This window comes from Musa acuminata, chromosome BXJ2-9 (assembly GCF_036884655.1).
Source record: "Musa acuminata AAA Group cultivar baxijiao chromosome BXJ2-9, Cavendish_Baxijiao_AAA, whole genome shotgun sequence".
Classification (NCBI taxonomy): Eukaryota; Viridiplantae; Streptophyta; class Magnoliopsida; order Zingiberales; family Musaceae; genus Musa; species Musa acuminata.
Genome location: NC_088346.1, coordinates 44771763 through 44912384, shown reverse-complemented (window position 1 = coordinate 44912384; position 140622 = coordinate 44771763). Strand labels below are relative to the sequence as shown.

Here is a 140622-nt window from a genome sequence, read left to right as displayed (position 1 = left end):
ACACACCTACGCGGCCAGCCCGCCTACGTCGTGCTCCTCGGCTCCATGCTTTCCGAGATCACACCTGCGCGACCTACCCGCCTGCGTCGTGCTCCTCGGCTCCATGCCCCCCGAGACACACCTGCGCGGCCAGCCCACCTACGTCATGCTCCTCGGCTCCATGCTTCCCGAGACACACCTACGCAGCCAGCCCGCTTGCGTCGTGCTCCTCGGCTCCATGCTCCTGAGACACACCTATGCGGCCAGCCCGCCTGCGTCGTGCTCCTCGGCTCCATGCTTCCCGAGACACACCTGCGCGGCTAGCCCGCCTACGTCGTGCTCCTCGGCTCCACGCTCCTCGAGACCGCGCCTCCACGGTCAGCCTGCTTGGAAGCTGAAGCCATGCCTCGGACTCTCGTTACAATGATCGACGCATAGCTTCTTTCCGGGGGGGAATATGATGAGGATAATAATGGCGACAAGACTCGAGTGACGTAAGATCACGCCTCATAGCACCTGGTCAATGCATATTGGAACGTCGACCGAGGCATATTAATACCCTGCTCAAGCTCGGTTCTTCACGCCACGCCAACACCAATGTCAGACGCTACCAACCTGCCCCCTACAAGCGGGCACATCAGGAAACAGTAAGCTTCCCTATAAATACCCTCGCATTCTGAACAGAAAGGGGGAGGAGGAGACACCAAAAACACTTCTTCATCTGAAACCCCCTCTACATCGACTAACTCGATCGTCGGAGGGGTCGGGCCGAGTGCTCCGACCCGACCTTTGTGCAGGTGCGAAGACGACGGCTTCCCGCTAGGCACCCAAGCGAGGAGCCACCTCCCGGAGGAGTCAACGTCATCGCACGCGACCACCTCGGCGGACCCGAAGGTCGCCTCGGGAAGATTCCCTCATCATCCGAGTCCGAACCAAGCCACGTCAGCCCCGAGGCCACGGCTTAAGGTTGTTTACACTAACATCTCACTTATAACTTATCAACCGGAATTGTTAGAGAAAATTTTCTTCATTTGATAAAGGAAGAAATTAACCTCATTTCATGTTATTCTTTGCTACTTCCCTCATATTTTAAAGTATTACTATCATGTAAATGAATTCTTAAATTAAATTATGGAAATTTATGGAAACAAGAGGTAATAATCAATTAAATTAATGAATACATTCATTTTTTAAAACAAGTTTATAATTAACTCAGACCGCATTAGTTTTCTAAAATTAGTGTAAGAGTTGGCATGTTTATTCTATCGTGAACTTATAAGTTGGTTTTGTGGTTGCTCAAATATCCATCTTTATGCTTGTAACTCCCTATATATATATATATATATATATATATATATATATAATTAATTAATTAAATAATTTTCTTAGGAGTTGACGGTCACAATTGGATAGTCGAAATTGAAATTATAATTGGAGAGGATCCAGGTCAAGTTTCTTTCACAAGAAGTCCACGGGAGGTCGAAGCGAGACGTTTCGTAACGCAACGGGGCAAAGGTTCCGACCCGACGGAAGACGCGACGCGACGCCCAAGCGAGAGAACATTGAGACCGCACGAGAGGGCGAGGGCGGTGGTGGATACGCGATGCAGCAGCTCCAGCACCACCAGAGATCCACCGGTGGGCCGAATGCGGCCGGGCCGGCTCCGGGGCCGCCGAGGAGGCGGTGCGAGGGCACGGCCATGGGCGCCATAACTCTCGACCTCCGCCCCGGCTTCGGCATCGGCCCGTTCAACCTTGGTATACGCATCTCTCTATCCAAATCCTTTTTGACTATACCCCCCTAATCCTAATTGCATCTTGGTTGGTGCAAATAAATTGATTAGCCCTTGAATTAGTTCTTCCAATTGATTTGGCTACGGTAGGCTCGTTGGTTGTCTATCAAGGATTGAAGGTTGAGATTTTTGTGGAGCAAACTTCTTTGTTGGTTCGTTTATCGTGTGGGATTTTATGACTTTAACCCATCAATTTCTGTGTTGGCATTTGCATGAAAGACAAGGTTACATGTCATGATTCATCACTTGCGTTATTCATATTGTCTGATCACTTGTCTAGCTTTAATTGTGAACTTAAAAAAAAAATAGTGAAAGCATTTGTATTTAATGTTTGATTGATTTGGGAAGGTGCATAATTAGAATGTGGGTAGACTAGTCAAAAAAGGTAAAAAGAATTGTTTGCTTAAATGACTATACTGAATTATCATAACTTAAATCAAGGGGTTCATAATGGAGTAGGAGTTCTCAGTTTCCATGTTGCTCAATACCCTGAACCAACATGTTTCTATAGGAAGAAAGGATTATTTACAACATATGAAAGGCCATTGAAATAGATACAAGGCTTGTGCTCAATCACAATAATTTCGATTCAGTTTGGAAAAATGGAATGCTCAATATATTAGGCTCTTGTAGATGCTAATTCAGTCAATCTGGGTGTAATCTATTTACTTGATTCTAGTTTGATTTCAACTCGATATGATACGATATTTTGGTGCAGCTTGCTGGTTTGGAAGTAAAGTTCGTACCAATTAAGTATCTTTTCAGATGTGGTACAGTATGCATCACTAATCACTATAGTGTGAATATTATGCTACATTGATTTTATGGTGACTTATTCTGAGCTTTTGGTAGGCTTAGTTGAAGTTACATGGGATTGTAATAAATAAAGGAAGAGATTTTTTGGTGATTATATATGTTGAAGTTATTTGAGAAGGAAAAAAAATGTCTAGTCTCTTTTTCTCTTTCTTGCCTGTTCTATCCTACTCAATTTTCTCTTTCTTCTTCGCTGTTACTGCTCTATTTAGCACAATTATGCTATTGGGTTTTACATTAATTGATTTAGTTCTTATTGCTAAGTTTTCTGAAACCTGTTGTAATTGGTTCAGCTGGATCGCATCTTATTTTCTTCAACAGTTGATAGCTGCTAATTATTCTTGATAAGCAACTTGTTGCCTTTTTCATAACTACAGCACCTAGATTTTCCAATTTATTTGGAAACATATGCTTTGAAGTAAGATCCATAATATGCACAAAAAGCAATTGTCACTAGCATTGGAGATGCTATAGAATTTGTTAGGGTTGTGCCCTTAGATATCTATGGATGTCATAGGTGTCATTGTAAAGCGTGTAGACATTTATTATGGAAGATTGAATCACTTTTATGCATCCTCCGAGTAGAAGAGAGGATTCACATAACAAGAGAAGAGGGAAGAGATTACTACTAAGACATTATTAAATTAATACCTTGCTAAGCATGTCCTCATGGCCTTTTAAGCATCTACTTTTATGGGAGATGTGAGCAATAAGTTAACCTCATCACTCGACAAATATTTTTGAAGAGGATACTATAACTTTTACAATATAAACCATAAATTGTGTGATCTATCCATTTTCATTCTTATCCTCAATACTAGGAAGCCATAACAACACTTTACAACATTAAATTAATAACTTTTGGATTGATTATATCATACCTTGTTTCCGATGGATGAGAACTCAGCCTATGGTCTATTATAAGTTGTGAAGAAACATAATCTGAGCATTTTTTTATTTGTATTATTATAATCAGTCTCCTAAAATTTTAGGTGGTGGACAACTTATCATAAATGTTTATTATTTTCCACAGAAAATTTTCAATTGCATCTAAGGTTGAGCTTTTGTAATCGTTTCGAAACTACATTAATCTTATTTTGGTCAGAATGGGCTTGTTGGTTAGTTAAATATGACAGACTCACCACAAGCAAATACGTAGCTAGCTTTGTTTAAGATTTGAACTTGTTGTGCACGAAGATGGTCTTTATGGTAATATGATTATATGCAGAACATAGTTTCTTTCTCATGCTTCAAGGCCATGGTTCTCTAATCTCTAGGAAGATTAAATCTTGAAGTTACATTTCCAATGTTAATAATCTTGAAACTTCTAATAATACTCTGTCTTTCTTTGGCTATGCTATGTTCACATTCTGGGTACTTCATATAGGTATGCCATTACATGAAGCATTTGCTCAAGTTGAGCATCAACCCAACATATATGATGTGGTCCATGTGAAGTATCTTGATGAGGTTGGAGTGCTTACTACCTGTGAATTGTTCTTTGCTTCATTTCATTTCTATTAATTGCTGTGCATGCATATAACTTTTACTTTATTTTTTTAAGCTGAATATTGGTATGCTCTAATAGACTCTGAATGATGGCCACAAAATGTTAGTGACTGGTGAATTTTGTAGCAAATAAAATTTTTCTTACACTTTAGAACTTTTTAATCTAGTTTACTCATAAATGAGTTCATACATGTTTCACATGCATAGTTAACATATTACACATGTAATTTGTGCATCTATTGGCACAAGGATTGTTGATAAAATATAATTTATCCATAATAGTTTCAAATGAATGTATCTTTGCTACAAAGAAGGTTCTATGGGCCTTATCCTTATCCTAGACCCAGCTAAAACCCCTATCTGGACTGCCTAGGAACCAGCAAGGGCAAGGGCAGAGTCGGTCATTGTGACCCTATCTCACTTGACACAGAAGTCATCGACTCTTGAGAGAAAAATCCCCAAGGAATTCTCAACAAAACCAAAGAGGGAGAGTGCAGAGATATTTCAGTCATAGGTTAGCTTCATCATATTATTTGGGCAAGAGTAACCTACAAAATAATGAAAGGGCTATGTTTTCATTGTAATGAGAGTCAACTTTTGGACATAAGGGTGTGGCTGTTTCGAACCTTTTGATTATGGATGTTGAAGGTGAAGAAGCTTCTTTGAAGTCCTTGGGCAAGTAGAAGAGGAAGAATTTGCGGAGATGGATAAATTAGACACTTGACCATGGAGCAGAATTATACATGCATGCCATGAATAGAGTGGTGCAAAAGCCATTGGCTATTAGGTTGACTTCATACATCAAAAAACATCTGGTTTCAGTGTCAATGGATGGTGGTTCACCTTATACGGGTAGTTCCACATGGAACTTTGTGTCCCTTGCTAGCAAATCTCAGTTTTTTACTGGAATAACTAGTTCCCAAGATATGATTTAAACTCTTTGATTTTTAACTTAATAGTTAGGAAAAACATCTTTTTTTACAAATATTTTTTCGTTACATTTTGGGCCATTATGTCTTTTTTGTCTCTCCTAGGTACTCGTTGTATCTCACTTATACGTTTTACCTTAATGTCCTCGAAAGTTGCTTACAAAATCTACCTTTTATATTATTTTACAAATTCTAAAGCAATATATACGTATGCTTCTGTACATTGGATTCTTAGAAGGTACCATAACTTTTTCTCTGATGTCCTAGCATGCACAGCTATGAGCTAAAATGTTTACTTGACATTGGCTATGCATTTTAATGTCCTTATATGTTGGTTGTATTATTTTCAATATGTTGCAGGAGCCTCTAAAGTTGGACATTGTTATTAGTTTTCCGGATCATGGTTTTCATCTGCGTTTTGATCCTTGGTCACAGGTATCCTTATGTTTTTTGTTAATCATGTTAAAAGTGGTGGAGGACACTTGGATTTTTTTAGATACATCTTTAAGTGCATACTATGTATGAATTTATTGGAAGAATATGAGTCACTGGGTTGTTTAGTAATTTGTGGAATTAATAATCTTACTGCTACTTTCGCAACATAATTGGCATCATAATTATGGTGAACTAAATAAATTCCTTGGCTTACACAAAATTTAGTAATTGTGGAAATTTAGTAGGAATTTAGGAATGGGCAAATTTTGCCATTGAATAACATGGTAAATTACTGTATACTGTAGTTCTTCTGACATAGACCTTTGATTCTTCCTCTTTGAATGTTATGATTTGCTTCTTGCTGTTTTAAATTTTAGAACTTGCTTTTTTTTTTCTTTTTTGTGCAGAGGTTGCGTCTCATTGAGGTTTATGATGTCAAACGGTTACAGACGCGTTATGCAAATTCTCTAATTGGGTTAGTTTATTTTTTCTGTATTCTTATCAGTGATTTATAGTAAGATCTTATTAATCTTTTTATCCTTAGTGGTCCTTCAACATTAGCCACCTTTGTAGCAGTCTATGCACTTTTTGGACCCACGTATCCTGGAACTTATGACCAAGATAGAGGAATTTATACATTATTTTATCCGGTAAATATGGTGACTGCATGATCTTGTATAAATACAACTTTGCAGCTTCATATTTGAATGTTGTATTGCATAATAACTCTGCTTGTAGGGGTTGTCTTTTGCTTTTCCCATTCCAAGCCAATATACATATTGCTGCCAAAATGGAGAAGGTACTTGATAGTTGATACTTTTCAAGTTTTTACCACTTCCCTTGTTTGTCATTATGAAATTTGTTATTAACAACTAAAATAACCTAACTACCATGACAGTCTCAGCAGAGTTGCCTCTTGAGTTTCCTGATGGAACAACTCCAGTTGCATGCCGTGTCTCTGTGTATGATGGTTCTTCAGATAGTAAAGTTGGTGTGGGATCACTTCTTGACAAAGCTTCAGTTCCTCCGCTGCCTGCTGGCAGTCTATACATGGAAGAGGTGCATGCTAAGGTTCGGATCTTCCAATTTCTAGTATATGCTGTGTTTTCATTCTACTCAGGCAGTATTGTTTTAAGTCTCACAATCATGCAGTTGTGTGCAGCAAAACTTCTGTATTCAATAATTTGGATATGCTGTGTTTTCATTCTGCTCAGGCAGTATTATTTTAAGTCTCACAATCATGCAGTACTGTGCAGCAAAACTTTTGTATTCAATAATTTGGATATGACATGCCATCGTTAGACCTATGAATTTTGTCCTTTTTGCCTTCTTATCTACAGCTAGGAGAAGAATTATGGTTCACTGTTGGAGGTCAGCACATTCCTTTTGGTGCATCACCTCAGGCAAGTTGTTTTCTTCTTTTTCATGAAAGAAGGATGTTTATTTCTTACCTAAATGTATCCGGATGTTTAATTTTTTTATTTATAAGTTTGCTTGTGAAAATCCCTCTCTATAAGATGCCATGTGCTGTAATAGTTATTAGCAACGTTTTACTATTTTCCATGTGTATATAATATTTTCATTTTATTATTTTTTCCTAACCCTATACTATACCAAAGATGATCTGATTATTTGCTAGTAGATGTTTTTGTAGGATGTTTGGACAGAGTTAGGTCGTCCTTGTGGAATCCACCAAAAGCAGGTAAGTAATTTTGCCATTTGTTTTTTGTTCTAATTTCAAATTAAATTTTTAGTTTTTCTTGTTATTAAGCTTTGAAGATCCCTATGAAAGAGATACCCTACAATTTTTAGTCCATACAGTGTTGCTTCTGAGTCTCGTCAACTTAAGAGTTGTAGATTCTAGGAAAAAAAAGTACAGCCTCTAATCATTTGGTTGCCTAACTTGTGGTTTTTAGTTAATTAAAATACATTTAAGTGTAAACTGTGAACATGAGGATGTGTGATTGTAGTAGAACCACAGAAATACTAATCAAAGTAGAGTGAAGATGTCATTTATCTAGGGCATCTGGTATGTTCCTGCCGTTTTACTATGTGTAATTGGATCTCATTTTTAGTTGACTGATTTTATGTTATCTATTAATTTCTGTTTTAAACTATGGCATAGATATTTTGGAGTAAAAAGATGTGCAGTAAAACATACAAGCTCAGTAGGAGCTAAATACAAGCTGATATCTAATTTCTGAACTTATGAAAGCAAATGCTCTTACAAACTTAGGTGATGTTGGAATCTTGAAATGTTTGAGACAGAGGATGCAAGGCTTGATGTTTAAATTACTTGGACAACAATTCCTATATGGTAGGTTTAAAACATAAGACAAAACCCTATATTTGCTCCAGTAACTTCTATATGGTTAAATTTTCTGGATAAGATTGTTGTAGTAGATAGTATGGCATTATCTAGTTAGATGTTGAGGGTTTGATGTTTCTTTAATGTTCTAGGTTGATCAAATGGTTATCCACTCTGCTTCAGATCCCCGTCCTCGGACAACTCTTTGTGGAGATTACTTTTATAATTATTTCTCTCGTGGTCTGGACATTTTATTTGATGGACAGGTGGATATCAAAAAGAAAGATTTGTACTGTTATTTTCCTGAATACACAATACAGGTCGTTATTGGTCTCTAATATTCTATTATCTATGTTCCTGTATCTTGAATATGCAGACACATAAAATCAAGAAGTTCGTGTTACACACAAATTTTCCAGGGCATTCAGACTTCAATACATATATGAAATGCAACTTTGTTATCTATGACTCTGATGGTGAATACTGTTACACTTTAATATTTGAAGTTGATTTCCTGACATCTGAATTATTTAACATATGCTTTCTTTTTGTAGATAAAGGAACAATTCAACCTGGTAATACTTCTAAAAATTGCATCACGCCAAACACAAAATGGGAACAAGTAAAGGTGAAGCTTTACAACTATGCAAGTTTGTAGTAGAAACTCTTCAAGCTCATTATATTTGGTTTTGCATCTAACTGAATCATTTTGCAATTAAAAATTGACCTTTGGTTTACCAGGTTATAACTTATAAGTTCATGTTTTTGTAATGTTGGAAATTCATTTACCTTTCGATGCTATATTTACATTGCGTTGATCTTCAGAGTAAGCAGTTTTGTAGGCTACTCTGATCTTAGTCTTCCATCGTTAAGGGTTTTTGTGGCTGTTTGTGTTTACTAGCCTATGATCCACGAAGATAAAGGTCACTTAACTTATATCAATTGATTTTGGTGTGTTCAAACTGTGGTTTGCATGCTAAGAGTTCATATATGATTTCATGTGGAAATAAAACAGCTGTTTGATGTTTATTAGTCCTATAATATACCAAAGATAAAGGTCAGTTATTTAATAATAATTGATTTTGATATGTTCAAAATGTGGTTTGCATGCTTAGAATTAACAGGTTATAAGTTCATGTTTTTGTAATGTTGGAAATTCATTTACCTTTTGGTGCTATATTTACATTGCGGTGATATTCAGAGTAAGCAGTTTTGTAGGCTACTCTGATCTTAGTCTTCCATCGATCCACAAGAAGATAAAGGTCACTTTAACTTACATCAATTGATTTTGGTGTGTTCAAACTGTGGTTTGCATGCTAAGAATTCATAGATGATTTCATATGGAAATAAAACAGTTGTTTGTGTTTATTAATCCAATAATATACCAAAGATAGAGGCCAGTTATTTAATAATAATTGATTTTGATATGTTCAAAATGTGGTTTGCATGCTTCGAATTAACATACGAGTTTATGTGGAAATAAAACAAAACATTTTTTGTATGCAATCGAAGTGGAAGTGTTAGCATCAAGGAACCAGGAAATCCCTACCCCAATTGAAATGCGTATCTTTATCAGCCTTGACTGTAATTTCTTGTGAAACGCTTAGTGTTTTGTTAATTGTGAACTAGTATTTGATTTTTTATGAAAAGAAAAGCTTGTTGAAAAATTAAAGTAGGACAGTGTTACATTTTATTCAAGAAATCAAGATTATATTACCCTAGTGTCACGGACTTAGTTGGTTTTGCCTAAGTCGTGCGGCACCCTTGCGTGTCCGTTCGTAAAGGTCAGCCTCCCCGAAGCCTCCCATAGTCCCTTAGGACCCACAAAAGAGAAAACGTGTTAGAGAAAACGTCTCACTTGGGATCCACAAGCAAACATTTCCGAAAACACTTCATAGACAATGCAAATTACAAACAGACTTTACAAGCTCTGAACAGTTGCACAACAAAGCGTCAAAATGGTCTATTACAGACCGAAAATCTCTCACAAGTGTCCACATGACACAACATTTATTTACAAGCCTAAAGCGGCCACCAAACCCAACAAAAATAGGACTATTAAGCCTTCGACCGTCCCTCTACATGCTGTGCAAACATGAACATACCAAAAGACACGGACATACATAAGCATTACATCAAATATCCTGTTTAGAAGTTTGTCCGTGACATTCTCCCCCACTTATTCCTTCGACGTCCTCGTCGAAGCCTTTGCCGACACTGCAACTCCTTACCTTTGCTTAGTCTTCAATCTTCTGCTTCAGCTGCAATGCGCCTCCTAGCTCCCAACTACTCTCCGCTGCTGTTTTTCAGTAGTTGAACCTTTGATCTGCCATGCTGCTTCAACTCGCCAATGACTCTGACTATAGTGTGGGGTTGGCTGAGTTGTGTTAATCCCTGTTGGTTCCTGCGGATCTTCCAAGTGAAGGAAAAGACTATCCTTACTATGCGCTAGTCTCTCAAATGCCTCATGCTGCTTGAATTGGGTGGATGCTTGTTGGAGCTTTAACGAGCATCATCTCGCAAACTTATGAAGTTTTGGGTCCTTCCTCCACAAAATTTGCCCATTGACTCTTCTTTCACTTAGTTGTCACTTCCAAGTAGGTTCGCATCACTTCCGCTTTCGATTGGCATTTCGTTAGGAAATGAAGCGAACAATCTACTCTTAGACTCTCAGTAGCACTGATCACCGTTGGTGAGGATTTGACAACTATTGTCTTCCATTATCTTTGAAGGGTCTTTGAACCTGTGTAGAGCTTCTTTGCTGGATAGATAAGAGAATTGGGGTACTCGGTTTCGCCCATTCTCTTAAGAGTTGAGAAGACAAATGTTACTCAACTTCGCCCGCCTCCTCGAGGTTGTACTCCATGCATCGAGCTGGTTACTGGCCTTCGCCTGCTCTTTGCTTACACTTCTGAAGCACTTGAAGTGTTTGCACTCCTTGCGTTGAGTTAGTTACTGTGATTCACATTCTCAATGCCATCAAACTTCTGGAATGCAGGAAGTTTTCACCCCAACTTAGAGTAATTCTCTAATAGATTTGGTTGCCTCTGGGATTGTACCATCTTCTCCATCAATCCGGCCGCCTACTCCACTGAGTAGAAAAGGTACAGCACCGCATACTGCCTGCTTCGTTCCTTGGTTATGCACTCTTGCATGACCCGAAGTCTTTCACTTTCGGCTATCTTGATGAGAAGCTCGTTGACACCGGTCTTACGAAGTTCCTTGGCCTCTGCCCTTCAGCCTTGTCTCGGTACTTGGCGTTTGCCTCTGTATGCTCCACCTCCTCGTTCCCTTTCACGACCAAGTGCTCTCCCTCCATGAGAGCAAGGGATCAATGACTTTCACGGAAGTCCCGCCTCTGCGGTACCATGGCGCTGCCATGCCCATGGCCCTACTATCCGTTGCCTCGCATCTGCATCCCTTTTCTTCACGATCAGTAGATATATCTCTGTGGCACTCCTCCGAGTCCACCTCCATTCTAACTAATGCTTGATTTTGGATAGGTATGTCCCTCTGGACTCGTTGTCGCTTCCTCGCCCCTTTCGACCCCCTGCTTTAACACCTCTATGTTCTCTAAGCAACTCCCTTTGGTCGATGGAAAGACAGACTGCAACTCCCATGCATGGCCTCTACCATCACGTTGTAGGATTTACACCGATTCTATTCTCCTTAGCTTCCTTGGTAGCAATGTTCGCTTACTCGACCTTGTCCTCTGACTTGTCGGGCTCCCTTAAGCGAATATGGGCTCTGGAGCAGTCCAACTCTCTAACTACTTTGATCATATCTCTACATGATCAAGTCCCTCCCTTGGGACTCACTGGTACTTGCATTCGAACTTTTCCCTTGGTGGAACATAGCCCCCATATACTGATGACTAAGGCTTTCATCTGATACCATCTGTCATGGACTTAGCTGGTTTTGCCTAAGTCGTGCGGCACCCTTGCATGTCCGTCCGCAAAGGTCAGCCTCCCCGAAGCCTCTCATGGTCCCTTAGGACCCACAAAAGAGAAAACGGGTTAGAGAAAACGTCTCACTCAGGATTCACATGCAAACATTTCCAAAAACACTTTATAGACAATGTAAATTACAAACATACTTTACAAGCTCTGAATAGTTGCACAACAAAGCGTCAAAATTGTCTATTACAGATCGAAAATCTCTCACAAGTGTCCACATGACACAACTTTTATTTACAAGCCTAAAGCAGTCACTAAACCCAACTAAAATAGGACTATTAAGCATTCGACCGTCCCTCTACATGCTGTGCAAAGCATGAACATACCAAAAGACACGGACATACATAAGCATTACATCAAACATTCTGTTTAGAAGTTTGTCCGTGACACTAGTTCAGTTGAAATGGATGACCTTTAGTCTTTTTTGACTATTAGAGATTGCTCACCAGAGGTGGATAGTGTTTTGTGAATTCTGTCTTATAATTTAAAAATTTTATATCTCTATCCATACATGTTGCTTCTTAGTTTGGATCGCAAACTTCACAACTGAATTACAAGTATTTCTTTAATCAATGACTACGTCAGCTTTTTGAAAGAAAATTTATTTCACATATACATGTAGGAGATTCTTGGGGATGGTGGTCGTGCTGCAATTCAAACACAAGGTTCAATGACCAATCCATTTGGATCAACTTTTGTCTATGGATACCAAAATGTGGCATTCGAGGTCAGAAATACAAAGTCTGCTGTAAACTTTTATTTAGTATCCTTGCCAAGATTTTCACTTCATTGAACCCTGTGCAGGAAAATTTTCTATTGAAATTGACCTTTGAATATTGTGTTTCTTGCACTTTACTAGGTTATGAAGAATGGTTATATAGCTACTGTTACTCTGTTCCAATCTTAAGGTATGTTTGCATGTCAACTTCTATAATTCATCTTCATTAATTAGTTAATATTAAAATTTTTTTGCAGCTTCCTAGATGTTCCACTGCATTCAAGTTATTTTTTCGGAAGTATTTCCAGTCTTTAACACAGATGGTCATGTGTTTCTTATTTCTAATTTACTGTCTTGTCCAATGAAGATGAAATGACTTGTTTGACTTCTAGTTTCAACATGGGTCCAATGATTCCAAAAGAACCACTTTGTGGCCAAGGCGAATTTGAGAGGTGGGGATTTGTTATAATAGAATTTCTTTGTGATCCAATGACTCTTATATTAGTAAAAACGATCTCGCAGAAATCAAAGCCCAATAGCCTAGATGGGGTGATCCAGATCTTTGCTCGGCTTCACAGCACTTGGACGTATTCACTAGTGGGTCCTGATATTCAATTAATAACACATGTTGGAGAATAATCAAATTAAACCTTTTGAAGATTAGATCTTGGTAAAGACCAAGTTAGAATCATATTGAATCTCGAAAATGAGTTGTCCTACTTGGATGGTAGAGGAGTGCTAGTCGTACTGGGATCTGAAATAGAATTATATTTTCTTCCTTATTTGCAAAGGTAAATTTAATCTCTAAATTCCTTATGTCAATTTAGTTTCAAAATATCTCAATATGGGTGTAGTATAAATCACGCTTGTTCTTTTTCCTATTTAGAGTCATATTCTGAAAGTTATTGATTCCTGTAAAATGGATATTTTGTGGCAAAAGGGGATAAACTCTCCATATATAATAATATTCATCGAATGATGCTTAAAATAATAAAATATTAGTCCCTATTTTAAGAAACTAAGGTATCTTTCTACCCGATAGTTGCTTAACCAATTCTTGTAAAGGATACAGCGAACCCAAAATATTGAGAAGGATTGAATGGAATAGATCAACATAATAGAAACAAATTGTTACAGGTAGGTTGAGTTAATTGAAAGCCCAGGTTTGTATCATAATAGGTCTGCATCTTTCTTTAGTATGAGTTTTCTTTTAATGTTTATGGTCACTTCTGTTTGTTGCTTCTGTTGACAGAAAGATCTGAAACAACAGATAAAAATTAAGCTGAATATCCATTGGTACATGTCATATGGGGTTTAAATTTAGTCATCATGTCCTATATATGGGGAAGTTGACAGAGCTTATTATGTTTCTTATTTGTCTTCTCCATTACATCATCCATGATATGTTCTCCAATTCTTGTAATTGCTCTCTTATTCAAATTTCTTTGCGTAAGTAACTGAGTCATCAAGAGAATACAATGATCAATCAACAGGTTTTTTTCCTTGATGTATTAGGAAAATGTTGCACAAATAAAAGGCCTTTGTAATTTGGATTTAAGTAGAACTAATGCATAATTATTTCATTTTTTTTATTTTACCAGGTCTTGGTGCCATTGTTAATTCTTCTCATGTGCATCTGTTCCTTATGTAGGATTACGCTGGGTTTTCACATGAACTTGATGGGAAGCTAGCATGCTCCTCCATAATTCGTGCTGTGGATTCAGTCTTGTATGGGTGTGTAATTCTCTGTACAGTGCAATTAATTTCTTTTTCATGACTTGTATCATTCTGTAAATTAAATATTCCTTTTTGGAAAAATTTATTTGCCCAATGACTTCATATATAAATATTAGTAACCATCAAACACTAACGATGGAACATAAATTCTTTCCTCCTGTTGCCGCTCATCTTCCTACTTTTGTGCTTATAATACGGGATGAATGAACGATTGACTCACCTTTTCCAACCAAGAACAACTGATCATTGGATTTTTTCTGGGCTTTAATTATCTGTCCTTTCAGAGTTTTAAAATAGTAAATTTAACAGATATATTGTAACAGATCTAACACTTGTGCAACAGAGATATATTAACTCATGTTAATCGTATATATATATATATATATATACATATATACTATAGTTAACATTAAATTTTCTGAGTTGAAAATATAATTTTAATAGCTAAACAGTCGTAATATGATATGATTATAATAGTTATTTAAAGTGTATTAATGTCATTTAGATTTTCTGACGGCAAAAGTTTTAATTATATAAGAATATAAGCGATAAACTCCATTTTACAGGGCTAAATTCGGAAATCACTTATTTTAGAGGGATGTATAAAATAGTGCCCTTTTTTCAGTTTTAATTGAGAAGTTAGGACTCGATTCTTACAAAGTGGGACGGAGAGCGCATGAGGTTTCGGCCTTTGCACTCTTCCGTCGCCGCCGCCGCCGCCTGCAAACCTCACCCCAAGGCCCGCCTTCTCCACCGCCTAAACCCTATATCGTCCATGGCCGCCGATCCCCCGCCGCCGCAACTCGAGTCCGAGGAGGACCCTGACGAGCGCTTCTGCGCTGCCCTCGACCGCTGCTCCTTCTCCGACCCGCCCCCGCTGTCGCCGACGGAGCCCATCGGCCGCCCGCTGAGCGGAGAGATCCGGGTCGACCGGGCCTGGGCCCACTGGAATCGGCTGGGCGCTCCCAAGCTCGTAGTCGCGCCCATGGTGGACAACTCCGAGCTGCCGTTCCGGATGCTCTGCAGGAAGTACGGCGCCGAGGCAGCCTACACGCCGATGCTCCACTCGAGGATCTTCTCCGAGACTGAGAAGTACCGGAGCATGGAATTCACCACCTGCAAGGTTAGATGTGTCTGTCATCTGAATGAGTTCTAAATGCCATATTGATGTGCCTAGGGCTCATTAGATTGGTTGGAAATGGTAGTTCAGCAGTCGTGTCTAACTTATGGGTCAATTTCAAGGTTTATATGGGGTCAAAGCTGTTTCCTTTCCAGTGATGAGACTGCCATAACTTGTAAAAGCAAAGGAAAATTTTGGGAACCATATTGTTCTAATAATCAATGACATGTATATTTACCTAGTCAATGATATTTTTGACCGGTGAATGCATCAAAATTGCTAAAGTTTAGATATTTTTATGTTTAATGGATATAAAGTGTATACTGTAATGGAAGGAACATTCTGTAAAAATTACTATGAATTTTCCACTGTTTTGACATCCTTTAATCAATTCATTTTCTCATCTTCTTTAAATGATTAGTAGTAGAGTATTAGTTTTCTGGTTTCTTGGTCTAAAAATGACTCCAAGAAAATGAATATTCCATTAGTTGTTTCTCCACCATAAAGAACATATCTCACAGTGCAACTGTAGAAAAGAGTACCTTTAGGAAGAAGAATAAAACAGTATAATTCTCTTCAAAAGAATGTGTGAAACACATTTATTAACCATGTTCTTCATCGCATCTAATGAATGCAATAATTGATTTATGTTATATTATTTTATGATTAAGAAAGAAAGTGATAGGCTAGGCTATGGTTGAGACACAATAAATTGCTATGCTGCAACAATCATTTAACATAAATTTGTATTAATAGATAAAATTATTTTGAAATCATCCACTAAGCTTAAATTTCAGAAAATAAAATCATTATGAATTTGCTGTGCTTTCTAACTAATTGCATTTGCTGAATTGAAGCTTTTACTAATATTGAGAAAACATTTGTTCTTAGTTGTAGGTTTGACTGTTGTGTGTGTGTGTGTGTGTATAGCTGTTAATCAGGCAAATCCCAATGAGTTAGTTAGTTTAAGTATGATAACCTATCTCTATGTTATCTAGTGCAGGAGGATCGCCCACTCTTTGTGCAATTCTGTGCGAATGATCCTGATGTTCTTCTGGAAGCAGCAAAAATGGTCGAGCCTTATTGTGATTATGTGGACATAAACCTCGGGTACCTTTTCATATTCTTTGACTTAAAATACTTGGTTATGCATTTTCTTCAGTAATGAGAATAATCATGAATTATAAATTTGTTCTTTAGAAGTTCACCTGTGGTAAGATAGGGCGAAACTTTTTGCATGATGCATTATGATTGGTCTAGAAAACATTGGATTTACTATCCACCTTCAATGGCCTAATTTATGATTGTATCATTCTACTTCATCTATACATGATGGGATTACTATCTCAATTAACAGTTTGATCACCATAGTTGGCATGCAATTGGCTTCTGCATCATAGGTTATTGCTAATTGTAAAACATAAACATAGGTTCTTCTTATTGTATATTGAGTATATGTGGTATTTGGAACAGTGATGGTGGATGCAAGATCCGATTGATAGAAATTGTCTTCTACTCGAGGATTACTCTTCAAGGGGTAATATTACAAAAAGCAGTTGTAGTATGCAGGCAACTCATTATGCCATATTACATATGTAGCATGCATAATATTTTAACTAATATTTAATTAAGTATAAATAAAGAACTATACTACAAAGCAAGGTTTGCCGTACCGGATTGTACCGCCCGGTATGGGCGGTACGTACCGGTCCGACAGGCCAACGGTACGCGGACCGCCCCGTACCGTACCGAGCACTGTAGCAGTGTACAATAGCACTGTAGCAGTGTACAGTGCTCGGTACACGTGAGTGTACCGCTCGGTACACCTGGGTGTACCGAGCGGTATACCGTACCGTACCGGTACCGAGCCCGGGTCGAAACGCCGGTACGGTACTGTCACGACCTTAGCTGGTTTTGCCTAAGGCGTGCGGCACCCTCGCGCGTCCGTCCGCAAAGGTCAGCCTCCCCGAAGCCTCCCATTGTCCCTTAGGACCAACAAAAGAGAGAACGGGTTAAAGAGAACGCCTCAATTAGGATCCACAAGCAAACATGTCCGAAAAACACTTCATAGACAATGCAAATTACAAACAGACTTTACAAGCTCTGAATAGTTGCACAACAAAGGGTAAAATGGTCCATTACAGACCGAAAAGCTCTCGCACGTGTCCACATGACACAACCTTTATTTACAAGCCTAAAGAGGCCACCAACCCAACTAACATGGGACTATTTAGCCTTCGGCCGCCCCTCTACCTGCTGTACAAGGCATGAACATGCCAAAAGACAACGGACAGACATAAGCATTACATCCAACATCTTGTTTAGAAGTTTGTCCGTTACATTCTCCCCCACTTATCCCTTCGACGTCCTCGTCGAAGCCTTTGTGAACACTGCAACTCTTCGCCTTTGCTGAGTCTTCAATCTTCTGCTCCAGCTGCAATGCGTCTCCTGGCTCCCAGCTGCTCTCCGCTGCTGTTTCTGAGTAGTCGAACCTTTGATCCGCCATGCTGCTTCAACTCACCAATGACTCTGATTCTGGTGTGGGGTTGGCTGAGTTGTGTTGATCCTTGTTGATTCCTGCGGATCCGCCAAATGAAGGAAAAGACCATCCTTACTGCGCCAGTCTCTTAAAAATTCCTCATGCTGCTTGAACTGGGTGGATGCTTGTTGGAGCTTTAACGAGCATCGTCTCGTAAACTTCTGAAGCTTTGGGTCCTTCCTCCACAAAATCTGCTCATTGACTCTTCTTTTAGTTAGTTGTCACATCCAAGTAGGTTCGCATCACTTCCGCTTTCGATTGGCATTTCGTTGGGAAATGAAGCGGACAAACTACTCTCAGTAGCACTGATCACCGTTGGTGAGGATTTGACAACTATGGTCTTCCATTGTCTTCGAAGGGTCTTTGAACTTATGCAGAGCTCCTCTGCTGGATAGATAAGAGAACTGGGGTACTCGGTTTCGCCCATTCTCTTAAGAATTGAGAAGGCAAAGGTTACTTGACTTCGCCCGCCTCCTCGAGGTTGTACTTCATGCATCAAGCTGGTTACTGGCCTTCGCCTGCTCTTTGCTCACACTTCTGAAGCACTTAAAGTGTTTGCACTCCTTGCATTGAGTTAGCTACTGTGATTCACTTTCTCAATGCCATTGAACTTCTGGAATGCAGGAAGTTTTCACCCCAACTTAGAGTAATTCTCTGATAGATGAGGTCGCCTCTGGGATTGTACCGTCTTCTCCATCAACCCTGCCGTCTACTCCACTGAGTAGCAAAGGTACAGCACCGTGTACTGCTTGCTTCGTTCCTTGGTCGTGCACTCTTGCATGACCTGAAGTCCTTCACTTACGGCTATCATGATGAGAAACTTGTTGACACCGGTCTTACGAAGTTTCTTGGCCTCTGCCCTTCAGCCTTGTCTCGGTACTTGGAGATTGCCTCTGCATGCTCCACCTCCTCGGCCCCTTTCACGACCAAGCGCTCTCCCTCCATGAGAGCAGGGGATCAATGACTTGTACGGAAGTCCCGCCTCTGCGGTACCATGGCGCTGCCATGCCCATGGCCCTACTATCCATCGCCTCGCATCTGTATCCCTTTTCTGCATGATCAGTAGAAATGTCTCTGTGGCACTCCTCTGAGTCCACCTCCATTCCGACTGATGCTTGATTTTGGGTAGCTAAGTCCCTCTGGACTCGTCGTCGCTTCCTCGCCCCTTTCGACCCCCTGCTTCAACACCACTGTGTTCTCCAAGCAGTCCGTTTGGTCGATGGAAAGACAGACTGCAACTCCCATGCATGACCTCTGCCATCACGTTGTAGAGTTTGCACCGATTCTGTTCTCCTTAGCTTCCTTGGTAGCAACGTTCGCTTACTCGACCTTGTCCTCTGACTTGTCGGGCTCCCTTAAGCGAATATGAGCTCTAGAGAAGTCCAACTCTCCAGCTGCTTCGATCATACCTCTGCATGATCAAGTCCCTCCCATGGAACTCACTGGTACTTGCATTCGAACTTTTCCCTTGGTGGAACCCAGCCCTCATATGCTGATGACCAAGGTTTTCATCCGATGCAAAATTCGGTGCACGCCCGGAAGACCCGCCTCTGCGGTACCATGGCCTTCACTCCTTGAATCCATAGCCTTTCTTGCCGTCGTGTTGTTCACCAAAGCGGAGCTCCCAGTAGCTCCCGATCATACCTCCATATGATCTCATCCCTCACGGGACAGATTGTGTGTATCGCATTGCCACGAACTGTTCCACCACGATCCGCTGCACCATGTCGCCTCCTGGTGACATCTCCATTGCATTCTGATCCTTGTGGAATAAACTCGAATTGTGAACCCTCCATGTGTGGCCTCTGCCAATACATCGCAGGGTCCCTTCCACCTTCGATTTTGTTCGCTCCTCTGGCAATCGACCTTCATCCACCCACTCCTGGGTCACACCTAGATGAAGCACCGCTCTAGGACAGTCCGTCGCCTAGTAGCTCTCGAAGTCCATCGACTTCACTGTAATCTGTGCACCATTGTCTGGATCCTGGGCCTCTGCCCCTACCAGCACAATCTCCGCTGCGCACTGCTTCCTTCATAGCAACTCAAATGGCAACACTGTGGCATATTCTTCAAGAGTACCCGCCTCTACGTCCTCTTGCCCCGTGCTAAGGCCCTTCTGAACCCAACTTCGCCTCCGCAAATTGAGTCGCCTTAGTTCCTCCATCAAATGCTTCTCCGAGTTAAGGTGCATGTGCCGCGAAGCTCCCTTCGTCTTTGGCATCATGCAAGATGAGTCCGCTCCGTCAGAAAGAAGGACCCATGGAACAACATGATCCTACTCTTGCCTCTGCAAGAGTTCATGTCCTTGACCTCTGTCTAAGGAAAGCACTATGCCTCTGCTCCATGTTCCAACTTCTATGCTGGCTCCCTTCATGCGGCTTGGGTACTTCGCCAAGTTGCACCCAACTTGTTCCGCTCCTCGTTTTTTGCATTGAGTCGATGGTGGCCCTCGCGCCCACCATTCCACGGGTCAGCCCTCCCTTGAGTCCGATCTCCACATCGACTCCAAGTGTACCTTCATAAGTTGCTTTAGGTCGCTCCCCACTTGATCTCGCAATGCATCCACCAATGCATTCTCTCGACGAGATCATGCGACAACTCCTCGCCGCCTGCTCAGTCCACCGAGCTTCGTGGAGTTGTTGTTTGTTGAGGTACTCCTCCTCAACATGTGAGGTCCGTCTCACATAATTCTCCCTCTGGAGAGCCGGGACTTATCCCTCCTGGATAATTACCCCGTTGGAGCAACATCTCTCTTCATTACGGAGACCACCATCCCCTTGGACTACTCCGATCTACTGAACAAACTGTGCATTGTTCTGCCTCTTGCAAACGCACTTGCTAGATTGCGCCTCCACGTCAATACAGCCACCGCCGCACCCCTCAAGGCCTAGCAACATGCTAAACTCGTTGCACACTTCAGCCTCCTCCGGACGTATCCTTTGCATGCCGAAGAGAAAGTTTCAATGCTCCATGGCGCCGAGTCTCGGTCGCCTTGGGATGGCCACGAACATTCCATCGTCCGCATACAAGCCCATGCATGAGTACCAAATTCTTCGAGTTAGCAATTCCCCTCACCTCTGTGAGCTTTGCATAACTCTTTTGGTCGTTGAACAACTCATTCCACCTTGGATGGTCTCATTCTTGCCAAGCGCCTCGCTTGCCTAGAGCACCATCAAGTATAGTTGTCAACGTTGAGCTGTAGCTCAAACTCAGCCATCCCAACCTTTGTGCGCTCCGCATTCTTCCAAGCTTGCCTGTTCTCGTGGTGCCTCTTGTGCGAAGGGTTGGCCATTCCTCAGAATGCCAATGTTAGATGCCCGCTCCTCTGAGCGACTCTTTTCCCTACATCTCCATTCCCGTTTTCCCTTAAACGGTCGCGCGTTGCTGACTGCCCTCAACGCAGCCCCGCTAGGTCCCCCACATTTGCATGTCAAGTGTTTCTATGAGTGCTTGTCCCGCTCTAATACCATAATGTCACGACCTTAGCTGGTTTTGCCTAAGGCGTGCGGCACCCTCGCGCGTCCGTCCGCAAAGGTCAGCCTCCCCGAAGCCTCCCATTGTCCCTTAGGACCAACAAAAGAGAGAACGGGTTAAAGAGAACGCCTCAATCGGGATCCACAAGCAAACATGTCCGAAAAACACTTCATAGACAATGCAAATTACAAACAGACTTTACAAGCTCTAAATAGTTGCACAACAAAGGGTAAAATGGTCCATTACAGACCGAAAAGCTCTCGCACGTGTCCACATGACACAACCTTTATTTACAAGCCTAAAGAGGCCACCAACCCAACTAACATGGGACTATTTAGCCTTCGGCCGCCCCTCTACCTGCTGTACAAGGCATGAACATGCCAAAAGACAACGAACAGACATAAGCATTACATCCAACATCTTGTTTAGAAGTTTGTCCGTTACAGTACGGTACGGCGAACCTTGCTACAAAGCATAGTTTGATGTTTCGGGTACTAGACTCGTGCTGGTCCCTGGCTAGATTGGTATAAGTCTCGTATGTGCCTATGTATCGACAGGGTATGTTGGCATGTGACACAAAACTTTTTAAGATTTGAGTATACACGATATTGGGAGATGCATGCCATGGTCTGTACTGCCGACTTGGGAGGCACATTTAGTATATATGGCAAAATTTAGAACCATACAATAAAGCATGTTTAAATTATTTGATACTGGACCCTTACTAGTCACTAGCCAGATCAGTGTCGTCTGAGTTCCTAAGGAGACCTGAGGTTCAGGGCCGGTTGCAGCGATCTTGAGGTCCAGAGCCTGATTGTCTGTCAGATTGTGGTGTCTACCACCTGGTTGACATCGGGTCTGAGTGGTTTTCTTAAATTGTTAATGAGAAAGTACATGCTGAGACCAAAAATGACTTTATAAAATATTTACACTCATGTAATAACATATTCAAGTGATAAGTTATTAGGGACAACTCGAGTTCTAAGTGATGAATAACATATTATCATGTTCCATAGTTAACTCTAGCTTTGGATATAATAGTTGAAACAATACTATCAAGTATGTGATAATGTTCTCATTCTATATTATATATGCACATTTAAGAGGGACTTCTTCTTTTTTGAGGCTTATTATTGACTTGGGAGGACAGTTACAAATTTTCTGTATTGTGGTCTTTGCAAGGTAGCTTTTTACTCCTTTTTTGCTTAGGAAATAGCCTCCAAATATACCAAATTGTTTGACTGTGTATGGAGGAACCCAATTTCTATCCTCGGGTTCTGATGCAGCATTTGGGAATAATTGTTTGTCATGTATTTTCTTTGAAGAAGCTTGAGTCTATTTTGTAATTGCTTAGGCTGTCATCTAGAAGAGAAAATTATGCAGTTTCATACAAGATGTGTACTAAAATTGGATTTCTGTGGTCATGGACCTTGTCACAGTGTATAACTAAGGGATTTTACTTGGTTACATCAAGTTCAAATGAAAAAGGTTGCCGTTTTTTATATAACTAATTTTATTTTCTCACACACTGGTCACTAATTTTAGCTTGAAGTGCTTTTCAAGTGTGGACTTGTTTCACATTGTTGATATATTTGTCTTGTGCATTCTGAATAGAATTTTTAGATTTGTTTGTCCAACTAGTTCATTTTGCAAGTAATTAAATCTTGGGTACCATAATGCTTTACAGTACCATTAGGAAAATAGAACAAACTGGTTGAAGTGTGAATTTTTTTTTTATATGAGTTGAAATGTGAATTAGTTGAACTACCAGTATACTTTTTGTTGTAAGAACTTGGACTGGTATGGTACAATCGATATAGTTGGTACTTCAACTGTATTTATATAACATTAGTTTGGTGCTAAATAGTTGGAGTTAAAATATATGATGTGACATATCTTGTCTGAGACTTTTCCATATTCTTTTATGATTCATTACATCTTTAAACTTGCAGATGTCCACAGCGGATTGCCAGGCGAGGGAACTATGGAGCTTTCCTCATGGATAACCTCCCTCTCATAAAAGCACTTGTCCAGAAGCTGTCACAAAATCTTCAAGTTCCAGTTTCATGTAAGATTAGAATATTCCCAAACCTACAAGACACCATAGTATATGCCAGGATGCTTGAAGAGGCTGGTTGTGCTCTCCTAGCTGTTCATGGCCGGACTAGAGATGAGAAGGATGGGAAGAAATTCCGAGCTGATTGGAATGCCATCAAGGCTGTGAAAGATGCCATTGGGATACCTGTGCTCGCCAATGGAAACATACGTCACATGGAAGATGTTTACAACTGTTTGGACCACACAGGTGCTGATGGGGTTCTATCAGCTGAGTCTCTTCTCGAAAATCCAGCTTTATTTGCTGGATTCAGGACAATGGAACCAAAAGAAAATAACGCAGATGAGATTAAGGACAATGGGGGATTGGACCAGGCAGATCTGGTAGTGGAGTATTTGAAGTTCTGTGAACAGTATCCAGTGCCATGGCGAATGATTCGCTCCCATGTCCACAAGATGTTAGGGGATTGGTTCAGGATACATCCTCAAGTAAGAGAGGAACTTAATGCTCAGTCAAAACTGACCTTTGAGTGGCTCCATGATATGGTGACGAGACTCAAAGAACTTGGTGGAGGAATCCCACTTTACACAGAGGAGGCTAATACTGCCGCGAGAGCTGCGACATGCAATTCTTGATTCTCTGATGATTGCAAGTCGCATGTATTTTTGGTCATTCAAATACCCATGCAAGGAACATGTACGAGTGTCAGCAATTGCTTGGCTAATTGCTGGTGTCATTCTTATCTTTTCCAGTCAAAAAACTGTGACCTCCCAGGATGAGACCCAAAAGTGGTCTTTATGCTTCAGAAGAGTGATGATGATTATTAATGTATCTTATTAATTTTGAGGTGACAGCAGATGATATGCTGAATCCATGATTCATCTTGTTGTGTATTTCAACCTCAATTTTGAGAAGAGAGAATTTAATGATATAATACAATACTAATAAAGAAAAAGAAAATTCTTGGTATATGGTTTAGGCTGCCGTCTTTTTTTTTTCCTTGGAGGATTCTCTTGCTCTGCATGTGATGTAAAGATTTGCCTCGTCTTTTCATTTTGGTTTTCCTTTAAAGTGGAAGTATGCAAATTTTCATTTCTACTTTATTTGTAATTTCTTAATTTGCTGTTTCTTCTTAAAGCCAGCTTTTGTTCTATGATAGTTTTCTTAATCGTTAATGTCAAGGAAAATCATCGTAAAGTTTAAGTCGATCCGGTGGGGTCCAAACTTGAGAGCAAAGGAGTGTCAAACGTGATTCCACGAGATGGCTCCAAGGTAAAAGTATTGAACTCCCGGGGCATCACCTATACTAAAACTGATGTAGAGAGAAATTTTTCGATCCGATTTCTTTGATATTTAAGTTAGTGATCGAGGTCTCTATAGAGTATAGATTTTTTTTGAAAGAGAGTCCCTCGATGTGATATCAGATATTACTTTTTATATTTGACCTTGGATGAGACAACTTGTAATTGCTCCAATGTCCTTCTCTTGATATTTTATTCACGTGGGCAACAAGGGAGAGATAACATGAACTGTTTATTTTAGACTTTTGTCCACGCGGATAGATAGGCAAGGGTAATCTGGATCTTTTTCCTTCCATGATAGTTTCCGTTACATGTCGGATGATAATTGGTCATTAATGTATTCCCTATCATTTACCTAGGCATATATCGGGACTCTTGTTAGAGGGGCCTTGAGTATGATGTTCAATTCAAAAGCTCATTGCTAACCTTCCCCTTCGTGGCGTCGAAAAGGCACACATTGGTCGAGCGGATTTTCCGTAGTGCAAGTTAGATTTTTTTAACTCATATGCCTCAGGCACATTTCGACCTATATTTTTATCGTATCGGATTTCTCATATATGGAGACTTGGTCGAGATATTCTAAGTACCGAAGAGGTTCAACATGTATCTTAACCCATCCAAATGTGTTTTTGGAGTCAACTTAATAAAATTCCTCAAATTCATTATTTACTAGAGAGAAATAAATGCCGATCCCGAGAAGGTACGAGTGATATTAGATATGTATGTGCTCACTAGCCGGTAAAGAAAGTACAATAATTAATAGGGTGAATAGCAACACTTAGCTAGTTCTCATCCCAATCCGATGATAAATATATACCCTTCTTCAAGGCATTAAAGAATCCGAAAGACTTCCTATGGACCAACAAGTGTTAGGAGGCATTCAAAGAGCTAAAGCACCACCTTGCCCAATTGCCACAACTCTCACCCTCCACCTTGGGTACAACTCTAAGCCTCTATTTCGCCACCATCAAGCATGCTATCAGCTCAATGTTAGAGTGGGATAACTCAGAAATATATAAGCATATTTATTATGTCAGCTATGTCCTAAGTGGACTTAAGAAGCGATACCCCCTATCAAAAGGCTAACATTTATGTTAGTACAGGCGGCAAGAAAACTCCATCCCTATTTCCAAGCACACACCATATAGGTGACCATTGACCAACCACTAAGGCATGCTCTTTCTTGATTCGACATCTGCCGACAGTTACTAAAATGGTTGGTAGAGGTATGCGAGTTTAACATTTGATATATGCCGAGGGTTGCCATAAAGGCTCAAGCATTGACAGATTTTATTTTAAAACTGGCTCTCTCGCTTGAGATCGCTATTAATAGTCACATCCCCTTAGATGGACATTATTTGTGGATGGTTCTACCACCTCGGAAAGGGGAGCGCTAAACTTGTCTAGAAGGGTCCGAATAAGCAGGTGTATGAACAAGCTCTTCGATTTAAATTCAAAATCTCCAATAATAAGACCAAAAACATTTGCGAGGAGCGCGTAAATAGACAAATTCTTGTATTTAAAATACTTCAGTAGGGGTTCTTCTAGCTTACATTGTGTAAAAATATAATTGAGTATGCTCTATGGTGCTATATGTGTCAAGAGTTTGTTTGGATACAACATCAACCAACTATCCCTCCGAGCACAATCGACTATGCATGGTCATTTGCCCAATAAGAATAGATCTCCTATGATCTTTTTCCCTACCCTCGGGAGAACGGAGGTTCCTCATCATGAGAGTAAACTACTTCATGAAGTAGGTTGAGGCTAAGCCTATTGCATCGATCATTGGAAGCAAGTTGAGGGATTCATGTGGAGAAATGTTATCACTTGCTTCGGAATCTTGAGGGCCCTCATTACTAACAATAAGACCTAATTCAATAATGCAAAGTTAAAGGAGTACTACCAATCTGATGAGATTCAGCTAAGGTTTAACTCGATGGCTCATCCTCAATCAATGATCTCACCAAGGTCACTAACCGAGCTATTCTTGAACCTCTTGGAAGAGGGTTAATGGAGCAAAGGGTACCTGGGTGGATGAGTTACCAAGCATTCTATGAGCCTCTTGGAAGATACTTAAGATTGGCTTGGGAGAATCACCATTCAACTTGACATTTGGTACTGAAGTTGTCCTGTCACCCAAGATAGTTTTTTCGACACCTTAGATTGAGGACTTTGATGAAGAAATCTTCGAAGAGAGGCTTTGATTCAGGGTTGACATGATCAATAAAGTCAAAGTCGAAACACACCTATAGGTGTTAAGGTACAAAAGGGCAATGGCCAAACTCTACAACAAAGGAGTCCACCCTCAAGGGGTTGGACTCGAGGACTTAGTGCTCTAAAAAGTTGAAATTAGTAACCCAACTAGGTCCCGAGAGAAGCTGATGCCAAATTGGGAAGGGTCTTACTGAGTCATCGAAGTCGTCTAATATGAAACATATTGCTTCAAGACAACATGGGGTGCGATGTTGTTGGTAACATAACATATTGTAAACTTGAATTGTAAGGCTTCCATCAGGACTAGTCCATAGAGGATGACACCCTGAGAATCAGATATTGGTCTACTAGGCCTAAGGTGTTGATTGTAGGATGTATTTTTAAAGTGCTAGTTACAAATTGAAAAGAGAAAATATCATGACTTCTAGAAGGATTACATCAACCAAGTCGAGCTTCTACATTAAAGGTGAAGCCCCAACCTGCTAAAATAAGGTATCAGTGAGGTAGACAAAAGGAACTAGTTAGGTAGACCAACTTGACAACTAAAAAGGGGATCAATTTGGAGACAACAGCTCAGGTGATAGGATGGATGGTGAGTCAAGGCTATCATTGAAGTGCATCTTAGTCGACATTAAGAGATTCTAGTCCTCAAAGTAGTCCGTGAATAGATTCTCCTCAAGCTTTAGCTTAGGGTATCTCACCTTAAAATGGGCTAAAGTGATTTGCTACTCGAATTAATATGAGGTGACCCCTATTCTCTCCAGGCCTTTCTTTAACCTGACGGATGTCTTATAGTCAGTAACCCATACACAATCAATGAGGGCTGTCACGTAGTGGTAGTGCTATGAATCAAAAGTAAGCTAGCAAGCAAGGTGAAATCGAAGGAGCTAGCCACAGCCTAACTTACCACCACTTTATTTCAGTAACAAGTTTCAATCAAGACCTCCAAGGGGGAGCAGTAGATTTACTTTGCCATCCTTAGGCATAAGGACCATGGTAGTACTACTCCGTAGCTGTGCTCTCGCCCCACACCTTTTACATCTACTTCTAAGCCTTTATACTTGGGCTATAGTACATTCAGGGTTAAATTCAGTAGGTTAGTCATCTGTAAAGCTGTAAAGGGCTAGGGCTTCCCCTTGCATAGGTCCAACATTGACTATGGTCTACTCCCCTTTTCTTAAAGATGACCTAAAACTTTGGCCTCTTAGGAGTGCTGGCACCATAGTGGTGAGAGGCTCCAACGTTGTACTAGTGGGAGGCTCTCTCTCTTAGGATGACTTCTCGGACACAACATCCCTCTACGGGCACAAAACTTTCCTTACAATAACTTTATGTTTCTCCCTCTGTTTGTTGATGCTATTATGGTGATTAGATCGAGGAGAGTCCAATGCCTCTATTGATGGTTCACGAGTGGCAAATTAGGTTGAATGGGGCTTCGCCATGCCCAACGAGGAACCAGGCACCTTCCTCATCGAAGAGTGTAGATCCATGCCTATAAAAGTCTAAATCATAATGTTAAGGATCAAAAAGAAAAGTCAAGTGAAGCGATGGGAGGTTCGAGTCGTACCCCGAGGAGCAGGGCTGAGACCCATGTCGATCAACTAGCCTTCATATATCTTTTGAACTACCTTAGAGGAAAAGAGTATGTCCCTCAGTCAAAGCACTTGATTTGCCTTCTCATCCGATAAGAAGGGAGGGGTGTTATCAATATAATGTTCTAATCAAGTGAGGTTGAATCCCCAATCTCGACTTTAACTCATGAAGAAAAAGCACTCCTTCCAACCATTGTTATTGGAAGGGGCATCACTGATCTTGAAACCCCACTTGAGCAGTTAACTGATAGCTATTTCTCCCCTTACATAACTGAAAATAAATAGTAAAGAGAGTACAAGTTAGAGTAATATAGGCACGTTGGCATTCTCCAATGAACACTATTAGGTAACAACATGAGTTTGACACCATTTGAGAAGATAAATATCCCTCACCATCGGAGGTAGCACACAATCACTGAATGGAGGGGAAGATGGAGTTTCAACTTGAGAGCGTCGCAAGATAAGCAGAAAGACATAAGTGTGGTATCAAAAGGGCACTAACCGAGTTGGGCCACTTGTAGGTCAAACTAGATAGAAATACAATATATCGTTCACAAGGGATCTAAGAGAAGCATGCTCATCACTAAATCATAGTCATATAAACTTTTCATAAACTCTAAGTCCCGAAAAATCTTCGGGTTAATGGGAGATGCCTCCTTCAAGGAAGAGGAGGACGTGACCTCCTCTGCTCTTGGATTGTTCAAAGACAAAGCACAAATCTCGACCGATTGACAATCAAAGGAACTTGTATGAGAGAAAAAAGATATCTTGACCTAAGACGAAATAACAGGATGATTGATTAGTTGGTTGTAGGACTAATACCGGGATGAGAGACTTACGGACCAGCCCACCCTACCGGGAATAGGGGCAACATGTAGAACCCTCATAAGAAGGCCCTGGGGTGAGATTGAAAGCTTCTAGGGAGGCTCCGAAGGTTGGGGTTTCTAGATGCTCAAATAGAAAATAGAAGAATGAATCCTGTCCTATAATGGGAGGGGATTTATAAAGGAATGCTGATATCTCTCCTCCTATGATCAAGACAAGTGTCCATTTGAGGAAAAATTTCTAAAGACATCGATAGCAAGAGGATCCAAAATCCACCACGACGGAGGGATGACTTAAAGCTCACCATGATTGAGGGAGGACCTAAGTCCCACCATGGTGGAGGGAGGGCTTAAAAACATCCAGAATCCAAAATTTGTCATGACAAAGGGAGGATCTAAAATCCACCATGGCAAAGGGAAGACTAGAAATTCGCCATAACGGAGGGAGGACTTACAACCTACCATGACGAGAGGAAGATTCGAAATTCGCTATGGTGCAGAGATGACTTGTAACCTGCCACGATGGATGGAGGACTCAAAATCTGTCACAATAGAGGTGTAAGGCAAAATATGCCTAAGGTGTGTGAGTCAAGACAACTTGACCCACACCAAAAAAAAAATCATCATGGTAGAAGCAGAGGGCGAAATGTGTTTAAGGCATATGGGTTGAGAAAATTTGACCCAGGCCATGAGAAATCTATCACAATGGAAGCACAAAGCGAAATGTGCCTAAGGCGTGTGAATCAGAAAAATTCAACCTATGCTAAGAAATCTCTACCACAGCAAAACTATAGGCGAAATGTGCTTTAAGTCATGTGAGTCGGGAAAACCCGATCCACACTATGAGAAATCCGTCATGGTGAAGGTGTAGGGCAAAATGTGCACGAGATGTGTGACCTAGAAAAACCTAACCTATACTAAGATAAATCTATCACAACTGAGGCATAGAGTGAATTGTGCCCGAGGCATGAGTCAGGAAGACCCAACTCTCACAAAAGAAATCCACCATGGCGAAAACATAGGATAAAATATGCATGAGGCGTGTGAGTCAGGATAACCCAATCCATGCCAAGAGAAATCCATTATGACGAAGGTACAAGGTAAAATTTGCCCAAGGCATGTTTGTCAAGAAAACCTAACTCACACTAAGAGAAATTCGCTACAACAGAGATGTATAACAAAATGTGCCTAAGGCGTATGAGTTGGGAAATCTCGACCTATGCCAAGAGAAATCCGTCATGGTGAAGGCATAGGGCAAAATGTGCCAAAGGTATATGAGTTGGAAAAACCCAACTTGTGCCAAGAGAAATCTATCACGACGGAAGCGTAGGGCAAAATTTGTCCAAGACATAAGTTGGGATAACCTGACCAACACCAAGAGAAACCTACCATAACAAAGGTGCAAAGCGAAATGTGCTCGAGATGTGTGAGTTAGGACAACTCAACCCGTATAAAAAAAAAAATATTATGACAGAGGCATAGGACAAAATGTGCTTAAGGCATATGAGTCGAGATAACTTGACTTAAGTTAAGAAAAAACGTCAAGAGAGAGATAATGGAGCAATTATAGGATGTCACTTCTAAAGCTAGGTATAAAAGATAATCCTAAGTGTCGTACCGAGGGGCTCTCTTCTAAAAAATAATTCATATATATAAAAAGACCTCGATCACTAACTCAAATAAAAAATTTCTCCAAATATCGTGTAGGTGATGCCTTAGGAGCTCCACACTTTTACCTCAAGACACTCCTATCTAGAGTTTAGATTACATTGGGTCGACTCAAACATCGATAATAATTTTTCTTATCAATTAAAAACTCAAAATATATATATTTCACAAGTGCTTTCGTTTTTCTTTTTAATCTTAAAATTAAAGTATAGCTTCTGGGTCTCGATGATAGGTAGTTCAAATTCATACGCGAGTATCATACATGTTATTTAATACAATTATTTTTTTATTTTTTTTAAAGTAGAGCTTCTATCAACCGTCCGATATAGGGACAAAGAAATGTTTCCAGATACCAAAAGCAAGCTGATTTCAACAGCCAATAATGGTTCCGTTCTACCAAATTTTGCAAAAAGTTGTGAACCAAAATAGTTACATTCTTGTTAACATATATCAAATTTCAAACGTCTTCAACTATCGAACTTCTAGTGGCTTCAATGAATTCCACTTTTCCATTGAGTCAGTTCATCACTTACAATGCATCCGATCTCACAGATTCTTCAGGCCATCAATTCTGGCTCTCCTGAGTCCTTCAGAAACTGCTTTGCTTTGACACTAAGCACACAGCAAGGAGGACAACCAGCAGCAACGATTCCTTGTTTATCCATGATAACATACCCTATCCCTGCACAATAAGCATTAGGTTCTAAGAACCCATTGCAATCAATAGCAAAGTTATACATCACCATAGAATATATTATAACATTCGCATTTCCCAGGTTTTGTTCCTCAGGTCGACATTAGCTAAAGCAATAATCATTAGTGGCAATGACCTTACCACCACAAGAACAAAGGTTTAGACTGGGGGTAGCTATATAGACAATCATTCCTGTTAACCTACAGATTTGAGAGAGAATTCCCCATTAATCTCTCTCTCTCTCTCTCTCTCTCTCTCTCTCTAACAGTATATTTGTATTTACTTCACTGTAGTAAACAATCTCCATGTTTCTCATCTATGGCTGATTTCTTGTCAAGTTTTGCTGACTTGCTTTTTCATGTTTCTAGACATTTATGTGTAATGCTTGAACATGTTAAAAATATAGTGATATCTTCTTCTAATATGCATTATGTTGATGGAAGGATGAGATTACAATATACTGATATTGTTTGATCAAGGCAAGATCCAAAAGGTCATGTTCTAAGGATTAGGTGTTCACTATGATTATTAATTAATATAACATCTGATAATCCACATTTTAATATCAAGCTTCTCTGAGCTATTTCTTTCTCCACTCCAATTTCAAGATGTGCTAAAGCATGGTTTCAGAGATCAATTCAATCCTTGAAAAAAATGACCAATGTAAATTCACTAGAGTAAATTTTCAATGCCAAGGAATATAGAAATAAAGTGTTTGTGTCACTAAATTCAAATTCAGTGGTTGTTTCATAACTCTCGTAAACATTGTTTAGGTATAACAAATGTCTGCTAACACAGCTTTGGCAAAAAGAATGAAGTGTTCCTACCATGCTCTCAAGGTAAGAAGATCAGGACATTTAAAATGAAGAAAGAATTCAGTGGCAAAATCTGCAGATGTTAGGTCCTCACCACAGAGACCAAGCAAGAAGATAAACAGAATTGAAACAGGACATGGGTGATTGTCTACTTGCATGTTGATAAATGCAGTTTCAGAGGATGACCTTTCGTTTACCAGAACCATTCTTCTTGTGCATCTACAGCCTTTATGTTGGTTGAAACTAAAGGAACAGCTCCGTAAAGGGAAATGAAGTCATTGAGGCAGTTATTCCTCCTTTTGTTATGGCCTGCCAAACTGCTAATACCATAGCTACCAATCTCATGTATCTTTCCTGTAAAAAAAACTCCATAATAATGTGAGTGCAGGCACTACAATTGATGCATCTAAAGAATGTCAAATAGAAAATAGTATTCACTAAAATCATTAACCATGCCAAAGAGCAGTATTATAACTCAGAAGCCAGACTTCAGCTCATTTTGAGGTCACAAATAGATTCATCTTAGCCCAATATAGACGAATATATTAAGATATAATGTAGAAGTATGATATGTGACTCTCAGATCTTACATTAGTGGGAGCCTCATGCACTATTTAGGTTTAAGTATAACACATGGCTGAAGGCTGCCATTGGTCTTTTTCCTATAATCCTAAGGCACTTCAACATTATAATAAATATATTTTGTAAACAAGGGGCTTTCCATCAGTACATGTAATTCAAAAAGCCTTCTTCGTGGCCTAAATTTCCTAAAGGATCTCCAATTTAAGATCCAATCTGGCTTTACATAACATATTTTTTATTGGAAATAGCTACCCTTGATACAAGAGAAGTACCAGTGAAGAAAAAAGATGGCTTTAATGTAACTTGAGTAGAGTATAAAAATGGTAATGTCATCTAGGTGTTGCCTATGAAATACACACTAGAATATTAGTCAACCGAAGATGCTAATTCAAAAAAAAAGAATCATGCATTCTTTTTCATAATTTCAAAAGACTTGTTGAATAATTGTGTTTAAGAGGTTCCAAGATATTTGATGCTTAAAAATAATAGTCCAATTCTAGATCTATTTTCTAAGGAATTCTGCAAAGGTAATACTAATGTATATAGCAAGAGTACTCATCATCTATCTTTTGTTTCTTAAAAGGGAAATCAGGAATCTACCAGAGTAACCACAGCTAAAATCATCAAGGTAATCTCATAAAATATCAATTTACAGGTACTTGATCAAATCCAAACAGTAGGGAAGTGGTTGGTGATTTATCCTTAATGCTTTTTGCCAAAGCAACGAGAGACCCAGGAATGATGTTATAGAATTGCTGTGATGGAAGAGGTAAGAGCAGCAGTCCGTGGACTATATTGTTATATATTAGCAACCAATCTATATCATCAACTTGCCAAAATATGTTTTGTCTTGTATTATAATTAGTTTACATAATTTCAACAAATGTTACTTGTGTTCAAGGCAATGCATTATTGGTTTTGAGATGTCACAACTATTGTCTGTTCTTCACTAAACACAAAGGAAATTCTTGATATAGAATAATGAAATCGAGCATTCGCCACGTCACCTTTGACCCAGATGGGAGGAGCCTGAGTGACATTAGCAACAAGTAGTGACATTGCAATGTCCTCACAATTCCTGCAAAGACCATATATGAGTAAACAGATGAAAATGCAAAATCAATGTAAAAATGTAATCACTGTCAACTGCAGACCTTTCTCTTGTTACATAATCGTGAATTGTTGATGGCATCTTGTAAGTATACATATCCAAGTACTTCCGATGGAAAAATGCTGCTTTTGAAAGAACCATACTATAAGTGCCTGTCCACCATACTGACCACCAGCCACCATATTTGTAATAAACCACACCGTTCTTCTGTAATATGAAATGTTAGAGGCAGAATATGTTCCTAGGTGAGATCATGTGACTTGAGATGATTACTATAGTGTATGTGTCCCTAGGTGATAATTATCTTAAGCTTGCTTTTAAAAGCTCTTAAACAGTAAAAGCTAGGGCCCATTAGTGTTCATTTGTTGTGAATCTTGAAAACTGAATTCCCATCATCTTGTAGTTCCATGAATTAACTTGTTTTGGAGCAGATTGGACTTAATCCAAACAATGGCCCTAGCCAATCGAGTAATGTCCAACCAGCTTCAAAAGATATTGTTATGGAGAACCGAGCTTACCGTTCAGTTCACAAGGCTTACTGCCCCCACCAAGTAAGCCTTGTAGTTCATGTGGACTGTCCGATATTGGATAGTCCATATGCCGGTTCACATCCGGACTGGTAACCAACGACTGGTACATACCAGTCCGAGCGAATTACATACCTTTGGTATAGGATCAAATAACTGCCTTGTATTCTAGTACCGTACCAGTCGAACAAGTTGTTGAAACCAGTTTTGAATTAGTATTTAAATCCACTCTTGAGAATATAGAGAAAAGGACACAAATTCTACCAAATCCAAGTGCAAGGAATCATATGAAATAAGCCAATCAAATATTCATCTTTTCCTGACTGCATAGAAAGGAAATCTTAAGGGTAAATAAGCATATTATAGTGGTTTGTTATCTGTCAGAAGTCCACAACTTGATCTTCCAGACGATTACAGACAAAATGTAACACACGAAAAAGTAGATGACTCACCTCCTCATCCAACCAGTGCATGCGAGGAACAAAACCAACCATCGTGTCTGGGGTAGTTTGCCAAACTGTGAATGCAAATTCCAGTGTAGAGCAAGGAACTAATAGATCATCATCAACAGAAAATATTGCATCATTTGTTAAACCGTTAATTGGCTTAAATCTATTATTCAAATTATCCTCCTCATTCAAGTCGAATTGGAGTTTAGGCTTTTGTGAGTTCCTGGACCGTGACATTATAATATTTCTGAGATAGGTTTTAAGGCTCTCTGGTGGTGGGTCATTCTCACTCCAAACTACATGTATTGCATCAGTTTTTGGACACGATGCATAATGCGCCACAGCTTTCTTGAGAAGAGAATTGCGCCTCCAAGTGTTAATAAGCACCATGTAGCCATCCCTTAAAGTACAATAAGCAACTTGGATAAGTACAAGGACCAAATGTGGAGAAAAAGAATCTATAATTTGATGATGGAAATAATTAATAAAATCAGCAGTAGTATAACATTTAATAATGCAATTGCATACCATTAAAATCTTAAAAGCTGAGAATAGCATTTTTAATTTTGGTGTCCAAATAACTCATAAATGGACACCAATTTTGGCAGGTCTGTGCAATTTCTGACACAATAGAAACTAGAAAGAAAGTTGCTAAGATAAAAGAACACCAAAAGAAGTATAAAATCCTAACCTCCATTGGAAAACACATCGCAAGAAGATTTATATCATGTGTCATTTGTACATCATTCATTGCCAATCATATCAAAATGGAAGGTAACCTTCAGATACTTCTATAATCACTCAATATCTTCATTGTTCTCAATTTTCATATCAAATTTTCGGAGGACCTTTTTCTTTTGGAACTTATGTTACGCTATGTTACGAGAAGACCACCTTGAATTATTTTTTCCAAGAACCTCCACTAATTATGCTACTTCTTCAACAGCATAGAATTGTCAATGAATCCATCATAGTAAAATCCATTTCAAGTTTCAAGTTTTGGGCTTTATGTTTATGAGATACTGGGTATTGTGCTTGCATCAATGCTTTAATAACTTTTTTGCTCCCAAATTCATGCTGTGATACATCTGTTTTCTTAGGATTTAACTGACTGTTGCATTTATATGGGCTCATTGGTGCCCATGCATCATAGATTAGAAATACAAATATTATTTGAAGTATCCAATAATAAAATATCCAGAATAATTGTTTTTTTGGATGTGTCCCAACGTAGACATTGGAAGCATATGTAAGGATCCATGCTTCTTAGCAGGCCAATGACAAGTAGTCATGATAAATAAACTGAAAGAGTAGAGGTTAATGTTGTAGCCTAAATCAGTCTTCTAACAATTTTAATTTCAAGTATGGTAGTGGGACCAATTTGATCAATACTCGTCATAATTCTATTTCACAACCATTTACCCATCTCATGATCTCACTTCCCTTTGAACTTTCCCCTATAGAAAAAAGCTCTAATCAACTTTAATGCTACTGATAGAACACACATCCACTCTCTCTATCTATCTCTGTTGTTATTTTTGACTTATTTTCTTTAGGTGTGAAGCTCTCCACTATTTCAAATTCTATCCAAGTTCCCAGAATTTGATCCATACAACTTATTTATATCTCATATCTGCCTTGCATATGGAACATGATGGTCCATGTCTTGGCTCTTAAAATGGACCATAGACAACCTGTCATGCCAAAGGAACCAAAATACTAGCAGTTGCTTCCGGTAGACAATTACGCTTTCATTTTCCATAGTTTCAAGTAGATAAGCTATATATCCAGCCAATTTTGGAATTTATTGTCCCAGGAATTGTAAATATACTGTCAAGCTGGATTCAGAATTATGGAAGGTGTTTTTTTGTTATAATAGATAAATGTTCAGCTCATCTTCCACAAGCAATAAGATCATGATTCTCCCTTTCCATAAATATCCGACCTCATTCAGTCTTCCACTTTGAGCTACAAATGGTCCCAAAATGGCAAGAACGACGAGGGGTTTTAACCCCCCATAACTGAACAGTTGTTTTCTTTTTGTTATTTACTTTCCATTACAATCTCAAATAAAAGATTAAGCCAAGATCAGAGTCGAAACAAGAACAAATTCTTGAAACAAGAGGACTCCTAGGTCATTGAAGCAAGATAAAACAATACATTTTCCAAATTTCTTCAAGCCGTATTAAAAATGACAACTTGATGGCGTCTAAATACTACTTGAATAGAAGGAGACCCAGGGACAGTGAGATAATACCTGGAGGGCGAGGAGGCGGACGGAGACGGCTGGTGATTCCACCCAATGAGAGGCCCCACCGGGCTAGCAAGGAGGACGAGGGCGAGCAGGACACCGGCGGCGAGGAGGAGCCGGACCTTGGCGAGCTTCCGAGTGCGGCCGAGGAGGAGGAGAAGGGAGGACCACGAGGATGCGCGGCCCCTAGGGGCAGCCTTCACCTTGGCCAGCGAGTAGGGAAGGACGGCACCGTCGCCGAAGTTCAGAGCAGCGTCCGGAGATCCACCAGCTGCCATCGCCACCGATGCAGCCACTCCGCCGGCGCCCGTTGATATGGCGTCTCGGACTCCCATGAAGGCGGCCATGGCCGCCACCCCCATCGAATAAGGACGGATCGCCGCGCGCCTCTGCCAGATCCGATCGAATCGGATCTCCGGATTGATCAACCGCTCTCGCGGTCGTGCTGTTTGGACTTGGATGTTGGACTGGAACTACTCTACTCTATACGGCGAAAGAGTGCCGTCGGCTGTGGTGCCGGGGTCGAGTGCATTTAAGTAGCGACCGGCACCGTTTCGACAATTACCGGCCATCAATGGACGATGGTGTTCTGGTTCAGACAAAATTGAAGATGGCAATACGCAAAGGATCGAGAAGCTGTGCTAAGTGACGTATTATTGGTCAAATGACCATTTGTGCGGGTCGTAGGTGTGATGGCACCATAGGGTCAGACAACCACACTTATGCACAAAGGGTCAAAGGGATAAGTGTAATAGCGTGATAGAGTCAGACGATCAAACGTAATGACACACAAAGGATCATAGGGCCAAGTGTGATGGTACGATAAGGTCAAACAACCAGGTGCAATAACACACGAAAGGCCACAAGGCTTGATGCGATGACATGATAGGGTCAAATAACTAGGAGCGATAGTGTATATTATCAGTGTCATCGTCGTACGGTACGGTGAGGCAAGGGTTCAATTGACCCACATGCAAGGCACACCATCCCATCATACCTACCTAAAGTAAAGAGGGGTCATAGCAAATTGACTTACTGATATATGACCATTAATTAGATTGTGACATATTCGATTACAATCATGATAATGATTCGTCTAACTATTATGACCCTAGAATAATGTTATGCATCCTAAACCATATTGATGGCACCACGTGTCATACTTTACTCGAAGCAATCAGGAGTAAAAAGGAAGATTGGGTAAGCAGAACATTATCTTCCTCTCTTATAAATACCCATCAATTGCTCGAAGGATTTCTCACTTGCACTCACAATCAAAGACTACAAACAAACTCTCAACCCAGCAACCTAGCTTAAGGTTTACAATATCTTCCTCAGCTTCCTCCTCCAACACCTTGAACTCAAATAGGATGTTATCCTTGGCTTATCCAATGGAAGCTACTCACTCCCTTAGTGGTGATGAATCCATTGTGTGGTGCAGCTTGGCCATCTAGTGCAGAGTCCTTTAACTTGGACTCAGCAATAAAGACCTCTAACCTAAAGATTCTTCGAGAGATCTATCATGTTCCGATTGAGTTCAAGCTAGTGCTTGCTCAACCTAGTGACCGACCTTATATATTACATCACATATTTTGCACCAATACAAATGCACTTGAGGCATGACTTTATTTCCCCTTCGTTTATTTTTTTTTTAGGCTACTTTCAACTTCCAATTCAACTTTCAATTTATTTTTTTTAGGATATATGTATCAGTACAATGTGACTTTAATTCATAAGTTAGAGCGAGGTTTCTTTAGCCTCATTCCTATACAAAGACCAAGGTCGAGAGTGGTTTCCTGAGTCAATCCTTAGTTGCACCTTTTCTCCTCTTTTTTCTCTCCTCCCTAATATGGAGCCAAGGATGTATTTTTATACTAACCTGAAAGGAAGAGAATATATTATGAAGATTATGTAGAGAAGACAATTTATAACTAACCTAAACTATCTTTTAATCTTCTTGGAATATTCCTATAAATATTCTATAGGGGAGTTCGTTCGTAACCTACCAAACTGCCTTATGGTCTTCTAGGAATATTTTTGTTAATATTTCATAAAAGAGCTAGTTCGTAATTGATCTGAACTATCTTTAGATCTTCTAGGAATATTTCTTTAAATATTCTACAAAGACGTTGGTTTGTAACCAACTTGAACCGTCTTCATTGATTTTTATGAATATTTTGCAAAGAAGGCAACTGGATGACTCGACAACTCGATAATTGACCTAAGCAATCTTTTGGGCTTTGATATTTGTGGATACGAGGGTATTGGTCGGATATGACATTGACTTGACAAATGATGATTAACTAGTTTTATATTTTATCATCGATTATAGTTCATGTTTCATAAAGTTAGCATACTTTATCTTGACCCGATTGTTAGGTAAAGGATACTCCGACCTCTAGATTGAAAGACAAGGTTTTTTTTATTTTTTCAAGACATAGTTGGCCAATCAACTTGAATCGGTCTAATTGAAAGTTGCCACGGATACCAGATGGAAATAAAATAATTTAGGATATTATCAGCGACCCTATCTGAGTCGACCACCATCCTTTAGATGAGCCGGTAATGGCTCGTCGACGTAGGCCTAAGCCAGCTCCTCATGGTAAGGAATTAAAATCTTTTTAGGTAAGAGTTTATTTGAACTGCTTGCCACTTAATCTCTTCTTCTTCTTTTTTTTTATGCACAAATATGGATCTCCAAAAATACAATGCTCATCAGGTGGACGAATGTAGAGTATCGTATCCAAAGAAAAGGTCGATAAAGACCACTGGTCAAATAGTACTGGTCTAGTATCTTTTGATTCCATTTGACTTATTTACAATATTTATAAATACGTTTTATAGTGTTTTTATTATGGTAACCAAAATATTGTAACAGACCAAAACGATTGTAATAAGCCAAAATACTATAATAGGCGTGTAAACTTTTAAGAAACGGATTTTTTTTTAATTAGGGGTACTATTTGAGAAAAATCGGGAGTATTACTTGAAAAATACCCAAAATATAAATATTTTGTAAGAAAATTATCTTTGTTTTTCAAAAATATTTTAAACACAAGCATACTTAGAAAGTTCATATAATACTATCATCATCATCATCATCAATTCTGATTTCCCAAAACCAAGAACGAAAATCAGCAATTCCAATTTAGTTCGATTCAATTTTAAAACTAAATCGAACTTTGTATGGTTAGGGCTTATTTGGGGTTTTACCATGATACATTTTTTAAAAAACAAAAAATTTCAAGACCATACACTTGTAGGTTCATTATTTTACTAGTTTCATTGTTGCCAATATGAAGTGTATATATACCATGCAATCCAACAAAGCAACAAAATGGAATCGATTCTCCATCACCGGATAAATTTTTTGGTATCAGCGTAGGCTCCATCAACACGGAAAATGATGATGCATTCAGGATCTAAGCCCTACATAGACTTGTGATCATCCAACTCCATGAAAGATAAGCATGATAAACTACTTTTACTGCTCCTTAACGAGGGAGAAGCTCAACGAACACAAATGCAAAACAATATAAATCCGCATGCCCAGAACACTAATCTTTACAAGTAAAATTGTCACAAAAAAGTTACTGTGAGAGAGAAAAGAAAGTACATGGAAAGAGAGTCCGAAACTGCTTCCCTCTTACCATCATAAAGTTTCTACAAGTACTGATGCACAATAAAGCACTGGGGAATCTCCCTCCATCAAAGGGAGGGGCTCAAACAACAGGGGGAAATTTACACAGGAGGAGAATAACGTCATGGGATCTAAAATTGATTCATGGGAATAGGAAATAAGATGGACAAACCATTACAAATCACCAGCTTAAAGGAAATAAGATGGACAAACCATTACCTTAACTTCTTCAGCAAGTGGAGCTGTTTTCTGGCCTGCACTTTCTAATTCTTCCTATTCACTTAGCTTGCATCCCCGAACATAAGGGTGATCATACTTGATGTACTTGGTCCAATATGGCCTGTATTTGGTCATTGCCAGCTCCAACCAAGGTTTCATGTTCCCATTATAGTGGACGACAGCAGCGTTTTGTATCTCTGAGTGGTCAATGCTAGGGTTATAACCCAAGCCAAGAACATGCCATGATTTGTCCAGCGGGTGTGTCAGTTTATAGAATGTCAGTAGTCCTGGAGGAAGAGTCCCGAGTTTCCACAGCACTCTATCTTCATTCTAGATATCAAAGAGGGAGAAAAATAATTATTAAAACTACATCTAAGTGCTCCTTATGTGCTTATGTAATGGCATATAAGAATACATGCATGCAATACAGTGACAGAAAAATGCTGTTGGAAATTCGAGTATGTCTACATCTGCAAATTAGTATAAATATTATGAAAAACTAAAAATAATTTGCCAAGGACAACTGATGTAACATGTTCTTTGAAACATATACAAAGTGACGTGACTAACAGTCATTCCTACAACAAGGCAGTATATGTCTACTCATAATTATATGTCCCTTTTAATATCTCCATACAGAGGGCTGTTGAACTTCTATCAGCTCAAAGCTCTTAGATTATTAAAATGATGACTATTTAACTGGCACCACAAGACGAGGTCAAACATTCAAATTAACCCCTCATTTAATTTAAGTGTCACGTGTAAAAGGAAAAAGACTCTGCATGTGCCAAGCACTAGAATTAAGTGAGCCATGTCACATCCATGGACTTAGGTGGGCAGTGACAAAAATTCAGCATAGTTACGCCAAGATTCCGAATAAAGCATTTCACTTTAAAATTGTCAATGAAGCAGTAATTTGTCGGGGATTATGTGTTATTGTGAGAGGACAATGGATGCCAAACCTCAGATGAAATAGCAAAACCAAAGGGCTGTTATGTCTGAAGTCATTGTATCTGAAGTCACTTCTATAAACAATTCTAGTGGAAGTGAGACCACCATGTAAATATGCATCAAAGAAAACTGCAATGGAAGTTCAGTATATTTACAATATATTCTAAATTAAGAGTACAGAGAAAAAATATAGTATGCAGAATGCTATAAGATCACCATGCCAGTGAACCTCAGATGAGAAAACAACTTAATCCATCAAGGATAAATGGTACAACAACCCAAGTTACTATGCTTAAAATTGCAACTAATTGCTACTAAGACAGGAATAATAGAAGGATTGTTACGATGAAGAAAGCTTCAAAATTTATTATAAGAAAGGATAACGGTGGAGTTAAAAGTTTGTAGCAATACAGAATAGAGTACCGAGGGGTCCTCTCAAATAAATAAACATGAAATGCAGACAACAAGGAAAATAGACTGTCAGATAATATTTATCAAAAGCTAATGTTTCCGACACAAGAAGGGCACATAATAAAACATATATGTAGAATAAGACATTCCAGATGCTAATCAGAGGAGAATAGATCTGTGGCCTTAATCCTGCATGCTGAATAAAATCATAATGCTATTCTATGAGAAGGAACAACAGTTATGGTAGTTATAATGCTTGTTAAACCAAAACACAGGTTTGTGTGCAGTTTCTATTATACTGAGTTAAATTTTCTGATTGTTCATATAGAAACTGCATAGAACTTAACACATGCCAATGGTCATGTTACTGCATGAAGACCTATTAGCAGTTTTATATTCAAAGTTAAGAAACAAAAGCATGATAAGTTCCAATTGTAATGCACGTTTTTATCCCTAAGTATACATGACATTCTTTATACATGCATCATATTCAACTTTGAAGAACTAAATGATAAAATATTATTCCATATACTTACCATATTTTGCCACTTGTGATAAATTCCAGTTATATCTTTCTTCTTCCACTCCTTGAGGTCAAAGATATTCATCCCATATGCCCAGCCACATGAATTAGGATCAAAGTTTCGAGCAATATGAGGGTTTGAGAAATTAAGATACTTGTCAAAACGGTGGAAGCTCTCACCACAGGTCTCCACGGCACCATTTACATTGCCTTTAAGGTCTACAGACCATAATGCTGTCAGATCCTTCTGAACAACAATGTCATCATCAAGAAACAAGATTTTATCCAACTTGGGATAAACCTCCGGAAGATAGAACCGTAGATGGTTCAGCATAGACAAATATTTTGGATTTCGGTACTTCAAATTGGAAGAACCTGCTGATAGAGTTGTCGGATGATCAGCTTTGAAATAGTACTCTTTCATGGCAGCAGATTCGAGTTGTCGTAAAACTGGACAGTATGAAGAGTTCAACCATTTGAAATCATCAACATTTTCTACATGAATAGTTGCATTCCCTGGAGGATTTAACAAAAACCACATGTTCATTGCTCCAATATTCAATTTATCAGTAACCAGATGAAATACATGTTTGGCTGGCTCCTGTAATAAGAACCACATGTGTGTCAGAAAGACAATATTCAATTCAAAACTTAAAGAACAGAGAAATCAAGTAGATGCTACCTTAGCATTCATGATTGTTGAATTGACAACTACCGATGCAGCCAGAACATTGTCAGAGAAGAGAGCATAATGGTAAAGACTTGGATTTTCTAAATTTTCACTCCTAGGAAATTTTCTTTTCTCTGGAGGGAGAAGGTAATAGTCTATAGTGAGGCGCATAGACAAGCAATGGATTCCATTGGGAATTGTCTTTGCAGCCAATTGGCTAAGAAATGTGCTTTGCTTCTTCAAGCTCCTAACTTGTTCATCAGCAGACTGAAGCATCACTCTGAGCCTCTGAATTACTGCCTTGCAGTCGTACAAGGCTTCTCTCGCTCTTGACAGAATTTGGCCCATTGCTTTTATCTTCTCAGGAGCACTAGGAAGATGTGGATGTAGAAATGTTTATATAAATAAGCACATACAGAAAAATTATATGTATATGAAAAGAAATCTCACCTGCGATGGAGGTCAGAATCAGCATTGGCCTCTCCAACGGCACGTTGGCTTTCCTTGATTCGAGTTAGCAATTCCTGGTAAAGATCAAGCCTGTTCTTTGATTTAGCAATTACCATATAGACTCTAGCCATGATTATTTGGTCACGCATTAATCGAACTGTTGAATCAGAATTTTCATTTTCATTGTCTCGTCTCCATATACTATATTTTCCCAGGATGGCAGAGTCCACTGCTTTTGAATGCTCAATAGCAGCATTTTCAAGCTTAACCAGTGCCTCATCGTCCTGTTGAACCAACTCCATTGCCCTCTTCTCTCGCCTCTTCTCTCTCAATTGCTAATACATAAGAATACCAAACAGAGATAAAATGATAAAAAGAGAATTTACGTTGAATAAGCAAAGTGATAAGCAAATATTTCTAAACAATAAAAGAATTTAACAGAAAATACTTGTGGGAGCCTGATACACCAGGTCACCTGTTTCTTTAAGTTGTGAAAGCATACTTGAAGCAATTAAAGGTTAACTACTTTTTTCAAAGGCCTTTCTAAGCAACTAAAAAACATGTGATCAAAAACAGTAAAATTTGACAATATTGATATCATTCTCAAGAAAATCCCAAATAAAAATAGCAATAATATTAAAATTCGAATGCTATTTAAACAAATGAATGAATCCATGTAACAGACTAAACATATGAACTGAAACAATTACCCTTCTAGCTACTTTGGCAGGTGAATCAAGAAGTTGATGTCCATCTGCATTACAAAGAGAATTGAGTTGTTTACTGGGAGACAGAACAATAACAAAACTTTTGTAATGGAAACAGGAAGCTAATAATTACCTAAATTATCTTTAGAATCTTTATTTGCAGTCGGTAAAGAACCAACCCGAGCATCATCCCCCATTTTGAAAGATGTTTTCTCAGCATCTGAAGCATTTTGAAGTGTCTTCAAGAAGATGAACATAACAACATTAGCAGGAAAGTTTAAACCATTACATTGCATTAAACCAGATAATTTTAGCATAAAAATGGAAAAAAAATAAATTTACATCTGTTACAGTCAGATTATTCTGGCTAGCATGGTCAGCTCCATCAACTTGCCATGAGGAAGAAACACGATTTTGTCTGAGAAAATCAAGACTCCACTGTCCCAACTCATGCCGGCTTGCAGATATCGCTTCAATTACCTGGTGAAATGTAATACATAGGATTGAAAGTTGAAATAGGCCGCAATGCAGTAGTAGATCACAATCTTTCTCTCAAGCCAATGCTGTTGAGGCAGGTATTGGCCTCTAAGCAGTGGGAGACTCATCTGATCTAAACAGGATTGACCGAAACAGATACCAACTTTTGCAATATATGGGGCCCACATGTGGATGTATGGTACCAACTTAAAATTATATAAACAAACAAGTTAGAGAAATACCAAATAAAGAAGATAAAAATTTGGGAGGAAGAGGAAAAAGGATGACAACCTAGGCTGGCGAAATAAATTCTGGTGGTTAAACCACAAGATAACAACGTGCAGATGGAAATAGCTACTTTCCCATTGCTGGCAACTCTCTGGTCTGGAAGTGGCTTCCTCAGGGAAACAAAACTAGCAAGAAGCAAGTTACATTTGTTTAAACAGCTCTATATTTGACATCTTGAGCAAGGTCTTAAGTTGCAACCTTATATCTTAAGAACTGTTTTAATCATTACAGGGTTAAACCAAAAAATTTTCCCATCCTAATTCCTTTCAGCAATTCTGATGACAAATAATAACTGATAAGGCTATTGATCAAACGAAAGAACAAAGAAGAAATTGCATGTAGTCACCATATTAATCTCTTGTAGAATTTTTTCAATCTTCTTTGTTTTTTCATAGTATTAGTTCTTGTACGTATGTAAAAGAAATATAGATAACATACTGGATAAGTTTTTCCCAATGATAAAGTGCAAAGTGCGCACAAACATGATCCAAATAGTCAAGCAAAATTCCAGCACCATCAGTATACATCTATAGATAATGCACATGTAGTTGTGTATTACAAAGAGAACACACAAGATAAGTTCATTGTACAGCCACCAAATAATTTGAAAAGCGAAAGAAGAGAGAAACCCAGGCCCCCATCGCCTCATAACAGCAGGTAATGACTAATGTACAGTATAACTAAACAAGATAACAAAGTAATACCAGCAATCATTGGGCACATATTCTAAGGCAACTAAAAGATTTCATACAATAACCACAAAAAAATGTAACTAATCCTGAACAAGCATATTTGAGCATCTCTCACTAGTCACTAACCTCTTTTGTCAGAATAGGTTTTAGGTGCTGGATCACCAACTGTTCTCTCCATTCTGCCGCCTGTGGAAGAGTGAGAAGTGAGATATACGGCAGTTGCATTTCTTGAGTAGAAAAACAACAAATATGCTCAAGGCTAACTACCTTTTTGCTTGAGAAGTTTGGACTGCCTGTTTGATCTGTATCAAGGACAGAAAAACACTAATGTACCTCAAATAGCATCCATTATTCACGAAAATATTTACATGCAAAATAACATAAATAGAGTTTCTCAAAAGCATCTTTTAGTAATTCATAGCAAGGTTCCTAATTTTGCTCAGACTGGTATGTACCAGATGTTATATACCACTCCACATGTGAACAAGCACGCAGACCAACTATTTCTAAATCATCTCTTCAAAAAACTTAGCAATATCTATTTCATCCTCTGTTCCATCCCACAATTACCCTACCACTTATATTCCAACATTATTTAAGTCCTCAACCTCCAAAGTCCCAATTGTCCTATACATTCAAACATAATCCACCAACACCCTGAACTGCTAAGAACTTGATGTTATTAAGCTACACCAAGCATTGGAAACTAGTGGTTCAAAATCACAATCAAGCAAAAGTTATTCAAGAAGGGAAACATCAATGTCTTTCTCTCCCTCAAGACCGGCATGTGTTTGCAATGCTATTTTATCTTCAATACTTTAAATTGGTTTTTTGTAAATCGAGTATGTTTTACCGAATGCTCCCTTCTTTGTTTTGCTTTTTGTTTTTGGTTTTCTTTTCTATCTCCAATGCCTTAAGCCTTAACATCCTTCCAGTTGTATTACATTAAAGTTGGCCAGAATCTAATCATGCATAATCTCCAATAGGATAGCTCATTGGATACTTTCACTTTACTCTTAATTTTGTGACCAGTTGTTGTGTTAACGTCTCAGAATAATATATATATATTAGTTAAAATATAACTAGATCTCGTTTTAGCTTCAGATTCTTGGACTCTGCTTGTCAAATATCTAACAACAATGCCAAACGACTAATACCAGCAGCTTTAGGTACACACTATACGGCTCCTGCGGTGAGGTACCGAGCATAAATCAGAAGGGTATCCGGAGATAAATCAGGTTCCACAAACTCATGCTAAAAATTGTGGGCAATAATCATGCCAGGGAATTCGAGAATGAGGTGCCCGAGAGCCGGATCCGAACCTATTTGGTACATCATAACCATCGTACACGCAAGATCTTCAAGAAAATAACCGAATCACATCTTAAAAAAGCATGTTCAATCCAGATCTGAGTGTTTTAGTGGCTCACAAACCCAGATCTCAAGAAAAGCAATCGAACCTCAAACAGAGACAATCCAAGAAAATAAGAATCCCATTAAGTCGACGGCGAGTGAGCGAGCCAGCGAGGAAGGAGTCCATGACTCACCGGGGGAAACGAGGGTGCGAGTGCTGCGCCGGGCCGCAAGGACGAGCAAAGGGGCGAGAACAAAGAAGAAGAGGAGCAGCACCACGGGAGGACGGAAGCCGCTGCTGCCGCCGCCGCTCCTTCTGCCGCCGCCTGCGGCCGCTGGGAGCCGCTTCGATCGGGGCATCGGCGCCCGCTTCCAAGCCGAAGAGTACAGGAGAGTCGCAACAACGAACGGATTCCTTTTAATTACAGGATTACCCTTTCCTTTGGAGTGGATGACAGAGACGAGAGTGACCAACAAGTGGCAGCGAATCGAAACAGAATCACGTTGGGTTGCGGTGAGACAGTTCGAGCTCGAACTCGAGTGGCAGCGAATCGAAACAGAATCACGTTGGGTTGCGGTGAGACCGTTGGAGCTCGAACTCGAGTTCTTGTTCGTCTCGGGCTCGGCTCGTTCGAGATTGCACCGAGTCAGCCATGATTGATAAGGACCCGATCTAAAAATAATGTAGCCTCTTAAGTCAAATACAGCTTGCTTCAATCGTGCCCGATCTTGATCAAAACTCGATTTTAAATTAATAAATTTGGATATTTGTGTCATATTATTCCTTCTTGTCTCCTCATGGACAATGAGTCTCAGCCGGTTCTGTATACTTCCTCGTCTATTCTTTTAATTTTTGTCCTTTTCATGTGTTAAAAGTGACCTTGAGAATTGACTTGTCAAAATTCGACATAAGCTTGTAGGCGATGGGATTAAATAATAATAATAATAATAATAATAATAAAATTGAAGATATTTTGAACTCAAGTTGATGTACCAAAGTGAATCAAGGATCGAGTTTGTTTAAATTATGAGGAAGCTTGTGTCATAGACCATGAAAATAAGTTTGCATGTGCTGTAATTATTACGCTAAAATTTCTAAAATGAACTTGCAACGATATAGAATGAAATTTAATAAAGAAAACGTGAAAGCTAATACTATTTGAAGGCATACAACTACATAAATAACAGACATGTATTGCAACTATGATGCTTGAAGAATGTAGAAGATGAAGAGGCAAAAAGTGAGTTGGACAATGACAACATAACGTTATGTACAAGATACATAAAGTATATGAGCAAGTGACTTGCTCTGGCCACCACATTTCTTGAGATCTCTAATGACAAATATTACACCACATTGCATACTGTTACTGTATCAACAACCTAGAGTGGAGTTTCAAACCGGAAAAGAAGGGCATACGAAGCAAATCTATCTTACAAAGCAAACTTGTCACAAGATCTATTATGTTAGTGCAGCTACACTGGTCAACTACCGAAGATCATATGGTCAATGTGATTTAGATGGTATGAAAGCAAAACTATGCGGCAGCTGACTCGCTTTGAAAGGCACTTGCTTGCCCTGGTTGAGGTTCCGGTCTCTCTTGACGAACAAACTGTCCCTTCACTCGAGGACGCTGCTCTGCAAGTAGTTTTCTGCTGTGGTAGCGAACCTGCCAAGATCAAAATCAGTAACCACAAGTCAGCAGTCGACATGCAGCTAATGATATGATTTCACTTATTGTTGTTATCAATATGATGAAGTGCACCTCTAATCTTTTCTCAAACAGAAATGTACAGGGTTCAGCTTAATACATACTACCATTATAAGTGAATTAAGTTATGACATTACAAAGCATTTCTTTTCCTTCTATGAACTTGCTCTAGGGACTATGAAATTTTAATGAATCAGTACCTTCTTCTCAAAGCATCTTTCTTTCCTCTTCAGTCGGAATTTATTCAAGGCAATTTCCCTTTGGGTTAAAAGATGACAATCTTCTGGTTTTGATCCATCACAAGTCAATTTACTCTCATCATTTCCTGTCACTGTTATGGGCCTGAAAACATGTGTTGCAGACGTGTGTCCAGTAGTTCCACTGAGAACACTCCCACATTCGCTGCTTTTAAAATTTCTGCTACCATTGCATATGCTACTGCTACCACTTTCTCCTTCTGCAGATGAAACTTGCCTCTGTTCATCGAGTTGCATAAGTTCCTCCTGCTTTCCTGCAGAAGGGTAGCATGAGCTTCTGACATTCTCCTCATCAGGAAGGTCACATTGCACAGAGTTGCAATTCTTTTGGCAAGGTTGGATTGATGAGTTTGTCTTCATGGTTGCTTCCCGCCATATTGATGGATTGGTACTCCAAAAAGGATGACCTGACTGTGGATAGAACATCTGTTGCATTGCTGTACCATACCCAGAACTCGAAGGCATGCTTCCAACAGGAAGAGGAAATGGAATAACTCGAAGTGGGGTGCATTGAACTGCCATTCCATCTTGAACTGAAGGTCCCACATCTGAGGACTTAGTCTCTTCCGAATTCCCCCTAGAATCCCAGTCTTTAAGAGGCTCAATAGGATCGAGTCCATTTGTTTCAGATGATGAGTTCTTTTGTTCCAACATGGTAGGTATTACCATCCTACCGGTGTACCTGCAGTATACTATAATTTGAGTGGCTCTACGATAAATTATAGACGTAAGGCAATATCTCAAATAATTCAATTTTCTTTCATTAATAATTAGCTAGCCAATATTTTTTAGAGAAAAATCATCCATAAATTACACAGATCAGAGGAGGAAATGCTCACAACAAATCAAAAAGGGAAATGGGTTCTTGCTCAATATATGCTACTTAAAAAGGATAACAGTCACAAAGAAGAAAAATAAAAAATAATCAATTAGTCTAAAAGAAAAAAGCTTCTCACTGGAATTTATGTGACATCATATTCTCAATGTTACAGCTACTGATCATTCAGAAGTGCCAACTGTAGTCTATAACAAGCAGAACAACTGCAACTAAGAACCAGCTAAAAGAAAATGTAAAAGATATAGAAAGTCAATTCTACATCATTCCTCCTAATACCTAAAATCTTAATATCTTCTTCCACTCATTTCCATTCTTTAGACATCTATCTGAAATTTGACTATTATTCTAAGATGGAAGATGATGAAAAAAATTCTTATAATCAGCCATATGCATGGCAGGATACTATGGTCTACTAGCACAAAATTCCAACGGGAGGTACTAGATCATTTCAATTCATGTAAAAAAGTGAAGCTTATGCTGCATGTTTGACTTAATTGTTCACATCAGTTCACTTCAGTTCCTTGAGACTCCACTAATAAGATGAATAGAAGCATACACAATTAATCAGATGCTATGGACATCATTGAGCTGCTCATACATAAGAAAACAAGAGAGCCCAATTAAACCTGATAAGACACCTAGCCTTTTTCACAGTGTAAAGCCGAACCTTGAAGCTAGCAATACATCAAAGAACGTAACCAAGTGAAAGAAAGCTTATCACAGTTAGAACTTAGAAGGCATTTTCTCATAAAATCACAAGATCATTTCAGAAAGTGCTATGAGTTACTAATAGAAGATGAAAAATATTATGTCGACTATAAAGAGAATTGAAGTATAATGAAACACTCACAGTGAGAATGCTGACGAACTTGAATGGTTCCATATGTTGGAGCCACCACATTCTTGCTTCTCAGGGAATGTTCCCTCATATCTTTTCAAAGAAAGCTCCAAATAAGGTGCAGCACTTAACTTGTGCTTAACATTGGTAACATGAACAATGTCTCTAGAGGGGAGTCTACCCTGTGGTTGATTATCAACCACATGGACCAAATCATCATCCTTAGAAATTATTTCATGATGACATTTCTGGTCATAATTCTTATTGTTGGTTTTTTTGTAGCCCAAGCATTCTTGTACCTCATCAACATTTTCACTCGCTGCTGCGGCACAATAAGTTTGTTTAGCAACAGCTCATATGAGTTGGATGAAATGCTAAATATAATAAAAAATAAATTATGAACATGGAAAAGAGTACCAGTAAATGAATTTTCATAATTGAATGATCCATTGTCCATTTGAATATTCCCTCCATTCTGAGTCATAAATGCATCCACTACTTTTGTCTGCTTAAGCTTCAGTTGCTTGTGGGTACTTTCAGCTTCCACATCTGACCTTGTACAAGAGCTCTGCACAACAGGTGGAAAAATGTGCAGTGTCTATGTCAATCTCCATGTACACGTCTACACTAAAACACATGATGTCAACAGCATGCAACACTTCATCAAAGATGCTGAGCTACATTTCGCAGGGGAAACTATAATAAAGGAACGAGGAACAATCTTGATGTTCAGAAAAAAAAATATATATAAAGCAATTTGACACCTGGGAATATCAAAATATCCACAGTAGGACTTATTATTATTGATCTACAAACAAATATGTGTAGGAAAGCCACATGGGGAATTATGTAAATTATATGTGCCCGTCAGGCTATGTATAGGAGAATAAGTAGATGTCCAGCAGTCTTGTAATAGGAAAATTGATTTTTTCACACATTAAGTTTCAAGAGTGCTGCTGATCATATAAGGCCTCACCACGACATAGACAGTGCCCCACCACAGCATGGAGATCTTATCATATTTTCTCTAAACTAAAAGTAAAACGATATATTGTGTGAAGAAAAATCTTACTTGAGCATCACTCCCTTGCTCACCAAATTCCTTATTTGCCTGCACAATAGCAATATTCTCAATTGAATGTTCTTTTTCACCATAATGAGCTTTCATTTTATGCATTGCCTCATGTTTGTCTTGAATATTATGTGTGCCACCATGTCCATCTACCTGATAAAACATACAATAATGCAATGATCAATTTATGCTAAAATACTAGGGGTTATATTTGATTAAAGACAGTGGATAACCTAGAAGATAATAGTATGACTATGATGCAATTGAAGCTTACAATTTGCCTTCTCCAGACATGCTGCCATAAGTTCCTCAACTCGTTCTTGCGGATTGGCTTAATGAGAAAGTCCGCTGCACCTTTCAACATGCATTTGAAAACCATGCTGATGGAATCATGCGAAGACATCACTGGATGAATCAAGGAAGTTTTGAGTTTGTAACTCAGGAGGAAGTGTTGCTAAGAACTATTATAATAAACATTATTAGAAAAAGTCAAAGTTGATTGCATCATACTTATGACTGGAATGTTCCTGCAGCTCTCATGATCCATTATCATGGTGAGAAGGCCAAACCCTGAGATTGATGGCAAGTCAACCTCAGTCAGAACAAGGTCTACACTCTGGGGTTTCTCCATCAACACATCCCATGCCTTCAAGCCATCTGATGCTGCAGCAACTGTTGAATACCAAGCAAAGAAATTTAAAGAAATTCTCTGTTATAAGATATCAATTTATCTTAAAATAATACATGCAGCACTTCAAGATTGTGTGTTTAGCACATCTAAAAGGAGAACACATGAACCATACTTCTGTGACAATAAAATTCTTCATAACATCTGAGATTAAAGTTGCATCTGGTCCTTACACTTATCATCAAAATTTGACCTTATTAATTTGCCAGTACAGAGACTTGAGATAAGTAATAGTTCTGAAGTTTCGTTTAAAATCAAATGTTGCATTATACTGGATGTAATAAAGTGATGCATTCCCTTAACAGACCTAACTGACACACTGGAATACTGAAGAATGGGGGTTGACTATCAGTCTGATTCCATTGTGACCTCTAGGTTCACCACCACAGCCATACTGCTGGCAATGGGTTAAAAAAAAAGCATCTGAACCAAGCTGTATCATATGTCATAATAAACTTTAATTCATTATGCATGCAGAGTACCATCTTATATAATTTTGTATCATCTTGATAGCTCAGTTTTTCCTTTCTCTCTACCTTTATAGAGGTCGATGATGGGGAGCGAGGAGTCGGCCAGAGCCTAGAGAGGTCATCTACTTCGAATTTAGGCCCATAATTTTTTATGTTACGTGAATTCTCTTTCCTCACTGCTGTTTTCTCATTCTAATTGCATATGTTATAAGTCCTAATCGTCCAACTTTCGAGCAACAGTTGATATATAGACCAGCTTAGAAAGTGAATTACATGAGGATAAGATCCAAACTTCAATTTATCTCGATTCCAAAAACTAATAGGAAACCTATACTATACAGAAGACGTGGACCTCTATTTTCACGGTAGATGTAGAATCACAATAATGATGACAGATTTGCACATAGAAATTTATGGGTGGTTTAAGCCTAAATAATAAAGTTAGAGACACCAGCAAATTCAATACCAAGGCGCCACTATGGGTCTTTATCACATAAATAATCAAAGTTGCCATTAGTTATACGATGAAGTAGTAACTCATCAAAGAAGTGCAGAAATGAACCAATTTACTCCCGAGACAACTTCAACTACCTAGATCCACTCAATCCCACTTTCACTTTTCATGGGAAATTCTAGAATTTTCATCTGAGGGGATACAAATTGGTACTTTCATCAACTTACCATAAATAATATGCCAAAATCTCCTCTAGTGCAAAGCTCCATAAATGCTCAGACTTTACCTCGCAAATTTTTTGAATGATAGGGCAATTCCACACTCACAGCAACAAGCAAAGTAACATTCAAAATGAAGTTTCAAAAACTAATGGTGAAAAAACTTCAAACTAGTCTAAAGTTCAATCAAAGTAAGATACGAACATTTTCAATACTTCAAAGCCAAATTAAGAGAAAACGAACGAATTTAGGTCGTACAAAAAGAGCAAAGAAATAAACATAGTCAATATTCGACACATATTCCCTTTAGAAATTCGATCAATGACGAAAAAAGAAAACATTTCCTATTTCCAAGGCCAAATCAAGAGAAAAAGAACGATTTGGACCACACCAGATGAACGAATTTGACCAAACCATTGTCAACCCCCAGTTTCTTTGACAGAAACACCCTCAATCCTATATCTGCTTGAATTCGAAGGAACAGGCATATCAATGGCAGGGATCACATTCTTAAAGGATCAGCGAAAGAAGGGAACACAGATGAAACAAACCTCTGTAGCTACACTTCCTGAGGAGCGCAGCGATGATCTGCCGAGTAGAATCGTCCCCTTCCACGAGCAACACCCTCACCGGCACCCTCGGCAAGAACCTCTCCCATCTCAACGCCACCCCCTTCTCCCCCTCCCTTTCCTCCTCCGCCTCCTGCTCCTCTACCCATTCTCTCACCGCCATCGCCTCCGCCTCGTCCCTTCTGCCCTGTCCCTCCTCTTTTTCCCCCATTTCCACCTCCTAAACCAATCTCCTTCCTCTCTTTCTCTCTCTCTCTCTCTCTCTCTCTGACGCCTTTCTTTCGAGAAGAACGGGAAAAGAACAGCTACGGCGATCTCTTTGTTGGCCACACTCTTCCACCTCTTTGTAGGTGCGGTATGCGACCCCCCCGCGGTCCGATCCAGCGCCTCAACCAAACCCCCCAAGGAAATATCTTCCCCTCGCCTCACCAGACGTCCCTTCGATCGACGTGCGTGGGGCCCACCTGACGTGGCTCTAGTTGGGCCACCCGTTCGGATCTTTGCCTATCGGCGCGGCCCCAAACTGGCCGTCCTCGTAGCGACGCGTGTCGCGAGCTAGCGTCCCCGAAGAAAGATATTTCGAAGCGCGACGCGTGGCAGCGCGCGGTGGGAGGGGGAGGAGAGGAGCGGGGTTCGTATTCGTGGTCGTGGTTCGACCATATCCCGTGGGCGGGTTTTGGGGATGGCGGATGGCGGATGGCGGGTTTGGGTATCCGGTTGCGGGAGGATATGATTGGACGACGCAGGTCCGGGAAGTTACCACTGGCTATTATCTGTGGAGCCCGCTGGTGGCGAGTTGGGGGATCAGAGCACCGGTGTGTCGTGTCTCTAGTGGCAGGCCGGCGTACGAGGTTTTCGTGCCTGGCGACTGGTCGATTACACTTCACGACACCAGAAACGAAGAGGTCATTGGCTCTCCTTACACTCCGCCATTTGTTTCCCTGGAGCACCTGCTCCATATTTTCTTTCATCTTTTTTTTATGAAATTATATATAAATATAGAATATATATATATATATATATATATTCCATTAAATTAATTTTATCATATATCATTATAAAATCCAAAATTTTATTAGTTATCTTTTGACAATTAATTAAAATTATAAATAATATAATAATATTATTATTTAAAAATATTAGAGATGGTTTGGATAATAGCTAATGCTATCTGTAACTAGTGATTAGTGAGATAGATATATGTGGAAGATCGAAATGTTTATAATAAAGAAAAATAAAATTTTAAATTTTAAAAATTATAGATATGTAAAAAAAATCCTTACTACTTTTATACTGTAATCACCGGTGATTTTTCTCATATAATATAAATCAAATTATCATAAATAATATATTATTTTATTTAAATTATTATTATTTTATTTGCATAGTATGGTTAAAGAAATGATTAAGATTGATTTACTTAATCATGTGAACTTTATTGATCAATTAAATTATTAATTGATTTATTTCCTAATGAATGATGTAATTTTTAGAAAGTAAATAATTTAAATTTTATTTTTATTATGTGAATGATAAGAAATAAATATTACAACCCTATCTTCACATGTGAAAGTAAAACAAAAATTAAATTATTATTTATTTTTTTTAGGAGAGCTCTTCTCTTATACAAAAGGCTCTTCTCTTATCTTTCCATTAGAGATCATATATTCTTTTATTATCTATTTTTATTCATATTTTAATTTTTTTAATATTAAAATTATTATAATTTATATGATGTATAATAATATTATAACTTTAAATTTTTATGATTAATAAATAATGATCATTGTGATGTTAGAATGATTAATTAATTTAATAATAGTTCTAATTCATTTAATTATATATATATATATATTAATTATGTATAATTTTTTATGTTTTAATTAATTTTAAATTTAGAATCATGAATCTAAATTAGTTAATTTATGAAAAAGAATAAATTTTAGATTAATTATTATTTTATAATATTTAAAATATTTTTAAAAATATAATAATCTAGTTTAATAAGAATGATCAAATTGGAGTATGAGTTATTCCTTTTCGTCAGACTAGTGTGATTAGATACAACTTAATCTATGTGATTATGTATGATTCAACTCATGTAATTAAGTATAATTCAACTTATGTAATTAAATCATATGGTTATGTGGCTATATATAACTTAGCATATATGGTAAAATATAGTTCAACTCATGTGATTAGGGATAACCTAACCCATGTGTCCAAATATATCTAAGTACAACATAACTCGTATGGTCAAACATGACTCAACCTATATAGCCAAGTATAACATAACCCATGTGTCCAAATACGACCTAACTCTTGTGGTCAAATATGATCCAACCCATACGATCAGGCATAACCTAACCCATGTGGCTAGGCATGACTCAACCCATGAGCCAAGCGTAACCTAGTTCAATGGTAAGACTTAACCTAAATTGTGAGTGAGATTCAGCATAGCCCTCGAAACTATACTCGCCCAACTATTCAATTGACATTAGATATATTGTCATCCCTCTATATAGTCTCTTGTACCTCAACTCAATTTGCCACTTGAGATTAGCATATGTGGTGCACGTTACTTGTCTAGGGCTTAGGTGGGTCATTTTAGTTTGGGTTAATACTATATGATAATCTAATTTTCTTTCTCTTTATTGGCTTGAACTCATTAGTTGATTGAATTAAACATATTTGATCGATTCAAACCGATTTAAAGTGATTTCAAAACAATTGGCTCGTTCAAACCCACAAATCAATCAAATCTACATTAGACCGGTCTAGAAAATCTCACACAAGTTTGATAAGGATTTGAGGTTGATTATGTTAAGTCTTAATTGCATTGAGTTTGATTCAAATGAATTGAGTTATTCTAATTAAGGTTCTCATTAATCTGAGGACTATTGATTTGATAAACTGAATGAGTCATTTAGAAATGATTAGTGATTTTTTTTATTTTTTAATTAAAATTATGATATTGATATTGTTATTATCATATAATAAATATGACTAGACTGAATAATTTATATTGAAAGTGTAACGTAGGAAAGAAGTTACGAGTTCATTAAAGTGTGGAGGCACCAATACACAAACCCTAATAGGTCATATATGGTCCCTAATAATATCTTATAATACTATTTCTTAGATACATATATGAATGAATGACGAATGTAAATGAATTATCATGACTAACTATATATCATTGATAAAACGATTACCTTTAAGGATTAGTGGACAATCAAATATGATGGTTAAACGATTTCTTCCTGTTAGAATAAAGGATAAATATCATTGTATCCATTGTTAGGAGTGTCATATGGGTTTTCTCCGTCCGTTGTTAGGATAAATCCATCATCTAGAATATACCTATCCATCCGCTATTAGAAAAGTGTATGCCATCAAGATATGTTGAATATAGCTAATACATAATTTTATTTAATATATAAGAATTATCATTATTTTTCTTATATATAAGTTTCATAATAAGTTAATATATTATTATCTTATATTAAACTTTTGATATTTGTATAAGTTTTACGAATATTAAAGATTTTTTAGGAGATTCCTACATATTGTTGATATATTTTATTTTATTTTTATTTTTAAAGTAATAATTTGTAATATATTTGAGGCTTGGGTGAATGATATTTGTTGTCACCTATGATTCTAGTAAGAAGATATGAATTTTCTTTTAGTTAAAAAAAGTTAGCGTCGATAGAGATTTGAATTCAACGATTAAAAAATTCTATAAATTATGAAAAATAAAATGATGATTTTTTAAAAAAAATTTAAGATGTGACACATACCCTTTGATTTTTCATTACATCCCTTTCATTTTCCGGATCAATATTTCAATTTCACTTTTTTGTGTTTCACATATTAGTTCATATCATGTTTTCTATTACGTATTCGAGTTGTTAAATATCATGTAGTATAGTGGTAGGATGGTTTATGCAAGCAAAAATTATAAACTAGCAATTTTTACCATGTCACTAAATAACGAGACTAATGTAGCTATTTTTATTTATCCTTGCAAAGTTAAATTGCCTCGAAATAAGGCATACAACAAATAGAATAAATTTTATGTTTTCTTTAGTGGATAAGTTTATCTTAGCATGTAATCTTAATTCATTCTCATTTTCTGGATTTAATCATATTCATTTAGCCATTAAAAATTACCCAATTGAAATTTAGAAGGAAGTAACTAAGAAAATAAAATGAATGTTATAAAAAAAAAACTAATTTTTGTGGGACAAATCAAGTCTTAGATAATCTACTCTCTAAAATTTCGATATCCGTTTAGCATAGCGATCAAAATTGACCCTATCATAATTGAAATCATTTCTTTTGTTGAGATTAATACCTGTTGTAATGAAACATTATTCTCTATAATAATTTTTATCCCACCCAGTATAGATTAGAAAGAACAAACATGTAGTGACATCCAATGAGTTCTTGGTTGGACCAGCAAACAGAAGATACAATTGAGGATTGCAGTTGGTTCACAAGTTTTCTATTGGAGGATAAACCATGTGTCCAATTTATCATACCATCATAAATTCACAATATTAGGGAGACCAACTTGTACTTTATGGCCCCCCTTAGTTCCATCCATGATCATATGTCCAATCACAACCATTATATGCAAATATGATAATATATTTTAGAACATGAGAAAAAGGAAATTGAGAGGTCAAAGATGGTGATGGTGATGGTGATGGTGATGGTGTAGATGTGTGGGTCTAAATGAAGGTGGAAAATATTCTCTTCATATATTTTTAAATTATTAGTAGAGAAAACATAAAGGGTTGAGCTCTTTTTTTTCAAAAAAAAAAATCCATGTTTGATTTTATAGCAAGAAGACATGTGTCTTTAGTGTACAAAATAAAGTTTGCTAATGAACTTGAATACAAAATTTAAATAAATTTAATAAATTTTAAGTTTTAAATATTATGTATATGAAGGATAGTAAATTACTTAGGCATAGATAAAGTAATACAAATATAAATCAAAGAGAAATATTATACTTAAAATGTTAGAATCATAAGTGAGATTGAAATATGAGTTTAAATTAAAAAATATATCATTATTAAACCAAATTAGATTGAATTGAAGTTTTTATAACCTTATAATTATATTAGTAAAAGGTAAAAAAATAAAAAAATAAAAATAAAACAATATCCAATTAGATTAAATCCTAGACCTAAAGGGTAACCTCTTAAATACCTCTATCTTATTTAGCCTCGTTCTCTTTACCAACTTGATAACGTTCTTTCTTTCCTTCTTCAGTTATTCTTTTAGTTTTTTTTAGTAAATGTTAGGAAATCCTAGCTCTAAATAAGGTTGAAGTAAGAAAAATCTAACTCTTCCCAAACTATATCTATGATTTCGATTTTATAGATTATACACTAATAATTTTAAATGTTTTGAGTAACTTAGACTTCAAATATATATTTTATTTTTAGATATATTTTATATAAATCTTTTATGATTTTAAGATCTCTTCTATGATTTTAATTTGATACATAGAGTTATGAGTGTCCAAACGTAAGGTACTCAGAATCTCCTATTTTCTAAGAAATATTATATAAATCTAGTATGCGATAATTTTGTATAAATTTGGTATGTCAATAATTTTAAAATATTATATATATAATATGATATATATCCACCTAAATAAAATTATAAAAGCTTATTAGTGATTATTTACTATAAATCATATTTTACAAGAAAGTGAACATGTACAAGTTTATACTAGTACATATATGAACAAGGACTTATGAATATTTATTAGTACATACATTTGGATATATTATATGTGTATGTTTCTCTTCATTAAAGGTTATAATTATATACAAATATATATATATATACAAATATATATATATATATATATATATATATATACAAATATATATATACAAATATATATATATACAAATATATATATATATATATACAAATATATATATATATATATACAAATATATATACATATACAAATATATATATATATACAAATATATATATATACAAATATATATATATACAAATATATATATATATACAAATATATACACACTAGGAACCTTTCATTTTGTTTAGTAAATTAATATATATTTTTTTTTAATATTATCTATACTCTTATTGATAAGAGTAAAAAAATAAAAAAAAATATTTTATATTAATCATGCATATAAAATATAGATGAGACTAGGATTCAAATGTTATAATAATACCAAATATGTTGGTTATTTATTGTAATCTACTACCTAATATGATAAATTATGGACCCAAGGCACATCCCACGTCTCACACGCAAAGTCAGAATCCATACCAAAATGTCACACGTCATGACATCCCACACGCCTCATTCCGATAAATCCAGGACGTCACCGCCCTCGCACGCAAGGTCAGAGCCCATGCGTGCTGAGACACTGTCCGACACGCCCATCACCTCGAACCGTGTACGACCCACCCTCATGCCATAGTATAAGAACTCTTCGTGGATGCCCCCACAAAGGGGGGATCTGAGGAGGAGAAAAACATTCAACTAACTCACTTGTCGGAGGGGCTACGGTCGGGGATCGCCCGACGAAAGCCTTTTTCTACAAGAAAGCAGCCACCCACGATTCACGGGCGCCCCAACCTCGGAAGCCGCCGACCGACGACCTCGCAGGCGAGCCATCGACTATTCAGCCTCCAGGTCGAGGAACATTGACCAAGAACCCGACACCGAGGACCGATCGACGTTTCAACGTCCAATTCAACCGACGGGACACTCTCGACATCGACCCATGGACCAAGCCGTGCTGACTAACGAGCCATGGCACTTCCGTTCACAAACACTACCCTTGGAGAGAAGCTAAACAATAACATACACCAACACCAACTTAACAATTCTACACATCAAGCTGAAAACAATGTTTAACTGATCTGGCAGCATTACATTGAGAAGCTAAACAGCCTTCTTTTGGACTATCCTGACTTGCGACTCCATTTCTGCAACCAGTCATTCAATCACTTTCAGATAACCAATGTGTTGATTGGTGAAACATGTTCATAGGCCAAAAGCTGAACACCAAATAATCAAATGGAGTTGCATGAAACATTTCTTTGATATGACACGACTTGTTTTCTTTAAAAGAATGGGAAAATAAATTACAAAAGCATCACAAACTGGTTAAAAGCAAGCAAGCATTTAACAATGCATACTTAAGATTCATGATAATAGGTGAGTCAGAACATTGGCATAAATAAGAAACATGATATTGGCTCAAAATCCACAAATGCAATTTAACCGCGGGGTACTTAATTGTTCTGCATAGGAACAACCCACGCATCCCTTCAGCTAAAATATTCAAACTTGAAAAACTAAAAAATAAAAAATTACGGATCTGCAGATCGTGCAATTGGTTCCCTCATCAATCATCAATTTTCTAGCTGCTCGAAGGTCACTCCTATGCAATGAGTGACCACCAGCATAACAGTAAGCTCACTAAACCAGGCAATCCAATTGAAGCCACCCCATGAGCAGAGTTGTCACTTTTGCCTGCGGACAACGATGTCAAGCAATTGTTCAAAGCACAAATGAGCATAAACAATCAAGATATTGGATTTTACTTGTCATGATTTTTATTCCCCATCAATCTTAGTTTTGAAATGCAATGATGTGTTTACTTACAATATTTTTCAAGAAAATTAAATTTTATTTGAAACATGATTACTAATTTAGAATAGAGAACTGTTTGTTAAAAATGAAGTCTTCCAATTTATCAATTTTTTATATGCTCATAAAAATTATAAACAGCAGTTTTCCTAAATTTTTACTATTATAAACCTATGCCAGTAAAATCACTTAAATCATAGTATATGTCACAATATTACTTAAATCATTAGTAACCGTTCAATATGATAACCAACAACCTACATGACATCTAATAGGTGATCTATCTATCGAACCCGGACTGGGAAATAACCCAACAAAGACAAATATTAAAATATTTAAAAAATAAAATAGAAAATAATAGGAGAACACAATGTAAGTTCAGAAGACATGATGGAACCAGAGACCCCCAAAAAAAAAGAATAGAAAATATATCATGGGTTTCATGGATGGAAATATTTTTGTGATACTCGATGCTCTTGAGCTATGGATTAGGGGTGTTTGAAAGAGAAAAAGATTAGATTGAAAGAGAAATATTTTTTATGAAGATGTGAAACTTGTGAACAATGAGGATGACTCATCGTACCAATTGGTGTGATCTATTGTGATGCTTCTGTCCTGGGTAAAGGTAAAAAAGATGAGATGAAAAAAGAAAACAATAAGAACCCAATGGAGAAAGGGGTGGCATGGCAACTATGGGGAGAGGGATTTCCTAGATCAAGCATGAGAAGATGAGTGAGCCAGCCATGACTCTTCTGATCCTTGCTACTGAAGGGGGCACACACCTTTAGTGGTATATGTTGATCTAAGGAATGAGTCCTAGTTGACTTACAATGAGAGAGGACAAGCCAAGGTGAGAGTGTATGAACATTGAACATATACCCTTTAAACCCCTAAGATCACAATTGTTTTAACTAATTGTTTCCCTTTCAATAGTGTCCTCTCTATCTTAGAATCTCAGTTTTCCCCTGATCTTCCTTCTTTGTCATTCTCTTCTGTCTCAAGTATCTCTTGGAAGATACATTTTCCCCTTTGAGAAAAAATGCACTTGATAAGAACCATAATTCCTGTGACAAAATGGTCAGTATGTACAACACTCAGATTTCTAGGTAGAAATGATAGAGATTTTTCTGCAACTTAAGTCAAACAGTAACAAGCAACTCATAATGGTATCTACAAGGAAGAGGATCAAAGAGAGAAGAAAGATGAACATAAAACTGAAGAGAAGAAACAATGAGGGCAATTCCAATAGTAACATGCCCTGGGTAGAGAGAGGAAGCAGTCGAGAAAGGAGTTGAACTTTTGGGTTAGGTTCAGTTTAGGTCTTAAAATGGAATTGAGCTCAGACATAAAGCGATGGCCCCTCTTAGATTGCAGCTACAACTGATGGTGAGAAATGAAATGCATCTAGCACTATTTTCCAGGAGAATCCAAAATTAGAAATTTAGTGAATCTGAAATGGTCTGACCAAGAGAATATGGTCAGGCTAAAAGAAGAACAAGATTATACATTAATGAAAGTCCACTACTGATATATATCATGAAGGTAAAAAAATAAAAAAGTATATCTTGATTTGATATTTAAGTGCATCTTCATGTGACATCTTTGCATCTTCGCGTGACATCTTTGTAAAATATGTATTGTTTTCCTGATTTGCATGTCAAAGTGCTGTTATGTAAATGCATGTCTTTTATGTTATCCTCATGAACATGTGTGAACATGCACACATGCTTATATGTAATATGTTATATACATCTATATGTATAAATATAATTGTAGAGAAAGAGTTTCTAAAAAGCCTGCTACATAAATAATCTAAATTTTCGACAAGGAACACATTTTGTTGAACAACATGGTAAGTGTTTGACATGGTGCGCATCAAAGGGCTTCAATGGTGTTGAAGAGGACATTTGGCCACATCATCAGTTTTGACATTCTGTTTGACAAAGGGTGGTAGAAAGAATCTCTTTGTACAAAACAAAGCATAATATTGGTCAGAATGTTTAGTATAAGGGACTACTTATTGCTAAAATAATTGAAAAGTTGTGGGTCAAATATATCACATCCTTATATAGAACTGTCTAGTTGGAAAGGCAAGAATCTCCATAGCAAAGATGTCGGGCTACATGCATTGAAACACTTGACAGAGGATCAATGCCAACTAATAACAAGAAGGATGAGTGCACAGGTTTGTTCATCTTGCAATTAAAATGGAAGAGAGCCGACCACAAACTGATGATGCTGATAATGCTGAACTAAGAAACAAGCGATGATAAAGTAGCAAGAAACCAAAGGATCAGAAATATATAAAGAATTGACCAAGAATGAGTGGCCAAATGTTTGGTTGGTACCAGAGATGGCACTAACAAGGTGAATTGTTGTTGAGTTCAAAACATTTACATGATCTTTTTCATACTTTCCTCAAGTAGCTGAGATAAAAATAATAATAATCGTGTCGTATCTTGTGATAATCATTCTGCCCAGTGACGTACTCCACATGTTTGTTCCAAACTGACACTAAATAACTTGAGGAAAGAAACAGACAATTTTAATTCATCAATCCGATGACATATTGTCCTAAAAGGGCTACTTATTTTCAATCACTGCAAAAAAAAGCAATGAGGTAGGCTGCAACAAATCTTCCTGAACCCAAATATTGCTATTATATTTGAATTGTTTCAAAAAATAATCCTTCAGATTCATATATTTTACACAGAATATTATCCAAACAACTGCAGTGTTGGCCGCCTAATTAAGCATATAATTGTTACACATTTCTTTCGCAAAGTAAAAATGGGTAACCAGAGTGCATTAAGCATTACAAGATATCTTTTTATTTTACGTGTCATTATCATGAAATATGTAGACAAGTTTCCCAAACTGATGCCTAAAATAAACTATTTTGCAGTTTGCAAAGTCAACAAGAAATTGTCTACCTTGAACACCAGAACTCTCTAGGAGCAAAGTATACCCAACCATACTAAATGAATAAATTATTTTTGACAATTCATATCGTTTGAATTTATTAACAATAAATAAATAAATATTGATGTCTTACTAGTGTTGTTCGTAGAGGACGACGGAGGTGTAGCTGCAAATCAAACAGAAAGTAAGTCAAAACAAAGTTAGCCTATCTCATAACAGGATATATTTAAAAAAGGAAAAAAATAAAAATATGATCTTTTCATTGAAAAATAACGAAAAATTCGTAAATGTTAGTAAAAAAATCCCTTTTCCGCGAGCATATCATCTATTCGATATACCAATCGATGGGTACCGAAGCATCACCAGCCGAAACCCTCCCGAGGGTCAGATTGGGCGATCGGCAGGGGCGGCGGATTATAGTAATCCACCCAGGTTCTGATAAAGCAAAATTGGAAAAGGAGGGGGGGAGGCGGGCGTACCGGTACCGCTGGGTGAGGCTGTGACAGTGGCGCAGGCGCTCTGGTCAGCGTTGACGCCGCAGCGCTTGGCCATCTGTAGGGCCTGGGTGATGTTGACATTGAAGGCCTTGAGGACAGCGGTGTTGTTGAAGAGGGCGCAGAGGCAGGGCAGGTCGTCCTTCGCCTCCTGCTTCAGCGGCCCGCAGCACGTATCCGGCGGCGTCGTCGAGTTCAAGTATTGCGCACAGCCCACCAGCTTCGACGCGCACTCCGGCGTCGACTGCGCCGCCGATCCCGTCGCCGCCGCCGCCACCACTATCATCATCATCGCCGCCACAAATCTGATGCCCATCTCCGCTCACTTCCCTCTCTCCACTTCCCTGATTCCCCAACCCTTCCTTTTCGATGCGATCGACGCCCCCTTGATATAAAACAGCGGGACGGGATCATCTGCGTGAGATATGGCAGCGTTCGCAATTGCCCAATCGCACGGCGTAAGATTACTCGTCATTTTTACGGGTCCCACTTGTCCTATCGACCCTAACCGCGCCATGTGGCGCGAGAAGCCTGATGAGAATAGGTGAACCGCACTCGATACACGTTGACCAGATCGACGGGACGTAACGCACCGACTACCGGATCACGATGATGATGACGCTCCAAACGGCCGAAGTGTCAAGATGCGTGCACCAAACAAAGCTACGCAGAAGTTTACCTTCATGATGAAGCGTTCTACTCCGACGTCAGCGCCCTTTCCACCGTATGATTCTTGTGCCCAAACAAAAGGGTAGCCTCTTTGGTACGTAAGATATTACGACTCGTCTTATAAAAGGTGACTATCACGTCGAACTGATTGTTGACTTACGTCATCGCATTCATCTCTCTCGGTCAAGCCAGCAAAGATCCGTGGCATCGAAGTCGCCATCACTCAATCAGGTAGAGAGACCGATTAAAAGAGGAATAATGGAGAGTTATTGCAGCAATGCAGAGGGGCTACGGCCTCCGTTAATGCAAAAACGACGAGGTTCTTTGACACTTAGTCGAAGAGAATTAAATATTATATTAGTTATTATATATTAAAATGAAATCCACGTTCCTTTGATTGCATGCATAATAATAATAATGGCACCCTTGTCATCTTTATGTGTGATATGGTTTCAAGCATAGACCTAGTCCAAGAGAATCCAACGAAGACCAACCAAGAGAGAGGGAAGGAGCCAAAATGGTTGTGGTGGTGGTGGTCAAGAACCCAGGGGAGAAACTGATAGGTGTGAAGAGCAAGAAGTGCTTTCTCTGGAAATTGGTAAATTCATAAAGAAAACCTTTCTGCAGGTTATGGAGGATTAGTTGAAGGCAAGGAATTAGGTTTTTTCCGAGTCCAATTTGTTAGGGAAGGTAACAAATGTGCAGATTTAGGGAAGACTGGCAATTTCCATGTTTGTGTATACATTTTATGATAACAAGTGCAGCATAATTACTTCTGTGGAATGCAAAAACAAATAGGACATGATAATCAACATAATATGCCATGAACAGATCACAGCATTGATTATTACCACATCACAACCTGTAAAGTAAATGTGATCAAAACTAAGGACAATTAGGCTTCATTATCTTACTCAATTTCTGCATGTTCGGGTACAAGAATTAGGAATCTTTTTGTTTTCCTGTCTCGTTTCCAAGTTTTAGATTTAGAACAAGATCAAAGAAGAAAGAAAATCCAAACAATAACAAATCTCCCAAGTAGGTTGGTGATTCAAATCACAGTTCAAAACAAACCAAGAAAAATAACAGATGTCTGATGAAGCTTCTTATCAGTAAAGCAATCTGATGTTTTCAAACTACAACAACGATAAAATGTTATGCACATTACACCAAGAAGGCACCTCACAAATCTGCTAGCAGCCTAAAGCTTGTCGTGAAATTGTATATACTCCACATCGTCAAAAACATTCACTCAGAAAACATATGTATGCTGTCCCCCAGTTTTGTTAAGTGTCATCTATCTGATGATACTGGATCAGCTACAGTTATAGTAGGTGTCAACTTCCTTTGGCTGTTATCTGTGTGGCTCTTCTCAGTGTCTCTACAACTTCACTCATTGAGGGGCGAGCTTTGGCGTTCTTGGTGAGGCAGCTGTTGGCCAGCTTGGCTATTTGGCGTGCAGCCTCCAAAGGATACTCATTTCTGAGTCTCGGATCGATAATCATGCTGAATTTCCTAGTATCCGGAGGAAATTGTCTCACCCAATCCAGCAGCCTCTGTTCACTCTTTGGACGATTTACCTCTAACGAGCGCCTACCAGTGAGGATTTCATACATTACGACCCCAAAGCTCCACACATCACTCTTAATTGTTAGATGCCCTGTCTCAATGTACTCTGGAGCAGCATATCCATGAGTTCCAACAACCTGATCAATCACAGTAAATAACATGAGTAACAACAAGAGATTACTAAAAATTACTATTATGATTAAGCTGCTCAAAGTTGGAAAGGTATTAGAATCTAAAATAGATTGCAAACGGATACGAGAATGAGGATAAAAATTTGTAACCAAATTTTAGAAATTGTCAGTTACAAGGATCTAAATCTTGATCTGGTACCAGCCTTAATAACCTTCCAGACCAGTAGATAACGGTTTCCTAGGTTGTGTAAAATTTTGTACTATCCAGTAACATTGAATAAAATAATTAAAAAAGAACGAATGTATTGTACAGTCATCGAGTTATATGTTTTGAGACTAATACTCTGTCAGATTAGTAAATACCAGTATGTACCAATCAATATGATTAAGATTTGAAACCTTAATCTGTTATATGTATAAAGTTCTCTTTGTAATACATATGAAGTTCACAGGACTAATAGATCAATTAAAAGAAGAGACAGACACTTTTATGGAGTATGCTTGATTTTCATCACATTGTCTCCAAATTCACAGAAGATGAGATATCCAGAATATTAAGTATCAAAAAAGGATTATCGAAATACTGCTAATTGCATCAAAGAACTATTTGCTGCAAATTGACCGCAATTGGTTTCATCATCAATACGAATGGCCAATCAAAAAGAAGTATAGGAATATTATTAAGTACATGTACCAAAATTGGTCGATATCAAAAGATTCTCTAAATGTTCTTGAAACTTATGTGATGATTAATGCCACATCCAAGTCTGAATCAAAACTTGGGCGGCATCTCGAAGATGAATTCATCATCCAAGTAGTCTTTTAGTTAGATATTGCCATCCTTTACCACCACCACCTAGCCAGACCCTCCCAGGCCCATAGCTCATACATGGATTAAGGAGAAAATAACCAGATTACTACTTGTCTTGTATTTGAGCAGTGATTGAGATGTGATCATGGTGGTCGCATTAGTTTGGCATAGGGGTTGCTAGTATTTACTACCTCATGGAACAGTGGAACAGCAATCTTCATATACAGAACCAGCTAAAATCCCAGTATATTCAATTGAGCCCTGGGCTGATTGAGCGTCTTGTTTGGCATCATCGAACTGAATTAGATTCAGGTCTAATCCAAAAGAGTAAATTTAAGTTGGATCAGTCAAGACTCAATCCTATACCAAGTAGGAGCAGGTCTTGTTGACTAACATAACCTTGACAAAAGCTAGTCAATCTCTTAAATCAGCTGCAATAAGACAACATAATGCATCCTTGCATGGTGTGGTGATGTAACATGACAAGCCTTTCCGAAATCACCCAACCATATAGGCGGCAGAGAAGGAGATCCCATGTGCAAACAATTTGAACCTTAAAGTAAGTAGATCATAAAGACTACTGGTTCAGTAACAACACACAGAAACATACCGCTGTAGTTACATGAGTGTGTCCTGCTGTGGGTCCCTCCCGTGCTAGGCCAAAGTCTGACAATTTTGGTTTGAATTCCTTATCTAACAATATATTGGAAGCTTTGAAATCTCGATAGATTACCTGCGAATTCCGTGATAGTCAAAACCTATGAGTAGGAAAAATCTAAATCACATTTACACAAGTTGCATTAGAAAGTCATGGAGTGCATATCTAAGAGAAAGGTATTTAACAACAAAATCTTATATTAAGAACATTAGGCCAATAGGACTTTGCCTTCATTATCAATCCTTTCTAGAGAAAGTTATAATCCTAAATTTGGATAGCTTTAATATCAAAGAACAGAGTCATGCATTTTCCAAGGGTCTTTTTATGTTTATAAATGGATTGCATCACCAAAGTTTTATTTTTATAATTAGCATATTAGTTGCCCATCAGTGAAATGCCAAACTGATGTGAATTCCAATTGGACATTTCTCATATCTATTAAAGCAGATTGTTTCCCTACATCTTAAAACAATCAATTTCTGATGATAATCATGTTTGTAGATCATCTGAAGCTGTAGCTCGAAATATGAAATCAACTTTGGTTTTATCATATATGTGCGTGATCGTAGTAGTTCTGAGTTGACAAAATTTATATAGCCACAGTGCAGGACATGAGAAACTGCCTACAGAAGAAAACCTAGAACAGGAAAGCATTTCGAAGTTTAAAGGCACTTTGAAGAAACCTGAACTTCTTCGAACCCTTTATGTAGATAAGCTAATCCTTCAGCTGCACCCAAAGATATCTGCAGCCTTCGCTTCCATGAAAGTACAGGATAAGACCTGTTGAACAAATGATCTTCCAAAGTCTTGTTAGGCATAAACTCATAGGCCAATAGCCTGTGGATTCCTCTTTCATCATCTACAGAACAATATCCAATAAGTTTTACAAGATTTGGGTGGTCAACAACACCAAGAAATTGAACTTCTGTCAACCATTGCTTGTGTCCCTAAATTTCAAGGAAGAATATCAGTAAAACCAGATATAGAAAGAAACAGAGAAATCGAAAAGACGTGGCTGCACTAATTTGGCACGTCAAGAATAAAGCAATTTTCATCAAACAAAAAAGGCATCTGCCTGTTCTCAAAGACAAGTACATATATATCAAGACAAGCCGATCTGACTATGTCTCATGTTTAAGAATATCAGAATTAGATATATAATAGGCTATAGATGTAGGCAAGGCAAGTATTTTTACAATATGCTGACAAGGATACCAGATACAAACTAAAAACCCTATACGCAATGAAGAATTAATTCATATTAAGCAAATCAACAGATTATCCATCATTTTCCATGCAAATAGAGTTTAGCATATCAATATCACGGTCATTTAAAATAAAAACTTACAATCGTTCAACTAATCAAATTATTTAAAAGAAAATATGTAATCTATAGTTTACCAACTCAGATCACATCAATTATGATATCAGACAACTAAAAGAAATAATGCAATCACAATATCTGCATTGTTTGAAAATTATCAGATGGTAATATCCACCCAAAACTGCTAATTATACATATTGGTGAACTTTCTTCTCCTTTTTATCATAAATTAACTTTCAGTTCCTGGGATTTCCTCAACCAATTCTATGTATTGTTTTAAGAATTGCCAGTTATGTGCCCTTCCAGAAAGGTTTTGGCATGGACCTCTCAAGCTGTGTCTTAGTAGATGCAACTAAGGCAATAATTTTGACAGCCACTGCCGAAAAATCTAGTAGATGCTGTCCCTACAATCCACACTATCTATTAGACCAATACCTGGGATGAGTCAGCCAAGACAACTTCCCAAAGAAGAGAAATTAGATGTACCTCCACCTTCACAAATATAAAACTTATCTAGTGAAGCACGAATCTTGCTTGATATTAATCATCATCATAATCATACAATACTCGATATATCTGACAACCCGAGTTATATATAGCCAAAGGAAGTCTAGATTGCTTCTCTTTTCTTCGTACAACGGTAAATCGCTTCAAGGTCAAAATTGGCAGTCAGATAACAACAGTACCTGCAATCCTTTCTGGTTGAGTTTCTTGATCGCCACGGCCATCCTCTCCCCCTTTCCATCTGGAGGTTTAATAAATCCCTTATACACGCTCCCAAACCCACCTTGCCCAATCTTGAGCATCCGGTTGAACTCATTAGTGGCACTACTCAGCTCATCCAGCTCAAAAACGCGCAAGTTGTGAGCTTTCTCCTGGTACAAGTCCGGTATGCCTCTTCGCGGCGACGCAGATACCGCAGACTTGCAAGGGCTGATACTACCGGTCGACGCGGGCACAGATGCTGCTGCCTCACCTGGTGTCGTGTTCCTCTTTGGTGATGAGCTCTTCTTCTTCTTCCTCAAGTAACCAAAGCATGCCATCATCTGGTGTTCGTTCCAGGAGTGAAAGAACGAACCAAGAAAACTAGAGGCGATGGAAGTCCAAGAGGACCAAAGAAACCCTAAAACAGAGACAAGAACTCCAGAACACAGAAAAATTGGATGGAAATAGCAGCTGAAGGGAACGAAATCAGCGATCACTCCAAGCCAGAAGCAGCAGGAGAATCATGGATCAAAGACAACCAGTAAACGATGGATTAAGAGAAGATAGGACAGAGTTTTCAGACGCAACAAATCTCAGCACAATTATTCCCCGAGAAAATTGCTGTCACGGAAACATCTGAACCAGGTGTGCTAATCCACCGCTGCTCAGAAAAAATCGATCTTTTGCTCGCCGCTATACCCCATGTGGGTTACCAGGGTCGTTGCGTGTGGTTCCCTTTGGTCTGCGCCCGTGGACTAATAATGCCCCCGTTTCTGTGGGCCATCGATGGCTTCCCGCCACCTTCCCACGTTGTGGTCTTCATTGGTCTGCTGCGTCTTGGAGAGTTTACATTCACATGCAAACTTACACCATGTTAAAAATGATAAATTAATATTTTTTTAAATAATTTTCTTTTTAAGTAAATTCCTGGAAAATTTTTAATTTTACTTTTTTTTCCATAATTTTTTTTTATTTTTCTTATCGCATAACTCGGGTCTCTTGAGTTAGTTAATTTTACTAAGAGAAATGTGAACGTTTCATGGTTCCTTAAGAATATTTTGGATAACATCTTCCTCATTTGTTCGCGTCTTCATGTAGTCAATATGGTCTATGGTTTTTGTTAGACCATATGCGATTCCTATATGGAAATAATGCTACAAGCAACCCCAGCTTTTATGTGGAAATAGAGAGACTCTTTAAAGAAAATTGCCCTTAAACTTTGCAAATATCATTATTTACCCTTCAAATTACAATATAATATTTATTCCTTCAAATATTTAAATCCTTCATTTAACATCCATCTAATAGTAAATTAAATACTTTTAGACATAGTTGTCGACATTTAATTTGCATAAAAAATTTACAACCTTCCTGACAATCTTATGTTTAGCCCCACAGAAGTGAAATAAGATAAACGAGTGAATCTATAGCTGGCATTTACCATTAACTGCATGTATGTTGTGTTGCTAGGTGATTCTATTCAGCTAGATTCTTGATGTTTCCTGTGTAATCAGGGATAATGAACAAATATTCATAATATCACATGCAAATTATGGCTACTTAGAAAAGCCCCCCTGCCAAATTCATGCTTGCAAAGATTTCACATCATATGATCGATTGAGCATTCAATTTTAAACACTGAATACAGATTTAACTCTCCTGTAAGATCATAGTAGCTTCTAAATACTGTGGACATATCAGTATCATAAATCAAGGAAATGAAGTAAAAGAATGTAGATGGTATGGGACTTGATTGATCAAGGGAAAAGGTTCTAACATTCAGAATGTGAAGGAACCTTGTAAGAACATGGACAATGATAAATAATTTGAGAACAAGTGCACCCACCTCATCTACACAATTTAAACCTGACAAAGATTACAGAATGTCATTTTCTCTTCTTGGAAGACTGCAAAGATGTTGCTGGAGGCATTGGTCTCTTCTTCACAAAAGCACTTGTTCTGCTCTCTGGTTCATTTTCATCATCGTCGCTTGGTGAATTCTCTTTAACTGGGCTAGCTTTCTCTACATTTTCCGAAGACAGTTTCTTCTTTGAGTTCAACTTCCCAAGCAATTTCCGTTCAACTGGATCACTTGAAACTGCCGCTTTCATTTTTGGTGTGATTTTAGCTCCCAGACCTAACCTACACAAGCATTAATCAACCAAATATTGAGGCCCCAAAGAATATCTTGTCCAAAATAAATATTCTCGTATACATATAACATAGTGGACACCTCGAAGGTCGACCCTCGAATTCTACTTCACTCTGCTCATAAATCGCTGGTCTGCTCATATTATTAACCCAAGCTTCGGCCTGAAAACCATGCTTTCATTAGAACATGATATTGAAATCGTTCAATGCAACAATATGGTTTCTAATGAACATTCTGTTTTATAACAATTTCCAAGCCATACTGGTTTTACAATTCATCCAACAACTATTCGTATCGAGTCCAAAGATGATATGAGCTGTACGGTTCAAATGCAAGTCCATACCACCACACAAATAAGAGGATACAAGTGGATGGTTCATGGTTGCAAGGGATTCAATTATAGCGAGCATGAATGGTGATGGAATGGGAATATCATTGGTTGTACCTTTTCAGGTGCTTCTGAAAACTAATATGCACCCTTTCAAGCCCCAAAGTCGAAGATATTAATTGCTGAAACTTGCTTGCTACCTGAGAGGGATTCTCTATGGCTCTTCCATAATGCACTGAAATGAAGTGTCTTCTTGGTTGCTAGCTACTACCGGACTATCCTGCTGCTAACTTCAAGATTTATGGATATCAAATTGAAAAGAGAATGCCTCACCAAAGTAGAAGTTACCTTCTTTCATTAATTTGGCCTACAATTCTAAGAACTCTACTTTGTAAATCATAACCACAATATGGATTGATTTTCCTAACAATTTTTCATTGCATAACTGCTGAGACACCTACTATTCCTCATCCTTCTGTTTACATAGCCATCGATGCCACTTTCATTTGGAAAACATTTACTTATCTAAACCTGTCTTATTTCCAAATTCCGTCAAATACGTTTTCATGACTCTTTATATACATATTGCTTCAGCCAACCAGATCATGTGCTATGTTTCTTCTTCACAGCAGGTGATTCCCATCTTTAGGTTTGAATGATGTTTGCAAAACTGAAACCTGTACCATGGCCTGTATAATTTGCACGACCAATACCATCTTCTTTCTATGAAATTGCCTAAAGAAGAGAATCCTCCTTGTCTTCTTCCTTCCCTGATCTATAGGTCCATAAACTTGATTAGTTCATATTACAAGATTGTCATAATGATTATTATATGAGGCTTTAGACATTTAACAGGATCGAAGATTTCCATACAAACAGTCCTAGACTTTTACAATAGCTTCACTGACGTATTTGGGACATAGGACTGATAACTCTATATTTCAATTAAGTCAAAGCAATGCTTAAGATTACAGGAACATTATTCACTTAAGCTCAAGAGCACCTAAATGGAAGGACCTTCTTAGAAGGTTCCCACCGACAAAAGGTCCTATAGCTTCTCATGCCACAACTACTAATGAATTTTTTATTCCGAAGCAGAGACCGATTTTTGGCACCGCCATTTAATTGGATGCATGCTTCCAATTAGTCATTCCAATTTCCAAAAGATTTCATCGAAGATGATGGTAGATTATCCACCAAAAAACTAACATTTACAAATTAGTTAGAGAGTTGCAGGGAAATTAAGCATCTGGACACAGAAAAACAACGAGAAGAGTAATCTACCGAAAACTAAGGTGAGATCAAAGGCTTCTTACCAATTTCAGCGCCTTATCAAGTTTCACCACTTTAGGTGGCGCTTTGGCTTTGGATTCGGCGCCCATCGACTTTGAACTGTGGTTTCGATCGCAAAACCCAAGATCAAATGAAAAGAGGAAGAGACGAGATTAAACCCTTATCTTCTTGCGTGTGCGTAGAGGTACCAAAGTCCTATTCAATTGAGGTATCAAACATCGCTGTCGATCAATTCGGTGCAGTCCCAATTCCTGTTTGTGTTGAAGCGCGGTGGTAGCGGTTCGAGCCAGTAGCCAGAGCGTTCTTGGAGGCGGAAAGCGGCGACCTGCAGCCGGCACGCTTCGGGGCAGGACGCAGGGGCGGAAGGAAGAGGAGGCGGGCGGCGGCGGAAAGCGAGTAAAGACGATGGGCCAACCCACTTGTAGCCCTGATCACGGGAATCGAACCGGATGAACGGCTCGGTGATTCCAAATTTAACCGAAATCACTCGATTCCGGTTCAAGGTTCCCCGGTTCGATTTTAAATCGGCTAAAAAAGTAAAAGGTAATATATATATATATATAGTGATTAATACTTTATATTTAAAATTAAATTATTTAGATCCAAGTCTTAGTGAAACATTTTATTTTTTATCAATCAAAAGTGATAATTCAGTTCCAATTCTATTTTTTATCCAAAGGGAGATGAGAAAAACATCAATGAGTGATTGAGGATATTTTTATTATTTTTAAAATAAATATCTACTAAAAACAAAAATATAAGATTATATTTATGCATATGTAGCATATTTCAAATTCATAATCAAGTTTTGTGAAGATGTAGAGATATATAACATAGATTCTACCAAGTCACTTGTTTCAAAACTTCCCTTATTTTGATAATTTTAGAAATTTGTCTCAAGTCCCACCTTTACCACATATCATTGCAAAATATATAATAAATATCACAAAGTATAAATATTTAGTGATATCTTACACATATATATATATATATATCAATAATTAAATAATTTTCTCTTGTTTGGAAAATATTTTTTTATAGCATGTTTTGTTAATCCTAGCATCACAAAAACAATAATTCTAGCATTTTTATTAATGGATCTTTAGATTGGATCATATCAGGGATTTTTTTGACTATGACTGATTTTTTTTATTCAATCACCTAATTTACTTACAACTCTATGTATATAATACACAAAACTTCTGTCAATATATCTTATTTTTAAATATTAATATAATTTTATTTCTATTTAATCATTCATATAATAAAAAAAAAATCTTTTTTCTGGACACCAATCAACACTCTATAAATCTAGAATGATAATTCTTGTCTGAAAGGAAGAGATTTGGTCATCCTCATGGATGATTTGGCACTGACTTGACTAGCTTTTAAGATCTATCAGCACTCATTGACCATGTTGGTCAACAATCCATCAATTCAAGGGGGCCTCCATGACCACCTTTGTATAAAATTCTAATAACTAAAGTACATTTCACATATGTTCCATCAAGAAATTGATGTGTTGACAGACCAAGTCTGAGGCAGCTTATCAGGTCCTCAATTCACATTTGCATGAGAAGACAACCCACTGTCATGTCATGACATGTTTGTACTTATATGTTTGTTCAACAATGCCTGTTTTGTGTCAAAATTGTTTTTGCAACACTTTTAAATCTTTCTCTTACCTTCCTTGAGAATGTTGCAAAAGATTTGTGAAAACATGGTTTTGGATGTCATACTTGGTGTTCCAAACTTTATTGAAAAGCATCATTAGGTCAAAGATGGACATCCTTTCAAGTGAAGAAACCAACGTGGATTATTAGTTGTCATATTCGCCATAAAGATGACAAATAGAGGATCCAAAAAGGGCAAAAAAAAGAAAGAAAATAAATGAAGAGAGAGAATTCACCTTTAGTGTTGCTACCATCCTCCTTCCTCCTAATTGTGCATAACCATGACAATTTTAACTTTACTTGATTCGATGTGTTCTAAATAGATTTAATTTGGCTTAATATAAAATAAAATAAAATTGGCATAAGATCTCACACTAATTCAAATTAAAAATTAAATTTATTAAATTATGAATAGTATATCGACACGACTATTTTAATTCGGTATCATTTTATAATTCACTTTTTTTGTTTTATCAGCTATGGCTCTAAGTATCATTTTAACATGATTATACCAATTCAATCTAAAAATTTAAATTTATTAAATTATATACTAAATATATTATATATATAAAATCTTTCACTCACAAGTGCTTACTTTTTCTTCACTATTTGTTCCATATTCAATCTTCTATTAATATACTCTAAGACGATAGAATTGATTTTTGGATTCAATTAGTGAGTTTTCGGTTGCTTCGTCTGAAACCCAAAGTATATCATATTGTTCAGATTGGTAAAGTAATTTAACAATAAAATTTTTAGTATTAAAATTGCTAAAAATAATGATGTATCGAAAATGGCGTAATTATGTTTATCATATTTGTATATATCAGTTATAATTTTTTGTTGTGAATTATATTTTCTCTTTGACTATTGTATATTGTGTGAATTTCCAATAAAAAAAACTTGGTAATGCCACACAAAAAAGGTTGGTATATGGCATCATACGAATGACTCTTCAAAAAAAGAAGTTGAAATGATTTCCAATTTCCTTAAGATAATAAACATGAAGTAATGGTTCATGCAAGATTGATGACATTATTATCCCTTATTATGGCACATTTATTCCTCTCCCTCTCTCTATTTCTCTCCACAAATCTATGATTCACCCACGGATGGTTAATCCTTCAGGAAGCTAACCAATCTCTTCACCAAGAGAGACACCTCATTGCACTCTGGCTTGAAGAGGAAGAAGACGTGGTCTTCTCCCTGCGTCTCCCACAGCTGTGCTTCCCCTCCCCACCCGCACTTCCTCAGAGCCTCGAAGTACGCCCTCCCCCTGTCCCTCAACGTGTCCTTCTCCGCCACCGCCACCATCACCCGCCTGCAACCCAGCCCCGCCAGACTCGGCGCCACATCCGCCAACGGGTTTAACCTCGGGTCGTCGTTGTCCGCCCCGCCGGTTATCAGCTCCCACATGCTGTCCACGGTGTGCGGCGGGATAACCGGGTGGTCGACGCGCCCAACCTCGCACGGCAGCCGCGTCGTCCCCCAGAAGTAGGGGTGCAGCAGCACCATGCTTTCCACCCTCGCACCGCCAACGCCGAGCCCCTCCGCGGACACGCGCATCGCCACATTGTGCGCGATGTTCGCCCCGGCGCTGTCCCCGGCCAGAAAGAGACGCGTGAAGTCCGTCCGATCCTTGGCCAGCCACGGCTCGGGGCCACCCTCCGCGTGGGACGCTACCCACCGGAGCGCGCACCAGGCGTCCTCGTAGGCCGCCGGGATGAGGTGCTCCGGTGCCAGCCTGTAGTCCACGGACACGGCGATGACGCTGGCTGTGGACACGATGGTGTTGAGGAAGACGTGGTAGATGGAGGAGGAGGCGGAGCCGATGCAGAAGCCTCCGCCGTGGTAGTACACGAAGACGGGGAGCTTCGATGGCGAGTCGACAGCTGGGAGGTAGAGCCGGGCGGTGACGCCGGCGGCGATGGGGACGTCCTTGGAGGCGACGCCGGTGGCGGTGTCGACGGAAGGAGGGAGGTGCACGTCGGCGTCTAAGCGCTCAATGCGGCCGTCCTTGTAGATGCGGATGATGGGGACCAACTCGAGGGCGATCTCGTTGCTTGCTGCCATCGTCGATGTATCCTCTGAGGGAAGAGCGAGAGGGGTTCTGTTTGTGATATATATAGTAAAAGAAAGGATGAGATTCACCATTTTAGGGGAATGTTACAAAATTTATTTATTTTTTATAAATTTATTTTTATTAATAAAATTATTTTTAGAATATTGATTTTGTTATTTTATAATATAATTAGCGATTTCATATTTACCCAAAAACTTAGATTTCAGTATATTCATGTAAAACTAGAAAAGTTGTACATATACAATAATAGCATAACATATCTTAAAACACACAAAAACAACGCATGTTATCTTCAACTCCTCTATTTTCTTCAAATACTTGACGTAATTATTAAATATATATTTTATTTTTTAAAATTAAAAATATTATATGATGTGAAATAGAATACAAAAGAGAAAGCCCGGTGGTGAAGGAAAAAAAGGGAGACAATATTTTTATATTTTAAAATCAAATTAGCTATTAATAATGATTAGACGGAGTTTTTCTTTGTAAACTTGAGTGGCATATATGATGAATATTTATGCTATATTGATTTTGTAGGGTCAAGTATGTTATTTTTAAATTATGAAAGAATAGATACTTAACAATTTTTTTACAAAAAATAGAAAGTGAGAATTGAGATCAACGGTGGTAGAAGGGAAGTAGAGAACGGGAAGAGTATTAAGAGTCTTCGATCAAATCGAGGAAATGAATACTTGAGTACATAGTTCACCTAGTTCCTCAAGGATCATGAGATTCTATTCCAATGGATACCTCCTTATACACCTCAACTCAGTATCCGAAATGAGGAATAGTACATTGTCAGACATGATGCGGTCCATGATAAGTTTCGTTCACTTACTCATCTTATTTTGGGGATACACCCCAGAGATCGTAACTTACTTTCTAAATAGAGTTCTAACTAAATTGATAATATCTACACTATATGAGATATGGAAAGGAAAAAAACTCGATCTTAATGTTGTTAAGATTTGGGGCTGCTCTGCCTACGTTAAAAGACACAACCCCAATAAGTTGGAATCAAGGACGGAGCGATGCAAGTTCGTGGGATACCCCAAGGAAACTTGTGTGTATTATTTTTATTATCTCGAGGACCAAAATGTCTTTGTAGCCAAAAGAACAATGTTCCTCGAGAAGGGACACATTTTTTGCGAAGACAGTGGGAGTATAATAGATTTGAGTGAGGTTAGAGAACCTAGCTCAAGCATCACTCCACAGCCCGAATTTGTTAAGGTACCTAGCACACAAGTTTTGACTTACGTATATTTGGCAGAGTATCCCTTCCTGAGAGATATGTGGAACATATTAGAGGAGAGGATGTTGAAGATATTAATTCTCAGACCTACGAGGAGACTATTATAAGTGTATACTCTAGCAAGTAGCAAAAAGCCATGAATTGTGAGATGAATTTCATGTACTCCAATAAGGTTTGAAACATAGTTGATACACCGGAGGGTATTGTACCCATCGGTTGCAAGTAGATCTTCAAGAGGAAGATCGGAGTAGATGGAAAGGTAAAGATCTATAAAGGAAGGTTAGTAGCTAAGGGGTATCATCAAAGCCAAGGTGTTGACTATGATAAAACATTTTTACCCATAATCATATTAAAATCAAACTGAATTCTATTGGTTATTAATAGGTTGATGTGAAATCCTCATTCGTCAATGGTAACCTACACACTGGTCAGATAAAGTATGCATGTTACTTAATTCCATTTATGAATTTTTTTGAATTTAATTAGTAAGATTTTGGTTACTCTATCTAAAACCCAAACTATATAATATTGGTCAGATTGGTAAAGTAATTTAACAATAAAATTTTCAGTATTAAAATTGCTAAAAATAATAATGTATTGAAAATGGCGTCATTATGTTTATTATATTTGTATATATCAGTTATAATTTTTTGTCGTGAATTATTTCTCTTTGACTATTGTATATTGTGTGAATTTCCAATAAAAAAAGCTTCGTAACACACAAAAAAAGTTGGTATATGGCATTCATATGTATGACTCTTCGAAAAAGAAGTTGAAATGATTTCCAATTTCCTTAAGATAATAAACATGAAGTAATGGTTCATACAAGATTGATGACATTATTATCCCTTATTATGACACATTTATTCCTCTCCCTCTCTCTATTTCTCTCCACAAATCTATGATTCACCCACGGATGGTTAATCCTTCAGGAAGCTAACCAATCTCTTCACCAAGAGAGACACCTCATTGCACCCTGGCTTGAAGAGGAAGAAGACGTGGTCTTCTCCCTGCGTCTCCCACAGCTGCGCTTCCCCTCCCCACCCGCTCTTCCTCAGAGCCTCGAAGTACGCCCTCCCCCTGTCCCTCAGCGTGTCCTTCTCCGCCACCGCCACCATCACCCGCCTGCAACCCAGCCCCGCCAGGCTCGGCGCCCCCTCCGCCAACGGGTTTAACCTCGGGTCGTCGTTGTCTGCCCCGCCGGTTATCAGCTGCCACATCCTGTCCACGGTGTGCGGCGGGATAAAAGGGTGGTCGACGCGCCCCACCTCGGACGGCAGCCGGGCCGTCCCCCAGAAGTAGGGGTGCAGCAGCACCGCGCTTTCCACCCTCGCACCGCCAACGCCGAGCCCCTCCGCGGCCACGCGCATCGCCACATTGTGCGCGATGTTCGCCCCGGCGCTGTCCCCGGCCAGAAAGAGACGCGTGAAGTCCGTCCGATCCTTGGCCAGCCACGGCTCAGGGCCGCCCTCCGCGTGGGACGCCACCCACCGGAGCGCGCACCAGGCGTCCTCGTAGGCCGCCGGGATGAGGTGCTCCGGTGCCAGCCGGTAGTCCACGGACACGGCGATGACGCTGGCCGTGGACACGATGGTGTTGAGGAAGTCGTGGTAGATGGAGGAGAAGGCGGAGCCGATGCAGAAGCATCCGCCGTGGTAGTACACGAAGACGGGGAGCTTCGATGGCGCGGCGACAGCTGGGAGGTAGAGCCGGGCGGTGACGCCGGCGGCGATGGGGACGTCCTTGGAGGCGACGCCGGTGGCGGTGTCGACGGAGGGAGGGAGGTGCACGTCGGCGTTTAAGCGCTCAATTCGGCCGTCCTTGTAGACGCGGATGATGGGGGCCAACTCGAGGGCGATCTCGTTGCTTGCTGCCATCGTTGATGTATCCTCTGAGGGAGAGAGCGAGAGGGGTTATGTTTGTGTATATATATATAGGTGAGAGGAGATGAACGCAATGATAGGAAAAGAAAGGATGGGATTCACCATTTTAGGGGAATGTTACAAAATTTATTTTTATTAATAAAACTATTTTTATAATATTGATTTTGTTATTTTATAATAGAATTAGCGATTTCATATTTACCCCAAAAACGTAGATTTCAGTATATTCATGTAAAATTAGAAAAGTTGTACATATACAATTATAGCATAATATATCTTAAAACACCCAAAAACAACACATGTTATCTTCAACTCCTCTATTTTCTCCAAATACTTGATGTAATTATTAAATATATATTTATTTTTCAAAATTACAAATATTATATGATATGAAAATATTTTTAATTTTGAAAATATTATATGATGGTAAATAGAATACAAAAGAGAAAGCCGGGTGAAGGAAAAAAGAAAACAATATTTTTTTATATTTTAAAATCAAATTAGCTAGTACTAATGATCAAAGAGAGTTTTTCTTTGTCAATTCTAACAAGAGTGACATATACGATGAATATTAATGAATATTTATGATATATTAATTTTGTAGGGTCAAGTATGTTATTTTTAAATTATGAAAGAATAGATATGTACACCACAATAATAAAATCATGTATAAAATATTACTAGCATATTTATATTTTATTGAAAATAGGAGTATTACTAGCACAATAACAAGCAAAATAAAATATTTATATTTTATTAAGCATAAAAAAAACTCACAAACGAGCTAAGTTTAACAGTCACACATACGAGATTCTAAAGACAAATACAACCTCAATGATCACCTAGTACACCTTGACCACTCGTCTGTACAACCGAAAAACCTACTTTATGGCATCATAATCATCACAATTCAATAAGACCACGGAGAACTCTTTTGGTGTTGGCATCACAATCAACGAGTTCTAACTGCTCTATCTCGATTATCATATCCGTTGATGTATGTATGTATTTTACAGATTAAAGTGAACTCTATTTACATATAGGGGAATTCGAAACTACATTAGCAATCAAACAAATCATCAAGCAATGCTTTTTTCTTCACTATTCTCCCAACGGCTAGAGGAGCTGACAGCAGTTCGGTTTCTCAACTTTGTGCGTGCCATCCGTATCACATCTTCAATTACAGTCCCTTGAGATGTCCTATCTGAGTCTTCATTGGCCGGAGAACCGATTATTTTGACCTGCATTTGCTCCTTACTTGCAAGATTGGGCACTGGTGCTTGTGGCTGGGCAGGAGAGACCGCTGGATGAACACCACCGGATGATGTAGGCCTCGACAGCACTGTTGATGTTTGTTGAGAGAGGTCCAACTGTTTTTGTTGAGCAACTGATGATGCAGAGGGTGCTTGCAATTGCTGTTGTATTTGCTGGCATTGCCATATGCAACATAACATTAAAAGGAATATAGGAACTTGTTTTTTTTCTAGGAAAAAAACTTTAAAGATCATACAAGACAGTCATTCCAGTTAAGAGGAGCAAACCTTCTAGAGATCATTAAAGTGCAATGACCTACGCTGAAGTCAATTAGGTTGTTGTTACACAGACTTCTGGAATCCAAAGGTTATGACAAAAAGGTTAGGAACTCAGTTTCAGAAAAGCTACACTCTAAAACCACCAATATTTCAGTCAGGAGCCATGTAATCCTGCCAATCTGGACTCCTGAATTAGAAAATACATTCTAAAAACTCCTGAAGACAATGATTTGATGATAAATACCAATTCTTATTCATCAGTGATCAGATGACTCAATGAAGCAAACCATTTGACAGTGTCCAAAAATGAGGTTAAACTGAATGCAACTGCTCCGTTAGCTCATCAAGTAGGGATATCAGACTGTTCTTAATGTTATTCCAGATTTCGGTGCTTGATTCAAGCAATTATGAAATATGAACACCATTTGATTTTGACACCATCTGATGCAAGCAAAGGAAACATGAAAGGAAGTCAAGTTAAAACTTAAACACAGAAGAGAGAAGCAGGTAACCTTGGCATTTGTGGCATTTTAAGGCATACCAACCTTTCTCACTATAGACAATCTTTTCATGCTTATGCAACCAACTTATGATCACAAGTTCAATAGGCTAGGAATAAGATATATCAACAGAAATGGCAAGCAAATGATCAACATATTGTAAATCTGACACAACCAGTAACAATTGCAAGCCTAAACCATCAACCAAAATGTGAAGCAAAATTTTGATGGCCAGAGTAATACAACTTTCAGATCCATGGGAAGCATAGGGTTAAGCTTCACATATGGGTATTTATTAGAAACTTACAGTGCTATCACTAAAATCAAAGGCAATGGGATAAGTCCAAGTCCTGATTACACCAAATGGTAGTCACTAAAAAAAAGGCTCAGAAAATACAGTGTCAAAACTACTCATAAACCAAAAATGTTTCAGAAAGAAATTATGATAACCAATAAAGATCATATTGAACAAACAATACCTGAACACCCTGTTCTCTTGGTGCCTGTGACTGTGAAGCAACATACTGTAAAAATTCAAAGAACCTTGTCTGGCCATAGCTAGCTGCCTTCTGCCAAAACCGTACCATCACATCCCCAACCCTTTTTCTCAACTCAAGCAAATTACGATCAATCTCGGTTTCATACTTTGCAATATATGGTCGAAAGAAATTTTCATAGACATATGTTGTTCCCTGCAACAATTCAAATCGCTAGGGATACAAGAAAATGATGATGAAATTTATCAGCTAATAGAAATTTGGGGAGAAACACGACACCTTTGTTCTGGCATACCACAGATATATGTAGAACGCTAATTTTGCTTCACTGTACAATGGCAACCTTCACAAAACATATATAGGAGAGCAATTAGAGCAGGAAAAGAAGAATCCATTAAACTTCTGCAGAACCAATTATTGTGTGTCATCAGCAAAAATATATATTGTTCTTTACCATGAAATAAAGGTATCCCCAACCCTCTCAAGAACTGTTAGTGATGCAACTAAAATCCTGCAAAAGGGAATCAAGAAGCAAGTGATGATCTTTTGTGCAACATATTGCATCAAAGCCATTCAATGAAGAAGCACAGGACCGACCAATACTGACACCAGAATCGCAGCTGCTCAATCTCTGGCTTGTTCAGTTCCACGGTTTTGTAGCACTCGTAAGCCGGGTAAACATAGCCGAAGACCATTCTGCAATAACAATGCAGCAAACCAAGACTTACCTTCTAGTTTGCCACAATCAAACAAGCAACCTCGGGGCAGAATTGCTTACAACAACGCTCTACTGAGAAGCGATCCGATCATTTTGGCTGTCTACCATGTAAAAGAATGAACCAATGTGTGATACGTATGCAACAGAAGAAAACATTCATCAACAGAAGGCATATACCAAGATCAAAAGGAAATTAATTGAAAACCTCATCGAATAAGCTAATTCAATTAAAATCCTCCACAAATAGAACAACTAATGCAAGGAACAAAAAAAGTGCCAATGTTGCCATGTACTCCGGAGAGGGAGGAAAAATTGGTATCATTTAAGACATAAATCAAACAAGAAGCAGATTTCAAAACTAACATCATTGCAAATAATAACAGCGCAGGACCGAAATCCCTAGAAATCCAACTCAAAACTCAAGCACCGCAAAGCAGATTTCAAAAGAACCGTTGCAGCCCATCCAAGAACGATCCCATTAACCTCAAAAACAACAATACGAGAGAAAAGAGGGTGATAAAACAAAGGAATACCGGAAACAAGTGCGTTTTTATTAGAAGGAGACAACGAAGTAGAACAAGACGCTGCCTTTACTCCTCCCGAGCGAGAATGAAGAAGAGGCGGAGGAGGCGAGCAAGAGAAAGATGGCGAGAGAAGGATTTCGACCGCAGGGTGTCAAACGATTTATAGAGGTCGCATGCAGTTAGGCCGAGAACCGGCGCGCCCGCTCGCCACGGCCCCTCAGAGATTGCCGTCCATGAGAACAAAAATGGACAGAAACAGAGATCGAATTAAAGAAAGGAGAGAGATTGCGACGAAGAGAAGCACACGAAGGCGGAGCGTGAAAGAGAAAGAATCCTGATTTCCCCACCCTCTCTCCTTCGTCGTCTTCGCCACGGGAAGGGAAAGAATTAGTAGTCGCGACTCGTGCACTGCATCAACCGACTTCCTTCTGTGGTTCGTTGTTCCGGTGTTCCGCCGCCTCGTACACGCACGTAAACGGCACGACCTTTTTGGAGCAGAAAAGTTCGTGCCGGAACAGATGGAGAAATGGACGGTCAGAGATGTGGGTAGAGAGCCGATCATGATCAACGAACGCGCTCGGCGTGGCTTCCGCGGTGCGAATGGGTCCCGCTCCAGTTTGAAATCCTGACCGTCGATTGTGATGTTTCCTTGCTTCACTAAATTATCTTTATTTAGCCTAAACAAATTATCTATCTCAACATGGATATATACTCTCCCAAGCAGGAAAATTTCACTCCATATGTATTATATTAAGATCATGCTACGAAACTATAAAAACCATGTAATCCACAAAAGAGAGTGTGTGTCTTCATAGGCTTCCCAAGCATATTTTAGATGCTGTCTCCACTTTCCAATCCTTCAAGCTATCAACTTTAGAATGGTTAAAGTAGATGTGAAGAAAGGATGCTGTTCCTATACTCCATTTTGTGCATCACCTTTAATGATGGATGCACCCCAAGTGGTGGATTATATGAGCATACAGATTGGAACTGAATCATGTGTTTATCCACTCCTTTTCCTTTCTAGGGTTAGGGTTTTATGCTGCAGGTGCATTTCTTGGACACCAAGATAGAGGAAGAATATCTTCCTCATCTCTCTTTTTTCATTATTGCTAGGGGTACTAAAAAGTGTAAAGAACATAGCTTGGTCTCCCTCCAAAGCATGTTCAAGAAAAGTGGGTGCTAATAAGAAAGTGGCAATCTTTTTTTCTCATTCAACAGGCAGCAACAAAGAAGTAATGAGGATAAATTGTAGAAAGAACAAAGAACAAAGAAAGAAGAAGAAGAAGAAGAAGAAAGGTATGCTTCTCTCCTACTTTCTTCTTTTCAATGATAATACTTTTATTTTTATTTTTCACTGTGAGATGTTTTCGACTAGCATCGATTGATCGATATACGTATGTCCATATTGTAGTAATCTCATAGTAATTTTTTTATACACCTCAATTGCAAGTCTTCTGCTTTCATTAATCTTATGCTGAGTTCATGTTGCTCAAGCTTCACTTGATGACCTCCCTTGAGAACCAAATCTTCAAATCTATGTGGCATTCAAATATGCAAGAAAAATTTACTTGCCAACATGATTAGTGTCACTAAATCTACCATAATTTGTATGAATGCATCAATGATCAAGGCATGACTCGCAAGACCTCTCTCAAAACTATAGGAAACAATCACATGTAACTTATATGAAACATTGATTGTTCGAACTATTGATCAAGTTAGAATACATATATTATATGTGCAATTTTAAGCTTCTCTATTGAATGATCATCGAGATCTTATATTGTAACCAAAAGCAACTCATCCGGTTCAGACGAAAAAAACCCAACCGGTTTGGTCCACTAATCATTGTGAAAAGACCAAAACAACCTAAAAGGTTGTACAACATAAATGTTAATATATCTTAAATATTAAATCATGTGTAATTCACATGGTGAGTGTCTTTATTTGCATTTTTTGACATTAATCTCTATATAGTGATTAAATAAAAAATTTATCTATTAATCTATTTTTTTTCAAAAATAATTATTAAACAAAAATTGAATTATTTATCCATTCGTTTGATTTTATATAAGGTTTTCTTCATTTATTTTTTATTTCATTTAATTCTATATAATTCTTTTTTTCATTTGTGCATTGATCTCTGTCTCAAATCTAATGTTTTCTTTACATCATAGTTATAAATATAAATTTTTTATCTATTAATTTTTATTTCAAGCATATTTATAAAAATAAAAATTCGGATTCTAAACCGATTTAGTACGATTCAAGCTTTATTTGATGTATGAATTCTCAAGAGTATTAAAGCTTTTTTCTTATAATAAAAAATATATTATATCGATTATTCTCTTATTCTTTCGATATGTCTACTTTGTTCTTATCATCCTCATTCACTATACTATAAATTTATTTATAATTATTAATATATTTTATCATATCATATAATATATATATATATATATATATTTAAAATTAAACCTCTTAATTCGATCATCGGTTCAACCAATGATCAAAGGACATAAGAATTGATTGGGTCCATATTCGATTTGGTTCTCATAACTATAATCCCAGCAGCCGAGTAAGTCGAGTTCATAAAGATTTATGATGCACTCGAGTCCCTTTTCCTATGTTCTTTTGTTGGGTTGAGAGTTCAAACACTATTACCGTTACGAATTATATATCGTTAGTGCGCTTTGTAAGTAAAAAGGAAAAAAAAGAAGAAGAAAAAAATCCTATATATCGTTAAATTCTTGAGAAATTGTAATCACAGATGAGGTCAGATTTAATTGGCGACGCAGCTTTCTTCTGAGCTCTGACCCCAACCTACCGCTAGTCTCCACCAGTCTTCCTTCTCGCTCGGGCTCTCTCAGTCGTGAGTCGTCGCTATCGCCGCCGCTTCCCGCGCGGAGGAGCGGTCTGAGGGGAGTAAGGGCGGCGGGCGCGATGGCGGAGGGGAAGGAAGGCGACTGGGAGTGTAGCGGCTGCCGGAACCGCAACTATGCATTCCGCTGCTTCTGTAACCGCTGCAAGCAGCCCCGCATCCTCGTCGACACCATGTCCCCTGCCGACGCCAAGTGGCTTCCCCGCGTCGGCGACTGGATCTGCACCGGTAATCCCCTCTTCACCTACCCCTCTCTCTCTCTCTCTCTCTCTCTCTCTCTCTCTCTCTCTCTGCTTGGGTTTAAGCCATGTGCCCCTTTTGGTGGTGGATTTTTGGGAGTTAACTTTGGTCACGGTTTGCGTACGCTATAACCTAGGACTCCCCTCCCCATCACTTCCGAGTTCCGAGGAATCTTGTCAAAGAAATTTATCTAGAGCAAAACAGGAGAAAAAGGAAATTAAGAAAGAGTGGTAACATGGTTCATTCTGAGAGAAGTTGACCTCTGTAAAACAAATCTCAGATGATAGTTGATTCGCACCAAACGTTTCATGTGCATGATCCAGTGAGCAGTAAGTAACCAACATCGCTGCCAATATAGATAGTAAGAAACTGGACAGCCTGTTCCGACCAAAAATATTCACATTTCGTGACGCTCTTTAGTATTATGACTACGTAGATGTTATCAAGCCTATATAGATAGTATGTGCACATCAACAGCATGGTGGTTCGGTTTTTTAAGAAAATTTGCTTTTGAAGTAGAATGCACATTTGTCTTGAAGACAAGGAAATGCTATCTTTTAGTTATTATTTGTTGACTTATTAGTTTGATTTTTGTCTTAATGCACAATGCTATTGATGGACATCATTTTTGTTAATTAAAAATGCAAATTATAAAACTCTTATTATTATTAGTCAAGTGATTGTGGAAATGATTTGTTCATTGGACTCAGAAGTTAGTTTCTTCATTGAAAGGACGTGATTCATGATGCTACTGATTGCATACTAAACATAATTTGTACTTGGTGTATTGGAATGTTGTCAGATTCAACTTAAGTTACTCATCTCAGAAAACTATCTTCCGTCAGAAAAACTTGCTTGGATATATAGTATCAAAATACCTGTTCTATGTCAAATTTCCAATCGAATTAAGTTTCCTTGTATTCGTGATCTGATATGGCTGGTTGATAGTGTTCTGCTGGCTGTCCTGTTTTTGCTGGACCTGTGTTTGTTTTGCATGCCAAATGGATCAATAGGTTGCAGTAACAACAATTATGCATCCAGAGAAGAGTGCAAAAAGTGTGGCCAAACAAAGGATGAAGCAGCAATGCCAGCTCTTGCAATGCCTGGTTCGTCGCTGTTGACTAATGCACATTACACTGGAATGCTACAAGGACTTTATGGGTCACAGATGAATTCAGCATTAAGTGGCAATCCTGCTATTCAGTCGCTTCTACCCAGTTCAAGTTGGTCATCTTGGGAGAATAATAAATTTGGGATGCAGTCTGCTCTCAATTACTCCTTCACTCAAAATAGTAGAGGTCAATATTTGTTTTCAGGCAACCCAAGTGAGCTTCTTCCAGCACCAAAAGACTGGCGCTATGGTGACTGGATATGTAATTGTGGTTTTCATAACTACTCATCCCGCACTGAGGTAGGTCCATATGCTTGTTTTGTCGAAAAGAAATGCTTCATTTTATTTTAAAGGTCTCATTATTAGGAACATCACTACTTTTATCTTATATAGCTGTTATAACATTTTAACCTATTAACTTCTATTTTGTCCCAGCTTTTGTAGTTTAGGTAATATTTCGTTATTGTGAAGATTATGAAATATTTTTTCTTAGTGATTACAAATCATATAGTTGTTCATAGAAGGAACTGGTAAAACTTCTCTTCAGATATCTGTTCTCCAATGTTTGTTGGTGCTAATAGGTTAAATATTTTATCACACGCGTGGCTTATGGTATCTTTTTATCTAAGTTAATCATGTACACATGATCTATTAACTTGCCTGAATTTGTTTCCATGACATGGTTTCGTAGTTCCATTGAACCAATCTGATTTGGATGGTTAGAGTACTGCAATGATTATTTCTTGGTGTGCTCTTGGAATTGCAATAGACTTAGTTGACAAATGACAGCTGATCTTGATTCAATCTGCTGATATACTGAGATCTGGCATAGTCCTACCCACTGATTCAGATTGATAGAGAGGTGAGGAAGGAGAAGGGTAGAACAGGTAGAAGAAGAGGAGAAGATGATAGGAAAAAGAGAAGAAGACATAGGGGATTAGGAGTGGGAAGAGGAGGAAGACAAAAAAATGTTAACCCTAGCTCATGATGCTGGTAGCTCGCGTTTGAGAAGGAGAGGCTATGAAACATGCAGACTTTGAATTCCTTGTTGTATCAATGTTGAATATTTACTGGAAATGGTACATGAAGGATATTCCTTTATGATGAAATATTCTTTTATGATGAATAGGCAGAGAATGCTAGTAGTTCAATTGCTTTCTACAAAAACCTAAATATTCTCACACTATAAGAAGTTTTTCAAGCTTTGTTCGATTCAATATTATATATCTGAAATATATGATGTTACATATTGGCATATCTGCACTATTGGGTACTGGTGTGCCATATTTGTATCCGTTCAACAGAGTAGGAAAGAGGGTGAAGGGCAATGAGGCTAATTAGTGGCTAGTGCAGTATATGCAAAAGTTCTTTGTTAATAAAGAATCATCTTCAGATGTACTTTTAAATTTTAATTGGTCAACTTTTCACATCTCAGCCATAAACTGTATGTGTCTCAACTATCATCTATGTGCTGTAACCTCCTACTTTAATTTTGAATGGTCTTTTAAGATTTGGTTTCATATATTAATTGTAGAAGATCCTAACCATATACTTTTCTGATGGATGGAAATGACCTCTGCAGTCCTTCCTCTACATTGATAGAGGAAGTTCATTAGTCTAATTTTTTTTAAAGAGGACAGTAGGTCGAAAGCTTAAAATGAAAGCAAACTTAACAAAACAAAATACATATTAAACAGTATACATCACTATATTGAAAAACTATACCTTGAAACTCAAGATCGCGTCTCACTACATAAACTTTTAAATGTATCGTTTTCATCATATTTTCCAAAATGATCTCCTTTTTATGATTATCTATATATGAATGGTTGGTTCTCAATTGAATCCTTCATGAATGAATAACAATTTTTTCACACTATGTATGAGTGGTGTGAGAACATATCTTTTTCCAACAATATGATCTCATCATCTATGTGTCAGACATGCAAAGGGTATGAGACCTTCAGACCTGGAAGTACTCTTTTAGGTAGAGCTTGGTCATTATCTTATATTTCCTCTTTCTTTTCCTTTCTCTGTTCTCACAAAAAAAAAAAACTTATCTTCATGAATTTATCCTATATCATATTGGCATTAGAGCTCGTCCAACTCCAGTGTGGATCTCTTGGATTGACTTTCATTGTTGATGTTGACAGACCCTTGCTTCCTCCCAACTTTTGTTAAGATAATCTTGAAACTCTTACGTCTGTGGTCTAGTTCCTAAATAGTTCTTATATTACTGTTGCCAAGCATTCACCTGCTTTTTTATCTATCACATAGTATCAGATATTTCTTTGTTGTCTTGAATTATGTATATTTCACTAGAACATTCTGTAGAAGATGCAAAACTGAATAAAAGGATATCTACTTTCCTTGAAGTTCACTAAACTCATCAAGTTAATAGATTATTTTAGATATTAGGTAAAGATTACTAAGTTATTGGTATTGCTCTCCTATTACAAAGGCAAAGACCTGTGGTTGGCATATATACACTTCCAAGCTCATTGAGCACCATTTCTCCTTTGCATGAGAGAGATTTTATTTAATAACAAATACTGATGCACATATGTCATCATGAATAGTTCTTATGGAACTGCAACCATCTGAACTGCTAATATATACTGATCAAGTTTTTTTTTTCTTTAAGTGCTCACAAGCTGTCGTTGTTGGATATTTTTCCATGGTGCTTAAACAATAGAGGTTAAAGTTGACAATTCTCAGCTTATACTGTGCAGCTTATATTTCAACTAGGTTCCACTTTCTGCAGGAGGTTTCTTGAAGTTAAAATTTTTATTGGTTGAATTATCAGAGTTTCAAGGAAATTTCTGACATGATGCATTATTTTTTGGTATTCTCCTGAATCAAGTTGCAGTAGACTTGCTTATTAGTACAGCTTGAATGCTTTTTTCTGATTTGCACCAAAGTACCAACTTTGTGTTTAGATTATCACAATATTTTGCTGCATATGATACATAGAAACTGCATCTTTTAAAGTTTGCTCACTTGAAAATTATGTAACTCATTTATTTTCTATTCTGTGCAGTGTAAAAAGTGCAATGCACCGTTATCATCTAGTGCTCCTTCAATAGCAACTTCAATTGTTTCGGATATGTTTTCAAGTATGCACATTGGCCTTTGTTATTCTTTTGATCAACTGGAGTGCAGAATCATATAAAAATCTGATCACCTTTACCTTAAATTCTTGTTGTTCTTTTGATCAACTCTCCATGCTGCTTTCATGTTCTTTAGTAGGACCCCCTTTACATTAAGACTAGGAAACCAAGGGAGAGGCATGCTCAGACAAGCATGCAGAATCTTCTGTTGCATGTGCAATAGTGACATAGTTACTGTTTGCTGCAAATTTTTATCAAATAGTTGCTAACATAACACCATTAATATTACTGAAAAATTTTCTGTGCTAGGACTATAGAAGCCATTTTCATAGTTTAGTAATTGTCAGCATTAGATTTAAAAAGGATGTTGATTCCCTTTAAAATAAAATAGACCATCGTAGTGATTGAAAGAGGCGCTCAGGCGCTCGGGCGAGGCGAGGCGAGGCCCGAGCGCCTCGCTAATGTCCCAGGCGACGCGCTTCAAACAGGCGCCGCCTGGGCGCTCGCCCGAGCCCAGGCGCTGGGCGCTTTGGGCGAGCGCCTGGGTAAACCAAGTGACCGAACTAGGATTTTAGGTCTGGTTCGGTCCTGGTTCGGTTGTTAGTTGGTTCAATCGAACCAACTAAACCGATATAACCCTTACAACCCTAACCCGTTGCCGCTGCCGCTCCTGATCTCGCTGCTCGTCGCTCTTGCTCCCGCTGCCGCTGCTCGTCGCTGTCACTGCTCGCGCCTCTCGCGAGCCCTCCAGCTGCTCGCGCCACCCGCGAGCCTTCCCGCTACTCGCGACTCCCGCGAGCCCTCCCGCTGCTCGCGCCTCCCGCTCCCTTTCCCTTTCCCGCTGCCACCGCCGCTGCTGCCGCTCGCCGCTGCTTCCTCGTTTCTCCGTCAGGCTCAGTATACAGTATACTCTTAATATTAAGTTTATTTGAATTTTGAAATGATTAATTTTCAATACTGTTAATAGATTAATAATATATTATTTTGATTTTAATGTTGTTAATTTTTAGTTTGATGTAAAATTTTATTGTTTTGAATTTTAAAACTTTTTGTTAATGTGACATTGTGATTTTGTATCTTAGATTTTCTTAATTTAATAGCATATTTTTATTTAAATTTTTAAATAATTATATTTATTAATTATATTATATATTTTTATATTTTAGCGCCTCGCTTCGTTCGGGTGAGCGCCTAGCGCCTCGAGCGTTTTTGGACCTTGGCGCCAAAACTAGCGCTTTTTAAATCACTGGACCATCGTCAAGTTTCTAGGATGGAAAGCATCAACCAACAGAGTTTTAACTGCTATTCACTGAGCTTTCTATGGACTCTTTTTCTTGTAAGGCATTATAATTTTTAGGACACATATTCATGCCCGTCCAATGATATGGCTTTACCCGCGGAGTTTATTGTGTTGAATTAATTACCTTTGCTGAACTAATGACAATCCAGTTATATACAGCTTTGGGCACAAAATGTTTGGCATCAGAAGAGTTTTCTTTTGGCTGGGATGACAAAAGGCTTAATTCAGGAGTTGTAAATAACAACCTTTTGGTAAGCATAACTTATACTGATGCTTTTATTTCTTTAACGCAATATAATGATTTCTTTTATGCAATTTGCAAGACAAATGGACAGGGGAACTCATACTTGGGTTTTGAGCAACAAGCAAGTTACAATTATGATCAAGTAGCTGGAGATTATTCTAAATATTTCAGTGCAGATGTTACAATTGGGTCCAAGCAAGTGAATGTTCATTCTTTGCAACAAAGAACAATGCCCACTCTCATTGGAAAAGGGTGATACTAAATTCTTATTATAATATGTGCATGTTTCTTCACTTTAGGCCATTGTGATGTTCTTCTTAATCATAAGAAGACATATTTCTTATGCACCTAATTGATAAAAAGAAGGGTAAACCCAGTGCATGAGGCTTAGGGTCTGAGGAGGTTAATATATGCAACCATGGCTATTTCTGAGACTTGAATCCTAGTCCCAGGTCACAAAGGAGCAACCTGCTCACCCTCCATGGACCTAATTGATAACATATACAATTTAACTGATATTGCTGTCCTCTACACTATCTGTTTGTCACAGCTTGCACTGAGCAAAGCAACAAGATCCTAAAGCGGATCTCTGAATACATTTTCACTTATTTAAGAAAAAAATTCTGAACTACTTGAAATTCTGGTTCATACAGTACATATTATGGTTTTCGAGAAGTTATTTTTCTGAGCAAAAATCTTATCTTTGTTTAGAATTAGATGGTCTAGATGATCAATCTGTGCAACATAACCACATTATTCATTGTTTTACAAATTCTCATATGCATTGCTGTAAATTATATATTGCTACCAAATGTTTTTTTTTTGTCATAAACTTTTGATTTAGGTCCTATTTTGGAAGTATGCTGGGTATTCTTAAACACTTCATGATGTATGCAAGATGACATTATATATTGACCTTCTGCATACCTTGTATTGGTGGGTCTTGTGCACTGGGCTTGCCGTTTATGAGTCCAACTTGCAAATCTTATATGTCACTTTATATGATCCAAATTCATCAATTTACATCAATTTGCAGCTTAAATCATGTTAGATTGTAATACTGCATACATTAGTACATGTCCAACTTGAGCATTTATATTTGTGTTTAACTTTATTCTTTTGAACAATGCAATGATATCAAGGTAGGCCTTTAGAGAAAATTGCGGATGGCTATCTTATTTTAACAATGTGAGACAAGATATAAAGCACTATTACTTGATTATCTTGACATACAATAATGTGAACATTTTCTTTTGATGGTTGACTATTTTATTCTGTTGCTTCTAAAAATTTTCATCAGTATGTTCAATGGAAATATGTACATGGTCATTTGACCAATATGCTTGCAGGGGGTAACATTGCCTACATTGACCTTTTCGTACCCCACATTGACAAGAGCATGGTGCATTAGGCTGCTCTTTTATCATGAACATGGTCAATGTAATCTACATAATGAGCTGTTACTTAATTCTTATTTTTCCGTCTTGTTAGGGCAAAACATTGGCGTGATGGGGATTGGATGTGCAATAACTGCAACAACCATAATTTTGCATCTCGTTCTATTTGCAACAGGTAATTCATCAGTCAAGAATGGTTTAAAAGGTTACAAAATGTACTGCTGTAATTTTGAAACACTATTTTACTCTTGGTTAACTACTTTAAGAAAATGAAGTGGTGAACTGTATGGGATTCTTTTTTGATTGGCGAATCCTTAATTAACTGGTCTAATTCACAAAACGCCTTTCAATTTTAATATAGTTATGATATTAGTTCTTTGCTTTTCTTGGTATTCTATTGAGTCTTAACCGTTTTGTTCTTTTGGGAGGCATTTTCATGCATGCTCCTCTAAAGTCTAAACATCCAAATCTTGTGAATATCCTTTTGTAATTCCGAAGGTATCATATATACTATTTAACGTTATATTGACAAACATGCCCCCTTCTACTGACTCTTACGATCAATATTTAAGGACAAAAGGAATTTCCTGTGGTTTGATTTGTAAAATAGGAATATGGGTTCAACAAAGGTGATGCGCATCGAGGCTTAGAATATTATTAGAAGTTTGTTGTAAAAGATTTTCTCAGTCTGAGCTGATAGGATATGACCATTCTGTCAAAGTATTCTTTGGTTCCAAGGACGAAAGAAGAGAGAGAGAAGAAAGAATTACTAATTATCAGTTGCAATATAGAAAGATAACAATCTAACAAACATGGCTCTACCTGAGGTCATATTTATGGGGCTACTAGTGCCAAAGATTCCTATATAAAGTGTAATGATATTCTTTGCTAGAATGATCTTCTATTTACATCAATAATATGCTGAAAATAATTTAAAATGCCCCTTCAATTGTTGCCATAGATTCCACTATTTGTGTCTATGATTTCAGAGTGCTCTCCTGAAGTCTGACAATTCTTTTCATCTAAAGTAAACTTTAATCTAATAATCATATCATATCTCTTTTTAGCATAACTAATAATATTGATGAAGATTGCAAAGATCAAAGATGATATTTGACACAAGAAAAGATGATATTTTCTTACTATTATGTTGGCCAGACACTTACAAGTTGTGGTGACAGTAAATCTTTTGCTGCTATATATATATATATATATATATATATATATATATATATATATATATATATATATTGTACAAGATAGAAGAATGTGCGGTTCTGAACGTTCAATTCTAAATCCACCGATAATTACTGTGTAGGCTGCTTCCATTTGAGGATTTCTTTTTGCTGCTCTTCTCCTGTTACTTGTCTGATTCCATCTACCTTTTGCTGGATATCATATTGTTTACTAAGTTGGTTGAGGTTTTAGGTAATCTAGCAGCACTGTGGGATCCTAGGTTTGGTTATCATGTGCAAATAGGCATTTTTCTTGGTCCATATAGCTCTATTGGGTTTCAGAACTTAGGACTATAGACTACTAAACCCTTTCTTTGGTCATTTAGTAGCTAATCTGGTTTGATTTGCAGATAGAAAGGTTCCATGATGCCATTTTTTCAGCTGATATGTTGAAAGGAATTAGTTGATCCTTCGCTTCAATGCAGAATTGTTTCCTTTTTCTTTTCACAAGGTCCTTATATTGGCGTATAGATCGATATTACATTTGTGCATGGGTTGGATATGAAGAAAATAAAATCTGCATATCTTTGGCACAGATGCGAACTTCTATGTTGGATGTGTCTTTTTTTCTCCAGAGTTGCCTCATTTATTTCTCACTCTAACCTGGTAGAGTTTGCCAACTGATGTGTGATGTTGGATTGTTGCTTCTAATCCCAATCATACATGAAGAAGCATGTGACTCACCATGAGTTGATGCTTCAAATCCTAATCATACATGTGGAAGCACATGACTTCAGATACCGAACAATGAACAACAAACATCTACAAAGTCTTCATGCTATTCAGCCGTGACATGGTTAACTTTTTCCACAAGTAACAGTTTCGAAGAGCTGCTTATATGTGAAATTATTGTATTTATGACATGTTGCCAAATTGCTTTAGTTCTTGTTTTATGGAATGACATTGTAATCATATAATGCAACAAATGTCCTGTTGCCACTGCTGCTTTCTTTACTAATGTTTTGCTTTATTGAGTTCCAATGCTCGTTGGCATATACTTGCCATCTGCTTATCTGTGTGCCATCGTTTTCGTTTTCTTTGGTGAAGAAGATTGGCTGGCTGATGTTAAGCACTCGCCTTTTGCAGGTGTAAAACACAGAAAGAAGCTGCAATCCTTCCTGTTAGTGTTGCGTAGCTTCGACGTGTGTTGTAAGGCTTGAGATCATTAGAGGTACTTGAGCTTTTCAGTGTGATTTGGAGCTTATGAGCAAAGTATGCTCCTCCTTTGGTTGCTGGTTTCCTGATTGGTATGAGGACCAGTTTGTGTTAAGAGAAGAGTCTGCTTTGATGAAAGATGAGTCTTTTTGTGCTGATGAAGTGGGATTTGATTGCTGACTAATAAAAGTCTCACTAATATGCTGATTGATGTTTTAGTTCAACAACAAAACATCATCTCGGATAATACCAAGTAATTTGGTGCTGACCTCTAATAATTGCCTCCTAATTGAGGATACTGACACTGACATAAGTTTGTCTCAAAATTTGTACAAATATTTACGGATTGCATAACACACTCTTTGTAGATTTCTTTACAATCTATCCTTTGCTTCCAGTTGTATCGGTCTGCACCGATATACTGCACTTGGTACAGCATTACATTACATATCAAGCTTTAAAAATAATAATAATAATAATAATAGAAACTTCACACCGATATACTGCACTTAGTACAGCATTACATTACATATCAAGCTTTAAAAAAAAAAAAAAAAAACTGCTTGGTATGGGTTCTATGTTGTCTTGTTGTACTACTTGGTATAAATATTTTTATCAGATGTTCGTTTGTAAAGGATCAATCTTACTCAAATCTCTTAGGGTCTCTTAAGGAGTTAGAAAAGAAAAGATATGTTAAAGAAAATATTTAATTCGAAATCTATAAGTAGTTATTTCAGTAAATATTTGATAGATAATGTAAATTATAAATATAGACTCCATAGTCTTTAAATGATCATATAGTAAAAAGTTCAAGGTGGTTTGTCATAGTTAAAAATCTTCATAAGTATTCAAATGATACTATTATAAAATAAGATAGAGACACTATCCTAAAGGCTCATCTAACCATATGTTACTCGGGTGGCTCTTGTTGAAACTTTGCACACCACTCTATAGAACTAAAAAATTCTTAAAATGGTTGCTTGAATGGTTTGTTTCTTGGTAGTTTTGCCTTACACGATAACTACTCATAGCTTAAGTTTATAAACCTAAAATGGCCATAAAAGCTAACCAAAATTAGGCTACTAAATCTAGTACAAACTCTATATATGCTGTGTAGAGTATGAATAAAACTGAAAAATATGAATATACACAAGCATTATATCGAACACACTATTTACATCTATGTCAATGATATACTCCCCCAAGTTCCTTTGACGTCCTTATCGAAGCATTTGCGGACGTTATATTTTCTCGTCTTTGTTAAATTTTTAATCTTCTACTCTAGTTGCAATACGCCTCTTCGCTCCCAATTGTTTTCCGTCACTATTGTTGAGTAGTCAAACTTTAATTCGTCATGCTGTTTGAACTCACCAATGACTCTGACTCTAATGCGCAATCGCCCGAATTATGCTGATCCTTGTTGGTTCCCAGAGATCCTTCAAATGAATAAAAAGACCTTACTTGTTATGCACTAGTCTCTCAAACATCTCACGTCGCTTGAACTGAATGAAAACTTGTTTGAGCTTTAACGAACATTGCCTTGCAAACTTGAAGTTTTTGAGGTCTTTTCTCTTCAAACGATTCCTCTTCTACTCAATTGTCACCTCTAAGTAGGTTCATATTACCTCCGCTTTCGATTGACATTCGGTTGGGAAATGAAACGAACAATCTACTCTCAAATAACATCGATCACCATTAGTAAGGATTTGATAACTATTGTCTTTCATTTTCTTCGAAAGGGTCTTTGAACATTGTATAGAGCTCCTCTGTTTGATAAATAAGAGAACTATGGTACCTGATTTTGCCCATTCTCTTAAGAGTTGAGAAGACAACGGTTACTTAACTTCACCCGCCTCCTCAAGGGTTATACTCCATTTATCGAGTTGGTTTTTAGTCTTTTACCTACTCTTTGCTCACACTTTCGAAGCACCCAGAGTATTTGCACTCGTTGCGATTCGCCTTCTCATTTTCATCAAACTTTTGGAATGCAATAAGTTTTGCTCGAAATGAGCAAAATTTTGCCTCAACTTGGAGTAAGTCTCCAATAGTTTTGGTCACATATAGGATTGTACCGTTTTCTCTATCATTTCTGTCATATACTATTTTGAGTAGAAAAGGTATAACATCACATATTGTGTGCTATGTTCCTTAGTTGAGCACTCCTGCATTGACCTGAAGTCCCCTACTTTTGGCTATTTGATGAGAAGCTCATTGACATCGGTCTTACAAAGTTCCCTGGCCTATGCCTTTTAGTCTTGTCTTGGTACTTGAGTTTACATTTGTATTTTTTACCTCCTCGGCCTCTTTCACAACTAAGCACTCTCTATCGGGAGCAAGGGATCGATGATTCTCCATGGTACCGCTAAGGCGGTACTATGGCACTACTATACCTATGGCCCTATATTATCCATCACCTCGTATCTACATCACTTTCTTCTTGATCAGTAGATCCACCTCTTTGACACTATGACACTCCTTGGAGTCCACCTCTATTCTAACCAACGCTTGGTTTGGGTAGTTGAGTCCCACTGGACTTGTTATCGCTTCCTTGCCCCTTTCGACCGCTTGGTTTAACACTTATGTGTTCTTCGAGCAGTTTCTCTTGGTCGATGAAAAGATAGACTACAACTCACATGTATAGCCTCCGTCATCATGTTGTAAGGCTCATGTTGATTCAGTTCTCCTTTGCTTCCTTGGTAGTAATGTTCACTTACTCAGCTTTGTCTTATGACTTACCAAGCTCCCTTAAGCGAATATGAGCTATGAAGTAGTTCAACTCTTCAGCCGCTATGATCATACATAGCCTACAACTCGCATTCATAGCCTCCGTCATCTGTATGATCAAGTCTCCCAATGGGACTCACTGGTACTTGACTCAGAATTCTCCCTCAATAGTACACAACCCTCATATGCTGTTGATAAAGGCTTACATCCAACCCCCATAGTATATCTACCTCTATGATACTATGGCACTCCTTGGAGTCCACCTTTATTCTATCCAATGCTTGGTTTTGGGTAGTTGAGTCCTACTAGACTTGCTATTGCTTCCTCGCCCCTTTCAACCGCTTGCTTTAACACTTATGTATTCTTCGAGCGGTTCCCATTGGTCGATGAAAAGATAGACTATAACTCACATGCAGCATAACCTTCGTCATCATGTCGTCGGGCTCACGCTGATTCAGTTCTCCTTTGCTTCCTTGGTAGTAATGTTCATTTACTCAGCATTGTCTTCTGACTTACTAAGCTCCCTTAAGCGAATATGAGCTCTAAAGTAGTCCAACTCTTCAGTCGCTCTGATCATACATCTGTATAATCAAGTCTCATAACGAGACTCACTGGTACTTGACTCAGAATTCTCCCTAAATAGTACATAACCCTCATATGCTAATGATAAAGACTTATATCCAATGCAAAATTCGATGCACACATGGAAGACCCACCTCTGCGATAGTATGACATTCACTCCTTAAATCTATAACCCTTCTTATTGTCATGTTATTCATCGAAGTGGAGCTTCTAGTAGCTCCTGATTATACCTCTATATGATTTGGTTTCTCACAAGAATTCTCTCATTTGTATTATATTGCCTCGAACTATTCCACCATGATCTGTTGCACCATGTCGTCTCATTGTGGCATCTCCACTACATTTTGATCTTTGTGGGTCGAACTCGAACTATGATTTCTCAATGTGTAGCCTTTACTAATATATTACATTGCCTCCATCATCTCCGATTGTGTTTGCTCCTTTAGTAATTGACCTTTGTCTACCCGCTCTCGGATCATACCCAGATGAAGCATAGCTTTAGGATAGTCTATCACCTAGCAGTTTCTAAAAGCCAGCGACTTCATTGTAATTGGTGCGTTATTATCTGGATCTTGGGCCTTTGCCCCCTAGCACAATCTCCGCTATGCATCGCTTGCTTCGCGACAACTCGAATGGTAGCACTATGGCATATTCTTTAAGAGTACTTGTCTTTGCATCCTTTGCCTCATGTTAAGATCTTCTGACCCAAACTTCGCCTTCGCAAGTTGAGTCACCTTAGTTTCTCCATAAAATGTTTCATTGAGATAAAGTATATGTGCCTCGAAGCTCCCTTCGATTTTGACACCATACAGGTTGAGTCCACTCTATCAGAATAAGGGACCCATAGAACGACATGATCTCGTTTTTTCCTCTACAAGAGTTCATATCCTTGAACTCTATCCAAGGAAAGCTTTGTGTCTTTACTTCATGTTTCATCTTCTATGTCGACTTCCTTCGTATGGCTTAAGCACTTCACTAAGTTTCACCTAAGTTACTCTGCTCCTCGGTTTGCATTGAGTTGATGGTAGCCCTGACGCCCATCATTCTATAGATCAACTCTCTGTTGATCTCCACATTGACTCTAAGTGTGCCTTCGTTTAGTGTTATCTTGGGTCACTCTCCCACTTGATCTTACAATGTGTCCACCAACACATCACCTGATGCGAGATCATACGATAACTCCTCGTTGCACACTCGATCTATTGAACTTTGTGGAGTTGTTATCTTAAGGTATCCCTCCTTAACATATGCGATCTGTTGCATGTGATTCTCCCTATGGAGAATCGGGACTTATCCCTTCTGGATATTTGTTCTGTTGGAACAGCTTCTTTCTTTGCATCCTTCCCTCTAGAAGTTTCTGAGACCAACATCCCTTTAGACTACTCCATCTTGCTGAACAAATTGTGCACTGTTCTATCCTCATGAACGCACTTATTAAATTATGATTCTTCACCAATACAGGCTCCGCTGCATCCCTTAAGGCCTATTAGTTTGCTAAACTCATTATAAACTTCAGCCTCCTACTGATGTATCATTCTCATGCTAAAGAGAGTTTCAATGCTTATAACGTCGAGTTTCGATCACCTTGGGATGGCCACAAATAGTCCATCCTTCACATACAAAATCTTGCATGAGTATCGAATTATTCGAGTTAACAATTTACCTCTCATATATGAGCTTTGCATAACTCTTTCGGTCACTAAGCAACCTAGACCACCTTGTATAGTCTCATCCTTTACCAAGCGCCCTATTTGCCTTGAGCATGGTCAAGTTTAGTTGCCAACATTGAGCCATAGCTCAAACTCAACCATTTCAACATTTGTGCACTATGCATTCTTCCCAACTTGCTTGTCCTCATAGTGCCTCTCACGTGAAGGATTAGCTATTCCTATGAATGTCGATCTTGAATATCCGCTCCTTTGACTGACTCCTTTACTTACATCTCAACACTCGTTTCCCTCAAACAGTTATGTGTGTCGGTTGCCCTCATCACAGCCTCGCTAGGTCCCTTATGTTTGTTAGGAACGAGTCGACACTAAGAGGGGGGGTGAATTAGTACAGTGGTAAAAATTACGTCGGTTCGAAAATCTTCGTACGTTAAAACCGATTTCGGAAAGATACTTAAGATCGAAAGCGTACGAAAGAGCATAGTGGATGTAAAGCAAGTAAGTTTGCAGTAAAGATAAATTGCACAAATAGAAATGTAAACCGAGTTTTATAGTGGTTCGGTCGTCATGACCTACATCCACTCCACTGATTCCTCTTCCGTCGAGGCCACCAGCATCCACTATCGATATTCCTTTAATAGGTGAAGATCAACCTCCTTCTTACACTCCTCTTCTCCTTTCACAGGTTTAGGAGACAACCTTTAAAAGCATTCACTCCTAAACAGAATTTTAACTTAGACTAGAGGAGGGGATTTCTCAAGTGATTGCAACAACGTTTTCTCACTTTAAAACTCTCTGTGGTTGTATATCTTAACCAGGGATGAGAGGGGTATTTATAGGCTTTAAGTTGATTCAAACTTGGAGCCTAAAAATATCTCATCCCGGGTTTTCTGGGTACGGGCGGTACCATCGCCAATGTCAGTCTGACACTAGGCGATATCACCGCCTGACAAAGCTCGGAGACCGAGCTCTGGTGGTACCACCACTGGCAGCATTTGCTATCGGTGATACCACCGCCTAGACCACCTGGGAGACTCAGTCTCCCAGGTAGTGCCACCGTCGGCCAAGCTTTCAGCATCCTAGTTGGGCCTTGAATCTGGCCCAAACCAACCCAACTTCGGGCCCAATTGGCCCCTAACAGAGTTGATGAGATTACCTCTCAATCCTAACTCCAATTATATACTAACTACGATTCCTAAGACATTCTAAGCATTCTAGTTCCGATATGTCAATTGCTCTTTCGACGAGCTTCCAGCGATCTTCCCGCGAACTTTCGACGAACTCCCGGCAATGTTCCGGAGGACTCCCGACAAGCTCTTGGACTTCACGACGATCTTCTTGATGAGTTCCGACGAGCTTCTTTGGCAAGCTCCTAGACTTCTCGGTTAGTTCAGGCAGAACTTCCGACGAACTCTCGAACTCCCAACAAAATCACGTTCTTGACTCTAGGACTTCATTTTGATTTATGCCTTGCTATCATAGTTATTCCTGCACACATAAAAGCACACTTCGATCTAGACGATTATTACTAAGCATGAATCATGTTGTTCGGCATGTCATTGGTCCATCGACACTTCGTCTGATTTTTCGACGCATCGTCCTTTCTTATGGCCAGTTGACATCCGCAACTCTGATATCCTTGGCACAATATCTGCTCTTCTAGGCCCGATGCTCGAAACCGTGGGCCAAAGCCTTTTGTCGATATGTCGATCGATCCTTCGGCATGACGTCCAATCTTCTGACTTGTTTCTCCGACCTAACATGATTCTTCCTATTTTAAATGTCTCTCCTTGATCGAAGTATCCTGTGTCACTTAAAACGCAGATCAAATCATAAATACTTACCAATTGGTTTCATTATCAAAATACAAGATTCAACAATGTTTGCATGCTAAGTGGTTATCACGGACTTAACCTTCACAAAACCTCTTACAGTCTCTTAAGGACCTACGAGAGAGAAGATGGGTTAAAAAAATATTTAACTCAAGATCCACAAGCAACTAAATACTTGATAAACATAGTAAATTACAAACATAGACTTTGTAAGCTCTGAATGGTCATGCAATAAAGGGTCCAAGGTGGTCCGTCATAACCAAAAGTCTCCATAAGTGCCCACAAGACACTACTGCAGAATAATACAGTGAACCAGTCCTAAACACTACTTTAAAGGTCCATCTAGCTATGTATCACTCAGGTAGCTCCGGATACCATGTTGGCTAACACTTCGTATCACTCTACACAGCTAAAAACCTCCCAAAAATGATTTGCTTTGGATGATTTGTTTCTAAAAGTTCTGCTTCTGCATGATGATTGCACATTGCCTGCGTTTACAATCCTAAAACGACCATAAAAGATAATCAAAATGGGACTAAAAGACACGGACACATAAACATTACAGAGCAGTTGATCTAGTAATTGAGGAGAACTTGGACAAAGCAGTTGATCTAGTAATAAATGCAAGCTCATGAGTTGCATCATTGTTTTCCCTATATATGTGATTCTATAACATTTGCATTCTGAGCTAGATATAGACAGTCGTTTCTCAAACAATGGGGATTGTGCTTCTACTTCTTTACTGTTACTTTTAGAATTGAGACTAGAAGGTTGTTTGGACATTGTGATAATTCTTGTTCCTTTCATGTAACCGGGACCAGTAAGATCTAAAAATCCCATCTCAATAAATATGTTTATGTAAGTGAACATGCATTTATTTTCTTCTAGTTTTGCAATTTCTATAATCCTTTTTGTGTTGACCTAAATTTTCTTCCAACATAAATGAGCTCCTCTCCTTCACTCCCCACCCCCATTTTTCCTCCAATTTCATCCCTCACTTCCACTACCTATGATCAGACTTGCTCAAATTGATGGAGTTGAAGCTTGAAACAATGAACATATGTATCTCTAAATCAAATAAATGCAAAAACTTTCAGCATCATAACTTGTAGTCAAAAGGCGATACTTTAACATGTAAAGAAACATGCAAAAATCTCTCAGCAATTGAAGATGAATATCTTATTCTACCATTTGACAGCTTAAGTGACCATTTAAATTACAGTTACAAAAAGACCCACAACATTACAAGCTTAGATGTGTGAAAAGTCTACTTGTGGTGGCTCAAACAGAAGGGAGCAAGATATCATCACATGATTAATGAAAGGGAAGACAGTTGGCAAGCCTGTTAGGTAGATCTTGTTGAACTCCTTTACCACTAAGAAGACTTGTGGATGACTACTTTGTGGCCTTTCCGACCTGCAAATGATACCATGCCACCTGCGGTGCGATGAAAACACTGCAGCATCTCCTTAACTGGATTTGTACAATGCATGACAGCCTACTATAAAATTTCAGAAAAGTATTGTGCAAATTAATGATGTAAACATGATATTAGTTGTTTCGGTGAAGTAGTATGCCACTCTGCCTGCAACGACAGGATGATAAATTTTACATAAAGTGATACTAGCACAAGATTCAGCAATTTTACAATGCAAATGAATGTGTTATAACCTACTAATATGCAACATCAATGATGTAAAGATATTACACCTGCAACAAGTAAAAGGATGACAAAATTTACATAAAGAGATGCTTGCACAACAGATTGTTAAGCAATTTCAGAATACAAGTTTGATGTGTGTTACAACCTAGTATAAAAACTTCAGAAGATTATAATGCAAATTTAACGATGTAAACATGTTACTGAAAGTTGTTCATTCAAAGTAGCATTGCCTGCAACAAGAGGATGATAAATTTTCATGAAGAGATGCTTGTACAATAGATGGTTCAGCAAATATAGAATGCAAATGCAACATGTGTTATATCCTACTATGAAAATTAGAAAAAACCTTATGCAAAGTCAATGATGTAAACATGTTACTGAGAATTGTTCACTAGAACTAGTATCACCATCAATAAGTAACAAGATGAAAAATCTTATATGAAGCTATGTTTGCACAAGACATAATTCAGCAATTTTAGAATGCAAATGCAGTTTGTGTTTCAACCTACTATGAAAATTCAAACACATTATGCAAAGTCAATAATGTAACCATGTTGAAAGTTATTCACCGAAAGTAGTATTACTTGCAACAAGTAACAGGATGATATATTTTACATGAAGAGATGCTTGGACAACAGATGGTCCAGCAATTTCAGGATGCAAGTGCAAAGTGTGATATTACTAAGAAAACCATTATGCCAAGTCAATGATGTAAACATGTTATTGAAACTTGTTCACTGATGTAGAATCATCTTCCTCCCCCCTCGCCTACTTCACCATACTCCTCTCTAGCCAGATCCATAACAATCGCACAAGTGCATACCAAGACACAATACATCCAGCCATACTGGTACTGTACGGGTTCACCAATGATTGACATTGGTATCAGACCAAGATTTGAAATCTTGGTTACTGATCTATATGCAACCAGGTTAACACATTCATAAATGTGGGCATTTGCAAAGAAATTTGTCTATAATAAAATATCATCAAGCCTTGCAAAGTTTACCTGAGTGATAGACTAGATGGTCAAACACCTCCAGATGCATAAATGTACAAAACAACTTCTAAAAATGAAATGTATCAAGATCCATTACAAATATGAAAAGGTTTTTGTTATTCTAGGTATAGTGTTTGAAACACTAAACTTGATCCAGCCCTTTTGACACCATGACAATTAATTGCAATTGGAATGGTAGAGAAGTTGAAACTCAAGTATGCTATACTAATATGAATATCAAGATGCCATATTCTCAATTTATATCATGTTTTAGATTAGAGATATCAATGTGTCACCTTAAAGGGCAAGATGAACTGAAAAGGAAAAGTACTTACCATGTGAGTCCTAAGACTCCTAACACTCAACACATCTAACCATCTAACTCACCTAAATCTATCCTAACCAGACACAACAGGGGCTTTAATTGGTCATCAACATTGTCCTAAATAGCCTAGAATAATGGATTGGAAAATGTAGGAAGAATTAGAAAATGATCAAAATGATACTTATTCAAATTTATATCAAAGAAAGTTTTTAGTCATAAGCCTCATCCACATGAAAAATCCATATGGATGATCAAATCATTAAATATACCAGTCCCATGACCAACCAGGACACAGACTGGGCAATTTCACCTGGTTAGGTTTGGTACAGCCTATACTACCTGGTAAGTTCATTGTATCAAGCATAGTGGGTAATAAGCAGACCAATATCAGATTGTCCTAAATGGTAATTTTATCAATGGTTACCACTCTTTCTTTCTCTCTGCCACACATGCTCTCTTTCTTCCCTCCACCAAGCTGTCTCACTACTGCCACCTCCTCCTCCTCTCTTCTTCCTTCAATTTGGTCCAAGCAATAACAATTGTATCGAGTGATGATACGTTGGGTTCGTAGTGATGCCATAACAGTTCGGCTACCAACTGGTACCAGCACTACCCTTGTTTAATAAGGTTGACTGGGCTAAGAAACATAAAATATCAGGGTCACTTTTAAAAGGATTTTAACTTAGATACAAATTTCTAGCCAGTTTACAGTCATCTTAAATTAGGAGATTCAGGCATTATTATACCTATAGATAGACATGCTCATAAACATTTAAGGCTCATTCTCATGCTTGTTATCTCTTTTTTCATGCAATAAAGTGTTGATCTATTAGTACAGTCTTTTAGTTCATATCTTGAAAGGTTTCTTCTCCATGTCCAATTGGTGAAAGTGTTTGTTAAAGGCAACACTTGAGCATACCATTAAATCTACTAGGCAACAGCTTCATTTGTTTGAGGTATATATTTTAATGTATTATTGTCAACAAATGAAAGGTAACTCAATAAATTGCTGTCTCATTCTTGCCTCACTTGTTAAATACTTATAACAACATAAATAGAAAGACCCTGTTCAATATATTCATGCGGTTGTTACTTAGTCGCCAACCAACAGGATTAGTTAACCTACAAACACCTTAAATTTGCACACATAAGTATTCTTCAATTCAATATATTTGTATAACACTAGATTCTTGTCCTTCTCAACAGAAGTACTTTGTTAAATTGTTCAGAAAATAAAATTTATAATACAAAACATATTTCATGTTTCTATTGTGCCTCAGAAATTGGAAAACATACCGGATGCCACTGACTGATCAAAAGTATTGAACAAACTCAAAGCGTACATCATGACTATTATCAGATGAAATCTGAAGATAACCATTATATCCAGCAGCCATAAAAGTCACAATAAATCCAGCAGAAAGATTATTACTCTCACAATTATGCATATAAAGTTCGCGTATTATGGTCTCCTAGGAGTACCACCATTAGATCTTCCCCTGGGAAATATAACAGGTCTGCAACATACAAGAAGAATCAGCAACTGCATGATAAATAACATCATACTGGTCCAGATGAAGACAGTCTTCCTCCAGTTCCATATCATCCTCTTAAAGAAAGGAAGCTCAACCTCAAGTTTCATAGATGCAGAATAAATTTCAGGGATACCAGCACCAGGCCTAAACTCTGCTCTCTGCTCTAGTGTGACCCTTACGCATATGGTTGGTTTAGTTCCTTCAGTAAGGCCTCTCATTCTTAAACTCAGAACCTGTGTTTCAGAAGAATAGCCTGCTAACAGAAACATGGATTTAAGGAAAGTCTCTACGAAGCGAATGTGAGAGCTCTTGAAGCGAAGTATGCATGGTTGACGTGAACTGGATGTGATGTTGCCATTTATAGTTAGAAGTTCCACCCTGACCTGTACCAAAAAAATCACATGAAGGTGTTAAACACATTAGAACATTAACCATGTGAAAAGATTAGTTTCAAGCTCCACTGCAAATGGAAACTATAAACTGGCCTGATCTAAGCAGTATAACAAGGTCCAACCTTTAGTGAATCAATGTCATATGAATGTGATCAGGTCAATATAAATTATAATGACCAAGCACATCAAGTTGCAGAAAGGAGGAAGCAAGAGTTCCACAAAACTACCAGAATTCCTAACAAAATCTCACAGTTCAAGTTTGTGAAGACATAAAATGTGGAAAACATTGCAAAAGACAAACTGAAAAGTAAATAGGAAAAGATAAACAGCACTTATGGCACCTTTTATGACAAGCATATAGCTGATTTCTCTCTTTTACCTTCCTTTTAATTGCTTGGCACTGGAGGAGATAATGCCAACTATATCAATGTAACATTCAGATGTGGCAAAATATATCATAAAAGAATATAACATCAAATATTTTAAGCATGTTTAGAGGAATGTAATACGCTTCATACTGACAAACAGATCATACATTTAAGAAAAAACAAATCACTTAAACTAATAACAAAATTACTATCGAGTGCATCTACACTAGAGAGCATTCTAGTCTTAGCTTTCAACGAGCTCAATGCAATTTCTAAGAACATATAGCAAATTATAAGTCCAAACTACCACCATAAATTCCAGATTTATAGTATCAGAAAAGAAAAATCAAATGGGAAGTATGAGATTTAAATTTACACAATTCTGAATGAGAGGGTGCACTTTTAAGTGGGTGCCTAAACAAGTATTTTATTGGATCCTATCTCAAGGAGTAAATTCAATTTACTAAACAGGCCTGAATTTGACCAAGCGCTGCCTATATTATACCTCACTTTGACCCAAAGTCTCTTGTTGCACAAGTTCATATATCCACATTTAAACCAACTTTCCAAGGAGTGTTTAGATCTCAGAAAATGCCATGATTCAAGTAAACTAATCAAGCGATACTAAGAGTGTTTTGGATTTTAGGGAAGTGAATGGGGTATGGAGCTTCTCTTCCTACATATTTCAGAAATCAGCATCATCAGCACTGCCTCAAAGTCAAAAGTCGCTTCTCTTCTTTTTGGAACTTCACTTCTCATATTCTGCAGTAACCTCATTTTGAACCAAATATAAGCAAGTGGTCATTCCCCGGGGAACTAAATTTCCCGGATTAAATCACATCTTCAAAATGCAGAATTGTCAAAACAATCTAAAAAAGAATATAAAATTAGCGGACATGACATAATGATACATCAAGCGAATGTGAAAAAAACATCCAATTTCTGAGACACATGCCTCCATTGTTCAAAATACATATACCTGAAAGACCCCAAGATTTCTGTTGTAATCCGATTCTGGCAGAGTCAATGAAATGGTAAGCTGCAGCTTTTGATTTGGAGGCGCCAGCCGCCGAAATTCATGGGTCACAATGCTGAATTCTTTGCTGGAAACCAAGCAACCAACGCAAGGAACAATTGGCACAAGAGCTTCCGGGCTGGTTTTTGTGTAATCAAAACTCAATTCCTCGGTCATCTGTATGGGCTCTTCCACCACCCGCCTCATGATCAGACTCGCTCCTAAGAAAGAGGCTGCCAAAATCCCAAACAACAAGAGACATACATAGAGAGACCAGAAGAACCCCCATGTCAACATCACCACCAATTTCCACGTTTCCCGCTGTCTAATTAATCTTCCGAACATCAGCGGGAGAATATTCTCGTACAAACTCTTACATGCTTCTGAAACCCTTGCCTTTGCCCCATCCCTTGCTCGGTAAAGAGTGCCGAGAGGATCTGTGACACATAAGAAAGAGCAATGAAACAACCAAAAGGTTGTCTTGACGAAGCTGACCAGCAAAGTCATCTGAAAGAAGACAGCTTTGATCACGAGATCAGCTGAAAACTCCAAGATGCACCAGGGCGGCACCGATCCAGCGTCAGCTGCCGCTACCTCGTTATCACGGGCACGGCTCGTCGCTCCCGATTCCTTAGAAACCCCCGGGCGTCCATCTCGTCCTCCGGCACTAACCGGATCCGAGGTGATAGCAGAAGAAGCCGGAGTATCCGAACCCAATACCCGTCGCTTCATATTGAGCTCTATCTTCGGCTGCCTGTCGGCGGGGGAATCCAAGTTCGCTTTAGAGGCGGGGTCGGTTCCCTCGGGGGGCGGCTGGCGACGCCGGCGGAGGGTCGATGCTGATGAAGGCAAAACGTCGAGGGGGGTGGAGGCCGACTCAAGGAGGAGAGACGGGGGCAAATCGAAGAAAATTTCGCCGTCGTCGTCAGACTCGATGAAGGAATCAAGGGCGTCGAAGTAGATATCGGAGGCGGAGTCGGCCTCGACCTTGTCCTCGTCATCCTTGTCGTCGTCGTGGTGGATTTCTCGCAGGTCCATTTAGGGTAGGTAATGGCAGAGAGAGAGAGAGAGAGAGAGCGAGAGAAAGAGAGGGCCTTGCGGGAAGCAATGGCAAGGCGAAGTGGCACGACTGCAGATACGAAAGACGGTTTAAGACGAGCACCGTCTTGCAACCGCCGTTCTCATCCCCTCGATGTGTGCCACGTTGCAAGCCGTGAAGAAGCCAAACGGAGGGGGACGTTAACGGCGTTATGGCACCGATTATTTGGAATTTTGTGAATTGTGACACACATTTAAATGATTTTTATTAGGTATTTATCGAGAAAAACCGCATATTAATTTTTTTTATCGGATGAAGTCCCATATTCATTTAAATCTAAAAATATTTTTTTTATAAAAAATAATAAATATAAATTAGTGTAATTCGAATATAACTTAATTTAATTTCGACTGTAAGTTGATTAATTTTATCAAATCAATTTAAATTTGCATGATTAATATTAATTTTTTAAATATAATTAAAAGAATCAAATATAATCTAGTTTAATTTTTAATGTAACTTAATCAATTTTCACTAAATCAACTAAAGATTTCACAGAATAACTTAAAAGATGATTAATATTTCATTTATTTTTTAAAAAATTATGAGACTTAATATCGAAATTAAAAATGTTTAAATAACAGAAAATGTCTGAAAATATTAGAAAATAAATTCCCATTGAATATGGGGATGTCGTTCGATAAAAAAAAAATTAATAATAAAAATATTTTGATAAAATATCATTTTTCTTGGATGAATTCTCAAGGAAAAAAGCATCTCGAAAAAACATGTATGATGTGGTCATCTTAAAAATAATAATAACTTGCGAAAATGTCCATTTATCCTTCGAAAAAAATATAAAAAAATCCAAAAAATAAACGTATATAAACGTGGCCATTTTGTAGTTAACTTAGCCAAGAAGCATCTCAACAAAACGTCCGCGTTGCGACCATTAGGTATGTTGACGAGTCCACGTAGTCTTGAACACATCTAAAGGCATTCCAAACATTAAAGTGGCTTAAGCAAATCAAGCTAATTATTTAAATGGCTATCTATGTGTGTATTTTTCTTCAATTTTTTTGAGCTTTCTAAGTGCATTATTATGAAAACTCTAAGATGGATCTTTCTTCTTTTTTTTTACATTGACTGAAAATTTAAAGTAAATTTCTCCTTGGTGACTTATCCTAATAATTCTGCTCACAAATTTTAACTAAAATAAAATTATTTCATCTTAGATTCACAAACTTTAATTGAAATAAATAATTATCATTATACTAAAAAGTCAAAAATCTGTTTATATTTTCCACTTGAATTTATGTTTATAATAATATGCAAATGCAATATGTTAGTATATGTTAAATAAATATTTTGATTTTGTTATTGCTTGAGCTCAAATTTTACCTTCTTCAATTATTATTTATAATAAAATTAAAAAAAAATATCAAGCATGTCATAAAGATAAAAGATTAAAAATAAAATTTTATAAAATATGTGACATAGTTCTAAAGATACATGCATATAACTGTTAGTACCATATCTAATTATATAATCAACTAAATAAACATTGTATTTAATAATTTTTATAACATATTTTGTTAGGAAAAATTAAATGAGAATTATGATATGCAATTGCTTTTTTTATAAATGTTAAGGACTTACAAGTTGATTACAATGGACATAATGAATACAATTTTATAATTATAACATAATATATAATCAGTGTATGCATACTAAGACAAATTAGAAGAATATAACAAAGTTGGTGGAGCTTATTATATGAATAAAATTATTATTTACCATTTGTTATATAAATAAATATCTTACTTTATGCACTTTGCTTGCTCTTGAATTCTAGTAGCATTAATTTGATATGATACGTTTCCTCTTCCCCAAACATCATTAAATTTAACTTCAAAATCTAGATAGGTAGAAGCATATAGAATTATTTGGACGCAACATTCAATCACAAGATAAATGATTTGACAAAAATAATAATAAATGAGTAATTATGTGGGTCCCTATCGATCTCTTAAAGGAAAGATATCTTGTGAGGAGCACATACCTCACATGGGAGACTCCCTACCTATATGTCATATATGGGGTTGTACAGTGCACAATTAATCATCCAAATAAGGTAAGTTAGCTATCAAAGATTTCTTTAATGGAGTCTGTATCAGACAAGTAACTCAATTATATTTATATTTGTTGTTGTGTCGATATTATTGATGGGTAGTGACAACTTTATTTAATTCGAAAGATATGAGACCGACGTGAGAGGTCACATGAGAAGATTGAAATGGAAGGAGGCTCTGAATGGCAGCCCCCAAGGTGTTGCTCGCTCATCAAAAGCGGGTTTGTTATCGTCTCGAGGTGCACTTATATTTCGTTGAGATCTCTATACAAGTAGTCAGCATCAAGAGAATATTTATAACCCGATCTCTTCGATGATAAAGTTAGTAAAGTGGTGATAGTAATAAAAATAGTGTCTCTCTAAACTTTAGGGTTAGGCTTTTATATCGAAGCAATCGATGAAGAGTGATCGGTCATTGGTCGGGGAACCCTTCACATTGTCGATGGGCTCATTTATGTCGATGGTTAGTAAGCACGTCTCTCTAAGGGTTACGTCAGGAAAAAAATAACTATAAGAGCATTGTTTGTTAGGATTAGAGTTTGTTTGGGATAAATAAGGATTGGGTCACAACACTTGAGATTAATATTATTTACAATCGAATATGTGAGCCCTCCTAAAATCATGATTAATAAGTCACTTGCGACTAATGACTCAAAAAAAAAAAATTTAAGAGATTAAGCTTCTCGGAGATTAATGTTCCATATGATTGGCTCATGTGGCCCCTAGGGATCCGGACAGACAGGGGCTATAATGGGGGGTGAGGGCGGGATGTCAGCTCTCGCGTGTATCACTAAGATATTCACTCTATTTATTCCATATCAATTATTTGTATCATATAAATTGCTTGGCATCAAAAGACTTGGAGGAAAGATCGGTAGTATTACACGTTGAATACATTCCCCTAAAAGCATCCACCTCAATCTATTTTTTTTTATATTTTTTATCACTGATTTTAGCATTAGACAAACCATCTCATATGGATACCTATATTAGTATCCCATCAAATTAAATTAATCTGAATATATACTTCTCAATCTCATATTATTATCTTAAACTAACTTCGCATTAATAATTAATTCTCTTTTATATTTTGCCAATACTATGAATGCATATTCCAATGACATTATATGTATTCTTATACAAAATATATGCACATTACATGAGTGAGATGTAAAAGTCAAAGTCAAACTCCTCTATGTATTTATACCTTCCTGTTTCACTATCTCCCTTCCCCAACTCCCCACCCTCCCCTTCCACACACACACCCCCCCACCCCGCGGGCCGCCCCTCCTCTTCCTCTTACACACAACACCCAAACTCTAGTTGCGGCCAAGAGGTTGCAGTCAGGAGAAGACCATCGGAGGGTCATGGGAAGGTCTCCGTGCTGCGAGAGAGCGCACACCAACAAGGGAGCGTGGACCAAGGAGGAAGACGACCGCCTCATCGCCTACATCGGAGCCCACGGCGAGGGCTGCTGGCGCTCGCTCCCCAAGGCCGCTGGTCTTCTCCGCTGCGGCAAGAGCTGCCGCCTCCGGTGGATCAACTACCTTCGGCCCGACCTCAAGCGTGGAAACTTCACCGAGGAGGAAGACGAGCTCATCATCAAGCTCCACAGCCTTCTCGGTAACAAGTAAGTGCGACTCTCCTCAGCTCTGACGCCATGCAGCGGAGGCTGACTGCCTGTTGCCTTCACATGGAACAGATGGTCTCTGATCGCCGGAAAGTTACCTGGGAGAACGGACAACGAGATCAAGAACTACTGGAACACGCACATCAGGAAGAAGCTGCTGAGCATGGGGGTGGATCCTGCCACCCACCGGCCGATCCACGACAGCGCCGCGACCATAACCGCCGTCTCCGTCGGGAGAACAGAGGAGAAGGCTGCTGGTTTTGGACGTGAGCAGGAGAGGAGCGGCGAGGAGGAGACATCGGCACGGCGGCAGCACCATCGACCACCGAAGTGTCCAGACCTCAACTTGGAGCTTTGCATAAGCCCTCCGTTCCAACAATCTCGTTTGCACCCCATCTAAGAGGAGAGCTCTGTGCTTTGTGTCAGCTGCAGCGGATCAAGGAATAAGTGGTGCAAGTACTGCAAACAGCTTAAGTCTTTGACCATTGAATCCTTGAGATGATCTGAGGAAGGAAAACAAATGGAGAGAAGATGCTGTGTCTTAAGAAGCCCTGTTGTAATCTTTCTCCATCTGGAGTACTGCTCTGTTTGTAAACCATTTCTATCTTGTAAATGCTTTAATCCGAGGGATTGCCAGTAAGCAAATGAAGACCAAAAATACAGGGAAAGAGAAATCAAACATCGTCATTGTCAAACCACTGTACTCCTCCTATATTTGGGATCTAACTAGTTAAGCAAGGGATCTTGTTGTGTCCAAATGGGGTTGCCCTGGCCCAATCCTTTGGTGCATGTGACTCTATGGATAAGAGAGAAGAGGAGAAGCTGGATGGTGAGAAGGGTAGGTGACCAAATTGAGGAGCTGAGGGAGACATCCATGTGGGAGGCTTCATCCTTGATGCTTTCATTTGTTAGCTGTGGGGAAGAGCCAACAGCTAAGAGACCTCTACCACAGACAAATACAATGTCGAAAGCACCAAAAATCCTCCATTTCTCCTCAAGGAACATGAGGTTGTCCATGTCTTTTTCTTGCTGCTTCTGTCTGGAAGGGTCCCATGAGGATCAGAAGAAACCAAGTCAGGGAGGTGAGATGTTATTTAAAAGAGAAGGAATCCTCACTGGTCTTTTGCAGGATTCCCACCCATGATAGATGGGATCATCCTCGATGGACCACCACAAGAAAGAAAGATTCACAGTGAACACTATTGTAAACAACACAGCCAGTAGAAATCCTGGTGTCTTTGTTCAGCTGGATCATGAATTCATGAAAGACAATGCTGACATCTATCTGTTGTTGTCTTAGCTTATGTCTGATTGCAACTTAGTAATAATACACTTTAATAAATTAGAGACAAGGATGAGAGTGGACCAATGATCTTTCATTGGAAGAACTCACTGACAATCTCAATAATATATATATTTTTGTACTTGTTTATCACTGATAATCTCAATAATATCTTACATGTAAATCATCTCAAAGTGATTTTTTTTTTTTGCTGACATGAAAGCTCCAGGTGACTAAGTTCATTGCAATGATTCACATGGATGATTCAGGATGACTCTCAAGACAGCAACTCCAGAGTCCCAAACTGAAAGAGCAACACAGAAGAAATTGGAAGGTCCTTTTCCCAAGCCCACCTAACTCTCACTTTGTCAACATGTTAGGTGGGATGAAGATGACTCTCACATATGTTGTCTGCAAACATCTGCTCCACAGATAACTATCTATCCTCAATTATCTTCTTTTTCAAGTATTTCTGTGTCCACTGTTCATATTATATCATTATCTCCTATAGGAAGTCCATCAAAAATTAATGCTGTGCATGCATGGCATGTTAGTAGGGCTCATATCATATTAATTTGTTCTATGGGCTAAAGTAACACTTCAACATCATGATCCCAAAATGTACCAAGTGTTTCTACTTGTTAGATCTAGCTAGCTTCATTTAAGCAAGTGCTAGATGACTTTACTGTCAAGCTAAACTGTTAACACACTGAATTATTGTCACAATATTGAGGTTAATTGTACTGTAACATTTCTGACAACCACAGCTTCTGAGGTTGTTCAGAATTCCAACATCTTTGGACCACTTTGAATTATTGTCTAAATCTTGAAAGCTCCAAGATTTCTTTTTTTAAATCCAACACATTTGACATCTTGGCTAATTTAAAAAGAAATTTTATTTTAGACTTGTGATCTACATCTACTTCAGGCATCCAAAATATTAGTCAATTGTGGAATATCTAAATTACTTGTCTTAAGTTCATGATTCAAAATCTCATCCAATAAATTTTAAATTTTAAAGATGTTTATTGGTCTAGTCGATAAAATTTTTATCGAATCATTATAAGTTTACGCGACATAAACTCTACTTACATCATTTATCTTTTAAAAAAACATGACTTTAAACTTTGATCTGAAATTTGGTATATATGATATGGTAACTTTTGTGAAATGGCATTTACCAGAGGCTAATCCCTGTGAATGAAGATTGAACAACAACACTATTAGCATACTGTTAGTAATCTACAGTATCAATCTATATGATCTGTGGCTCGTAAAAGTTGTTGGCTGTCTTATTATTGTGTGCTATAAACTGGGCCATGCTACTACAGCGTTTTAGCAAGATTGATAGAGAAAGCTGAGATCCACTCCCACATGATTTGGCTGGACTTGAGAACATGGATTGTTCACTGGATTTCTAAGCCATGAATTATTCTTCCCTGATAGCTTTCAAGATGGTAACATTAGTCTTCCACATCTTGATACAAATTATGGCTTTTGGAGTAGCTTTTTGTATACACTTCATCTTGATGCAAATGATGACTTTTGGAGTAGCCTTGAGCTTCAACATCTGTGAGTCACAAAGATGCCTTTCCATGAACTGCATATGGCAATGTTTGTCATCATGAAAAGTGGGAGCAACTCAAGAGATGCTTCTGATTTGGTGTGGTAGATTAATGGGGTGTGGATGTCATAAGCTTTCTACTTAATCTCTAATATAAACAAGGATCCCACCACTAGTGGCCACAAATGCTGCACCTAATTTAGGGTTCTTTGATAGCAGCCCTCTTTTCATATGATTCCCTGCAAACCAAATCCAATTTTGATGACATGATTATCCTTTCCCTTCAAACCAAATACAATTGTCAAGTGGTGCTCCAAAGCTTTGTTTCAATTATGCCTAATGAAACCAGAAGTTCTTCAGAAGTCCACACAACAAGTACTAATGTTACAACTCTTTGGGATTGATGAATCTTTCTTTATCATTTAGGATTGTACAAAGTGTCTTTTTAGTTGAAATTAAGAGCATTAAAATCTTCATTTTTAATCTCAAGTAAAATTTTTAAAGTCCTTTTTTATCTCTCATTACATTAGTAATACTATCTCTCCTTATCTAACCATATAACCACAGTTGTTTTTCTAACATATTCAAACCATTTTATGTGATTTTTCATTTTATTTTTAAAGTTAGAACTATGTCTAAATGTTCATAAATAAAAACTTTTTATTTCTAATTCTCTATTAACTCCTTATGTTCAACCAACCTTACATCTCCTGAATAAAAGATCTATAGATGAAACATTCCATGCATTCTTTAAATTAAATCTAACCCTTCTAATAATCAGACAAATTTTACAGTCAAAGACAGTCATCATAAGTTAAAACTTGTTGTACACTAATATGATTTAGAAGTTTGTTATGATGATAAAAAAACACTAAAGACAATTTATATAATTTATTATATATTATTTAAATAAATTCATGTTGATAGTTATCGTTGATTTAGAGTGTTTTGGATTTAGAAGGACATATAGGCCATGTTAAATTTTTGTGATAACAAATATGCTACTTTCAAACTCTGCAAGGATGAATATGTAAAAACCCATCAATAGAAATATGAATATTTTCATTTACCGAAACCCTGAATTAACATTTTCCAGCACATAAATATGCATGTAATTGTTTTATCATGCATAGCAAAATTTAAATTCATCATTCATATACACATGACTCCATAATACCATTCTAATGTCTGTCAACTTTCAAGTAGCACAATTAGTACTAGTAGTAGTAGTAGTAGTATAAGCTGAAAGCGTGTGAGTTCAACCTAAGTTGCAGCTCTGTAGCATGTAGGAAGAGGGGGAGTTATGTGCAGCAGAACAAAACCCCATGCAGTACCATATTAACAGTGAGCTTTACTGCTACCTGAGGAGGATGATTCACAGGCTGAGGAGATCGGTGGGTGGTGGCGGCGGCGGTGGTGATTTCGGATTGGAGAGCATGTGCACCACCTCCCTCATGGTGGGCCGCGCCGTGCTCTGCTCCTCCACGCAGAGCATCGCCACCTTGAACAAGTTGGTGATCAGGTCCAGCGGGGTCGACGTCAGCCTCTTGTCGGCAATCAAGAGGATGGCCGCGGAATCAGTGGTTTCGGCCGCCTCCAACACCGTCTTGCGGACCCAGCGGACGATGTCGACGCCGTCGCCGAACCCGCCCACCGGCCGCCGCCCGGTGATCAGCTCCAGGAGCACCACGCCGAAGCTGTACACGTCGCTCTTCTCGTCCACACGCAGCGTGTATGCGTACTCTATCACCAAAGTTGTAAGCAGTAGTTTTAGTTCTAACGTAAGTATCCGTGCTCTATGCCAACTAAGACAATTGAACTAAGCCAGACCAGCTGTTATCCGAGCGGCAGGGCTTCTGCCTCGCGACCCTCGGTGGATTTAGACTGGGGAAGATTACCCCTCACCATCAATCCAATCCCGTGGAAGAATGGATAGAGTCCGTACTCTGACTCGTAATAACTCCAAGTACTCTGTTGGTCCATCCTTAATAATAAGTCCAAAATCTATCATGCAGCAAGCACACACTTGTCTTCTACCTCGTTGACCTCTGCCACCCATGCTCTCACATATATCCAACCAATGGGACCCGCACCCCAATCGCCACTCACAGAGAACAACACGACAAAAAGAGGAAGAATTTACCAAATCGTGTTACTAGATGATGGTAGTTTGGTAATTTTACCTGGGGCGATGTAGCCATAGGAGCCGGCGATGGAGGAGACGCACTCAGAGGCGCCGGGATGGTGCAGGAACTTGGCGAGGCCGAAGTCGGCGACGTGCGCCTCGAAGTTGGAGTCGAGGAGGATGTTGTTGGACTTGACATCGCGGTGGAGGATGAGCGGGGAGCAGTCGTGGTGGAGGTAGCAGAGACCCCTGGCCGCCTCCGCTGCGATGCGCCACCTCGCCTCCCACCCAAGGTGCGCCCCCTTGCTCCCGTGCAGCATCTCCCCCAGGCTGCCGCCAGGCATGTACTCGTACAGCAGCAGGTTCGTCTCCCGGTTCGACACGAAGCCCAGCAGGCGCACGATGTTGCGGTGCCGGATCCGCCCCAGGGTCGTCACCTCCGCCGTGAACCCGCGATCGTGCTCCGCCCCCGCCCCCCGCCCCACCAGCCGCTTGATTGCCACCTCCGTCCCGCACGCCATGCTTCCCCGGTACACGATCCCCGCCCCACCCTTTCCGATCACGTTGTCGTCCTTCAGGCACTCCATCACGTCCTCCACCGTGAAGTCCAGCCGCTGGAACGCTGTCATCTTCCACGCCTTCGACCGCCCCTTCCTCTCCCTCCACAGCCTCCAACCCTTCGCCGCCGCAGCGGCCAGCGGCACCCCAGCCGCAGCCGCGAGCCCTGCCAGCGGTAGCGCCCTCTTCGCGTCCCACCGCCGCTGCCGCGGGTGTCCCTCGCCGGAGCTCCCGTCACCGCCGCCATCTGCGCCGCACGGGTAGCGGACATGCAGCGGCGGTCCACAGAGTCCCGGGTTCCCCACGAACCAGCTCTCGTTGAACACCAGAAACTGGCCCTGCGCCGGAATAACGCCGGCGAGGCGGTTGTATGAGAGATCGAAGATGGTGAGGCTCCGCATCCGCTGCATCTCCGGCGGGATCACGCCGGAAATCTGGTTTCTCGAGAGGTTGAGGGTGTTCAGGATCTGCAGCGCCGGGATCCGCACCGGTATCGCGCCTGTCAAGTTGTTCCGGCTGAGATCGATCATGACTAACGAAGAGCAGCGGGTGAGATCGACGGGAATGTCGCCAGAGAGGCTGTTCCCACTCAGATTGAGCTTGGACAGCTGCTTCAGCTGGCCGATCTCGGGTGGGATCGCACCGGAGATCTGATTCGAGTCGAGAGCAAGATTCTGGAGCGCGGGGAGGCTGCCGATTGCCGGTGGGATCGAGCCGGTAATCAAGTTGTTGGACAGAGCGAGCATGCCGAGCTTATTGCCAGCAATCACCGGCGGTAGATCTCCGGAGAGGAAGTTTTCGCTGAGCTCGAGCATGTCGTTCGAGGGCAGATCGAAGAGCCCGGCGGGGATCGGCCCGTTCAAGAAGTTCTTCGCGAGTCGAACCCGAGTCAGCGACTTGCACTCACCTAGCTTCTCCGGAATCGGACCGAAGAAGCCGTTCTCCATCAGAACCAGTGTCTCGAGACGCCCGCTGGCGCAGAGATCGGGGGGAATCGTCCCGGTGATCCGATTCGACGCCACGTCCAGCTTGAGGAGCCGACCGTTCCGACCCAACGATTCCGGGAGCTGCATGGTGAAGTTGTTCTCCCACAGCTCGAGAACCTCGAGATTCGGGAGTTCCGCGACGAACGGCGGGATGGCGCCCCGGATGTGGTTGCGGAAGAGGCTCAACAGCTTGAGCTCCTTCAGCTCAGCGAAGCGATCTGGTACTTCGCCCGTCAGCTCGTTGATGGAGAGGTCCAGAGATTCCAACATGCTGAGTCCGCCGAGCTCCGGCGGGATGGAGCCAGAGAGCCGGTTGATCTGGAGAAAGAGTGTGTCGAGATGCTTCAAGCTGCCGAGGCTCGCCGGAATTGGGCCGGAGAGACCGCATCCCGCCATGTCGAGCCGGACTAACGACGACAACATCCCCAACTCCGGCGGTATCCCACCCACGTACATATTGTAGTACCCGATGTACATCTCCTTCAGCTTGGAGAGCCGGCTGAGGCTGGCGGGGACTCGGCCGGTGAGGGCGTTGCCATTGAGACCGAGGTACTCGAGGTTCTTGATGTCAGAGTATTCCTTCGGGATCGTCCCGTTGAAATAGTTGCCACCGAGGTGGAGGTACCGGAGGCGCGGGGCCGCCGCCAGGCCCAGCGGGAGCCGGCCGGAGAAGTTGTTGTTGTAGGCGTCGATGACCTCCAGCGTCGGGAACCCGCCGGGTCCGACGTGGGGGAACGCGCCGCTGAAGTTGTTGTTCGAGACGTTGAGCAGGCGGAGGGAGGGGAGCGCAGCTAGCTCCATCGGGAGAGGGCCAACGACGCCGGAGCAGGACACAGTTAGGTTGACGAGGCCGCTGAGGATCCCGATCTCCGGCGGTAGCGTGCCGTTGAGCTGGACGCCAGTGAAGTTGAGCGCGACGACGCGGGAGTTTTCGTCACAGGCGACGCCGGAGAAGGAGCAGTAGTCCGCGGATGCGGGGTCCCAGTTGCCGAGGGCGGAGCTACCGGGCGCCACCAGGGCAGCCTTCAGCTTAATCAAAGCTTCGAGATCTGCATCGCCATCTGAAGTAGCCAAGAAGAAGAGGAAGGCAACGGAGAAGAGTACGAGTAGGCTCAGGTGTGCCTTCATTCTCTTCCCTCTCTTTGCTTTGGTTTGTTCTCTGTGTTTCTGCTATCCGTAGCAGACGATAAAAGGAGGGAGCATACGAGTCCGAAGGGAATAAGGCATCAGCTGGGTTGCGTTACTGGCCACGGAATCAGAAGAAAGGAGGGAGTGAGGAAAGCACCAAGGGAGATGGAGGGGGTGTGCGTGAGAGACAGAAATAGGCGAGAGAGTGGTCGCTTGCATGACTGCATCTAATGATGCGTAAGGTGACACCGGCCGTCTGCGGAGGTGACAGTACAGTGGCGCCAGGTGACGGAGCTGACGGCCGTTAGTAACAGCGAGTGAACGAACCCCTGAGTGGGGCACGTAGGCGGTTAAGCGAGACGGAGCGGGACGCCGTTACGGTGACGTTCGGCCCGTGACGGGGGGGTGTCAGGGAGTCGTGTCCACCGAGCTGTGCGAGAGAGAGAGCGAGAGTTGATGGACGTACGGGGTGGTGTCGTCTGGTCTCTGACGCGGTCTACTCTCTCACGGTACCTTTGACGGCGTGAGCTGGCTTCCGCCATGAACTGACAGACGGCATGATTTTAGCTGCTGCGCAGTTACTCGCTCCCTCCCTCTCTTTTTTTCTTTTTTATATGTTCTTTAATACTTACCTGTCTCTTTATGTGATTGCAGGTTGATGGGATCCATAGCTGGATAAGGTGAGATAGATCGAACTCGATTACATGAACGTACCTAAAAGTAAAATATCTTAATAATTATCGGAAAATATTTTTCGTATTCGGACATTATGAAAACATTATATATGAACTGATGAATTTTACAAAATAACACTTTTATCTTTTTTCTCTCTCTTTGCCTGCAGAGGATTGCATGGAGTTTGTAAACCGAGGTGGATTTGCTTTCCCTTCCCTCTTTGGTATGGGAGAAACCTGAGGGGGGTGGGGGGCCGAGCGAGATGGAGAGAGAGAAAAAAGAAGAGAAGCATCGCCTCGCTTTCTTCCATCTTTCTGATTCGCCTTTTTCTCCGGCATCGAGGACACGGGAAAAAGGCTTCCTTTCTACGTTCCTCGAGTGGGTTCTCCTCTCCACGCCACGCAAACAACCCAATCGAAACCCTTTCCACAAAAGACAAGTAGAATCGGAGTCGCCTCCCAACCCACATTGTTCCGTCTCAATAAAGAAGGGGTCAAAAAGGGATCGGGCGCGACGTTTACTCCCTCACAACGTGAGACGGCCACGGAGGATGAGAAACTCGTCGGGTGGTCTCTTCGGTGCCGGGAGAGGAAGGCGGAATCCGCCGCGGTGGGGTTGGGCAAGATAAAAACCTAACGAGCGTCGTGAGTGGCGAATTGATTCCTCCGCTGAGGACGGTGGGAATCCCCTTTTTTGGAGCAATCGGTGGATCTCCGCCCACCAACGCCTGTAGTGGTGTGTGAGATGGAAACTCTGGAATCAGGAATGCTTCACGCACGCCCCCTCGACCTACCCACGACGGTGAAACCACACGGGGCCGCGCTTGTGGGTCCGGACTCTCGCCAATCGTGAGGAAGGTAAGTGTCTTAACTTGGAAAGAGCAGTACAGATAGTTTAGAATATGTCCAGCTGGTGGGGTGACACAATAAAATAGGCAGTAATGGTCACAGAATTTATACCAGGAGGTGCAATTTATAAGCAACGAGTCCCACGGATTCCACGAGAAGACTTCGCCTGCTTGATTTCATCTCCTATAAATTTTCTGGAAAGAATCCTTACAAAACAAATGGTTTGTGCCTCAGAAATGTTGCATCCCAACAATTATTTGATCGGACATCTGTGCCGACAAGTGTCGATCGGGTGCGGCCTCGGTAGGTCAATGATTTTAAATTGAGTGACTGTAAATCATAAGTTATACTGAAAGGACTCATCGAAAGGGAGACCATATGCTGATGAGTGGGTTCCAGTAGCCATCACTCTTTTTGGTTTCATTTATCTTCTTTGCAATGGAAGGAAGAATACTCACTTTTCCTGCAAATTATTATAGAAGTGGGAATGTTTCGAGCATTCGACCAAATGTTGAGATGCTAAAGTGGTCCGTGGCAAAGTTTAGGAGGGTCAACGTCTGGAAGTAATTTGTCAATACTTTTTATTTTTTATTTTTCTTTTTTTGTCTAGTAATGGGCTTGATACATCAATATGGGCCTGAAATGGATCGATAAATGAAAAGCCCACCTTTTTTATCCATATGAGGTGGAAAGTGGGAGGAGGATGAGAAAAGGTTGATTATTGTATTAAATGATGTTTTAGGGATGGATTTCGTCGTATTATTATTGGGGGCACTTCATCATTAGATTTGATTTAGATTTTATTATCGATGAATGTTTTATGGTTAGATTTGATAGTGTTTCATGGTGAAATTCTATCGCATCATTGTCAAATGATTCTTCATAGCCAAATTCGATCATGTCATCGTTAAATGATGCTTTATGACTAAATGTAACTATATTATTTTCAAAGGATACTTTATGATCAATTTTACTCACATCATCATTTATGATGCTTTATATATGAGACTTGTCATTATGTGAGTCACGCGTGCAATTGATCATTATGATAAAAAGAGAGAATATTATTTCAAGTTTTTATGACTCATTTGAATAAGTTCTCCGACCATAACTAAAGGGAAGGTTTTAAGTAGGCTTGAGATTCTTCGGCCCGATGTCTCTAGAGAGTAGTAACATTAAGAGTGGTGCTCCATACCCCTCTTGAACCAACAAGTGCCCCCCACATAGCTCTTAGTATATGAACTATGTCGGGATGGATTCATGTGTAAATGCTTTGGTTCAAGCTCTATAATAAAGTGGCTAAGGTAAATTAGCATACAAGGCAGGTGCCTCAACTGCGAGCTCAATTGGAGGAGTCAGAACAAGGCAATGCCTCAGCAATAATGGAACTTTTGGAGCTACCACGCCAGCTTGAAGTGGAACGATGCCTTCCAACAAAGTCTGAATAGATAGGCACCATATTATTAAGTGTTACTATGTTACAATCAACAAACATCGACCTAACTCACAAGTGGAGGATCTAATCCAATGACTCCAAACTAAAAAAACTCTCATGCCATAGTATGAGTGGAAAGCTTCTTTAAGATTCACCATGTGAATCACCTGATTAAGCTTCAACGCATTTGATTATGGGTACCATGTGACAATCTCTCGAGTCGTGCATAGACTTTAGAGCTTGATCAACTAAGTCAAGTTGGTTAACAACCTAGTGAGAATCGCCGAGAAGGTCCTAAGTGAGGCAATTCTAACTATAGCTATTGAGGCTTCTATCGATGCTAGGAAGGCGAGTATTGAACTTCTCATAATGTTTGAAGTCATAGTTGTTGGGATGACATGGAAGTGGTGGAGGTCCGAGACTACTCCTGCATAAATTTGGTTGTTATCTTCCTTATCTCCTTATAAACCTTGATTATTAACTTTATTATATATTATAATATTTTTATGAATAATTTATTTGAGTGTTTAAGTCCTTCTATTGAAAAAATAGAATTATTTTGGTATATTTTAAAATAAATGATGATCAACACTTAATTTTTCATTTCATCTTGAATTTAGTTTTATATATTTTTAGAGAAATATTATAATATTTTATGTTTATTTATTATAATAATAATTAAAAAAGGAGTAATATATAAAATTAATTCAAAATTTACCAAATTAAATTATCAACTTTATTATATAACTAGATTTGGGTTAAATTAAGAAAGTTTTAACTTATTTCAATATAAACGATAATAAAAAAATTATTTTACACTTAACCTTGAATTTAGGTTAGTGCCGAGTCTCACAAACATTCAACTATAATTAGTATGCTAATAGAAGCACAAATACTATATATATATTACCCCCACTTAGTGATATAATTTATGATATCTATACTTTCAAAAATATTATTCTCAATGTCTTATGAAATATTGATTTAGTATATATAATCATTAATATTTATTTTAAGCATAACAAAACAAGCCAAGTGTATTAATGTATTTGAATATGAGATTAAGTTATAGTAGTAAATATACATATAGTGACTAGAAGTAACAATGAAATTTTAATCGATTTTAAATGAATCTAAATGCTTGAATAAGTTTGACCATGATTAACATAAGAAATATATATATGGATGATCATAAGCTACTTAGGTAGGTATATATCAAGTAATGAAAAATTAAATGAAAGATAAATGTTATGGTAAATGTTGAGATACATAAGTGAGTATGAAGGATGAGTTTAGACTAAAAATATTATCTTTATCAAATCAAATTAAACTCAATTGAGGTTATTATAATATTAAAATTATATTAATAAAATAAGAAAAAAAATGAAATGAGACATAATGGGATTGAACTCTATACATCAAGGTAACCTCTTAATTATCTCTATCTTATTTTGACCTTATCCTCTTTACCACTCTGATATCCCATGACTTTTTCTCTCATATTTTTCCTAAGGTTAGGAAATCCTAGCTCTAAAAAAGAATGAGCTAAGAAAAAATTAATTCTTCTCATGCTATATTTAGAGTTTCAGTTTTACAAATTATAAGCTAAATTTTTAACTATTTTTTAGTAACATAGACTTCGAATTAATATTTAATTTTTGAATATATTTTGTATGATTTTCTTATAGTTCTAAGGCCTTTAGTATGATCTTAATTTGAAATCAATTCATAGAGTTGTGATTATCTTAATATGAGGTACTCAAAATCCCTTATTTTCTAAGAAAAGATTTTATTTGAGCTAAATTGACCCTTTTAAGAATATAATTACACTATGTACTTTTGATATATTTTTTATAAGATTTAAAATTAAGTGAATGCTACCTCTGTATACTAAGATAAGATTTATAAGTTCAGATAGTCCTAACCCAATTTCCTACATAAATGTTCTTGATGGGAGAACATATATATATACAATGATTTTGGTACTTGGGCTCAACAACTCTTTGCAGTCAAAATGATTTCCTACGCCATCTAAAGCGAGAGTTTTGAGCCGAGAAGTGCCAAAGTTTAAGAAGAAACCGCTGTAGAAATTCTTAACAACAATGGCTAGAGGTACGCTATTTCGTTTCCGTATTAGTTTTATTGTGTTTTTATTATAATGATTTAGAAACACAAATTGGTATCAAAGATTTCTAACAGTTGGTATCATAGCCCATCTGACCTATGCCTTGATATGAAAGAGTTTTCATTTTTTATACCATGAATATGGCTTTATTTTGGTTTGTTTTTGAAACTTCTTGATTTATTTCATGTTAAAAAATAATGAGGATATAATATTTTTAATAGTTTTTAGTCAATAAAATGCTCATATTATGTATGCATATTTGGTTATATTAAATGTTTATGTATAAAAATATAGACAAATGAATTACTTATAGATAAGCATGTCTATACATCACTTTCTATACATAAGCATTGTATATTTATACATAAGCATGTAATATTTGGTTTCTTATAGATACCTCATCACTTTTTTTACAGTTCTCTAGTAGTCCATACTTGGATTACTCTAATATTGACCTAGTATCCCCACAACAAATGTAATATCATGTCTAGTACAGACTTGAGCATACATAAGGTGACAGAAGCATATGTGATATTTTTCATTGATTTCTTTTCAAGATTGTTCTTTGGGCATTGATTCAAATTGAACCTATCACCTTTTCAATATCATTTCCTACTAGCTTCCTTAGGTTTTGCATACCCTGCAAAGAGTTTGCAATATGGATTGTTGATCTAGAGTCAATCCACCAGGTGTTAATATTAATATTAACCATATTAGATTCATAACACACACGAGGTTGGTTTACCTTTCTTTTCAAGCCAGAATTTCATGCATTCCTTCTACATGTGCCCCTTTCTTTTATAAAAGAAACACTTTGCTTCTTTTTTTATATCAGCTTGGGGTGGTATTTTACCTTTTCCTTGCTGATGAGCTTTCTGATTGGTTTGATTTTTGTTAGTTTTATTTTTCTCGCGAGTGGTTACTACTAATGCACTCTCACCCAGTTCCATCACTAGCCTCTCTTCTTCTTGAATACACATGGTCATTAATTCATTGATTGACCATTTGTCCTTATATGTATTATATGAAATCTTAAAATGCCCGTATTGATGTGGAAGGGTGTTCAGAATATAGTGCACTAGGAAAGATTCTAACATATTAATCTCGAGTTTCTTAAGTTGAGCAGCAATATCTCGCATTATATTCTCACGTACACCCTTTATGTTGGTGAGTCTAACGGATGAAAATTTTATTATTAGGGTACTTGCTAGTGCCTTTTCTGAAGTGATGAATTGCTCATCAATAGCTTGTAATAAGTCTCGGACTTTTTCATGCTGCTCAACAGAACTATGTATACCAACAGTTATCTTAGTCTTAAACATCATGTTAAGCCGATTGGATCATTCTCATTGCTCATATAACGCGACATTAGTTAGAGTGCTAGTATTAGTGACTATAGGTGGTTCATCTTTGCTAATAGCATAATCAATATCCATCCACCCTAAATGAAGAAGAACTCTCTCCTTCCATATCTTATAGTTATCACCACTAAGTTTTGGAATATCATATCGAATGTCATAAAAATTAACAAGAAACTGCATAAAATCAAACATGTTTATGTCAAAATTTAAGGCTTAATAGTCTAAATTACATGTTTTACCAATGTGAAACATGCCCAAAAAATATGAATTTTGTGACATAAAAATTACCTATGTTGGTAGTTTAATTAGAAGGGTCATTTAATTTTATATGTTTCCTAGTTTTTTATAAAATTTTATAAAAATTCAAAATCATAACCTAGTGTGTATTCAAGTTAAAATTTGGTATGTATTTAGTTTGATATGTTTTCTAGTTTTCTATAAAATTTCATGGTAATTCAAGATCGTTGATCAATTAAAATAGTGAAGTAAAATTTCTTCATGCAATGGTTTAATTAATACTAACTATTTCCTTTGTTTATAGAGTGAATTATTAAAAAATTAATGATGAAATCTATATGAATTTTCAAGCTGAGTATAGTATATTTTATAAGGGATTTTATCAAAAAAATTTATGAATTATTATAAATAAATAATTTAAGAGGTGGGGTTCTTAATTAAGATATCTTATAACCCTATACGGCTCTCTAGCACACTCGATCATTAAAAAATATGATTTTTTATTAACATCTTAATTTTTTAGTTCAATTACATAAGTATAAGTTTAATTCACTATAAAATAATGATTATATAAATTATTATATTCATAATATATTTTGAAAATATGTTTCGAATAATATGATTGTTATGAGTTAGACATGAGCTAAATGTGAATGTATATATTTTATAAGTATAAAAATATATGAATTATGATAAAATTAACTTATATTTATGCATATATGATGATGTGCGGTATGAGAGTACGTGTGTTTTCTATGACATACAGTGTAGGAGTGCATAGATGTATTACAACGCGAAACATGTAGATACTATGATGTGTGGTGTAAGAGTGCACATATGTATTATAACGTATGGTGTGATAGTACATGTATATATCAAGATGTGGGTGATATGTGTATGTATATATATTATGACATGTAATATGAGAGTGCATATATATATATATATTATGACGTGTAGTATGAGAGGACACATGTATATATTATGATGTGTAATATGGGAATGTACATATATATTACGATATCTTATGGTATGAAAGTAAATATATATGTTATGATTTGGGATTCAGAAGTTTATGAATTTACTATATTTCTTATATGTACATATAAGTATTTAAATTATTTCGATATAGAATTTTACTTTTTTATTATACATATACTATTTTGTAGGATTGAGATGCCAATCGTTAAATATCTTATGTTAAGAATATTAAAATATTATATATATGACGTACTTAAATAACATTATAAAGATGTATATTAATCGAGTACTTAATTACTATAGATCCTATTTTGTAGATAAGGATATTAATATCCTATTTAAGTATTTAGTAGGAAAGTGAGCATGTGCAAGCTAATGCTAATGTAGATATGAATGATGACATATGGATATTTTATGTATATAAATTTTGAATATATTATATTTTGTTTTTTTATGAGATGTTATAATTAGATATAGGTTTCAAAACACTATGTATAGAGGGAAGCCTTGTAAATTTTATTTAATAAATTAGTATGCTTTAAGTTTTAGATTATCTATTTTTAGTTATATTTTTTATTGATAGTAATAATAAAAATTAAAATATGACATTCTACTTTAGTCATGTATGAGTGGAACTAGGAGTAGTTTTATATGAGTGGAACTAGGAGTTTTAATCTCAATTTGTGTTAATTTATTATGAAAGAATAATAATAAATAATGATGATGTATAAAATTATCACCAGAATCATAATAAATAACAAGAAATGACTTTGATAAGTCTATATTTCAATATAATATTTCTCCATAGAATTACCATGTTAATTATTATTGAACCAAAACACTATAGCTCAATTCAAAACCATGTTAATCTGAGTTTTAGTTAATTCAAATCGTCACAAATCTTAACTATTAATTTTATCCTAAGTTCTAAGATTTAATAAAATAATTTGTACGAAAATTTGATTGATGTTGATGAAAATTAGGAATCTTTTGATATATTTCAAAACATAAAATATGATAAAAATATATTATTTTCTCCTTTATCATATATTTATGTTTATATATTTAAAAGTACCGTACAATGTCAGTGGGCCCGCCTTTCCTGTTGGCGTTTTCTGCGCACCCCTCCTTTACCCTGCGTCCTCTACCTGCTCTGTTATTGGATAAATTTATGGGACCCACAGAAGGCTCCATATTCTTATTGAATTATCGAACGGGTGTTTCGTTCGAGTACATCGTTGGTGTCATCCGTCATCGCTCACGTCTGTCCCCTCCAAAACAAAACGGACACAGAATTGATAATAGGAAGGGCAAGAAAGCAAGTCCATTAAAATCTACCTAATATTTTTTACACAAATAAATACCTTGAGTTGATTGGATTCACGGCAGCCTACGATCCTCTCTGACCGGAGGCGGGCAGCAAAACGGGTATGACGGGAAGGGTAGATAATTATTTCTATCTTTTCGAAAAGGAGAAGCCAAAACCGTCTTCCCGTCGCTGTCGAGCTCCGTCTCGAGGTCGCATCGGAACAGCGAGTACCAACAAAAGCTTGAGACACGGAAGACGACGGCCTCGGCTCTTCCCTTCCCTCCGTGTTTTCATTCAAATTTGGTGGTTTGCGTGGGAGAATTCCAGCTCCAGTAGCCCTGTTTGGTTTTGGCTTCCTATTTGGTTCCAATTCCGTGGTTTTCCTTCCCGATTAGAGAACCGAAGGAACAGGAAGAGGAGATAAGAGTTGGAAGTGACCGGCGAAGATGGGGGTTTCGGACAACACGAAAGGTTTCGCCTTGGCCGTCGTCTCGAGCACCTTCATCGGATCCAGCTTTATACTGAAGAAGAAGGGGCTCAAGCGCGCCGGGAAATCCGGCACCCGCGCAGGTCAGATGAGAAATCCTAGATCTCTTCTCCCCTGCGTTTCGGATCTTTCGACTGATGGACTGTACATCTTGTTGAATGATGTGGTTTTTTTGTGTTCAGTGGCACTCAAAGATTTGATATTCAGGTGCTTGATTACGTTTTAGTAGATATAGGTTCATGTTTCTGGGAGAGATCATCAGTTTGCTTAACATTCGACGCGGTTGTTAAGACAGACCCTTCCTTTGTTATTACGATGGATTTTGCGAGATTAGGCCCATTCTCTAGTTAGATCTTAACGAGATGATCAATGTCTTTAAAAGCAAATCTAATAAATCCCAAGAACTGGCATTAGGCTTATGATTGAAACATGAGATCTTCATGGAATGTTTAAGCTAGCTTAAGCTCTAATACAACATTTGAAGAATTAAGTTCCTCTGTCCATCGTCATAGCGTAGCTACTAGCTACACTTATCTTTCAGACATGGGTTCATACTCTTTTTTCAACCAGGTTAAATGAGTTGGGTATATATGCAACTCTTTTCCACCTTTCTGGTACATTGATGGAGCTAACCGATTGGTTCTGCATGCTCGATAGTTGTAATTTCTCTAGTTCCTAGCACTAGCACTATACATTCTATTTTCGTGAATCTCCCCTCTCAACATTATTGTTTATTGACTCCTTTGATTGCCCCAAATTCCTGATATCATGCTTTAGTGCCTATATGCAATCAATATATATTTTTACCGAGAAATATGGAAATGGGGTACAATTGCATCTCCTTCAACTACCACATAAAATCTGATGTTGCTACCTATTGTATTCTATACATTTTCATTAATTAAGGTAGTTTCTATCATTTGATACAACTACATCACCTTAACATAATTTAAAAAGGATGATGGTAATATATGCTTCTTTAAGTACAAGTCTGAATAAGTTCTGAATTTTTGTGATTAAGAAGAGCTTCTACACAATCATGTCTCCTTAACCTTCTTTCTAAAATCTGAGGCTGGTATGTGATTCCTTTCGGACAAGTATGAATAATATATATATTTTGTTATGCCGAAGACCTTCCATAGAAATGATTCTCGATCAATTCAGACGGTTACTCGCTATGCCCTTATGCTTAATCTAGATATCAACTCTTTATCTAGATTTCTTTTTGTTTATGTGAGAATTTCTATAGGGTTAATCGCGGAGCCCTTATGCTTAAAGTTCAAGCATAATGGAGATCTTCGAATCTGATGACTAGTTCCTTTATAAAAAAAAAATTGGATGGTGATAGGAGTGGGTTTATTATGTGAGGGTCCTTTTTCATAAATCTACTTTATCTTGGAGTTTGGTGTTATCATTGTATTATTAATGTTATAAGGACAGCTTAGTGAGTAGTAACTATACTGTTTATTTCCTAAACTTCTGAGGTCTTTTTTATGTTTGGAATTGTGTTCCCTAGCTTACGCATATGCATCGGAAAGTCCTTGGTGATGCTTAAGTAATACATAAGCAAAACAGAAAAGTAAAACAGCATTTGCTGCTGTATTTTTGTAACATTGGCCTCCTTGACTCATTAACTTTTGTATAGGGTGAGATAAGTCTGAAGCAGTAATTTGCTTTCTCTTTTTTGCTTCGAATCTAAGACATGGTTGATCTTCCATGTCAAAATTTTGAATTCTCCATAATACATAAGATAATTATACGTGTGGTAGGCTGGTAGCTTGTTAAACGTTTATCTTTCAGTTTCACAGTTCTCATTATGATATTTCAATAGGATAATCTACTAACATATTTCAATGATTCATATATCCCCTGTATATTTAAAGTTGCTTTCAAATAGTTTTATTTGTTTATTTATTTATTCAAACTTTAGGAGTCGGCGGATATGCATATCTATTACAACCATTGTGGTGGGCTGGAATGATAACAAGTAAGCTACTTTTCTACAATCAAGGCATGCTCTTGTACAGTTTCTTAATTTCAACATTACATACTGCTAGACCAACAATGTTCTTGATGTCTGAAATTTCTTGACAAATAGTGCTTATCGGTGAAGTTGCAAACTTTGTGGCATATGTTTTTGCCCCGGCTGCTCTGGTGACCCCTCTTGGTGCATTAAGCATAATAGTCAGGTGCTGTATAAATGTGTTCCTCTGCTCTATTAAGTTCGCTATGTTTTCATTACTTATGCGATATCTTTGGTAAACTGTGCAGTTCTGTCTTGTCACACTTCATGCTGAAAGAACGCTTACAGAGAATGGGCATTTTGGGTTGCATATCCTGCATAGTTGGTTCTGTTGTTATCGTGATTCATGCACCTCGGGAACAATCTCCAAGTTCAGTGGAAGAAATATGGAAACTAGCAACTCAGCCTGGTATTAATGGAAATTAGTCCTCACTGGGCCCTTGACTATTTCAGTTGTTATTTCTTTAGTCTGATGGGAACATATTATATTTTCTCCTAACATTTGTCTCTCTGCAGGTTTTTTAATTTATGCTGCAATTACATTGTCTTTTGTACTGGTGCTTGTCTTTCACTTTGAACCCCGCTATGGACAGACAAATATATTAATTTACTTGGGCATCTGCTCTCTGATGGGCTCACTGACGGTAAAATGCTTCAAGCTCAAGAATGCAGATACTTGAATTCATTATTTTAACTATATATGCTGGAAGATATTGTCATCTATTATGTCAACTTGTGATATCCTGAATTCCATGTTTGGCCTTTACAGGTTGTTAGCATAAAAGCCATTGGAATTGCAATCAAACTCACATTTCAGGGAATAAGTCAGGTTACTTATTACCAGACATGGTTGTTTGTCACAGTTGCATTTGTTTGTGTCATCTCTCAAATGAATTATCTAAACAAGGTTGGTAGAACATAAGCTTTATTGGAAACAGTTTATCCTTTATGAAATCTCATTTAGTCATCTAACATGATTCACTTTTCACAATTATTGATAAAACTTCTCAACAATATCCCAACACTTGCAGTTTCATTCCTGTGGATGTCAAAGTTTTCATTTCAACTGTTTCTTTTCAAAAGTAAATTGGTTGTTTTTAAACTTGTGCTTGTGAGATTTGGAAAGTTTTAGTTCATATCTTCTACTTTTCTTCTTCGTTTGTGTTATGAAATAGAAGCATAAGGTTTTTTTTTTTTTTTTTCTTTTGTCACATCAGATTTTTGAATGGTTATAGTTGAATGCATGTTTTCAATCTAGCTAGTGATTTGTTAGGTGTTAGGCTTGACATACTTCTATTGCTTTATGTACCACCATGAACAGTTCTTCTTGAATGATGTTTTGCCCTTGTTGGCCAAAAAAACATTGTTAAGATGCTTCACATTTATTTGTCAATGAATAGATGAAAGGAACATGATTCCATCTTGCTGGATTCTTTGGTAACATCTTTTGGCCTATATGGATTACAATTGAATTTTTCTAGTTAAGTCTTTCCAAACAGGTGTACTTACAAGTTGTGCATCTCTCAAGTGGTTCTAGAGTTGTAAGGATCTGACACGAGGTTAAATTTTCATCGATATCCTAGACCTAGTGGTTCTTATGGTTATCATGACTTTTCAATTTGATCAGGGAATACATCACCGTATACGCAGTCTAGGTTTGCAAAGGCCGGGTAACTCTTGGATGTAATGTTCTGTGACAGAAGACAGTTGACCTGTTTTTGAGTTTCCATTAGATGCCATGCATTCTATTTTCTTTAAACATCCATAAGCAAACATTACTACAGTGAAATTTTAGGAAGTATAGCACCTTTTATGATTTGCTAAAAGCTAAGTGTTTCTTCTTCCTGGCACTTGACACTTTTAACACAGCAATCGTATCCCCAATATACTATGTTATGTTCACTAGCCTTACAATAATTGCAAGTGCAATAATGTTCAAGGTATGCACACAATCATTTTATCTATCTACATATAAAACAGTGATTGTTGGTTCTCCTTCCTAAACCCTTAACTGCATTACCAGGACTGGTCTGGACAAAACATTAGTAGTATTGCTTCTGAACTGTGCGGGTTTATAATAGTTATTTCAGGGACTCTCTTGTTGCACACAACCAGAGAACAGGAAATGGCTCCTGCCACAGGTACGAACAACACTAGGAGAATTCAATTTGATTGTGCAACCTCTGTTAGATTCATGTCAAATATCTAGAAGGAATAGGATTAGGTGTTTCTTATGTCATTTAGCTTGGTGGTCTTATCGTTGGACTTGGATCATTACCCAAGTCCTAGCATCTTGGTATGTGCATTTTGAGAGGTCTATCTAGGCATGTCTTGTGAAAGTTTATTTGGAGTCTCCAGGTCTCTTTTACAGATTTATTTAGAGGTATAATTGTCTTCCTTGACATAAAACAGTATCCAGTTGAACTTCTCTCAATAAAATCAGCCTAGCTGCTGCAGAATTCTGTGCCATTAACAGTTCAAAATTCAAAGGTCCTATCTCATCATTTTGTTACAGAACTGCCCCTTCTATCTTTTTATGGTCTGATAGAGCAAACAGAACCAACGATATGTTGTGTTATTTGGAGCTGGTCTGAAAAGCCTGTTTGAATTTTGATTTTGTTGGAGTAATTTAAGAAATATTGGTGTTTTCTTTTCAGGTGTTAACCACAAGAGAACTCTTAAAACATTCTAACCTTGCTTTGAATTGTCAATTGCACACAGCTACAATATCTTGGTATATTGGCAAGAGCACTGGTGATCATATGAAGACTATTGATGATGATCATTTTGTGATCTTGCAAAGTTCAGATTGATCAAATCCGGTGACGTATAATCTGGGTTACACTAAGGAGGTATAATCGATCTTATGTCCAGAGATATTGCGTTTGTGGAGGATCGACGCATCCTATTATTTATTGGGGTTCAAGGTAACTGCTTTGGCAGCATTTGTTGATAGGCAGGATCTGTAAGTTTGGCTTAGAAGGGGATGGAGGGTAGGTAGCCAGTAGAGTTTATTTGAAAGCCATGTTGCTCGATGGCTTCTCCGTTGAAGTTGCAATCCATGTTTTCTCTTACCTATGTAGATAAGATTTCCTTTGCATTCTAGCATTGGACTGCTTAGTCCAATTGTTGTTTGTATTTTTTGTCTATTCACTTGACCATGTAAGAACTGCGAAGTTTTGTTCCACAACACATATCCTGTCTTGAGTTATGGCATCACATGTATCGATGCAGTTCTTACACAAAAACCGTCATGTCTTGAATTGTGCCATCATATGTATCAATATAGTTTTTGTATGTGCTTGAAGAAGGGATTATCATAAGATATATTTCATAATATAATATGATGAGATAATTGATTTGTTAATTTTTTTATTAAATATGAGTTATTTATTTAAAATATTTAAATTTAAGTTAATAATAATATATTTGATCTTTATAAATCAATTTAAATTTGTATCTCTTTTTTATGTGAGATTGTATAGTATATTTTTGTATAGTTGAAGTTTCACTTAACATTAACCCCCATCAAAATTGATTGGCTCCTTTGGAAGCTCCGATTCTCTTAGTTGAGTTATCTATGACAATTGAGTTTCTAACTCTTTTTGTTTATTTGATGTGATTTTGTTTATATGCTTTTTCTTCTATGATTGAATTGTGTGTAAAGAAAATAAACAAGAAAGTTTAATGTTATGGATTTAATTGATTTTATTTAAGTCTTGTGATTTTCTTATGTGTTTGGTGTAAATGATCAATTTTTGTGAAATCTCTTATAGTCTTTTAAGAATTAAAAAAATGGTGGGTTACATAAAATGTTTAACTCGGGATTTAAATTATAAATATAGATTTTGTAAGCTCTGAACGGTTATATGATAAATGGTTTAAAGTGATTTGTTGCAACCAAAAGTCTTCATGAGTGTCCACATAATATTGTTACATAACAAAATAGTGAACCAACCATAGATACTATCATAAAGGCCAATCTAGCCATGCGCCACTTGGGTAGCTCTTAGGTGCGGTGCTAATTGACATCTGCACTATTTTATGAAGCTAAAAAATCTCGAAAATGGATACTTGGATGATTTATTTTTGGGCAGTTTATCTTTTGTGATGATTACATATAACTAATGTTTATAAACTTGAAATAACCATAAAAGTCAACCAAAATGGAGTTGTCAAATTTGTTGTAACCCTTCTATATGTTGTGCAAAGCATGAACAAAATTGAAAGACACGGGCATACATAAGCATTACATTGAGTACAATGTTTATAGCTTTATCCATGACATTCTCTCTCATTTATTCTTTTGACGCTCTCGTTAAAGCTTTTGTGGACGTCGCATCTTCTCGCTTTTACTGAATGACTAAATGGATGCCTTTTAGAACTTTAACGAGCATTGCCTTATAAATTTTAAAGTTTTCGGAGTTTTTTATTCCTAAAATTTATTTATCGATTTCTTTTCTAATTAGTGGTCACCTCCAAGTTGGTTCGCATTACTTTTGCTTTTGATTGATATTTTGTTAGGAAATGAAACAAACAGTTTACTCTCGATAATATCGCTTACTATTGGTGAGCATTTGACAATTGTTATCTTCCACTAAGTTTCTTCAAAGGGTCTTTGAACTTATATAGAACTCCT

The 140622-nt window shown here is 38.1% G+C and overlaps 16 protein-coding genes across 29 annotated transcripts; 5 read left to right on the top strand and 11 right to left on the bottom strand.

The window, feature by feature from the left end:
- The first annotated feature begins 1455 nt into the window (after positions 1-1455).
- On the top strand, positions 1456-14334 carry LOC135623580 (PHAF1 protein At3g51130-like). 2 transcript variants are annotated; one of them, XR_010491440.1, is made up of 16 exons: positions 1456-1736; positions 3972-4054; positions 5383-5457; positions 5865-5932; positions 6002-6107; positions 6196-6256; positions 6356-6528; positions 6798-6860; positions 7112-7159; positions 7918-8031; positions 8142-8241; positions 8320-8393; positions 12344-12448; positions 12581-12629; positions 12807-12891; positions 14091-14334. XR_010491440.1 is itself a non-coding variant. In XM_065126715.1 (15 exons), exons 1-14 carry the CDS (start codon positions 1583-1585, stop codon positions 12626-12628), a joined length of 1272 nt encoding a protein of 423 aa, XP_064982787.1. In that variant the 5' UTR covers positions 1456-1582; the 3' UTR covers position 12629; positions 14091-14334. The 2 variants fall into 2 exon arrangements, 1 of the variants encoding a protein (XP_064982787.1); XM_065126715.1 differs by lacking the exon at positions 12807-12891.
- A 461-nt stretch (positions 14335-14795) lies between these two features.
- Positions 14796-24334, top strand: LOC135623579 (uncharacterized). The gene is made up of 3 exons (XM_065126714.1): positions 14796-15299; positions 16300-16406; positions 23262-24334. Exons 1-3 carry the CDS (start codon positions 14853-14855, stop codon positions 23998-24000), a joined length of 1293 nt encoding a protein of 430 aa, XP_064982786.1. The 5' UTR covers positions 14796-14852; the 3' UTR covers positions 24001-24334.
- Positions 24335-31278: 6944 nt separating this feature from the next.
- On the bottom strand, positions 31279-38073 carry LOC135585131 (glycosylinositol phosphorylceramide mannosyl transferase 1-like). 3 transcript variants are annotated; one of them, XM_018831136.2, is made up of 6 exons: positions 37403-38073; positions 35149-35545; positions 34213-34376; positions 34066-34136; positions 32674-32830; positions 31279-31649 (listed from the first exon to the last, which is right to left on the bottom strand). In XM_018831136.2, the coding sequence occupies exons 1-6, from the start codon at positions 37756-37758 to the stop codon at positions 31625-31627; spliced, it is 1170 nt and encodes a 389-aa protein (XP_018686681.2). In that variant the 5' UTR covers positions 37759-38073; the 3' UTR covers positions 31279-31624. The 3 variants fall into 3 exon arrangements, with proteins under 3 accessions (XP_018686681.2, XP_064982785.1, XP_064982784.1); XM_065126713.1 differs by having other exon boundaries at positions 32663-32830; positions 37403-38072; XM_065126712.1 differs by having other exon boundaries at positions 31279-32830; positions 37403-38072.
- A 2859-nt stretch (positions 38074-40932) lies between these two features.
- Positions 40933-48229, bottom strand: LOC135585130 (polygalacturonate 4-alpha-galacturonosyltransferase-like). Its single transcript, XM_065126711.1, has 10 exons — positions 47972-48229; positions 46692-46726; positions 46551-46610; positions 45310-45447; positions 45101-45206; positions 44971-45014; positions 44261-44595; positions 43823-44180; positions 43154-43741; positions 40933-41585 (listed from the first exon to the last, which is right to left on the bottom strand). Exons 1-10 carry the CDS (start codon positions 48135-48137, stop codon positions 41310-41312), a joined length of 2106 nt encoding a protein of 701 aa, XP_064982783.1. The 5' UTR covers positions 48138-48229; the 3' UTR covers positions 40933-41309.
- A 775-nt stretch (positions 48230-49004) lies between these two features.
- On the bottom strand, positions 49005-55223 carry LOC103998838 (two-component response regulator-like PRR95). 2 transcript variants are annotated; one of them, XM_009420440.3, is made up of 8 exons: positions 54876-55223; positions 53005-53166; positions 52769-52899; positions 52495-52647; positions 51840-51990; positions 51435-51744; positions 49690-50428; positions 49005-49447 (listed from the first exon to the last, which is right to left on the bottom strand). In XM_009420440.3, the coding sequence occupies exons 1-8, from the start codon at positions 55102-55104 to the stop codon at positions 49316-49318; spliced, it is 2007 nt and encodes a 668-aa protein (XP_009418715.2). In that variant the 5' UTR covers positions 55105-55223; the 3' UTR covers positions 49005-49315. The 2 variants fall into 2 exon arrangements, with proteins under 2 accessions (XP_009418715.2, XP_009418716.2); XM_009420441.3 differs by having other exon boundaries at positions 51435-51741.
- Positions 55224-62073: 6850 nt separating this feature from the next.
- On the bottom strand, positions 62074-66353 carry LOC103998837 (non-specific lipid transfer protein GPI-anchored 9). Of its 2 annotated transcripts, none has more exons than XM_065126710.1 (3): positions 65961-66353; positions 65615-65647; positions 62074-62442 (listed from the first exon to the last, which is right to left on the bottom strand). In XM_065126710.1, the coding sequence occupies exons 1-3, from the start codon at positions 66289-66291 to the stop codon at positions 62351-62353; spliced, it is 456 nt and encodes a 151-aa protein (XP_064982782.1). In that variant the 5' UTR covers positions 66292-66353; the 3' UTR covers positions 62074-62350. The 2 variants fall into 2 exon arrangements, with proteins under 2 accessions (XP_064982782.1, XP_009418714.2); XM_009420439.3 differs by having other exon boundaries at positions 65967-66353.
- A 1374-nt stretch (positions 66354-67727) lies between these two features.
- Positions 67728-72580, bottom strand: LOC135623578 (probable serine/threonine-protein kinase PBL19). 2 transcript variants are annotated; one of them, XM_065126708.1, is made up of 4 exons: positions 71824-72579; positions 70497-70760; positions 69766-69888; positions 67728-68350 (listed from the first exon to the last, which is right to left on the bottom strand). In XM_065126708.1, the coding sequence occupies exons 1-4, from the start codon at positions 72181-72183 to the stop codon at positions 67982-67984; spliced, it is 1116 nt and encodes a 371-aa protein (XP_064982780.1). In that variant the 5' UTR covers positions 72184-72579; the 3' UTR covers positions 67728-67981. The 2 variants fall into 2 exon arrangements, with proteins under 2 accessions (XP_064982780.1, XP_064982781.1); XM_065126709.1 differs by lacking the exon at positions 69766-69888 and having other exon boundaries at positions 71824-72580.
- A 986-nt stretch (positions 72581-73566) lies between these two features.
- LOC135623577 (uncharacterized) lies at positions 73567-76036 on the bottom strand. Of its 2 annotated transcripts, XM_065126706.1 has the most exons (4): positions 75804-76036; positions 75639-75714; positions 74076-74155; positions 73567-73984 (listed from the first exon to the last, which is right to left on the bottom strand). In XM_065126706.1, the coding sequence occupies exons 2-4, from the start codon at positions 75702-75704 to the stop codon at positions 73729-73731; spliced, it is 402 nt and encodes a 133-aa protein (XP_064982778.1). In that variant the 5' UTR covers positions 75705-75714; positions 75804-76036; the 3' UTR covers positions 73567-73728. The 2 variants fall into 2 exon arrangements, with proteins under 2 accessions (XP_064982778.1, XP_064982777.1); XM_065126705.1 differs by having other exon boundaries at positions 75639-76033.
- Positions 76037-78400: 2364 nt separating this feature from the next.
- On the bottom strand, positions 78401-79361 carry LOC135622075 (2-hydroxyisoflavanone dehydratase-like). The gene has a single exon (XM_065123712.1). The coding sequence runs from the start codon at positions 79359-79361 to the stop codon at positions 78405-78407; it is 957 nt and encodes a 318-aa protein (XP_064979784.1). The 3' UTR covers positions 78401-78404.
- Positions 79362-81521: 2160 nt separating this feature from the next.
- On the bottom strand, positions 81522-82509 carry LOC135623245 (2-hydroxyisoflavanone dehydratase-like). The gene has a single exon (XM_065125994.1). The coding sequence runs from the start codon at positions 82501-82503 to the stop codon at positions 81547-81549; it is 957 nt and encodes a 318-aa protein (XP_064982066.1). The 5' UTR covers positions 82504-82509; the 3' UTR covers positions 81522-81546.
- Positions 82510-83456: 947 nt separating this feature from the next.
- On the bottom strand, positions 83457-86762 carry LOC103998834 (putative HVA22-like protein g). 2 transcript variants are annotated; one of them, XM_009420430.3, is made up of 7 exons: positions 86290-86762; positions 85817-85857; positions 85636-85734; positions 85493-85549; positions 85318-85381; positions 85021-85233; positions 83457-83936 (listed from the first exon to the last, which is right to left on the bottom strand). In XM_009420430.3, exons 2-7 carry the CDS (start codon positions 85846-85848, stop codon positions 83589-83591), a joined length of 813 nt encoding a protein of 270 aa, XP_009418705.2. In that variant the 5' UTR covers positions 85849-85857; positions 86290-86762; the 3' UTR covers positions 83457-83588. The 2 variants fall into 2 exon arrangements, with proteins under 2 accessions (XP_009418705.2, XP_018673541.2); XM_018817996.2 differs by lacking the exon at positions 85817-85857.
- Positions 86763-89044: 2282 nt separating this feature from the next.
- LOC103998833 (uncharacterized) lies at positions 89045-99167 on the top strand. 2 transcript variants are annotated; one of them, XM_009420429.3, is made up of 7 exons: positions 89045-89392; positions 90418-90815; positions 93556-93631; positions 95085-95176; positions 95261-95421; positions 96661-96741; positions 98888-99167. In XM_009420429.3, exons 1-7 carry the CDS (start codon positions 89227-89229, stop codon positions 98934-98936), a joined length of 1023 nt encoding a protein of 340 aa, XP_009418704.2. In that variant the 5' UTR covers positions 89045-89226; the 3' UTR covers positions 98937-99167. The 2 variants fall into 2 exon arrangements, with proteins under 2 accessions (XP_009418704.2, XP_009418703.2); XM_009420428.3 differs by having other exon boundaries at positions 95249-95421.
- A 7758-nt stretch (positions 99168-106925) lies between these two features.
- On the bottom strand, positions 106926-113178 carry LOC103998831 (seipin-2). 4 transcript variants are annotated; one of them, XR_001975673.2, is made up of 3 exons: positions 112024-113178; positions 110046-110667; positions 106926-107346 (listed from the first exon to the last, which is right to left on the bottom strand). XR_001975673.2 is itself a non-coding variant. In XM_018818511.2 (3 exons), exons 1-3 carry the CDS (start codon positions 113095-113097, stop codon positions 110815-110817), a joined length of 1230 nt encoding a protein of 409 aa, XP_018674056.2. In that variant the 5' UTR covers positions 113098-113178; the 3' UTR covers positions 110765-110814. The 4 variants fall into 4 exon arrangements, 2 of the variants coding, with proteins under 2 accessions (XP_009418702.2, XP_018674056.2); XR_001975674.2 differs by having other exon boundaries at positions 106926-107198; XM_018818511.2 differs by lacking the exons at positions 106926-107346; positions 110046-110667 and adding exons at positions 110765-110911; positions 111018-111076.
- A 3302-nt stretch (positions 113179-116480) lies between these two features.
- LOC135623576 (MYB31 transcription factor31-like) lies at positions 116481-117553 on the top strand. Its single transcript, XM_065126704.1, has 2 exons — positions 116481-116859; positions 116932-117553. The coding sequence occupies exons 1-2, from the start codon at positions 116597-116599 to the stop codon at positions 117257-117259; spliced, it is 591 nt and encodes a 196-aa protein (XP_064982776.1). The 5' UTR covers positions 116481-116596; the 3' UTR covers positions 117260-117553.
- Positions 117554-120746: 3193 nt separating this feature from the next.
- LOC135623575 (leucine-rich repeat receptor-like kinase protein FLORAL ORGAN NUMBER1) lies at positions 120747-124678 on the bottom strand. Its single transcript, XM_065126702.1, has 2 exons — positions 121889-124678; positions 120747-121448 (listed from the first exon to the last, which is right to left on the bottom strand). The coding sequence occupies exons 1-2, from the start codon at positions 124500-124502 to the stop codon at positions 121081-121083; spliced, it is 2982 nt and encodes a 993-aa protein (XP_064982774.1). The 5' UTR covers positions 124503-124678; the 3' UTR covers positions 120747-121080.
- Positions 124679-133677: 8999 nt separating this feature from the next.
- Positions 133678-139227, top strand: LOC103998828 (probable magnesium transporter NIPA6). 2 transcript variants are annotated; one of them, XM_065127368.1, is made up of 9 exons: positions 133678-134043; positions 135891-135947; positions 136059-136149; positions 136232-136392; positions 136500-136627; positions 136753-136890; positions 137816-137923; positions 138007-138124; positions 138705-139225. In XM_065127368.1, the coding sequence occupies exons 1-9, from the start codon at positions 133920-133922 to the stop codon at positions 138794-138796; spliced, it is 1017 nt and encodes a 338-aa protein (XP_064983440.1). In that variant the 5' UTR covers positions 133678-133919; the 3' UTR covers positions 138797-139225. The 2 variants fall into 2 exon arrangements, with proteins under 2 accessions (XP_064983440.1, XP_064983439.1); XM_065127367.1 differs by lacking the exon at positions 137816-137923 and having other exon boundaries at positions 133912-134043; positions 138705-139227.
- The last annotated feature ends 1395 nt before the right edge of the window (positions 139228-140622 follow it).

Coding starts and splice junctions, on each gene's coding strand:
- LOC103998837 (XM_065126710.1), bottom strand. CDS start 66,291: ATGGGCATCAGATTTGTGGCGGCGATGATGATGATAGTGGTGGCGGCG. Junction 65,648..65,960: donor AGCCTCACCCAGCGGTACCG/GTACGCCCGCCT, acceptor TTTGATTTGCAG/CTACACCTCCGTCGTCCTCT. Junction 62,443..65,614: donor GTCCTCTACGAACAACACTA/GTAAGACATCAA, acceptor CGTTGTCCGCAG/GCAAAAGTGACAACTCTGCT.
- LOC103998834 (XM_009420430.3), bottom strand. CDS start 85,848: ATGATCGGATCGCTTCTCAGTAGAGCGTTGTT. Junction 85,382..85,492: donor GGGGATACCTTTATTTCATG/GTAAAGAACAAT, acceptor TGTTTTGTGAAG/GTTGCCATTGTACAGTGAAG. Junction 85,234..85,317: donor TGTGGTATGCCAGAACAAAG/GTGTCGTGTTTC, acceptor GAATTGTTGCAG/GGAACAACATATGTCTATGA.
- LOC135585130 (XM_065126711.1), bottom strand. CDS start 48,137: ATGCCCCGATCGAAGCGGCTCCCAGCGGCCGCAGGCGGCGGCAGAAGG. Junction 45,448..46,550: donor AACCTATTCTGACAAAAGAG/GTTAGTGACTAG, acceptor ACATTTCACCAG/GTAATTGAAGCGATATCTGC. Junction 44,181..44,260: donor GATTCTGACCTCCATCGCAG/GTGAGATTTCTT, acceptor ACATCTTCCTAG/TGCTCCTGAGAAGATAAAAG.
- LOC135623578 (XM_065126708.1), bottom strand. CDS start 72,183: ATGATGGCATGCTTTGGTTACTTGAGGAAGAAGAAGAAGAGCTCATCA. Junction 69,889..70,496: donor AAGGGTTCGAAGAAGTTCAG/GTTTCTTCAAAG, acceptor CGGAATTCGCAG/GTAATCTATCGAGATTTCAA. Junction 68,351..69,765: donor ACACTCATGTAACTACAGCG/GTATGTTTCTGT, acceptor GTGATTGATCAG/GTTGTTGGAACTCATGGATA.
- LOC135622075 (XM_065123712.1), bottom strand. CDS start 79,361: ATGGCAGCAAGCAACGAGATCGCCCTCGAGTTGGTCCCCATCATCCGC.
- LOC135585131 (XM_018831136.2), bottom strand. CDS start 37,758: ATGGGGGTGGCGGCCATGGCCGCCTTCATGGGAGTCCGAGACGCCATA. Junction 35,546..37,402: donor TCCGCCTCCTCGCCCTCCAG/GTATTATCTCAC, acceptor TTGTACTTTAAG/GGATGGCTACATGGTGCTTA. Junction 32,831..34,065: donor TCCTCCCATCTGGGTCAAAG/GTGACGTGGCGA, acceptor TTTTTTTTACAG/GAAAGATACATGAGATTGGT.
- LOC135623579 (XM_065126714.1), top strand. CDS start 14,853: ATGAGGTTTCGGCCTTTGCACTCTTCCGTCGCCGCCGCCGCCGCCTGC. Junction 15,300..16,299: donor TGGAATTCACCACCTGCAAG/GTTAGATGTGTC, acceptor TATCTAGTGCAG/GAGGATCGCCCACTCTTTGT. Junction 16,407..23,261: donor TATGTGGACATAAACCTCGG/GTACCTTTTCAT, acceptor TTAAACTTGCAG/ATGTCCACAGCGGATTGCCA.
- LOC135623575 (XM_065126702.1), bottom strand. CDS start 124,502: ATGAAGGCACACCTGAGCCTACTCGTACTCTTCTCCGTTGCCTTCCTC. Junction 121,449..121,888: donor CTATGGCTACATCGCCCCAG/GTAAAATTACCA, acceptor CTTTGGTGATAG/AGTACGCATACACGCTGCGT.
- LOC135623577 (XM_065126706.1), bottom strand. CDS start 75,704: ATGGGCGCCGAATCCAAAGCCAAAGCGCCACCTAAAGTGGTGAAACTT. Junction 74,156..75,638: donor TTGATAAGGCGCTGAAATTG/GTAAGAAGCCTT, acceptor CATGGTTTTCAG/GCCGAAGCTTGGGTTAATAA. Junction 73,985..74,075: donor TTCGAGGGTCGACCTTCGAG/GTGTCCACTATG, acceptor ATGCTTGTGTAG/GTTAGGTCTGGGAGCTAAAA.
- LOC135623245 (XM_065125994.1), bottom strand. CDS start 82,503: ATGGCAGCAAGCAACGAGATCGCCCTCGAGTTGGCCCCCATCATCCGC.
- LOC103998828 (XM_065127368.1), top strand. CDS start 133,920: ATGGGGGTTTCGGACAACACGAAAGGTTTCGCCTTGGCCGTCGTCTCG. Junction 135,948..136,058: donor GTGGGCTGGAATGATAACAA/GTAAGCTACTTT, acceptor CTTGACAAATAG/TGCTTATCGGTGAAGTTGCA. Junction 136,891..137,815: donor AAATGAATTATCTAAACAAG/GTTGGTAGAACA, acceptor CTAAAAGCTAAG/TGTTTCTTCTTCCTGGCACT.
- LOC103998831 (XM_009420427.3), bottom strand. CDS start 113,097: ATGGACCTGCGAGAAATCCACCACGACGACGACAAGGATGACGAGGAC. Junction 110,668..112,023: donor GAAATCTTGGGGTCTTTCAG/GTATATGTATTT, acceptor TTTTTGGTACAG/GTCAGGGTGGAACTTCTAAC.
- LOC103998838 (XM_009420440.3), bottom strand. CDS start 55,104: ATGGGGGAAAAAGAGGAGGGACAGGGCAGAAGGGACGAGGCGGAGGCG. Junction 52,648..52,768: donor ATGTCTGGAGAAGGCAAATT/GTAAGCTTCAAT, acceptor ATGTTTTATCAG/GTAGATGGACATGGTGGCAC. Junction 51,745..51,839: donor TTATGAAAATTCATTTACTG/GTACTCTTTTCC, acceptor ATTGTGCCGCAG/CAGCGAGTGAAAATGTTGAT.
- LOC103998833 (XM_009420428.3), top strand. CDS start 89,227: ATGGCGGAGGGGAAGGAAGGCGACTGGGAGTGTAGCGGCTGCCGGAAC. Junction 93,632..95,084: donor TGTTTCGGATATGTTTTCAA/GTATGCACATTG, acceptor AGTTATATACAG/CTTTGGGCACAAAATGTTTG. Junction 96,742..98,887: donor TCTCGTTCTATTTGCAACAG/GTAATTCATCAG, acceptor CGCCTTTTGCAG/GTGTAAAACACAGAAAGAAG.
- LOC135623576 (XM_065126704.1), top strand. CDS start 116,597: ATGGGAAGGTCTCCGTGCTGCGAGAGAGCGCACACCAACAAGGGAGCG. Junction 116,860..116,931: donor CACAGCCTTCTCGGTAACAA/GTAAGTGCGACT, acceptor CACATGGAACAG/ATGGTCTCTGATCGCCGGAA.
- LOC135623580 (XM_065126715.1), top strand. CDS start 1,583: ATGCAGCAGCTCCAGCACCACCAGAGATCCACCGGTGGGCCGAATGCG. Junction 1,737..3,971: donor CATCGGCCCGTTCAACCTTG/GTATACGCATCT, acceptor TACTTCATATAG/GTATGCCATTACATGAAGCA. Junction 6,257..6,355: donor TTGCTGCCAAAATGGAGAAG/GTACTTGATAGT, acceptor CTACCATGACAG/TCTCAGCAGAGTTGCCTCTT.